The sequence below is a fragment of the Scleropages formosus genome, chromosome 18 (genome assembly GCF_900964775.1).
Source record: "Scleropages formosus chromosome 18, fSclFor1.1, whole genome shotgun sequence".
Taxonomy (NCBI): Eukaryota; Metazoa; Chordata; class Actinopteri; order Osteoglossiformes; family Osteoglossidae; genus Scleropages; species Scleropages formosus.
The window spans coordinates 21,495,094-21,638,710 of record NC_041823.1 but is presented as its reverse complement, the minus strand read 5'-3'; the positions used below and the strand labels follow the sequence as shown (position 1 = coordinate 21,638,710).

General features: G+C 43.8%; 7 protein-coding genes and 1 pseudogene across 11 annotated transcripts; 4 read left to right on the top strand and 4 right to left on the bottom strand.

Moving 5' to 3' along the window:
- Nucleotides 1–8,979: 8,979 nt before the first annotated feature.
- Nucleotides 8,980–11,299, bottom strand: LOC114909114 (urokinase plasminogen activator surface receptor-like). Its single transcript, XM_029245927.1, has 5 exons — nt 11,134–11,299; nt 10,522–10,641; nt 9,989–10,135; nt 9,634–9,744; nt 8,980–9,290 (listed from the first exon to the last, which is right to left on the bottom strand). The coding sequence occupies exons 1-5, from the start codon at nt 11,180–11,182 to the stop codon at nt 9,082–9,084; spliced, it is 636 nt and encodes a 211-aa protein (XP_029101760.1). The 5' UTR covers nt 11,183–11,299; the 3' UTR covers nt 8,980–9,081.
- Nucleotides 11,300–36,009: 24,710 nt separating this feature from the next.
- LOC108922185 (guanylate-binding protein 1-like) lies at nt 36,010–50,068 on the top strand (annotated as a pseudogene).
- Nucleotides 50,069–54,820: 4,752 nt separating this feature from the next.
- LOC114912575 (urokinase plasminogen activator surface receptor-like) lies at nt 54,821–57,231 on the bottom strand. The gene is made up of 5 exons (XM_029260093.1): nt 57,188–57,231; nt 56,581–56,700; nt 56,044–56,190; nt 55,634–55,744; nt 54,821–55,037 (listed from the first exon to the last, which is right to left on the bottom strand). Exons 2-5 carry the CDS (start codon nt 56,600–56,602, stop codon nt 54,829–54,831), a joined length of 489 nt encoding a protein of 162 aa, XP_029115926.1. The 5' UTR covers nt 56,603–56,700; nt 57,188–57,231; the 3' UTR covers nt 54,821–54,828.
- Nucleotides 57,232–67,528: 10,297 nt separating this feature from the next.
- On the top strand, nt 67,529–70,687 carry LOC108922201 (interferon-inducible GTPase 5-like). The gene is made up of 3 exons (XM_029245903.1): nt 67,529–67,687; nt 68,654–69,592; nt 69,818–70,687. The coding sequence occupies exons 2-3, from the start codon at nt 68,669–68,671 to the stop codon at nt 70,121–70,123; spliced, it is 1,230 nt and encodes a 409-aa protein (XP_029101736.1). The 5' UTR covers nt 67,529–67,687; nt 68,654–68,668; the 3' UTR covers nt 70,124–70,687.
- Nucleotides 70,688–71,846: 1,159 nt separating this feature from the next.
- On the top strand, nt 71,847–78,576 carry LOC108922184 (interferon-inducible GTPase 5-like). Its single transcript, XM_018732159.2, has 4 exons — nt 71,847–72,073; nt 72,539–72,655; nt 76,488–77,053; nt 77,202–78,576. Exons 3-4 carry the CDS (start codon nt 76,495–76,497, stop codon nt 77,825–77,827), a joined length of 1,185 nt encoding a protein of 394 aa, XP_018587675.2. The 5' UTR covers nt 71,847–72,073; nt 72,539–72,655; nt 76,488–76,494; the 3' UTR covers nt 77,828–78,576.
- A 6,663-nt stretch (nt 78,577–85,239) lies between these two features.
- smg9 (SMG9 nonsense mediated mRNA decay factor) lies at nt 85,240–96,024 on the bottom strand. Of its 3 annotated transcripts, none has more exons than XM_018732171.2 (14): nt 95,973–96,013; nt 95,422–95,579; nt 93,792–93,866; nt 93,083–93,317; nt 92,552–92,649; nt 92,254–92,366; nt 90,745–90,856; nt 90,067–90,162; nt 88,589–88,674; nt 87,780–87,886; nt 86,550–86,657; nt 86,281–86,406; nt 85,984–86,128; nt 85,240–85,768 (listed from the first exon to the last, which is right to left on the bottom strand). In XM_018732171.2, exons 2-14 carry the CDS (start codon nt 95,563–95,565, stop codon nt 85,690–85,692), a joined length of 1,524 nt encoding a protein of 507 aa, XP_018587687.2. In that variant the 5' UTR covers nt 95,566–95,579; nt 95,973–96,013; the 3' UTR covers nt 85,240–85,689. The 3 variants fall into 3 exon arrangements, with proteins under 3 accessions (XP_018587687.2, XP_018587685.2, XP_018587686.2); XM_018732169.2 differs by having other exon boundaries at nt 85,241–85,768; nt 95,969–96,024; XM_018732170.2 differs by lacking the exon at nt 95,973–96,013 and adding an exon at nt 95,831–95,958 and having other exon boundaries at nt 85,241–85,768.
- A 2,540-nt stretch (nt 96,025–98,564) lies between these two features.
- LOC108922179 (uncharacterized) lies at nt 98,565–105,180 on the top strand. 3 transcript variants are annotated; one of them, XM_018732151.2, is made up of 4 exons: nt 98,576–98,634; nt 100,477–100,869; nt 101,380–101,531; nt 102,111–105,180. In XM_018732151.2, exons 3-4 carry the CDS (start codon nt 101,394–101,396, stop codon nt 105,075–105,077), a joined length of 3,105 nt encoding a protein of 1,034 aa, XP_018587667.1. In that variant the 5' UTR covers nt 98,576–98,634; nt 100,477–100,869; nt 101,380–101,393; the 3' UTR covers nt 105,078–105,180. The 3 variants fall into 3 exon arrangements, with proteins under 3 accessions (XP_018587664.1, XP_018587665.1, XP_018587667.1); XM_018732148.2 differs by lacking the exon at nt 100,477–100,869 and having other exon boundaries at nt 98,565–98,634; XM_018732149.2 differs by lacking the exon at nt 100,477–100,869 and having other exon boundaries at nt 98,571–98,718.
- Nucleotides 105,181–105,524: 344 nt separating this feature from the next.
- On the bottom strand, nt 105,525–140,754 carry kcnn4 (potassium intermediate/small conductance calcium-activated channel, subfamily N, member 4). Its single transcript, XM_018732153.2, has 9 exons — nt 140,124–140,754; nt 131,515–131,610; nt 128,643–129,124; nt 127,860–127,995; nt 122,920–123,030; nt 120,477–120,598; nt 118,161–118,230; nt 117,561–117,727; nt 105,525–106,788 (listed from the first exon to the last, which is right to left on the bottom strand). Exons 1-9 carry the CDS (start codon nt 140,409–140,411, stop codon nt 106,785–106,787), a joined length of 1,476 nt encoding a protein of 491 aa, XP_018587669.1. The 5' UTR covers nt 140,412–140,754; the 3' UTR covers nt 105,525–106,784.
- Between the last annotated feature and the right edge of the window lie 2,863 nt (nt 140,755–143,617).

Here is a 143,617-nt window from a genome sequence, read left to right as displayed (position 1 = left end):
ATTTTGTTTTACACAGTATCTTTCTGAGAAGCAATAGCCCTTTATGTTGGTCATTGAATAATGTAAAACAATTAACCTTGGCTGCAGCCTAAAAAGTGTGGTTCAGTAGATGACAGAGCATTAGAATTTCCAAGGTTGGCTCTTGGGCTCAATGGCCAAATGGCTGCAGAGCTCCTTTTGGATATGAGAATGTAGTTACAGTTACTATTCCATTCAATTCAGTTTTAATTTAGAACTCATCTCAACAAAGTGACACAGAGCACAAAAAATAAAACATGTTTGGTTGTCACAAGCAGCATGGTAGTGCAACAGGTAAAGTGGAAGTCTCAAGCTCCTGAGCTGCACATTTGGCCAGAGACCAGCTCGGGGTGTGTGGGGTTCGAATGTTCTACCATGTTCACAACCCAAAGACCTGCAAGGAAGAATTCAGTGGTAGACTAGTTCCGTACACTCCCTCTGAACATGATGAGACTAACACTTACCTTACGGATGACGCCGGTGACAATAAGAAACAAAGAGAAAATACACATAGAATGTAGTTTGTGAATGGACTGGCTTGAAAATATGTTGGGTGTATGTGCTTGTTATGCTCTATGGTACCACAATAGGCCAAAGGTCACAGTTCAGAGGTTAGCTTTTGATTGTGACAAAGAACAAAATGGTGGTGGAATGAGAAAAGACTTTCTAAAACTGTTGAAATGGGGGCGAAGTTGCTAGGAATATCTCATGTATTTGAAAGGGGAAGTTCTTTAGTTCATACACACTTTTGTGTGTAACAATTTCATTGTCCTTACTGGAAATCTGAAATTCAAAACTGTTGGGCAACATCTAGTTGAGCAATTTTTCACAAGTAAATTTTATTGGCTCACTGTTGTATTGCAGGGCAGTGTGGTAGTGCAGTGGGTTGGACCGGGTCCTGCTCTCTGGTGGGTCTGGGGTTCAAGTCCCACTTGGGGTGCCTTGCGACGGACTGACGTCCCGTCCTGGGTGTGTCTCCTCCCCCTCTGGCCTGGCGCCCTGTGTTGCCGGGTTAGGCTCCGGCTCCCTGCAACCCCTTATGGGACAAGCAGTTCAGACAGTGTGTGTGTGTGTGTGTGTGTGTGTGTGTGTGTGTGTGTGTGTGTGTTTGTTGTACTGCAACAGATATAGGAATGTTATTACTGTGCTCATGGTGATTCATCATTTCTCCAGGACTATTATACAAGTTCAGCAGTCACTATTTCAGCAACAGGCTTTAAATTTTGTGGCATAATTTATCATCATTCAAATCTCAACTGAATAATACAAAACTCAGAACTGATTGAATTTTCAATAAAATGTAAGTAATTAAAATGCCAGTAGAGTTTTTAAATAAAAACTGCAGACTCTACTTTCTAAAATCGTAGGTAAACTTGTTTTCTTCCTACTCCACTTTTCTCTCTCCTTTCTTACCATTATTATAACTGAAAAACAGAAGAAAAGGTGAAAGCTGCTATGTTGGAACAGGAGAAGAAAGCTGAAGAACAGAAAAGGCTAGAGTTGGAAAGGACCCTCCAGGACGAACGTAGGAGTCAGGAGGAAAAATTGCAAATGATGAGAGAGAAGATGGAGGAAGATTTGAAGAGCCAAAAGAAGGAGGCTGAGAGAGCCGTGGAATGCAAGCTCAAAGAGAAGAAGGATCTCCTGGAGAAGGGTTTCAAGAACAAGGCTGAAATGATGAGTCGGGAAATTGAAAATCTTAGGGCAGAGAGACACAAAGAAGAAAATTGTATCAATAAATATGGTGTACTCAATGTTAATTTGCCTTATTTAATTTAAAAAACATTGCAATTTCTGAGTAGGGGGTGCGGTGGCGCAGTGGGTTGGACCAGGGTGCTGTTCTCCAATGGGTCTGGGGTTTGAGTCCCGCTTGGGGTGCCTTGCGACGGACTGGCGTCCCGTCCTGGGTGTGTCCTCTCCCCCTCCGGCCTTACGCCCTGTGTTGCCGGGTAGGCTCCGGTTCCCTGTGACCCCGTATGGGACAGGCGGTTTGGAAATGTGTGCAATTTCTGAAACATCAAATGTTGAAAACATAGTGATTCTTAATATTTGCTGAGGATTTTTTTTTTTTTTTTTAATAACCAATATACATTTTGCTCTCCAGCATTAAGGCTTTTTATTATACTCTTACAGAGGGTTTAATTTTCGAGGTGAACAAATCAGAGGTCAACACTGATGACCAAACTAGGGATTCTGGAAAGAACTGTGCGAGGTGGGAGATATCATTTCCAGTCCTTGTCTGCTGTCGCAGAAGAGACACAGAGAGTAGTTGTGTTTGAGCAGAAAATGAGGAGAGAATCAGAGCAACGGCAGCTGGCAGAAAAACAGCTTGAGGATGAGAAGATACGTTTCCAAGAGAACATTCGTGCTCTGGAGGTAAAGCCGGGTCATTTTTTCAGCAGAATGTGCACTATCTGCATTATCTTCTGCACGAAAGAATTGATGTAAGGTCAGTTCTGGTCTAATTTTTTGTTACTTTCTCAGGCTCCTTTAATATACTACTAGAACTGACAGATGATTTTTAACAGAAAAAAGATGCATGTATAATGAAAATGACAATACTTTTTCACATCGCAGTATGCACTTTTGTGAAACATGAAATATTTCTAAGTTTTAGTTGCATGTCAGGTATAGTGCTTTATTAAACTGTTTTTTCTTTAAATATGACATATAAAACAAATTAAATTCAGCTTGTTTTCTTTTTTTTTTTTTTTTTACTCATTTACTGTTAATCTCTCTACAGTTCAATACACTGTTACTCAAGTTTTGTCCTGGAGACTGCAGGGAATTTTTACTCTAACATAGTCACAATGCCAGTTTTAACCTGCTAAATGGTGTGGTATTGAACACCAGCTGAAACATTGACATAGCCCAGCAATAATATGAATGTCCAGTCTCTGGGACTGGAACTGGACTGAAACTTTTAATATTCCTCAGTATGCTGATACCCACCGACATTTTTTCAGTGATGTCCTGTGAATGCTGTGATGAGTTATTTGATAGTTTTTGATTGTGTTGCGAGTGGTATTTGTAAACCCTTAAGATGGGTGGTTATTGATGAATATTCCCATTTAGTTTAACTCCAAATGATAAAAACAATTCTGTTTGCTGCTTGGTCTTTCTTAGGAGAAGATGGTACATGAGACAACTCTAGCTGAGCAAGAGATGGCGCGTGCCTTGCAAAGCAAGCTGCAGGAACAGGAGCAGCTCATGAGCAGAGGTTTTCAAGAAAAACAGGCAGCCATGCTGGAGGAGATCCAGAAGCTTCAAGAAGAGATGAAAGAGGCCAAGGAGAGACAAGAAATGGATCGTGTTGAATTGATTAAGAATGTTACCTCCGCCATCTCTGAGGGGGTCAACCACTACTTGGAGTATAAGAAAATCCGTGAGCAGCGCAAACTGCTTGCCAACAAGACAAGGTGAAGTTTAACATGTATCAGAGTAGGCTGCATTTCAGCAGAAGGGGTGAAAACTCCAACTTTCAAGGTAGTCCACATGGCCCTGACTTATCCAAGAATCATTTGAAGGCTCAGGGGGGTCCAGAGCCAAGACAACAAAGTCAAGAGAACACTAACCAGGCCCTAAACAGACAAGTTCTTCAAAGGCTTCCTCAGGGACTGAAGGTGAAAAAAACATGAAGCAGAAAAAAGGTACTTCTGTCTGAAAAGTTCTCAGTTAATGAAACTTCAAGAGAAAAATTCTGATTGCTTTATAGCACTGACCAAATGAATAACTACGTAGAAATACTCTTTTCTTAAGGCTACAATTTGTTGTGCAGGGTTTCTCAGCCTTTGTCCTAGAGAGTGAAAAGGGTTGATGGGTTTTAGCCATCATAAGCTCAAAATTTCTTTTAAAATTGTTGGATTTTAATCCTCAAGGAAAAGAGTTGGCATCCCTGGTCTGTGGTATCATAAGAGCTTGAGATTGCTTGTTTGGTGGAAGACTTATTCTAATGGTTTCTTTTTTTTACTCCTTTTATCCATCTCTATGGAAATTTCAGAACCGTTTTTAAACACTGATAAAGGTAGATCACATTCAGGTTTCAGAAGCCTCATACCGAGTCCAGCTTTGTCAAAATAAGACTTAAGTTCTAGATGTCAAGTGAGCATTGAAGTTAAGGTTTTAATGTATGAAATCTAAATTGTAACATTGCAGTCTTAAAATAGAATGTTTTATATAATGCAATAAAATGTTCCTCTCTTAGTCAGCTTGGGATCAAGGGAGCAGCAGTAAGACGGTTTGAGTCCTGATCTGACAGATTCTATCAAGTAGCCTGGCGGAGCTCTCGTTCTTCTCCTCTGCCTCTCTCAATCGGTGTCCCGCAGGGCTCATTATTGGGTACTCTTCTCTTCTCGATCTACACCTCCTCCCTCAGCCTGGTCATAGCCTCCCATGGATTCAAATATCACTGCTATGCTGATGATGCCTATCTCTTCCTCTCCTTTCCACCCGGAGCGTCAGACATTTCCGCAGGCATTGCTGCCTACCTGTCGGACATCTCTGCATGGATGTCTGATCACCACCTCCAGCTCAACCTCTCCAAAGCAGAGATTCTTCACCTTCCAGCTGGCCTGTCCTCCTGTTATGATCTATTGATCAAACTGGACAACTCACTCATTTTCTCTACCTCCTCGGCCAAGAGTCTGGGAGTTAACGATTGACTCAAGTCTGTCTTTCTCTCGGCACATCGAAGCCACAACCCAGTCCTGCCAATACATCCTGCATAATATTTGTAGGATCTGTCCCTAACTCACAACTGACTCGGCCCAAGTACTTGTCCACGCCATGGTGACTTCCCGTCTGGACTACTGCAACTCTGTGTGGCCTTCCTGCTACTGCCGTCAGACCTCTGCAGCTGATTCAGAATGCTGCTGTACGAGTTGTATTTGATTTGCTAGTGTTTCCATGTATCTCCTCTACTCATTTCTCTGCACTGGCTTCCTATAGCTGCCCGAATCGAATTCAAGACCCTGGTTATTGTCTACAAATGCATCAATAGAACTGCTCCCAACTATTTACAAGACTTGATCAACTGCAACACCCCAGCCAGACCCCTTCGCTCATCTACTTCTCCTCGATTGGTGGTTCTGCTCACAAAAGGTAAAGCACGGAGGTTCTCGGTTCTGGCTCTGTTGTGGTGGAATGACCTTCCTGTCTCACTCAGAACTGCAGAAACACTGTTTACATTCATTTCACAAAAGATCTCTCCAGCTCATGTGCGGTCTAAAAGTTCATGCACCATAACCTCATGATCTTCCCCAGATAAGCCTTTACACAGCCACTACTGCGGCATTGTATGTGATTGTTTGTGTACCTTACTCTTTAATAAAAAAAAAAAAAATTTTTGGTTGGAGGTCATCAGGATTCATCTATCCTGCACCTACTTCATGGATTAACATCGGTGCATCAAGTGGATAGTAACAAACTACATTTACTTAAGAATCACTCAAGAATTTGTCTTAATGTAATGCACAAATTGTATTCTTGCTGAGATGTGCATCGCTTTGGAGAAAAGCATATGCTCAATGAATGAATGTAAGTGTAAAAGTTTATAAAGCATGACCTTGATGTATTTTAGCTGATGCTTTTGTCCGAAGTAACTTCTAATGAACCCTATGTAGTATCAGCCCACACACCTTATTCACCAAGGTGACTTACACTGGTACATACAGTGCTTACAAGGGGTCACTCATCCATACATCAGTGGAACACACTCTCTCTGTCACTCACACACTATGGGTGAACCTGAACAGCATGTCTTTGGACTGTGGGAGGAAACCCACACAGAGATGGGGAGAACATGCAAACTCCACACCGACTGAGCAGGAGTCAAACCAATCGAACCCACGTCCTCTTGCACCACACCAGCAGCCCTACTCATTATCAAATTAAATTTTGTAATCATCGTAAGAAAGCCTTTTCATTTTTTAAAATCGTACGGAAGCCAGCATTCAGAATCCAATAAAAACATCTCTTGTATTCATGATTATAGTACTTCATTTTTTTTTTTGTTTTTTAAAACTTCTGAAATTTTTTGAGATTTTACATTTGAATTATGTAATGTTCCAGACACCATTCCCTTTAACTAGGCCAAGAAAATCGATATATTAGTGAAGTAGTCGAAAGAATTTTCCCCTGAAATGAATATGGACATAATATAAAGCACTGAGGGGGGTGCGGTGGCGCAGTGGGTTGGACCACGGTCCTGCTTTCCGGTAGGTCTGGGATTCGAGTCCTGCTTGGGGTGCCTTGCGACGGACTGGTGTCCCATCCTGGGTGTGTCCCCTCCCCCTCCGGCCTTACTCCCTGTGTTACCGGGTAGGCTCCGGTTCCCCCCGACCCCGTATGGGACAAGCGGGGTGGGGGTGGGTGTGGGGGTGTGGGGGTGTGTGTGTGTGTAAAACACTGAATGTTTTTCTCTGATAAAGGCACATTATGCACTGCCTGGCCAAAAAAAAAAGTCACCACCTGGATTTAACTAAGCAAATAGGTAAGAACCTTCTATTGGATAATTACTGCAGTGATTAATATGTTTCAGCTGGCAACAAGTTATTTAACCCTGACTGATGCAGTGAGTAGGTTCTCATTTCTTAAACAACCATGTTGGAAGATGTTTTCTGTGGTTGTGGAAAAGATGTTACTCTGTTCCAGAAGGGTCAAATTATTGGCCTGCATCAAGCAAAGAAAACAAGTAAGGCGATTGCTGAAGCTGCTAAAACTCGGTTAAGAACTGTCCAACTCATTATTAAAACCTGGAAGGATAGTGGTGAATCATTTTCGAGGAAGAAATGTGGTCGGAAAAAAAATCTTGAATGATCGTCATCAGAGATCATACACCGTTGGCGAAATAAAATCAGGAAAAAAAAGTAGAACTTATGGCTGTGTTTAATAGTGAAAGTAAGAACATTTCCACATGCACAATGCAAAGAGAACTCAAGGGATTGGGACTAAACAGCTGTGTAGCCTTAGGAAAACAACTTATTAGCGAGGCTAATCGGGGAAAAGAAGGCTTCAATTTGCTAGGGAGCATAAAGATTGGACTCTGGTGCAATGGAAAAAGGTCACGTGGTCTGATGAGTCCAGATTTACTCTGTTCCAGAGTGATGGGCACAGCAGGGTAAGAAGAGAGGTGGATGAAGTGATGCACCCGCCATGCCTAGTGCCTACCATACAAGCCTGTGGGGGCAGTATTACGATGTGGGGTTGCTTCAGTTGGTCAGGTCTAGGTTCGGCAACGTTATGTGCACAAAAAAATTAGTTCAGCTGACTACCTGAATACACCGAATGACCAGGTTTTTCCATCAATGGATTTTTTTCTTCCCTGATGGCATGGGCGTGTTCCAAGATGGCAATGCCAGGATTCATCGAGCTCAAATTGTGAAAGCGTGGTTCAGGGAGTATGAGGCATCATTTTCACACATGGATTGGTCACCACAGAGTCCAGACCTTAACCCCATTGAGAATCTTTGGGATGTGCAGGAGAAGACTTTACGCAGCTGTCTGACTCTCATTCTGTTCTTTGCACACATTTTTCCACGATACTATTATCATATGCATTACACCTGCAATTTTACCAATACATTCCGATCTATTGGATCTAGGTTGCTGGCAAACTGATGGTTTTAATGAGTATCATTTGGCCACTGAAAATCATAGATAAAGAGGAAGGAAATGGACCTTAAGCCTTTCCCAACACTCCGTGCCTCCATGACCTTTAAGCTCAACCAACTAAGCTAGACCATTGGGGAACAAGATTTAATTGTAAGTTGTATTTCTACTATGTGTTCTCCTTTGCAAATGTGAACCTTATCCAAGAGTGTTGACATTTTGGGTGCCCTCACATGATTCCTGTACATAGCTTCTTTGTTCTTTCGAAACTAATCATTTTCACATGTAGACCATCTTTTTTTTAGTGCTGAAGAAAAAAGTAAGTATACTGTGTTCTGTAATGAGGAGAAAAAAAACTATAATTTTCACATATAGGCTATAATTTTAAGTGCAGAAGAAGCTTTCTGAAACTACCTGTACTGCCCAGATAATAAACTTGTTTCATCGCAAATATAGGAAGTAAACCAATTGGAAAAATATATTCAGTTTACAGTGGTCCCCCCCTTATCCGCAGTTTCAGTTACCTGCAGTCCAGAAATGTTAAATGGAAAATTCCTGAAATAAATTCATAAGTTTTTAAATTGCATGTCATTCCGAGTAGCATGATGAAATCTTGTGCTGTTTTGCCCGGGACGTGAATCATCCATTTGCACAGCGTATCCACGCTGTATACGCTACCCTCCTGTTAGTTACTTAGTAACATCTCGATTAATACATCGACTGTCACAATATCACAGTGCTTGTGTTCAAGTAACCTTTTTCTTATTTATTAAAAAAAAAAAGAAGTATAAATGGTGATGTGGCAAGTTCTGCCGGTGTGTATCTAGCAGTGTAAGTCACCTTGGTGTGTGGACTGAAGTCGCTTTGGAGAAAAGCATCTGCTAAATAAAGCAATGTAAATGTAAATGCCCTCTTTGTGAGTCTGGGGTTTGAGCCTCGCTTGCGATGCCTGTTCGCTGTGGCCCCACTAGGGACAAGCGGTTGTCGACGATGGATGGATGGTGGGTGTACTTATATCCATGCTTTCAGGCATCCGCTGGGAGACTTGGAACATATCCCCGGCAGATTATGGGGGGCCACTGTACTTCCCACTAGGATATTAGACAAACAACAATACCAAAATGACTTTTCAGGAGGGAAATTTTATTCCACTTAACTCTCAAAAATAGTAAGCAGCCAACAACAAATATTTTGTCAAAACTTGAAACAACCTGAAAATCTGCATTTAAGATAAAATATATGAGCAGTAAAAAAAAGGAAGTATACCGTATTGTGACAACTACAAAAAAAGTATAATTTTCCCATATAGACCAAATAAAATATAAGAATATATAGAAATTCAAAGTTGTTTTGCAATGACATGACCTGTACTTTGTAACAGTGTTGAACATAGGAGATTTGTATGCGTTATGTGTATGGAAAAATACCAGTGACCAGATTTCAGTGGAAACACTGTCACTGGATGAGGACAGTAGAGACCAGAGGCACTAGCAGGAGGAGGATGCTCTGCATGGTGCGCCGAGCATCATTGCACAGGTTTCCTTCACAGCAGTTCATGCTGACACCAACGCCTAGGCCAAGTTGTGCTGACAAGTCACCGGCAGCAGCACAAATATTTGAGGACACACAGCCTTTCATGGTCACCACCCCACCCTGTGCAGAAACTGAAAAAGAAAATGAATAGAGGGACTTGAAAAACAGTGTTTTTTTTTTTTTCCTATGAAATAGTTGAAATATGCTTCAATGCCTTTTTTACTATTAAAGAAATAACTTCCTATTATAAAAGTCTTACAGTTTTAGTGAGGTTTTCAGGGGTAATTGCTGTTCAGTGTACTGAGAGGTGGAAGAAGTGTGGAAAATAGAACCAGTAATTTTCATTCATGTGAATCATTTGTTTTTATCAGAATTCATTATCAAATTTGGTTTTAGTTCTAGCTACTATATCACTGCATATTTCTCCTCATTTGGTATGCATCAAACTGAAGTTGTCAGGCAGACGATTCCTACCAGTGGTCTTGAGGCAACTATTTTCATCTCCAACACAGTTAAGAATTGATGTGCAGTCATTGCCATTACAGGTGAAGCACCGCTTTCCATTTGGGGCATTTTTTGACCATGCTGTAATATAAAACAGTAGTAACAAGTAATTTACAAATATCAAAAGGACAGCTACCACATAAATACCATGGTGGGTTGATTGCTATACATCTCTGTGATCTATGCCACCTTTTACAGTTCGACTGCAAGTTTTGCTTTGAATGCTGGTGTGAAATTGAGGGAACACTATTGTACTCTTGCACTATTTTATTTCTATGTAGACACGATTAAATATATGCAGGTAACGTCGATATTTGCATAATACCAGGGATGTTTTGAGAGTTGCAAAGGTCAGTGTTACAGCACTCAGTGTTCACTGCTGTCCTACTGACTCCAAAATTAATGGAACCAGAAGTACATTCTTGAGGTTTTGCACAGGATTTTCCCGATGCTTCAGTCAACACAGAATTTCCTGGAAACCAAATGTACAGGTTATTGCAGCTGCACTTCAACTACATTGAACAAGGCAAAATAAGATGTACTTGCACTAATATTTTTACCTGAAGAAAAGATGTAAAAAATGAACCAATAGCATAATTAGTTTCATATCATGTAATATTATTTGCAGTTACCAGGATAAAAGCATAAGAATTTACCTTAAAATCTGATGGCTTTATACGATTTCTTAACTGTTTGTTTTGTAATCTAGGTAGTATACTTGTAAGCATTTCAAAGATATATTTTAACACCAATTTACGCACAATTGCCAGTATTACTGGGAGATCAAAACAATTTTAGTAGCTTTCATTTTTCATATGTTACAGTAACCTCACAGACAGTACCAAAATTCATTCTCACCTGTATACACAGTCATAGTCATACTTCCACATTTGGTTTGATCAGACGGACAAATTTTGGTGGTCTCTGTGCATTTTCCATTTAAGTCAGGTATACATTCATAGCAATTAAGTGGATAACCTAAAAATATATTTTCGTATCATTAGTCAAAATTATAGCACAAGAACACAATGAACCATATATTCAACATAAGAGAAAAATAAAAGTTACAGTGTGCAGCAGTGGAGACTGCTTTAAAATTATAATTACTGGATTGTAGCAGTAATCCTGTTTATGCACATTTTGGTGCCGTTATACACACTCTGCATTGTGGCTACCCTGGTGTTGAGGTTTCTGTTCTACAGCAGAGGCACAACAATTGCAATTAGATGTATCTAATGACTTAACTGCATTTGGATAAAGAGATATGATACTTCAGTGTTACAAAAATAACCACAATGATCGGAGTAATATCAGCAAGCGGAGGTTTATGTTTCATGTGAATAAGCCTAAAGAGAAATATCTGAAGTTTACACAATGTTGTGAAAGAACAAGCAGTTAAAAATCCGGCCACCATCTGAATGTTTAAGAACAAGGAGGATGTGTTCAGCAAACTCTACTTTAGTACTGTACCTTTAGAGAAGGCTGCACAAGTGAGGATGACCTGGAGGAGAAGTTTCATCTTCAGTTCTTTGTGTGGTGCACAAGTGTAAGTTGTTTTTTTTTTCCCTTTTTATACCGATCCAAGGAGTGACGCAGAAGAGAATGGGTGCGTTTCCTGATAAACGAAACCGAATTTAAGATATCCTGTAATATCCTTATGATATCCTGTAATATGCAGTGACAGTTAAATTAAAAAGGAATATTTTGTAAGATATTGCAGCAATGAGTGTTGATGTGGATAATGAAGTGAGAATTCCTGTAATTCAATTTTTAATATGTGAAAATAATCACACACACACACACACACACACACACACACATTTTCAGAACCGCTTGTCCCTTACGGGGTCACGGGGAACCGGAGCCTACCCGGCAACACAGGGCGTAAGGCCGGAGGGGGAAGGGGACACACCCAGGACGGGACGCCAGTCCGCCGCAAGGCACCCCAAGCGGGACTTGAACCCCAGACCCACTGGAGAGCAGGACTGCGGTCCAACCCACTGCGCCACCGCACCCCCTTTTCTGAAAATAATCAAAAGACAATAAAATAATCGAGTCAAATGATTTGTCTACATAACGCTTTCACAAAGACTGACGTCAGCCAGATTTGAACTCACATTTGAAATGAACTGTAAAGTATTTTTCAATATTTATTAAAATTCTGCCAGAATTGTAAAAGCTCAATCTTTACACACACACACATTTGCAGAACCGCTCATCCCATACGGGGTTGCGGGGAACCGGGGCCTACCCGGTAACACAGGGCGTAAGGCCGAAGGGACACACCCAGGACGGGACGCCAGTCCGTCGCAAGGTACCCCAAGCAGGGCTCGAACCCCAGACCCGCCGGAGAGCAGAACTGTGGTCCAACCCACTGCGCCACCACACCCCCCCGCTCAATCTTCATAACTCATAAATCTGTTGTTTAATATAGCCTCTGTTTGCACTGCATTTCATGGGAAAGTTCAGTCACATGACTAGCACAGGAAGGGTGTGATTCTGAGAAATGAAACTTACCACATCCTGGTGAAGAGCAAGGTACTTACACTGAATTGCTCCATTAAATATTACAATGGGTGTTGATGGGGATTAAAACAAAGGTCGCATTCCTGTAACTGAAAGCTTTGCTTTATGCCAATAAAATATGCACTAAAATAGTAAAGTAAGATGAGCCAGTTTTTACTTATCTAGTCCTCTTGGCAAGGACAAATGAGAAAGAAGTAAAATGAAAACATCTACTTATATTCAGGATGTCTGCTATCAACTAAAATTATAAGAATGCATCTATGGCAAACAGCCTTGGAAATATGACTTCTCAAAAAAAAAAAAATAAAGCGGTCATGTGGCTCAGTTTGCCCCTGCTTAGGGGTAAGTTGAGCCATCTGGGTGTAAATTGACCATCAGACTTTTTAAGTTTTAACTTGAACATAATTTAATTAAGAAGCAGTTTCACAGTTTTGAACTTGTGAAAAACTACCAGAGCTTAACAAACAAACATGCCACAGTAAGAGCTTCAAGACCACTGCACAACAGAAACAACTATTCATTCCATTTATCAAGGTTACAATTAAATATGAATTGTTGTTCCCTCCTTGAACTTCCTCCAGCCTTTTGAGGTTGAAGTAGCTTCATCAGCACATCACTCAGTGGGAAAGATGCCTTATCATTTTATTTGAACGCAGTGCCAACTGCTAGTGCTACCCTGGATTTTTTCTCAGAGATCTTGTACAACTTCGTCAAACTCAAGGCTCTCAACCAAGCCAATGTAATGGTAGCTCCTGAATTTGGTCACAAAATTGACTGTTACAAAGTCACTAACTGACAGATCTGAGATATCAGGTTCACTTCTCATACTCAGAAGTGTTATCAAGTGGGATAAGAACATTACTGGCCTCAGAGCTGCTGTACACTGAATTTTTTCTTCTTTGGTTTCCTCTTGAGCTTTCCTTGTTCTTTTTTCCCCTTCTGTTTATTTTTCCTCTCTTGTTGAGCCCCTTCAGTTTCCTGTTTTTCAGGTGTCACAGTCAGTATCCTTGTTTTTATGTGCTTTCGTTTTGTTTGTGCCCTGGGATGCTGACTTGTAGGAGACACATATCCAGTGTGTTTGGGTTGCTCTGGCTTGCTTGATGAAACATTTGGATGTGTAGGGCATGGTGAAGGCAGATCAGCCGAGATGGAGATTGAAACCATGGGTGAATCATCTGGAGCAGTAGGCTGCAGCTCAGGGTTTGGCCTGTTTAACACCATGGATGGTTCAAACTCTGCATCACAGAAAATATCTCTGTTATAAGCGAAAATCCCTGTGGATTTGAATCCAGAAGAGATAGTCCATAGTGTCATTGCTGACATGAAAGCGTCACACATCCAGAGATTTGGTATACACTGGCTGTTTTGCCTGGGTTTTATCTCATCCAACCATCAAGAGCTCTGTTGTAATAGGTCTTAAATGGACCATAAACACACTTGCCCAGAGGCTGCAAGCGATGTGAAGTATGGGTTGCAATTGTGAGCATGACAATATCTTATGTTTTTGCAGTATCTAGTGCTCTCAATGAAATGTGTGAAGGCCATGTAACTGGTCAGCAAGCTTCTTGATATGGCTTACAAGCTCCCTCTCTGTCTCCTCTGTGAAGACCCTCTTTGCTTCCGCTGTTCCGCTGTACCCTACAGTTTTTACTTCCTTCTTTTTAATGTACCTTTGCAAGGATGACCGGTCAGTATTTTTGTCTTTTGCCACTAATCTGATGGATTTTCCACCCATGACATCAGTGAGTCATGGGTCATCAGTCATCAATAAGAAATAAAGGAGCATATGGCCTAATTTACCCATGTGTCAGGAGATTGACAGAGAAATTAACCTAACATTGAGTGCTTTTGAAACATTTCTTCAGTGCTGGGAGGATTCAACAGCTGTGAGGCAGAGAGGGAGTTTGTTTCACCACAAACTATTATTGAGGTTCCTACTTTTCATTATTTAGAGTCCACTTTTAAATAAAGAGAAGTGAAAGATTTTTCATTTCAAATATATTAAGGCTTGTAGATGTCTGATAGTTGTTTAAATGCTGTTGAGTTAAGGTGGCTGTTAGCATGGTATTTTCCCAACACAGAAAAGCTCTGTATGTGTTTCCTCAAGTGGTATTTAAACAGTGCTTGAAATATAAAACTCACTTTCACTCTCTGGTCCCTTTCACTGTCTCACTCATGCACACACCCACTCGGCTTTCCCACACCACAGGCAATTTTTTTCATCACCAATTCACCTGAACAGCATGTCTTCTGCTTGTGGCAGGAAACCTACACAGACACGAGGACAAGCAAACTCCAAACAGACTAAGCAGATTCAAACATATGCCCAAACACTGTGTTACAAGCTGTGCCACTGTGACACCATATTATAAAACTGTGCCGAATATTATCAATGGATACTAGACAAGCGGATAAACTCAGTCCTTCCATTGATGTAATACACTTTTTGTATTGTTTTCTGAAATGTACGTTGATTTGGGGACAAGCACCTGATAAATGAGTGGATAAAAATGTGACATTGAAGACAAGATATACACACACACACACACACACACACATTTTCAGAACCACTTGTCCCATACGGGGTCGCGGGGAACCAGAGCCTACCCGGCAACACAGGGCATAAGGCCGGAGGGGGAGGGGACACACCCAGGATGGGACGCCAGTCTATCACAAGGCACCCCAAGCAGGACTCGAACCCCAGACCCACAGAAGAGCAGGATTGTGGTCCAACCCACTGCGCCACCACACCCCCCAGACAAGATATAATGTTTCAAATATAGTTACAAATATACTGATTAAATTTATAACTGGTGCTACAGTGTTTGCTTTGTCTCTCCTTCCTTACAGCATTTCACAATAGCTGAGCTTGAGATTGAGCCTGTTTTGTAATTTACATGATATATGATAGATCAGAGGTACTAAAAAAATTTTCCATTTGAGAAAATTCAGACACAAAATAGTCAGCGATGCAAATTAAAAATCTCGCCAAAAGTTCGATATACTCAAGACTAAGGCCTATGACCAGTAAGAAAAAAGAAGTACATGATATTTTCTCTCAAGACTATTGAATAATGTAATAAATAAAAATACAAACAAACACACACACATTTTCAGAACCACTTGTCCCATACAGGGTCACAGGGAACCGGAGCCTACCCAGCAACACAGGGCATAAGGCCAGAGGGGGAGGGGACACACCCAGGATGGGACACCAGTCCGTCACAAGGTACCCCAAGCAGGACTCGAACCTCAGACCCACCAGACAGCAGGACTGTGGTCCAACCCACTGCACCACCACACCCCCAGAATACAAACAATCATCCCATATATAAGTGATTTTAAATGAAGGTATAGACAATGTGAAGCAGTATACAATGATACAATTTGTACTTTTTAAACAATATCTAACATTGGAGAGGTGGAAATATTTTGCATATGGTTAAATGCCTGAAACAATTAACAAATTTAAATGTTTTTAAATATACACTTTCTGAACTGAATTCTGTTTGTGTAAGGGAACAAGATCCTGAATGTATGCAAATCACTGTGCGGCCTGGCCTGAACCCACACCGTTTTCACTCAAGGTGAGATGACTTACACTGCTAGATACACTACTTACAATGGGTCACTCATCCATACATCAGTGGAACACACTCTCGCTGTCACTCACACACTATGGGTGACTTGGTCACGAGTCCACCGGAACAGAATGCCTTTGGACTGTGGGAGGAAACCCACACAGACATGGAGAGAACATGCAAATAACATGCAAATGCAACACAGACATGGAGAGAACATGTAAACGCCACACAGACTGAGCAGAAATCGAACTCGCATCCTCTTGCCCCACTACTCCTTGTGTCACTGTTCCGCATACACTGTGATAACAATTAAACTCCGCACACCCAGTATCTAGAGTTGGATCTGAATTCAGAACCTTGAAAGCAGCTCAGGAGTTTTGAGGCACTGTCCTTATTTGCTGCATGATTTTTGGATCTTTTCTACAAAAATAACAAGCTAGCACATTGTATCGGTCACCACTAAATTACCTAGGTAAATTGGTAAAACGATTTTCTATGGACTATTATGTCCAACAAACAGCACAGTGCAAGTTACCTTAATGTTTTACAGTCTACTGTCTCTGGCTCATCTTATTTTAGAGCACTTTTTCTTTTTAATCCTGGCATTTTGGTGCTGCTTTTCTATTCATGCCACTGTTGTCATCAATCTGTTTTTATTTTTTTACATTATGAGTATTGTTTTCAGCTACACATTGTACTGAGTACTTGAACTGCAGAAATGTCTCAGAGTTTCATGGAAACAGATTCAAAGAGATGAACAAAGTATGCTGTAGACTCTGACCCACATGGCTGATATCTCTCGATCTTTAATGCAGTGCTGAATGAGAAACACGTTCTTAAAATATTAAAATTTGACTTTTTACTGTCACCAAGTGACTACTGACCAGATGATCAATCACCATTTGTTTTCTGCTGTATCAGTTCAGAAAGGGCTGTTCCGCACTCTGCTAATTCTTACACTTGGGCACAATTTGATATACATTTACGTTTATTCACTTTTGTCCAAAGCGACTTACAACGGATACTATGTAGTGTTACTAGCCCACACACCTTATTCACCAAGGTGACTACATTGTAGATACACTACTTACAAGGGGTTACTCATCCATTCATCAGTGAAGCACACTCACTCCATGACACTTACACACTATGGGGGAACCTGAACAACATGTCTTTGGACTGTGGGAGGAAACCCACGCAGACACGGGGAGAACATGCAAACTCCACACAGACTGAGCAGCATCGAACCCACGTTCTCTCACACCACCCAGGCACTGTGAGACAGCAGCACTACTCGCTGTGCCACCGAAATATATGATTTATTGATTGAGAGGAGGGCATGGTGGCACAGCAGGTTTGGCCAGGTCCTGCTCTCTGGTGGGTCTGGGATTCAAGTCCTGCTGGGGGTACCTTGCGATGGACTGGCGCCCCGTCCTGGGTGTGTCCCCTCCTCCTCCAGCTTTCAACCCTTTAGTTCCAGTATTCCATTTTGTTTGGTGAACAATCCTGTTTGTCATTTGCCCATCATTTCGCTGTTTTCTCTGAGTAATGTTACATTCTTCCTGTCTCAGCTCCATCTTTGATTCAATATCCATCTTCGAACCCGAAATTCAAAATGATTTTGTTATTATACCTGTGTTGTCACTAACCCTGTTTCAGCTTCTTGAGTTCACAAATGACGAGACCGACTTCTGGGTTTTCCAATAACAACATTACATTTCATTAAAACACCAACAAAAAACATCTATCGCTCAACTCGTACACTCTACGAGGCAAACTCTTCTTCTCTGCTATATCGCATTTTTGCTAAAACAAAGGACGTTATTAATGTATGGCCATCTAGTGGCAGCTCTATAGGTTGCATTCCAAATTGTACAATTTTAACTCACCGCCAACCACTTATCAGCAATCACAAGTTGGCAACCAAAGACAAACACCTTTCCACACAACATCAAACAGCACCAACTCAAACATTGAAAGATACAAAACGATATAGGCTTTCACATTTCTTTTTTCACTCACTGGCACTTTTGGAGGAACTGCTTGGAAAAGTGTGCCTGCTGTGTATATCATCTTGCCTGGTGAATAAGTCACTTTCAGTGCGTAACACACACACAAACTGGCTGAAACCTCTCATCCCGAGTGGGGTCGCAGCAAGCCGGAGCCTAACCCGGCAACACAGGGTGAAAGACTGGAGGAGGAGGAGACACACTTTGGACAGGACGCCAGTCCGTTACAAGGCACCTCAAGCAGGACTTGAACCCCAGACCCACCAGAAAGCAGGACCTGGCCAAGCCTGCTGCACCACCATGTCCCCTCAGTGTATAACATTACAGCTTAATCATCATTTTCTCTATTCTCCATGAGCAGTCATTCAGTGGCTTTTGGAACAATACAGTTAAGGGTGACTGGTTGGTCTCTACACTATTTTCCCACCCTACCACAAACTGATTTTTCACAGGTGTAATTTTCCACCGTAAATGTAAAAAAGAAATCCACTCTGTGACACACCTGATGAAACCTTGTTTAATAATCTGAGGACACAGGAGGATGAGACATAGGACCCAAGGGCAAGTTTTATTGAAGAGAATCGGGGCAGTGGTTCCTGGGGCGAGGTGATGTAGAGGAGCCGTTGTCGAGATCCATGTCAAAGCTGAGGCGGTGGTCTTGATCCATGGGACTTGTAGCACGCCGAGGCCTCCCGGAGAGGGGGCGGAGACGGGGAAAAGCAGCCACAGCTGGGGCTGATTTCATCCCCTATTTTTTCCCCGGTGCCCAGCAATAATGGGAAGAAAGCGAGGAGGAGAACCAGACAGAGGCGACTGCAGACCCGAACCCTGACACGAAGCCCGCGTCCCAGCCGACCGGACTCTCCCAGCCCCCCCGACCAGCACGAAACCTCTCCGTACCTGTTCCCTGCTCCCCCTTTCCCATCTCCTTCCTTCTCTGCTGTCTAGGCAAATAAAAGCCCACAGCAACAGGCGACTGCATCTCCTGTTTCCTGCCTCGTCTCTTACAGTGGTGCTGAAACCCGGGAGAGACCAGCGAGATGCAGATGGACAGCAACCAACTGGAATGCATTTTGGAGCAGCTCCAGCTGCAGCAACGGCAGTCACTCGATGCGATACTGGCGGTCCAGCTCGGCGGACGACCTGGCCACCTTGGCGGACTGCCCAGCCCCGCCGACAACCGGCCCCGTCCATTTCCCGAAGATGGCGCCGGAGAACGACCCGGAGCCCTTCCTGGAGGTCTTCGAGCGCACCGCCTGCGCCTGTCGATGGCCTCCGGCGGAGTGGATTCTGTGGCTCACTCCCCTCCTCACGGGCGAGGCCTTATTGGCAGCGCGTCAGGTCCCAGCCGCGGCGGATTATGGTGCCCTCCTGGAGGCCATCATGGAACGCGTCGGCTTGACAACTGAGGACCACCGCCAGCCCCTCCGTGGTCTGCGGTGGGACGAGTCGGCCCGCCCCTTCCTCTTCATGCAGCGGGTCCTAGACTCCGCCCAACCATGGCTGCAGCCGGAGCGCCAAGACCAGGAGCGGATTGTGGAGCAGGTGGCACTGGAGCAGTTCATGGCGGCCAAGCCGACTGCCACTGCAGACTGGCTCCGGTGCAACCGACCGGAGATGCTCACAGATGCAATCCACCTGGCTGAAAACCATCTGGCAACGAACCCCAACAACCCCCTAGCGCCCCGACCCCCTACCCCGCGGGTGTCCCAGCCCAGACCCGCTGCCCGTGCCGGGCCTTCACCCGACCCAGGGCATCCAACCCCATCTACCGCATGCACTTCCGCTCCCCTGGCTCGCCCTTCCCCAACCAGGAATCCGTTGTCGTGCTGGGGTCTCCCCCCTTTCCCTTTAGCCCCTTCTTTTTCCTCTCCTCGGGGGACCCCCCGGCGGAATTCAGGGACCAGCATGCTGGTGGTGCAGGGATCCGGGACATCTGCAGCGAGATTGTCCCATCATGGACGTCGGTGCCGCGGAGGCCGCCGATGAGACCAACGGCGCAGCTGCTCCCGGTCCAGCTCCTCGATACCGTGTTCCAGTAAGGTTCCGAGGGGGTATCTGCTGGGCTTTGTTGGACTCGGGTTGTCAGCAGACCATGGTTCACCAAAGCCTGGTACCACCGGGGGCATGGCCTAAGCAGGACATGGTGAAGGTGCGGTGTGTGCACAGGGATATCGACATTTATCCTGTCACGAGTATCATGTTCCGAATAGGGGGCTGACGCTACCGCGTGCAGGCTGTGGTTGCGCCGCGAACTTCGTTTCTGTTGATCCTGGGTACCGATTTGGTGGGGTTTGCCGAAGCACTCGCACAGACAGACCGGGCCCGTAAGAGGGGGGCCCTCTGCCTCCCTACCATGCCGCGCTGGAGCTCCAGACCCCCCGACGCCCCTCGCCCAGCTCGTAGAGGTGAGTGACTTCCCCCTTGAGCAGTCGCGGGACGACACACTCCGCCACGCACATGAGCAAGTAGTGAAAATTGACAGCGTGCCAGTCCACCCCAGACAGCCGCTTACCTACCCACACTTTTGCGTGATTAATGATAGATGCTATCGTGTATACCAGGATCCGGAGAACATGGAGGACAGCCTCCAATTATTAGTACCCTGGGAGTGCCGAGAACCCTTGTTTCACACGGTCCATTCCAACCCCATGGCTAGAGACCTCGTACAGGATAAAACACTGGGGCTGTTCTTGGCACGGTTTTATTGGCCAGGTATTCGCAGGGATGTCCGTCGCTGGTGTGCCACGTGTCCTGAGTGTCAGAGAGTAAACCCCCTGCTGTACCACGCGCACCGCTGTACCCTCTTCCCCTGGTGGACACCCCGTTTGATAGAGTAGGGATGAACCTCATTGGGCCCTTAGAGCGGAGTGCGCGGAGTTTTCGGTTTGTGTTGGTGCTGGTTGATTATGTCCTGTAGTACCCAGAGGCAGTTCCCTTCCGTAATATGACGGCATGCACGGTGGCGGAGGCTTTATTTAAAATTTTCACGAGGGTGGGCATTCCAAAGGTAATCCTCACTGATCAAGGCACCACGTTCATGTCGCACACCCTCATGAATATGAACTGCTGGGGATTCAGCCCGTTCGCACCCGTGTGTTTCACCCACAGACAGATGGGCTGGTGGAACGCTTTAATCGAACTTTAAAAAAACATGATAGCGAAGTTTGTGGCTGATGACCCCAGACACTGGGACCAACTGTTGGACAGCCTCTTGTTTGCGGTGCGGGCGGTGCCACAGGCCTCCACAGGGTTTTCTCCCTTTGAGTTGCTCTACGGCCGGCGCCCCCGAGGGGTCTTGGACATTGTGAGGGAGGCATGGGAGGAGGGCCCCAGTCTCAGTAAAAATGAACTGCAGCATGTCCTTGACGTAAGAGAGCGTTTAAATGCTCTCAGACACCTGTCACGTGTGCACCTCCAGCAGGCCCAGGAAAGGCAGGTGCGTGCATACAACAGGGGGACACAGTTACATCACTTCACCCCGGGTGAAAAGGTACTCGTGTTGCTTCCCACCTCGCAGTCTAAATTGCTTGTTAAATGGCAAGGACCCTTTGTGGTCACACGGCGCATTGGGGAGGTCAATTACCAGGTCCTCCGCTCCGACCGAGGCGGTGCGCAGCAAATATACCATCTTAACCTCCTGAAGCTCTGGCAGGAGGCCCGTTGCCTCCTTGGTCACCACAGTCCCGGTACGGGATGAGTTGGGCCCGGAGCTGCCTGACCCGGGCCAAACCCCCCCTTCCTGTTCCAGTAGGCCCAGGCCTCACCGAGGCCCAAGAACAGGAGGTGACCCAGGTACAGCAGGAATTTGCCGACCTGTTCTCCCCTCTGCCGGGTCGGACAAGGCTCATTCAGCACCGGATTCAGCCCCTTAAAGGGGGCCCGGTGCGTAGCCGGTCGTATTGTGTCCCTGTCCACAAACAAAAGCTCATACAGGACTAACTGGACAAAATTCTGCGGTTGGACATCATTGAGGAATCCCACAACAATTGGAGCAGCCCGGTGGTTCTGGTCCCTAGGCCGCACGGCTCCACTTGGTTTTGCATTGATTACAGGCGAGTCAACGCTGTCACTAAGTTGGATGCATACCCCATGCCCCGGGTGGATGAGGTGTTGGACCGGCTGGGTTCTGCTCGCTTCTATTCAACACTAGATCTCACCAAAGGCTACTGGCAGACTCCCTTGTCTCCAGAGTCTAAGGAGATCGGCTTTCTCGAACCCCTTTCGTTTACACTAGTTTGTTACACTCCCGTTCTGTTTGCCTGGGGCCCCAGCCACCTTCCAGTGCCTCATGGACAGGGTCCTCGCACCCCACGCTGGGTATGCAGCGGCCTACCTCTATGACATCATCATTTACAGCCCAGACTGGTTGCGGCACCTGATCCACTTGAGAGCGGTTCTGCAGGCCCTGAGAGAGGCGGGCCTCACTGCAAACCTGGTGAAGTGTGCGATTGGAAGGGGAGAGCTACAGTATCTGGGGTTCCTCTTGGGGAATGGACAAATTCGGCCCCAAATTAACAAAACAGCCACCATAGCGACTTGTCCGGTCCCCAAGACGAAACAGGTGAGGTTTTTTCCTGGGGGTTGCGAATTATTGTCGCTGGTTCATTCCAGGCTTCTCCACCTTGACTGCGCCCCTGACTGACCTTACCCGCCAAGGGGCCCCAGAGCCGGTCCAGTGGATGGAGCAGTGCCAGCATGTTTTCCGGAGGATCAAAGAAACGCTGTGTGGGGGTCCCGTTCTTGCCTGCCCTGACTTTTCTCTTTCCTTTCTCTTGCAGGCCGACGCCTCCGATCAGGGTTTGGGGGCGGTCCTCTCCCAGGAGGTAAACGGGGAGTGGCGGCCTCTGTTGTACCTCAGCCGGAAGCTGACGGCCCCAGAATGTAAATACAGCACCATCAAAAAGGAGCGCCTGGCAATCAAGTGGGCCGTCCTCTATCTCCGGTATTACCTCCTGGGACGGGAATTCAAGCTGTGCACCAACCGTGCACCCTTGCAGTAGTTGCACACGATGCGAGAGTCAAACCCTCGCCGGTACCTAATCCTCCAACCGTTCCGCTTCTGGATAGCGCACCGGCCTGGGCGAGAGCAGGTGGTCCCCGACTTCCTCTCGCAGTGGGGAGGGGCGGGGGCTCGGACGGGCCAGAGCGGGGAGGACCCCCCGGCCCCTGGGGACCCGTCAATGGCGGTGGAGGGATGTAGCACGCCAAGGCCGCCCGGGGAGGGGGTGGAGACAGGGGCAAAGCAACCACAGCTGGGGCTGATTTCATCCCCTATTTTTTCCCCGGTTCCCAGCAGTAGGGGGAAGAGAGCGAGGAGGAGAACCAGACAGAGGCGACTGCAGACCCGAACCCTGACACGAAGCCCGCGCCCCCCCCGCCCAGCACAAAACCTCTGCCTACCTGTTCCCTGCTCTCCCTTTCCCATCTCCTTCCTTCTCCGCTGTCTAGGCAAATAAAAGCCCACAGCAACGGGAAACTGCATCTCCTGTTTCCTGTCTCGTCTCTTATAGGGCTATTTCAAAGTTTGAAGGAGCCTCAATGAGATTCTACAAATTATGTGGGTGGTGGAGCTGGATTCCTCCTCTTGATGTGGTGCAGATGTGCCTGCTTGAGCTGCTGGAAAGTGTTCTGGGGTATGACACCTTATCATGAAAATTAAGTATTAGCTTTTCTGTCAGCTGATCGTCCCTGTATGATTATATCAGTTGTAAATAACTTAAGTTGTGCAATGCTGAATTCATAAGAGATCATGTCAAACCCCTCAGGACTTTGAGTGCATGGTACAATGCCAGATATAGTACACTACAGTACTTGCAATCATTCCCCAATTTATACAGGAGAGCAATGTAACACACATACACTCACACTCTAAATTCCCCAGTTCATCTGAAAGATGTCTTTTCGCTGTGGAAGGAAACCCCCTGAAACCTGAGGGGAACCTATGAACTGCACATATTGAGCCGGCTTAAAGCCCATGTCATACTACGAGACACGAGCACTACCCTCTGAGCTACTGTTCTTTCTTAGTTTGAGTCTTAGTGTGGTTTTCATTAGCTGGAATGGATTCAACCCCAATGTGTTAAACCTACAGTTTCCAGAATCAACCTGTTGCCATGACAAAGCTGCAAACCATCAACAAAGCAGAGATTGAGGAGATAAGCAGCACAGTGCAGTTACGAGTCGTGGCACAGATTCAGGACGTGCTTGGACAGCTGAAGTCCATCACTCCAGAGATTAGTCACAGGAGAATCGGGCACAGGGAGGTCCTCCTTCATCAATGCTTTCTGGTGAACGGGAGATGAAGACCCAGAAGCAGCAACAACTGGGGAGGCTAAAGCCTATACCCACCCTAGCGTTCCCCCGTTGGGATCTGCAAAGCATTGGAATGCCTTTTCAGCCCCAGAATCACCTGGATGCTGTGGATCTAGACCAGTATGACTTCATCATTGTGACACCTAAGCAATTTAAAGAATCCATCTGATCCTGCCAAAATGTGTAGCGCAAGTAGGGGAAAAAAATTCTGCTTTGTACACAAAAAGGGTTGATAACATAAAGGCAGCAAAGGTGTAAAGGTACAGAGGTGATGACTCCTCTATTGTATTGAATCAGATCAGAACCAACTGCAGGTTGCAGACAGTGTGGGGTTGACCATCCTTGAGTTTTCTTGATCTCATGGTTTGAGCCACAGTGCTTTGACATCTTCTCAGCTGCAGAAAACATTGGTATTCAAGTTGAAGGGCCACAAATGCCATACCTTCCTCCTTGTGCTGCTCAACCTCACCTCCACTGTGAAGGATGAGAGGTAGGCACTGTCTGAGAGCTAGGGGAGAACAGCCATGGCAGGATGCCTAAGAGCAGTGACACCAGGAGGCGCTATGTGCGGTAGTGTCCTCTGCTTATGCGTACACTGGGGTCCTGCCAGTAAAACTTTGGCTTAGACACCAATTCCTTGCATCAACTGGCAGGCCTTACAGGAAAGTCACACAGGGTAACAAGTCATTTGGAAGGTTGATGTGATATTTTTTCTTCCATGCGGCCTAAGGTTTTGTAAAGTCTTTCATGTATTTTATTTTGACAGTAGCCGCTTTAAAATTACATTTTCTCTGAAATTTTTATGATTTCTGTTGAATAATTATCTAAGCCTGTAGGCGTCAGAACGAAACTCTACTCCTAAAAGAGGTGTGCTCCTCCCAAGGTCAAGAGCTGTCTCTGGATGATGTATAAAGAATGCTTTCACAGACTGCCAGGAGTTTACAGGTGCTGGCTGGGATATTACAGAATTGGATCCCAGTTCAAGGCAACATTACTTTAGGACAGGTCTTCTTCATTGCCTATTATCTCTTGCCATCTGCAATTAACAACCTGAGAGGTGATCTGATGCTGAGAGGGTGATGCGTAAAGCCCTGAATGGATCTAACCCAGAGTATCCAGGATACCAGGAAGATATTTCAGATCCAGGAGAATTCTTCAAAGACTGGTTGAGTTAAATTCAATGCTAATACCTGTCCAATAATTTGGGTTTGGTACAATGTAAGTGTGTCCATGTCCAAGTGGAAATCTCTTAATTTAGGCTGTGGGGAAAATGGCAGGAGGTTTACAATTGCATATTTGACACAAATCATTGTATTACAGTCCCCGAGTTACGAACGTCTGACTTACGTACAAACCGTACTTGGGAACCATCCCCTTACTGACTGGAAATTGATTTGTCACCCTTCAGTAACAATCAAATGAAAACATTAAGCCTATTATATTAGAAACCTGAGTTACTGTATATTTGGAACAAGCAGGCACCACTTTGCCAAGCGCATGAAAACATTACACATCTAGAGTGGTTTGTCAGCTTATGGGTGAGCCGCATGAGCCCTATGTAGGAGAGATTTCCTTCTTTTCCCCTTAAGTGTCTCGTATTACTGTATTTGGCTTTAATCTCTTGTTTTTACCCTCCTAACCATAACACCCAAGCATAAATGTGATACAAGTGCTGGTGATGCATCCGAGAAAAATGAAACTGTCACAATTGAAATACCAATGAACAATGGAAAAGCAAACGTTCAAGTCTCTCTCTCTCTCTGGTTTCCAAAGACAGTCTTTCCCCATTGCAGACTCTCACTCCTGACAACCTCCTCCTCTCTGCACTTCCAAGTCCTGTCCTTCATCGTTCCCCAGTCTTGTTTCACATCTCTTTGATATCAGCTGCCCGCGTTGCCCATCGACCACAATTTCGGATCCTCACCTGTTACTTCACTGATCGACTGACCATTCACCTGTCCCTGGCCACGGGAACATGTCTAGTCCTTCATTCTTTTGATCATTATATTAAAGATGTTTTAGTGCATCTAAAATGTTTCTTTAATGTTTCTTATGCATAGAAAGGTACACAATATACCAAGACAAATATCTCACAAACTGACACATAGTACCTAACTGTTCTGACTTACGTAAAAATCCAACTTAAAGACAGAGTGAGGACACGGAACTCGTTTGTAATTCGGGGACAGCTCCTTCACTGCTGCCTTTAATGAGCAGCCTCTAATATCAAACTCCGCCAAAAATACTGTAGCTGATTTTGCCACAAACTCTCTAACACCCACCTCTACTAGCCTCACATGAGCCCACAATCCTTTGCCTCTGCCACCAGATCAGCATACTTTAACAGTTTCTGCTCATACCCCTCCCCAATAGGGTCACCTTGGTATGGAGCCTATCCCAATCACATAATGCAAAAAGTTAGTCTACCATAGGAACTCTGATTATGTATCTGATGGAGGAGCTTATGACAGTTAAGATGGACTCAGGTGCAAGTGCTTTCCTTTGGGGGGGAATCTATGATGAATGATCAGCAACAGGCTAGGGTCAGGCAATCCCTATTCATCATTAACAGAGCTAAACAAGAAAGAGCCTAAATACAAACAAGATATCAGGGAGCCAAGGGGATTGTAAATGGGAGAACTAGGAGAAAAGGGAAAGAACAGGTACTAGTCAGGAGCAGGCCATACAGGATAAAACAGGAGCTACTCATAGAAATTCAACAAGTTTGCGCTGGCTTGGCTGGGTCCTTTTATGCCGGGCTGCTCAGATTGCCCGCAGGTGTGAAAGTGGGGTAAGTGGCTGTGGGCATGACAACATACACACACACACACACATTTTCAGAACCGCTTGTCCCATACAGGGTCACGGGGAACCGGAGCCTACCCGGCAACACAGGGCGTAAGGCCGGAGGGGGAGGGAACACACCCGGGACGGGACGCCAGTCCGTCGCAAGGCACCCCAAGCGGGACCCGAACCCCAGACCCACCGGAGAGCAGGACTGCGGTCCAACCCACTGCGCCACCGCACCCCCACATCATGACAACATACCTATCAGTTAAATGTTTACATTTACATTTATTTATTTAGCAGACGCTTTTCTTCAAAGTGACTTCCAATGGATACTAAGATGACATACAGAGAGTTGAAGTTAAATGCAGCTGCAGTATCTCATTTTTTGTAAATAAATGTGAAGTACTCCTCCGTGAACCGCCACCTTATCGTGGTGGAGGGGTTTGAGTGCCTGAATGAGTCCAGGAGCTATGTTGTCTGGGGCTACATGCCCCTGGTAGGGTCTCCCATGGCAGACAGGTCCTGGATGACAGACGAGACAAAGCGCGGTTCAAAAACCCCTTATGACAAAAAAATCAAGGCGTCCGTTTACCCCGCCCGGTATGGGGTCACCGGGGCCCCACCCTGGAGCCAGGCCTGGGGGGGGGCTCGCATGCGAGCGCCTGGTGGCCAGGTCTATGCCCACGGGGCCTGGCCGGGCTCAGCCCGAAGCCACAACGTGGAGCCGCTCTTCGGTGGGCTCACCACCTGCCGGAGAAACCATAAGGGGCCGGTGCGTTGTGATTTGGGCGGTGGTCGGGGCCGAGTGCCCGGCCGACCCAAACCTCGGGCGCCAACTCTGGTTTTTGGGACTTGGAATGTCACCTCACTGGCGGGGAAGGAGCCTGAGCTGGTGCGGGAAGTTGAGAGATACCGTCTAGATATAGTCGGGCTCACTTCCACTCACAGCTTGGGTTCTGGAACCACTCTACTCGATCGAGGGTGGACTCTCCACTATTCTGGCGTTGCCCAAGGTGAGAGGCGGCGGGCTGGTGTGGGCTTATTAATAGCCCCCCAGTTCAGCCGCCATGTGTTCGAGTCTACCCCGGTGAATGAGAGGGTCATCTCCCTACGCCTTCGGGTCAGGGAACGGTCTCTCACTGTCGTTTGTGCTTATGCGCCTAGCGGCAGTGTAGAGTACCCGGCCTTTTTAGAGTCCCTGGGGGGCGTGCTGGAAAGCGCTCCCACTGGGGACTCTGTCGTTCTACCGGGGGACTTTAACGCCCACGTGGGCAGCGACAGTGATACCTGGAGGGGCGTGATTGGGAGGAACGGCCTCCCTGATCTGAACCCGAGCGGTGAGTTGTTATTGGATTTCTGTGCTAGTCGCGGTTTATCCATAACGAACACCATGTTCATGCATAAGGGTGTCCACCAGTGCACTTGGCACCAGGACACCCTAGGTCGGAGGTCGATGATCGACTTTGTAGTCGTTTCTTCTGACCTTCGGCCATATGTCTTGGACACTCGGGTGAAGAGAGGGGCTGAGCTGTCAACTGATCACCACCTGGTGGTGAGTTGGATTCGATGGCGGGGGAAAAAGCTGGACCGACCTGGCAGGCCCAAACGCATAGTGAGGGTCTGTTGGGAACGTTTGGCGGAGGCCCCTGTCAGAGAGGTCTTCAACTCCCACCTCCGACAGAGCTTCAACCAGGTCCCGAGGGAGGTGGGGGACATTGAGTCTGAATGGACTATGTTCCGCTCCTCCATTGTCGGTGCGGCTGTTCGGAGCTGCGGCCATAAGGTCTCCGGTGCCTGTCGCGGCGGCAATCCCCGAACACGGTGGTGGACACCGGAAGTAAGGGATGCCGTCAAGCTGAAGAAGGAGTTCTATCGGGCCTGGCTGGCTCATGGGACTCCTGAAGCAGCTGACAGGTACCGACGGGCCAAACGGAGCGCGGCTCTGGCAGTCGCCGCGGCAAAAACTCGGGCTTGGGAGGAGTTCGGTGAGGCCATGGAGGAAGACTTTCGGTCGGCCTCAAAGAGATTCTGGCAAACCGTCCGGCGACTCAGAGGGGGGAAGCGGTGTTCCACGAACACTGTTTACAGTGGAAGTGGTGCGCTGCTGACCTCAGCTGAGGATGTTCTCGGGCGGTGGAAGGAGTACTTTGAGGATCTCCTCAATCCCTCCGACACGCCTTCCGTAGAGGAAGCTGAGGCTGGGGACTCGGAGGGGGACTCGTCCATTACCCTGGCTGAAGTTGCTGAGGTAGTCAAAAAACTCCTCGGTGGCAAGGCTCCGGGGGTGGATGAGATCCGCCCCGAGTTTCTCAAGTCTCTGGATGTTGTGGGGCTGTCTTGGCTGACACGCCTCTGCAGCATCGCGTGGAGTTCGGGAACGGTGCCTCTGGACTGGCAGACCGGGGTGGTGGTCCCTCTTTTTAAGAAGGGGGACCGGAGATTGTGTTCCAACTACAGGGGGATCACACTCCTTAGCCTCCCTGGGAAAGTCTATGCCAGGGTACTGGAAAGGAGAATCCGACCGATAGTCGAACCTCGGATTCAGGAGGAGCAATGCGGTTTTCGCCCTGGCCGTGGAACACTGGACCAGCTCTATACCCTCACTAGGGTGTTGGAGGGTTCGTGGGAGTTTGCCCAACCAGTCCATATGTGTTTTGTGGACCTGGAGAAGGCATTCGACCGTGTCCCTCGTGGCATCCTGTGGGGGGTGCTTCGGGATTATGGGGTTCGGGGCTCGTTGCTACGGGCTGTTCGTTCCCTGTATGACCGGAGCAGGAGCTTGGTTCGCATTGCCGGCAGTAAGTCAGACCTTTTCCCGGTGCATGTTGGACTCCGCCAGGGCTGCCCTTTGTCACCGATTCTGTTCATTATTTTTATGGACAGAATTTCTAGGCGCAGTCAGGGAACGGAGGATGTCTGTTTTGGTGGCCGCGAGATCTCGTCTCTGCTTTTTGCGGACGATGTGGTCCTGTTGGCTTCATCAAGTCAAGACTTGCAGCGTGCACTGGGGAGGTTTGCAGCCGAGTGCGAAGCGGCGGGGATGAGAATCAGCACCTCCAAATCCGAGGCCATGGTTCTCAGTCGGAAAAAGGTGGATTGCCCCCTCCGGGTTAGGGGGGAGTTGCTCCCTCAAGTGGAGGAGTTTAAGTATCTCGGGGTCTTGTTCACGAGTGAGGGAAAAATGGAGCGGCAGGTTGACAGACGGATCGGTGCGGCGTCCGCAGTAATGCGGTCATTGTACCGGTCTGTTGTGGTGAAGAGGGAGCTGAGTCGTAAGGCGAAGCTCTCAATTTACCGGTTGATCTACGTTCCTACCCTCACCTATGGTCATGAACTCTGGATCATGACCGAAAGAATGAGATCGCGGATACAAGCGGCAGAAATGAGTTTCCTCCGCAGAGTGGCTGGGCGCACCCTTAGGGATAGGGTGAGGAGCTCAGTCACCCGGGAGGAGCTCGGAGTAGAGCCGCTGCTCCTCCGCATCGAGAGGAGCCAGTTGAGGTGGCTCGGGCATCTGTTCCGGATGCCTCCTGGACGCCTCCCTGGGGAGGTGTTCCGGGCTTGTCCCACTGGGAGGAGGCCTCGGGGCAGACCCAGGACACGTTGGAGAGACTATGTCTCCCGGCTGGCCTGGGAACGCCTTGGGGTTCCCCCAGAGGAACTGGAGGAGGTGTGCGGGGAGAGGGAGGTCTGGAGTACTCTGCTCGGACTGCTGCCCCCGCGACCCGGCCCCGGATAAAAGCGGAGGAAGATGGATGGATGGATGGATAAATGTGAAGTAAAAAAATCAGACAGGGTGTCACTCCCCCAACCACCTGCAGAACTGACCACACCTGGCTGCAGCTAATCAGGAGGCAAGGGATAAAGAGGCAAACCAGGGACTCCTGAGTGCAGAAGCTTTGTTCAACAACTTATAGGGCGAAAGAAAACGCCTGTGCCCGTGAGAGCGCGTGTGACTGTGTGTGCGTGCGTCTGTGCGCGAGAATGTGACTGTGCGTGGCTGTGTACGCGCGTGTGTCCGCCTGTTACTGAGAGACTGTGTGACTGAGAGACTGTCTGTAACTGTGACTGTGGGTGTGACTGTGTGGGTGTCACTATGATTGTGTGTGTGTGTGTGTGTGTGTGTGTGTGTGTGTGTGTGTGTGTGTCGGTGACTGGGGGTGTGTGTGACTGTGTGTGTGTGTGTGTGTGTGTGTGTGTGTGTGTCGGTGACTGGGGGTGTGTGTGACTGTGTGTGTGTGTGTGTGTGTGTGTGTGTGTGGGTGACGGGCTGTGTGTGGGTGACGGTGACTGTGTGTGTGTCGGTGACTGTGTGTGTGTCGGTGACTGTGTGTGTGTGTGTGACTGGGGGTGTGTGTGTGTGTGTGACTGGGGGTGTGTGTGTGTCAGTGACTGGGGGTGTGTGTGTGTGTGTGTGTGTGTGTGTGTGTCGGTGACTGGGGGTGTGTGTGACTGTGTGTGTGTGTGTGTGTGTGTGTGTGTGTGTCGGTGACTGGGGCTGTGTGTGACTGTGTGTGTGTGTGTGTGTGTCGGTGACTGGGGCTGTGTGTGTGTGTGTGTGTGTGTGTGTGTGTGTGTCGGTGACTGGGGCTGTGTGTGTGTGTGTGTGTGTGTGTGTGTGTGTCGGTGACTGGGGCTGTGTGTGACTGTGTGTGTGTGTGTGTGTGTGTGTGTGTCGGTGACTGGGGCTGTGTGTGTGTGTGTGTGTGTGTGTGTGTGTCGGTGACTGGGGCTGTGTGTGTGTGTGTGTGTGTGTGTGTGTGTCGGTGACTGGGGCTGTGTGTGACTGTGTGTGTGTGTGTGTGTGTGTGTGTGTGTGTCGGTGACTGGGGCTGTGTGTGTGTGTGTGTGTGTGTGTGTGTGTGTGTGTGTGTGTGTGTGTCGGTGACTGGGGCTGTGTGTGACTGTGTGTGTGTGTGTGTGTGTGTGTGTGTGTGTGTCGGTGACTGGGGCTGTGTGTGACTGTGTGTGTGTGTGTGTGTGTGTGTGTGTGTGTCGGTGACTGGGGCTGTGTGTGTGTGTGTGTGTGTGTGTGTGTGTGTGTGTGTGTGTGTGTGTCGGTGACTGGGGCTGTGTGTGACTGTGTGTGTGTGTGTGTGTGTGTGTGTGTGTGTCGGTGTCGGTGACTGGGGCTGTGTGTGTGTGTGTGTGTGTGTGTGTGTGTGTGTGTGTCGGTGACTGGGGCTGTGTGTGTGTGTGTGTGTGTGTGTGTGTGTGTGTCGGTGACTGGGGCTGTGTGTGACTGTGTGTGTGTGTGTGTGTGTGTGTGTGTGTGTGTGTGTGTGGGTGACTGGGACTGTGTGACAGTGGGTCTGGGGTTCGAGTCCCACTTGGGCTGCCTTGCAACGGACTGGCGTCCCGTCCTGGGTGTGTCCCCTCCCACTCTGGCATTACGCCTTGTTTTGCCGGGTAGGCTCCGGTTCCCCGTGACCCTGTTTGGGACAAGTGGTTCTGAAAATGTGTGTGTGTGTGTGTGTGTGTGTGTGTGTGTGCAGGTGGGGGGGCAGGTCCTGCTCTCTGGTGGGTCTGGAGTTTGAGTCTGTATTGGGTGCCTTGTGACAGACTGACATCCCATCCTGGGTGTGTCCCCTCTCCCTCCAGCCTTGTGCCCTGTGTTGCTGGGTTAGGCTCTGGTTCACCACTACCCCACTTGGGACAAGCTGTTTCACTCAGTGTGTATTTGTGTGTGTTTAAAATCCATTCAAGATCACTTCCACAACCGCCTACAAACTGCATACCTTACCCTTTCTGCTGGGGGCTTTGCTAAGGTGATTGGGGTCTTCTGCAGGACAGGCCCCAGTGGCTCCTCACTGGCATCCTGTTGACAAAGTGAAAAGTTGGTCTATTCCATTGCTTAGCAAATACAACAGGAACTTACCAGCGGGCACCTATCAACAAAGAACAAACCAAATACAGGCTTGCCTCACATAAACAACACACATTAAAAGAATTCAGACTTATGAGTACATGTACTTTGTAGGAAGGAAAAGGTAAGTTCTGTCCTTTGCTAAGGGAGGGTAAAAAAAAATGTCATTTATTATTTCCTTACTAAATGCATGCATTTGGGGGGTTGTGGTGGCGCAGTGGATTGGATCGAGTCCCGCTTGGGGTGCCTTGCGATGAACTGGCATCCCGTCCTTCGTGTGTCCCCTCCCCCTCCAGCCTTTCACCCTGTGTTGCCCCGACCTCATATGGGACAAGCAGTTTCAGACGATGTGTGTGTGTGTGTGTGTGTGTGTGTGTGTGTGTGTGTGTGTGTGTGTGCGAATAACCCCAAGAACACGAAGAACATGCAAACTCCATTCACCATGAGCTGGATTCAAACCGATGCATGAACAAGCATAAAGCAGGTGGCACAATGGCACAGTGAGTAGCGCTGTTGTCTCACAGAGCCCCAATGGTGCGAGAGGACATGAGTTCAGTCTCTGCTCAGTCTGTGTGGAGTTTGCATGTTCTCCCCGTGTCCATGTGGGTTTCCTCGGGGTGCTCCGATTTCCTCCCACAGTCCAAAGACATGCTGTTCAGGTCCCCCATAGTGTGTGTGAGTGACAGAGAGAGTGTGTGTGTGTTCCACTGATGTATGGATGAGTGACCCAGTGTAAGTAGTGTATCTAGCAGTGTAAGTCACCTTGGTGAATAAGGTGTGTGGGCTGATAACACTACACAGAGTAGTTGCTTTGGAGAAAAGTGTTGCCACGCCCACATCCTTGAGCTGACGTGGAACACCTGGGGCGCGGCGCAGACTGGGGCATAAAAGGCTGCGTCAGACCAGGAGCTGATGCAGAACCTTGTTCAGCCTTGTTGTTAGCGACCTCCTAGCCTCTTGCTCTACTCCTTCTTGATCCGTCCCCTGCTTCTACTTTCCTGTACCTCCTTATGATCATCGACCGCTTGACTGTGTATCGACCTTGCCTTTTGGATTCTCCCTGTAACAATGTTCACACCTCAAAGACCGATTGCCTGTCCTTTGACCATCTCTCTTGAATTTCCCTGAATAAGCCCCGAATCCCGCTCTGCACTTGGATCCGCCGCTTCCTTTCGGAACAATCCATGACAAGTGTCTGCTAAATAAATAAACAAATGTAAATGTGTGTAATCTAACTGTGAGGCACCACTGACAATTACAATAAACACCTAATGAAAACAAAGATTTCAAGTCAAAATATGAGCACTGCTGATGTCATGCATGACAAAACATGAGCAGCCCCCATCCCCACATGTGCTGTGGCTTCTCCCACTTATCTCAGTCGTCTAAATGTTGACACCTACAAGCATCTCTCTAAAACCCTTGTGATTTTTTATCACAGTGTAAAACCTTCATCTCTCACAAGTCCTGAAAGAAAGCTTTAATGACAGTGCTAAAAAGTTTCCTTACCTATACGTGTAGAACTTCAAGTGACAAATCACATAGCACTCTGCTGAAAGACAGTATCATTTCACATGACTTTTCTGTGATTTCACTGAGTACACATTCATAATAATAATAACTTTAATAATATAATAGTTTCTGAGATGTGCATCGCTTTGGAGAAAAGCGTCAGCTAAATGAATAAATGTAAATAACATAAGGCAATTTACTAGTTCGACAGAAACAGGGGTTGCAAAGTGTTACAAGTGATTAAATGATCGATTACAAGAATTCCATCTTATGCAGTGTAACAGTGATGATGATAATAATAATAATGATGATAATTTTTATTCTATATAGCCAAAGCAAGCATGAAGCGAATATCATGTAAACAATACACACTCTATGTATCCAGCTAGGCACCAAGCCACTGAGCACGTGGACGTTAAAGATGACTCTGAAGTCGGTGTTGGGAGTACTACTAATATACTACTGGGCTGTTTTTCACTATTGCTCCGTGAGTGCAGTGCTATGTGTGTTAACACGCACCCTCCGCTCCCGAGGCACATATTCCCGCTCCCTGCCCGGCCCAGACAGGTTCTGTCCAGGGGGGCCCGGCTCTCGATTCTGGCGTCGCCTCCTCCTCCGTCCCGGGCCGTACATGCCAGGCTGACTGTGGCCGGACTCGGACATCTCTCCAGTGTGCACTAAACGAATATGAACATGAACATGTTGTATGCGTATAATTTACTGACTCAGTCTCCACAACATGTTTGGAAAATTGCCGCTGGCATTGAATTTCAGCTTAGTAAGAAGCAACATCCTTTATTAATGTAATTTTATTTCTACTATCGGAACTGCTGAAGCATAAAGTACCTATCAACACACACACACACACACACACAAAACGGAGCGTCTCTGAAATATTGGCAATAGATCTTAAAAAAGATGAGTTTATGTATATACATATATATATGTGAAAATCTATGGACCGTGTAAATAATTTAATAGCCCTCCATTGTGTCATGTTTTGGATACGCCAAGTACTTTCGGTTTCACTAAGACATGATATTAGTTTACATTTATTTCTTAAGCAGACACATTTTTCTCCATTTTCCCCATTACATCAACACGACAGCTTTTTTACTAAATTACTTGGCAGTGATTTATATCAGCTATTACCGGATTTTGTAGAACTTTAGCATCTGCTGCTGTTAAATAAGAAACATTTTTCCTTCCGCATCTCAGTTAAAATGGCGGAAAATGAGCTTCAAAAAAGTCCCAAATCCAGGAGAAAGGAAAATGACAGCTTATTTTAATCTAGGCCTATCTTAAGCAATTAAAAATATATGTAATGTAATACTGAAGCCAAACCACCTTATGGCCCATGTCATTGTACAAATAGGAACTTTTCTTAATTTTGGGGTGCAGTGATAGGGAGTGGATAGTGTAATTTTATCAAGTAAGAGGGGGTGGAATGTAGGTAAAGTGGTAGTTTTTGTCTTGCGCAATAAAGACTGGTGGACAAACTTGATGACTTGGGTGAAAGTGTGTCAATATGTCTTGCTATGCAATTCTAAAATCCACATTCAGTGGTTAAATGACAAAACTTGGAAGGGGTGTGGGAAATGTTTTATACTGAGGAAATCAGAATTTATCAAATGGTCTTCCAAATGATAGTCCATCACATCATCTATTGCATTGTTCCCTTGATTCTTAAAAATAAAGATGCCATTTTATGGTTCAGTCACTGCAGGTCAAGACAGCAGGCGCCAATAGTGACAGTCATGGAGTCCCCAGTGTGTCTGATTGAAAACATTGATGGGACCCTCAGAGTGGTTCAAGAAGCGACAGAGTATCTCATGAGGATCAATCAGCCAGTGGTGGTTGTGGCAGTGGTAGGACTGTACCGCACTGGCAAGTCTTACCTTATGAACAAGCTGGCTGGCAAGAGGAAAGGTGGGGCTGATTTCCACTCGTAAAACTATGAACACGGGTATACCCATGCCTTTTCTTGTTCTACAGTGATTATTCCTCTGTTCTGAAGAGTCTCTTTGTTCCCACCAGGATTTGCCCTGGGAGCCACCGTACAGTCCAAGACCAAAGGCATCCGGATGTGGTGTGTGCCTCATCCAGTGAAAGAGGGCCACACTCTGGTGCTGTTGGACACTGAGGGACTAGAAGATGTGGAGAAGGTGAGGAACTGATCATAATATATTTTTTAGTAAACATTAAATCAAAATAAAAATAAGTTAGTAATTGTAGTGGAAGGTTCTTCTTTCATATTGCCTTGTTCTGGTATAATAATAAAAAAGCAACATGGCGGCGCCCGCATAATAAAGCAGTATTAAAGAAATGTCTGTGTCGGAGCTTAAATGTGAAGCGTCTTATAACCCCAAGAACACTACATGGTGGCAGTGATGATAGAAAGGACCAGCGAACATACAGTCCCAGCGGAGGTACCAGCTAGTTGTAGGCTGTGAGTACGGCATTTTTTCCCGTATTGACATTCATCGCAGGGGGCACGGTGGCGCAGTGGGTTGGACCAGGTCCTGCTCTCCAGTGGGTCTGGGGTTCGAGTCCTGCGTGGGGTGCCTTGTGACGGACTGGCGTCCCGTCCTGGGTGTGTCCCCTCCCCCTCTGGCCTTACGCCCTGAGTTGCTGGGTTAGGCTCCGGTTCCCTGCGACCCTGTCTGAGACGAGCGGTTCTGAAAATGTGTGTGTGAAATTCATCATGCGTGGTAGCAAGTGCACTGCCGCCGTAGGTGCATTCAAGCCGAAATCCCTTCCTATTACTGTCGCCACTCAGCAATAATCACCCGTACAAATGGCGTCGAGATATCCAGTTATGCAGTGGGATGCTGCTGATCTCGCAGAAGCGTTTAAGCTGTTCAAGCAGAAGATGCTGCTGGTGTGCGAGGATAATGGCATCGCGAACAGTCCCGATGTTGCGAGGAAGATTAAAATAGGGATTGGCAATGAAGGACCACGGAGACTGAATGCGTCCGGCTTGACTGACGACGAGCAGAAACGTCCCGAAAAATTATGGGAGTTATTTGAAAAGCAATTAAAGGTTGCTGTGAACTTCAGGATTCGCAGATTAAGCTTAATGCAGTATCGACAGCGGGAAAATGAAACCCTTCATGAGTTTGTCACTAGAACCCGACTACAAGCACAGTTATGTGAATTCTCCGAGGACGAAATGCAGGAGAGAATCGTGGAGCTTGTCATAATGAGCACGTCCATGGATAACTTCCACAGAGAGCTGTTGGGAAAAGAAAAAGGGTTCACGCTTCAGGACATGCTCATGGAAGGCAGAAAACATGAAGCTGCACTCATCGGCACCCACCAGTTACAGACTCTACAGGAATAGAAAATCGATCACATCGTGATGAAAAAGCCATGTGGCCATTGTGGGCTACACCACAAACCCCACGCATGCCCGGCGTATAAGGAGGTGTGCAAGGGTTGTGGGAAGAAGGGGCATTGGAAGAAGATGTGTCAATCTGAAAAAGGTAGAGAATGTAATGAGAGACGACACAGGCCTGAGAAGAGAGACGGCAGGAAGAAAAAGGGTGCAAAGAAGGTTGATGCTGTGAGGGCAAGCAATGATTGCTCCAAGGCAACCGATGACAGCTCTGAAAGCTCCGAAGATGAATTTGCCGAAAAGTTTCATAGCATAGACACACACAGCACAGAGGTTCACACCCGAGATGAAGCCTATACAACAATTAAAATCAAATATCCTGGCTGCAACAAGTCAAAACTCATGAAAATAAAAATAGATCCGGGTGCACAAGGGAATGCACTCCCACGCCGTACCTTCTGACAGATGTATGGCAATATTGACCCGACAGAAGTCCTGAAACCGATGGGTATGACGAAGCTGACGTCTTACAGTGGTTACTCCATACCATGTTTCGGGAAGCTCCCCATGCAATGCAAATATGACACGTCCGGGTGGGTGAGTACAGAATTCCGTGTCGTAGATGCTAATGGCCCAGTGTTACTCGGGTTACCAATGTGCACTGCCCTGAATTTGCTCACTTTCAATTGCCGTCTGGAATCCTTAGAAAAGGCTCCAATCAAGGTGAGTGCTACAGAGGATCTAATAAAATTATACCCAACACAGTTTGACAGGATTGGTAAATTAGAAGGCCCAGCACGAATCATTTTGAAGGAAGACGCAGAGCCACACGTTGATCGCCCAAGAAAATTTAACATCAACCTTAAACCAAAAATGAAGGATGAGCTCTGTCGCATGGAGAAACTAGGGGTCATCAAGAAAGTGAGAGAACACACAGACTTGTGTTCCAGTATGGTATGCAGCCTCAAGAAAGACGGGTCACTCCATTTGTGCCTGGACCCTAAGAGACTTAACGAAGCGATCAAGAGATGTCCCCACAAAACCCCTGCATTAGAAGAGATAAATCCGGAATTCCATGGAGCAAAGTGGAACAGCAAGCTCGATGCTAAAGCTGGGTACTGGAGTGTACAACTCGATGAACAATCACAGGCGCTTACTACATTCCACACACCCCTAGGGCGTTATTGCTTCACACGCCTACCTTTTGGCCTCAACATAAGCCAAGACATATTCCAGCAGCACACGGACGAAATCTTGGAAGGCCTGGAAGGGTGTGCTGGAATTGCAGACGACATTTGTGTATTTGGCAAGACAGAAGAAGAGCATGACAAACGCCTATTGTCACTCCTTGAAAGGGCGAAGGAGACAGGGCTGGTGTTCAACTCGGACAAGTGCTTCATAAAGCGGAGATGAATTGCATTCTTCGGGAATGTTTACAGCGAAAATGGAATCTCACCAGACCCAGATAAGGTAAAAGATATAAAAAACATGCCTAGCCCACAGGACAAGGAAGATCTCCAATGCTTCCTAGGACTACTGACATACATGGGTTCCTTCATACCAAACTTGAGCCAGAAATCTGCAAGCCTGCGTGAGTTCCTGAAAAAGGAAGTGCCAAACGACTGGTCGGAAGATCACCAACGAGCCTACGATATGCTCAAAGATGCAATATCAGAGCATTCTAGTATGGCATACTTTGACACCGCAACTTCAGTAACACTTGAAGCTGACGCCTCGCTGAAAGGACTGGGTGCGGCACTCCTACAAAACAGGCGCCCAGTGGCATTCGCATCAAAGACCCTAACTCCTACTCAAGCTAATTATAGCAACATCGAACGGGAAATGCTTGCACTTGCGCATGGAATAGAGAGGTTCCATACTTACCTATATGGCCGGCATCTCTACATCAACACAGATCATAAGCCCTTGGAGATGATCTGCAAGAAACCAATAATAACAGCCCCACCAAGACTGCAGCGCATGCTCCTCCGAATCCAAGGATATGACTTCACTGTCACATATGAGCCAGGGCATCAAATGGTTCTGACCGACACGCTATCACGACTGCCAAACCCAGGGGACAACACTGCTGTGAAGGTGGAACCAACCGTCCACGCAATCACCTTTGACCTCATAAACTTCAGCCTCGTGAAACAAAACGAGTTGAAGGTCGAGACTCGACAGTGCCCCCTCCTCAATGCACTTGCTGAGGTGGTATACCAGGGATGGCCTGAGAAACTCCCAGAGCTACCCGGTGATCTGCGAATATTCTGGCCATATCGAGACACAATCGGCATCGATAATGGCATTCTCTTTAAAGGAAAGCAAGTCATCATTCCAGAAAGAATGAGGCATGACATCCTTACACAGCTTCACAGGAGCCATCTTGGTATCGAGAAGACAAGACTGCTTGCGAGGGATTCTGTCTACTGGCCGAACATGAACAAGGATATAGAGAGGACTGTAAAGGCATGTCGATTCTGTCAAGAGGATCAAGACCAAAACAGAAAAGAGCCAATGATCGAGAACGAGGTGTCACTGAAGGCGTGGCAGACTATTGGGACGGACCTTTTTGAGATTAAAGGAAGGCAGTTCATCATCATCGCGGATTATTACTCAAAGTATCCATTCATAAAGGAACTACAAAGTCCAGTGACATCCAAGTTTGTCACGAATGTTTTCAAAGAGTTATGTGGCATGCTCGGAAGGCCTGACCAAATAAGATCTGACAATACTCAGCAACAGAATTCACTAACTTCTGCAAAGAATGGGGTATAACACATACAACATCGTCGTCCCACTATCCCCAATCCAACGGTTTTATCGAGCGCCAAGTCCGAACCGTGAAATCATCCATTAAAAAGTGCATAAAAGCCAGAGAAAGCATATCACAGGCTCTTCTCAACATTCGCGCCACTCCAGTTGACAATAAACTCCCGTCCCCTGCAAAAATGCTGTTTGGCAGAACTATTGCCACCCTTCTGCCATCATGAAAAGGAGACGCTACTGACAATGTCAAACACAGGCTCATGCAGAGAAATGAGATGATGAAGCACCAGTATGATGCCCATGCCAGGAAAGATCCACTTCCACCACTGTACCAAGGCCAAGAAGTGAGGGTCCTGGACAATTCTACGAAAACCTGGACTCCAGGGAAAGTCATAACCCAATGCCCAGAACCAAGGTCATATGTTGTTGAGACTTCCAGCGGCGCGTCCCTAAGGAGAAACAGGAGACACTTGAGAGAAACACACCCACCACCAAGTTCAACCACATCACAAAGTGACACACCCCAGATCACTGATGATACCACGCAAGAGTGCCCGGTTACCAAAACCGAGGTGGGAAATCACCCTGATGTGATCCGTACGCAATCTGGCCGTACCGTTAAGAAACCAGACAAATATCAATAAAGGAAAAGAACACATCCCAACATGAGTAAGATGGTCTGCCCCTAGGTAACTTTACTGATAATTTCTTAGAATATCTCTGTTCCATTGTGAAGACGTAAAAGGGCACGAACTCTTGTTGTCTTATGTTATGTATATTAGTTATGTTCACACTTTTCATTTAGCAGTGTAACTTGGGGGGGAGAGTAAGCTTGTACATACCTTTCGTGAAAGCATCGTTATGTCGAGGGATATTATTGATGGGTCTTACAGTTGTATATTCCAATTGAAAGATCTTTTCAAAGTTTGTAGGTAACTTCGTTTAATGTGATATTTGTTTTCGTTGTATAATGAGGGGGATGTAGTGGAAGGTTCTTCTTTCATATTGCCTCGTTCTGGTATAATAATAAAAAACCAACATGGCAGCACCCGCATAATAAAGCAGTATTAAAGAAATGTCTGTGTCGGAGCTTAAATGTGAAGCGTCTTATAACCCCAAGAACACTACAATAATCTATACATGTCAGACTACACACAACCAGTTTCTGCTTCAAATCTCCACGAAACACTTTTCTGACACTTGGGCAGTTGTGAAATTCCGAACAAAAGAAAGAAAAACAAAAGCACGCACACGCACACGCACACGCACACGCACACACACCTCCTGAACCGCTTGTCCCATACGGGGTCACGGGGAACCGGAGCCTACCCGGCAACACAGGGCGTAAGGGACACACCCAGGACGGGACGCCAGTCCGTCGCAAGGCACCCCAAGCAGGACTCGAACCACAGACCCACTGGAGAGCAGGACCCGGTCCAACTCACTGCACCACCACACCCCCATGATGAAAACAATGACTGTCTATTTCAAATGAGGAAATGTCGCAGTAGAAAAATGGAAGGCAGATGTCATGAGCTTCCCAAAATCTAGGCAGGACTGCCATTTGGAAATTTTTTGAACTTCTGATAAATTCACAAAACCCATTCTGAAGCAAAACACATGAGAATTGGAGGTCCAAGCAGGAGAACAAAGCAGTATGGTGTAATGAGTTGTATTCTACACTTTCAGAGATCAGGACAAGTTCGTTTTTGGATTGAAACCAGAGAGTTTCTTAATGCCACAACATCTGTTGCAAACTTCCTATATATAGTTTGTCTTCTGTATTTATGTGTGTATCCATTTTATGGGAATCTGTGTATGTCAAAGAGTTTATCTTTGTATAAGTGCAAACATTGTTTCTTTACTGCGTTTTCATACCAAAGCAACAGTGGCTCCATACATGCACTTCAAGTGGTTCAGAATTTGTTTCTCATGAATACCAGCATGAAGTTGCATACCTTCCATGTCACAGCAAGGTGCCAAATGTGAATATCATTTGGACAAGGTGTTGAAAATCTGCCTTTCACATAGACCTTCAACACCTCAGTTTCTTTATAGAGTCTTTCCTTGACCAGTGCTGCAGGATCCCCTGCAAAGTAGTTCAACACTTTCAAGACACCGTTCTAAGGAGAAATGAAACAGTTCTGAATTCAAAGTATTACCAAAATTTAACTTTAATTTTTTTTATATACTTTGTATTATTTGCAACCAGTGTTTTTGGTGTCATTTAAAAACTGTTTGTCTTTTATTCTTTGGCATTTTCACCTGCGTGTTTCCAGGGAACACCACCAGATGAACAGACTGGACTCTAACTGTAACTAATAAAGTTATATTTAACCTGGTGATGTGGGCTGACTTCTTCAGGGTAACTAGAAGAATGATGCCTGAATCTTCTCTCTTGCCATCTTGCTGAGCAGCACTGTCTACAACCGTCGAGGCACTATAGACAACCAAGATCTGGAAAACCTCCAGTATCCTGTTGAATTATAGTACAATAAAACGTGTGCTCAACTCAGAGAAGGGTTGGCTGATCACAGCAGTATTCACCCCAGACAAGCTTACTTCAAGAAAGCTCCTTGCATAGGTCACTAGTCACAGTTTCTGGTTGTAGTTTGTGTAAAAGGGCTTTAAACAATGTGGGATTTGCTCATTGTGATGTAATAATTTACTTTGATCTTTTGCGTTAAAATGCTGAAATAGAACAAGAGTGGGTAATACTGTTCAGTGCTATGTGTGGGACAACATACTGTGTTTTGAGTCACAACCAGGAAGCATCAAGACATTTTACTGGTTGTAAGTTGAACCAGAAATCTCCAGCAGGCCATCGTTCCTCAACCTCTGCAGATACGTCACAGAGTTGACAGAACGGATTAAGGTCAAAGCCCCCAGTGCTTCATCTGCCGAGGATGATGATGCCGAAGACGCCCAGTTTGTTCAGTTCTTCCCCAGTTTTGTGTGGGCTGTGAGGGACTTCACTTTGCAACTGGAGATAAATGGGAGGCAGGTGAATGAAGATCAGTATCTTGAACATGCACTGACTCTTAAAAAAGGTAAGAATCATGCTACAAGTGATTATACATCGGTGATGTTAGTGCTACACTAGTCCGTTGGGTTGTTTAAATTTCATAAAGAACCACTGAAAAAGAACAGACCCCGGCAACGTTTGATACGGTAGCTATTCCTGCCCCCCACTGGCTGATGTAAGGATAACATTCTTACACCACTACCTCATATACTGTATAATATATACATAGTTGACAATATTGTAGAACCAAAACATTCCATCTTAACTGTCTTTAATATAGAGTGATGCAGAATTTTAAATTTTAATCTTCCTAATGTCATACTTTCAGTTTCTCTCAAAAGTACTCTTATGCATAATTCTGAAGAGTGGAAAGGATTACAAGATCTGTGGAGAATTTAGAAGAGTAGTTTTTTTCTACTGCAGTCATGTGTACATTATGATTTTATTATTCTAAGTACCTGCGTATTACGTTTGAGTAAGCATTTCAGTTAGACCCACATTTTTCTTTGTTCTAACAATGACCACCACTTTTTTCTTTTACCATAGGCAGGGACAGGAGGACAGTTGATTACAATCTGCCACGGGAGTGTATTCATAATTACTTCCCAACCAGGAAATGTTTTATATTTGAAACCCCTGCACCCCCAGAGAAAATGGCACACCTCGAGTCTATGACGGAAAGTGAATTGAGTCCATCATTTCAAGCAGTTGCTTTTGACTTCTGTAACTACATCTTCAAAGAAAGCAGTGTGAAAAAAGTGAAAGGAGGGCTTCCCCTTATAGGAAGAAAGGAGTCCAGTTTTCAAATGGGCGCTTGCACTTTGTGTGGAATTTGACTATTAATTTGTACAAATTCATTGTTGTGTTGGTTTTGCAATAAAGAATATGCTTCTTTTCTCCTCAAAAATGAGCACATGTCTGAGAAAGTTTGCAGGCAACTACTGTCAGAGCTGTCTGAGGATATGGCCAACAAGCTGGAAAAGGGGTTTTATACTAAACCTGGTGGATATGAACCTTGTTCAGATCATGACAGTTACTAAATATCGCAAAAGGCCAAGGGCATTAAGGTAGGTATTATGGATAAATCATTTCCTGTGGTTGCTCAATTAATTATGACTTTAGCAACTATCACCTAGACCCACATATATGAATATGCAAATCAGCCTAAAGGAGAATGGTTAGGTGCTCACACCTAGGCTGTTGGTTGAATTCCCAGAAGAAAAAAAAAATGCTGTTATGTCACTGATATAAGTGGATGGCCTATTCATATTTTCAAATATTAAAAACTCCAGCTGAACAAATGCAAACAAACTGCACCCATATAAGTTTTTTTTTTTATTACATACATTGTACAAAATTTTTTAAACCAGTATTTGGTCTACTTCAAATTCCTCTTGGCTACAATTTTGTCTGAATGCAAGGTCAAAACTCATAGCACACTTCATTTACTGTATATTGGTAAAGAATGCTACCAATTATGTGATGTCTTATTGGCCTTTGAGAATATTTTGAAGCATTAAAGTACATTAATGCATTTTTACAAACAAGCTTTCATATTTCTATAGAGGTAACTTGTTTTTCTTTTTTCCCCCCCTCTAAGTCCAATTATGAAAATCTCTAGTGTAAGTACTTTGTCCTTCTCCTACAACACTGAGAAGGAGTTTAACTCCAGGAAACTTATGAGAATAATTACTACAAAATAATAAATCTGTTTTACAGGCAGAGCAGGTCTTGGAGAACTTCCTGAAGGAAAACAGTGTGGAATCAAATTCAGTTCTTCAGGCTGACAAGAAGATCTGTGAAAAGAGGAAAATACATGGTAAGTGCCTTTGCAAGTATTAATTGTTTACTGAATTGAGCTACACTTTGTTTTAAAATCTTTGTTATGAGGATGCACATCTCAGGAATTTGGCTGAAGTGACCCATCTGCAGGTAACTGTGTGCCAATTCTGTCATGCAGAGCTTCAGAATAACATACCCATGCCAGTTTATTCATAATGGGAGATGGATTTTTGCATGTCACCCACAACATTAAATCATGTTGTGTGTCACGGCCCACGAGGGTAATGCCCCTCTTCGCCAGAGGCGGCGCCACTTAGTGCCGCTAGTCAACACCCACTTACCAGTTCACAGTCTCATAGGTCACGGAGGTATAAAAGGAGCAAGCATAGCAAGATCAGTTGTGGATTCTTAATCAGTGGCTCTAGTATTCTTTCCTGGCGATCGGTAGTCTCTTGTTCCCTTGGTTTGTTTCATAGGTGTTTATGTTCCAGTCCCAAGTGCCCGTCCTGTCAGCACCTGCCTCTTGTTCTCCAGTCCTGGTCCAATGTTCCAGTCCGGTATTTCATCACGTCTCTGAGTTGCAGTCATACTCACGGAGTAGCGTTTCGCTGTTCACCTTAGTTCGAAAAACAGTGCGTGTTTCCTTGTCCCGCGTTTCCTGTTTCACTTCCACCAAGTGCTTTACAGTCTGCACCGCGCACTTCTAATAATATCACTCTGCACGTGGGGTCATTTTACTTTTCGTCCGTGTTCGGACGTAATGGCAACGCGCGTCCATGTCGGGCTCCTGTCCGGCCTACGTGCCTGTAATTCAAAAATTTTCTGTCATGGTCGCGTCTGAGGGAAGCGGCGGACCCAAGTGCAGAGCGGTAATCGTGGTGTCTTCGGGGAAATCCAAGAGAGGAGGTCAGAGGACGGGCAAAGGGTCTTCGAGGTGCGATCGTCGTAACAGGGAGGATCCAAAAGGCGAGGTCAGTGTACAGGCAAGAGGTCGATGATCCGAAGGAGGCAGTAAATCGGGAGAACAAGGGACGGGTTCGGGAACAGGAAATTACCTGGAGAAGGTCGCTAACGAGGAGGCAGATCAAGGTTCCGCATCAGCTGGTTGTCTGACGCAGCCTTTTATGCTGCGGTCTGCGTTGGGTCACAGGTGTTCCGTGTTGGCCCGGAGGTGTGGGCGTGGCATTTTCTTTAAAACTGTGTGCTTATAAATTTAAAGAAATATTGTTCCAGATCTATTCATAGAGTCAAAATGCATTGTTAATTTGTTTTTACACAGTATCTTTCTGAGAAGCAATAGCCCTTTATGCTGATAATTGAATAATGTAAAACAATTAACCTTGGCTGCAGCCTAAAAAGTGTGGTGGTGTAGATGACAGAGCATTAAAATTCCCAAGTTTGGATCTTGGGCTTAATGGCCAAATGGCTGCAGAGCTCCTTTTGGATATGAGAATGTAGTTGCAGTTACTATTCCATTCAATTCACTTTGACACGATCAGGGTCAGGAACAGGCAAAGGTCTTTCAGGGCATAAATGTCACAAAGCAGGCAATCCAAACTTGGTAGTCAAAGAGAACGGGCAAGGGTCAAAACCAGGAACAATATAACAGGCAGGACTCAAAGAGCAAACCGAAGATGCTGAGACTGCAAGACCACTAGGGCAACTGCAAGAATCCGTGTTGACATGTGGACACGGAGCTCTTTCCATCCTGGGTCTTTTTAACTGGTCGCAGGTGTTGCCGCTTTGCTTGTTCCCAGGGTCATGACAGATACACACTTTTGTGTGTAAAAATTTCATTCTCTCCTTACTGGAAATCTGAAATTCAAAGCTGTTAGGTAACATCTAGTTGAGCAACTTTTCACAAATATATTTTATTGGCTCACTCACTGTTCTATTGCAACAGATAAAGGAATGTTTATCACTGTGCTCATGGTGATTTATCATTCCTTCAGGACTATTATAAAAGTTAAACAGTCACTATTTCAACAGCAGGCTTTAAATTCTGTGGCATAATTTATCATCATTCAAATCTCAACTGAATAATACAAAACTCAGTAATGATTGAATTTTCAATAAAATGTAAGTAATTAAAATGCCAGTAGAGTTTTTATTTAAAAACTGTAGACTCTACTTTCTAAAATCGTAGGTAAAGTTGTTTTCTTCCTACTCCACTTTTCTCTCTCCTTTCCTCCCATTATTATAACTGAATAAACAGAATAAAAGATGAAAGCTGCCATGTTGGAACAGGAGAAGAAAGCTGAAGAACAGAAAAGGCTAGAGTTGGAAAGGACCCTCCAGGACGAACGTAGGAGTCAGGAGGAAAAATTGCAAATGATGAGAGAGAAGATGGAGGAAGATTTGAAGAGCCAAAGGAAGGAGGCTGAGAGAGCCCTGGAATGCAAGCTCAAAGAGCAGAAGGATCTCCTGGAGAAGGGTTTCAAGGACAAGGCTGAAATGATGAGTCGAGAAATTGAAAATCTTAGAGCAGAGAGACACAAAGAAGAAGTCGGGCAATTTTTTTTTTTTTTTTTTACAATTCATCTCTTTCTGCCGATAGGTTGTGGACTCCAGGCATTGTCCACTGTCTATTAATACAAAGCCCTGAAGAAAGGGTTAGGGTTTTGAAAGCAGCTGTGTTCCTTGCTTTTCTGCATTTATGCCATCAAAAGGTGTAACTTGGAAACAATTGTAAATTGGAAAAACTGAGATTTTATGTATACGTTATGAAATTGTATCAATAAATATGGTGTACTCCATGTTAATTTGGCTTAATTTATAATACATTTAAGTTTCTGAAACATCAATGTTAAACTCTTAGTGATTCTTAAATTATCCTCAGCAAAGTCTTAACTGATGTTTCCATTGCTTCGTTTTTTTTTTTTTCTTTTTTTTTAAATGAACCAATATACATTTTGCTCTCCAGCATTAAGGCTTTTTATTATACTCTTACAGAGGGTTTAATTTTCGAGGTGAACAAATCAGAGGTCAACACTGATGACCAAACTAGGGATTCTGGAAAGAACTGTGCGAGGTGGGAGATATCATTTCCAGTCCTTGTCTGCTGTCGCAGAAGAGACACAGAGAGTAGTTGTGTTTGAGCAGAAAATGAGGAGAGAATCAGAGCAACGGCAGCTGGCAAAAAACAGCTTGAGGATGAGAAGATACGTTTCCAAGAGAACATTCATGCTCTGCAGGTAAAGCCAGAGCATTTTTTCAGCAGAATATGCACATTTCATTATCTTCTACACCAAGGATGTAAGATCATTTCTGGTCTAATTTTTTGTTACTTTCTCAGGTTCTTTTAATATACTACTAGAACTGACAAAGATAAGTTTTGACATAAAAAAGATGCATGTATAATGAAAATTTTGAATACTTTTTCACATCACGGTATGCACTTTTGTGAAACATGAAATATTTCTAAGTTTTAGTTGCATGTCAGGTATAGTGCTTTATTAAACTGTTTTTTTCTTTAAAGATGACAAATAAAATTCAACTTCTGTTCTTTTTTTTTAACTGATTTACTGTTAATCTCTCTACAGTTCAATTCACTGTTATTCAAGTTTGTCCTGGAGACTACAGGGAATTTTTACTGTAACATAGTCACAATGCCAGTTTTAACCTGCTAAATGGTGTGGTATTGAACACCAGCTGAAACATTGACATAGCCCAGCAATAATATGAATGTCCAGTCTCTGGGACTGGAACTGGACTGAAACTTTTATTATTCCTCAGTATGCTGATACCCACCGACATTTTTTCAGTGATGTTCTGTGAATGCTCGGGGAGTTATTTGATAGTTTTGGATTGTGTTGCGAGTGGTATTTATAAAGCCTTAAGATGGGTGGTTATTGATGAATATGCCCATTTAGTTTAACTCCAAATGATAAAAACTATTCAAATTATACACATATTAAGGAGCCAAAACTAAGGAATGAGTAGGGAAAAGAATAAGTATAACTGTCTGTTTGCTGCATGATCTTTCTTAGGAGAAGGTGGCACATGAGGCACCTCTAGCTGAACAAGAGATGGAGCGTGCTTTGCAAAGCAAGCTGCAGGAACAGGAGCAGCTCATGAGCAGAGGTTTTCAAGAAAAACAGGCAGCCATGCTGGAGGAGATCCAGAAGCTTCAAGAAGAGATGAAAGAGACCAAGGAGAGACAAGAAATGGATCGTGTTGAATTGATTAAGAATGTTACCTCTGCCATCTCTGAGGGGGTCAACCACTACATGGAGTATAAGAAAATCCGTGAGCAGCCCAAACTGCTCGTCCAACAAGACCAGGTGAAGTTTAACATGTATCAGAGTAGGCTACATTTCAGCAGAAGGGGTGAAAACTCCAACTTTCAAGATAGTCCACATGGCCCTGACTTATCCAAGAAATATTTGAAGGCTCAGGGAGTTCCAGAGCCAAGACAACAAAGTCAAGGGAACACTAACCAAGCCCCTAAACAGACAAGCTCTTCAAAGGCTTCCTCAGGGACTGAAGGTGAAAAAAACATGAAGCAGAAAAAAGGTAATTCTGTCTGAAAAGTTCTCAGTTCATGAAATTTCAAGAGAAAAATTCTGATTGCTTTATATACATACACACACGGGCACACACCTTCTGAACCGCTTGTCCCATACGGGGTCGCAGGGAACCGGAGCCTACCCGGCAACACAGGGCGTAAGGGACACACCCAGGACGGGACACCAGTCCGTCACAAGGCACCCCAAGCGGGACTCGAACCCCAGACCCACTGGAGAGCAGGACCTGGTCCAACCCACTGCACCACTGCACCACCACACCCCCTCACCAAATGAATAACTACGTAGAAATATTCTTTTCTTAAGTCTACGACTTATTGTGCAGGGTTTCTCAGCCTTTGTCCTAGAGAGTGAGAAGGGTTGATGGGTTTTAGCCATCATAAGTTCAAAATTTCTTTTAAAATTGTCAGATTTTAATCCTCAAGGAAAAGAGTTGGCATCCCTGGTCTGTGGTATCATAAGAGCTTGAGATCACTTGTCTGGTGGAAGGCTTATTCTAATGGTTTTTTCACTCCTTTCATGCATCTCAATGGAAATTTCAAAACTGTTTTTAAACATTAATAAAGGTAGCTCACAGTTAAGTTTCAGAAGCCTCATACCGAGTCCAGCTTTGTCAAAATAAGTCTTACATAAGTTCAAGATGTCAAACGAGCATTAAAGTTAAGGTTTTAATGTATGAAATCTACTGTATGATTGCAGTCTTGGAATAGAATGTTTTATATGATGCAATAGAACGTTCCTCTTTCAGTCAGCTTGGGATCAAGGGAGTGGTACTAGGATGGTTTGAATCCTACCTATCTGACAGATCCTATCAAGTGGTCTGGCAGAGCTCTCATTCTTCTCGTCTGCCTCTCTCAACCGGTGTCCCCCAGGGCTCAGTACTTGGTCCTTTTCTCGATCTACACCTCCTCCCTCAGCCTGGTCATAGCCTCCCATGGATTCAAATATCACTGCTATGCTGATGATGCCTATCTCTTCCTTTCCTTTCCACCCGGAGCGTCAGACATTTCCGCAGGCATTGCTGCCTGCCTGTCGGACATCTCTGCATGGATGTCTGATCACCACCACCACACTCAACCTCTCCAAAGCAGAGATTCTTCACCTTCCAGCTGGCCTGTCCTCCTGTCACAATCTATCGATCAAACTGGACAACTCACTCATTTTGCCTACCTCCTTGGCCAAGAGTCTGGGAGTAACAATTGACTCAAGTCTGTCTTTCTCTCAGCAGATCAAAGCCACAACCCAGTCCTGCCGATACATCCTGCATAAAATTCGTAGGATCCGTCCCTTCCTCACAACTGACTCTGCCCAACTACTTGTTGAGGCCATGGTGACTTCCCGTCTGGACTACTGCAACTCTCTTCTGTGTGGCCTTCCTGCTACTGCCATCAGACCTCTGCAGCTGATACAGAATGCTGCTACACGAGTTGTTTGATTTCCTGAAGTGTTCCCATGTACCTTCTCTACTCATTTCTCTGCACTGGCTTCCTATAGCTGCCCAAATCAAATTCAGGACCCTGGTTACTGTGTACAAATGCATCAATAGAACTGCTCCCAGCTATTTACAAGACTTGATCAACTGCTGCGCCCCAGCCAGACCCCTTCGCTCATCTACTTCTCCTCGATTGGTGGTCCTGATAAACGGTAAAGCATAGAGGTTCTCGGTTCTGGCTCTGTTGTGGTGGAATGACCTTCCTGTCTCACTCAGAACTGCAGAAACACTGTTTACATTCAAGAAGGGTCTGAAAACTCACCTTTTCCAGACCCATTTCACAAAAGATCTCTCCAGCTCATGTGCGGTCTAAAAGTTCATGCACCGTAACCTCATGATCTTCCCCAGATAAGCCTTTACACAGCCACTACTGCGGCATTATATGTGATTGTTTATGTACCTTACTCTTTAAAGCAATATAAAAAAAATAAAATTTTGGCTGGAGGTCATCATGATTCATCTATCCTGCATTTTATGCACCTACTCGATGGATTAACATGAGTGCATCAAGTGGATAATAACAAACTACGTTTACTTAATCACGTCTGTAGTCGTGTCTCTTTCTTTTAATGTAATGGACAAATTGTATTTTTGCTCAGGTGTGTGTCGCTTTGGAGAAAAGTGTCTGCAAAATGAACAAATGTAAGTGTTTATAAAGCATTACCTTTATGTATTTAGCAGATGCTTTTGTCCAAAGCAACTTCCAATGAACTCTATGTAGTATCAGCCCACACACCTTATTCACCAAAGTGACTTACACTGCTACATACAGTGCTTACAATGGGTCACTCATCCATACATCAGTGGAACACACTCTCTCTGTCACTCACAAACTACAGGTGAACCTTAACAGCATGTCTTTGGACTGTGGGAAGAAACCCATGCAGATACAGGGAGAACATGCAAACTCCACACAGACTCAACAGGGGTCAAACCCATGTCCTCTTGCACCACCCAGGTGCTCTGAGACAGCAGCGCTACTCACTGTGCTACTGTGCCACCTTAAGAAAAACAGACTGCTTTCATGAACATTATCAAATTAAATTTTGTAATCATTGTAAGAAAGCCTTTTAATTTTCATCATACAGAAGCCAGCATTCAGAATCCAATAAAAATATCTCTAGTCTTCATGATTGTATTACTTTGTTTTTTTTTTGAACTTCAAAATTTTTTTCCTGACATTTTAAATTTGGATTATGTAATGTTCCAGACACCGTTCCCTTTAAATAGACCAAGAAAAGTGATATATTAGTGAAGTAGTGTAAAGAATTTTCCCCTGAAATTAATATGGACGTAATATAAAACACTGAATGTTTTCTTCTGATAAAGGCACATTATAATTCGGATGCTACTTTGTGAGAGGTCAATCAGTCCGTCGGATAGTCAAAAACAAATTCTACTCAAGTACGTTTTTAATTAATCTGTTTATTTTAAGTGTAAGTCTGGAAATTTTAGTTAAATTTTAAAAGTATCAGGACAAAAGGTACTCAGATATGTAGTTATTTTTATTCTACATTGTTTATATTGTGGCGCGCAGTGCCTTGGGTTTGAATGGGGTGAAGAAGGACACAGAGGCAGCGTTCATCTCAAACATTTTATTCAAACACCGGCACACAGGGAAATAACGCTTTCGGTCTGAGGACCCTATTTCCTCCAGGATCTTTGCGTCTAGCCAGCCTTCCCAGCCTGCTTAGCGCGCCCAGGCTCTCTTCTCTTTTTCTCCCACTGGCAACTGCAGTCACCCCTTTATATTCCCCGTATGTCAACAAACGCTAACCAATTATAATAAACGCATTTCCCACTCAAACGCAGTAACGCGGGGTCGTTACAATACTTTGATTACATTTTAATGTTCAGAGTCAGTCATAGTGTTCCTGAATAAAGTTTTAACTCATGGAAAAATATATCTACCAGTATTGTTAGTAAATTTGTGTCAATAAAAATAATGAAATAGTATGATGCAAAACAAATGACTAAAACTTCTCTATCTTATCTCATCAACAGTAATAAAGTAAGTTTGGCAGTGCCAGGGCTCCATATAGGAAGGGTATTTAAAGCACTTTCCTATTAATACCCAGTGGTTTACCACCCCATATAAGTGTGAATCTAATGTTTTAATTGGAAAACATTTGTTTTTTGGTGATTCAGTTCATAGCTGGTTTATTGAACTTTTTTTTGTGTCACAGACATTCTGTTCTTTGCACACATTTCTCCAAGACACTATGGTATCATATGTATTACATCTGCAATTTTACCAATACACTCTGATCAATCAGATCTAGGTCGCTAGCAAACACGGTTTTAATGAGTATCATTTTGCCACTGAATTGTAGATAAAGAGGAAGGAAATGGAGCTTAAGCCTTTTCCAGCATTCCATGCCTCTATGACCTGTGAGCTCATCGACCAGACTAGACCACTGGGGAACAAGATTTAACTGTAAATTGTATTTCTATTACTTTTTGCTCTCCTTTGCAAATGTGAACCTTATCCAAGAGTGTTGTGACATTTTGGATGCCCTCACTTGTCTGGTGTACATAGCTTCTTTGCTCTTTCGAAACTAATCCTTTTCCCATGTAGACCATGTTTTTTTTTTTTTGTGCTGAAGAAAAAAGTAAGTATACTGTGTTTTGTAATGAGTAGGAAAAAAAACTATAATTTTCCCATATAGGCCACGTTTTTAAGAGCTGAAGAAGCTTTCTGAAACGATCTGTACTGCCCAGATAATAAGCTTGTTTCAAGGCAAATACAGGAAGTAAACCAATCAGAAAAATGTATTCAATTTACAGTGGTCCCCCCTTATCTGTGGTTTCAGTTACCCATGCTCCAAAAATATTAAATGGAAAATTCCAGAAATAAATTCATAACCTTTAAATTGCATGTCATTCCGAGTAGCATGATGAAATCTTGCGCCGTCCCGTCCGGGACGTGAATCATTCATTTGTCCAGCGTATCCACGCTGTATACGTTACCCTCCCGTTAGTAACTTAGTAACGTCTTGGTTATCAGATCAACTGTCACGATATCACAGTGCTTGTGTTCAAGTAACCTTTTTCTTCTTTATTAAAAAAAGTATATATGGGGGGCATGGTGGCGCGGCAGGGTCTGCCGGTGTATATCTAGCAGTGTAAGTCACCTTGGTGTGTGGGCTGAAGTCGCTTTGGCGAAAAGCATCTGCTAAATAAATAAATGTAAATGTAAATGCCCTCTTCGCGGGTCTGGCGTTTGAGCCTCACTTGCAATCTCTTGCAATGGACTGGTGTCCTGTCCTGGATGTGTCTCATCCCCTTTCGGCCTTGCGCCCTGTGTTGCCAGGTATCACTCCAGCTCGCTGTGACCCCACTCAGGACAAGCGGTTATTGACAATGGATGGATGGATGGATGGATGGTAGGTGTATATATATATATATATATATATATGTATATATATATAGTCTTCTGTATTTTGTGACAGCTAGAATAAACTATAATTTTCCCATATTGACCAATTAAAATATAATAAGAATATATAGACAATGCAAAGCTGTTTTACAATGACATGACCTGTACTTTGTAAACAGTGTTGAACACAGGAGATTTGTATGCATTATGTGTATGGAAAAATACCAAAGATCAGATTTCAGTGGAAACATTTTCATTGGATGAGGACAATAGAGACCAGAGGCACTAGCATGAGGAGGATGCTCTGCATGATGCGCCGAGCATCATTGCACAGGTTTCCTTCACAGCAGTTCATGCTGACACCAACGCCGAGGCCAAGTTGTGCTGACAAGTCACTGGCAGCAGCACAAATATTTGAGGACACACAGCCTTTCATGGTCACCTCCCCACCCTGTGCAGAAACTGAAAAAGAAAACAACTAAATGAATAGAGGGACTTGAAAAACAGGGATTTTTTTTTAACTATGAAATAGTTGAAATATGATTTAATGCCTTTTTTGCTATTAAAGAAATGATGATTTCCTGTTATAAAATTGCTACAGTTTCAGTGAGGTTTTCAAGGGTTAATTTTCGCATCATTGCTGTTCTGTGTACTGAGAGGTGGAAGAAGTGTAGAAAACAGGACCAGTGATTTCCATTCATGTGAATCATTTGTCAGTCAGTCAGTCATTTTCAGAACCGCTTGTCCCATACGGGGTCGCGGGGAACCGGAGCCTAACCCGGCAACACAGGGCATAAGGCCAGAGGGGGAGGGGGCACACCCAGGACGGGACGCCAGTCCGCTGCAAGGCACCCCAAGCAGGACTCGAACCCCAGACCCACTGGAGAGGAGGACCCGGTCCAACCCACTGCGCCACCGCACCCCCCTGTGAATCATTTGCTTTTACCAAAATTCATTATCAAATTTTGGTTTTAGTTCTAGTTATATCACTGCATATTTCTCCCCATTTGGTATTCATCAAACTGAAGCTGTGAAGTCATCAGGCAGACGATTCCTACCAGTGGTCTTGAGGCAACTATTTTCATCTCCAACACAGTTAAGAGTTGATGTGCAGTCATTGCCAATACAGGTGAAGCACTGCTTTCCATTTGGGGCATTTTCTGACCATGCTGTAATATAAAACAGTAGAAACAAGTAATTTACGAATATCAAAAGGACAACACAGACAACTGTTTCTGTTGAAAGGCAGATACCACATAAATACCACGATGTGTTGATTCCTATACATCTCTGTGATCTTTGCCTCCTTTAAGAGTTTGGCTGCAAGTTTTGCTTTGAAAGCTGATGTGAAATTGAGGGAACACTATTTTACTCTTGCACTATTCTGTTTCTACGTAGACACGATTAAACTACGTATGTGACAGGTGAGATTATATATATGCAGGTAACATCAATATTTGCATAATACCAGGAGTGTTTTGAGAGTTGCAGAGGTCAGTGTTACAGCACTTAGTGTTCACTGCTGTCCTACTGACTCCAAAATTAATGGAACCAGAGGTACATTCTTGAGGTTTTGCACAGGATTTTCCCGATGCTTCAGTCAACACAGAATTTCCTGGAAACCAAATGTACAGGTTATTGCAGCTGCACTTCAACTACATTGAACAAGGCAAAATAAGATGTATTTGCACTAATATTTTTACCTGAAGAAAAGACATAAAAAATGAATCAAGTAATAGCATAATTAGTTTCATATCACGTAATATTATTTACAGTTACCAGAATAAAAGCATAAGAATTTACCTTAAAATCTGATGGCTTTATACGATTTCTTAACTGTTTGTTTTGTAATCTAGGTAGTATACTTGTAAGCATTTCAAAGATATATTTTAACACCAATTTATGCACAATTGCCAGTATTACTGGGAGATCAAAACAATTTTAGTAGCTTTCATTTTTCATATGTTACAGTAACCTCACAGAGAGTACCAAAATTCATTCTCACCTGTATACACAGTCATAGTCATACTTCCACATGTGGTTTGATCAGACGGACAAATTTTGGTGGTCTCTGTGCATTTTCCATTTAAGTCAGGTATACATTCATAGCAATTAAGTGGATAACCTAAAAATATATTTTCGTATCATTAGTCAAAATTATAGCTCAAGAAGACAATGAACCATATATTCAACATAAGAGAAAAATAAAAGTTACAGTGTACAGCAGTGGAGACTGCTTTAAAATTATAATTACTGGATTGTAGCAGTAATCCTGTTTATGCAGATTTTGGTGCCGTTATACACACTCTGCATTGTGGCTACCCTGGTTTTGAGGTTTCTGTTCTACAGCAGAGGCACAACAATTGCAATTAGATGTATCTAATGACTTAACGGCATTTGGATAAAGATATGATACTTCAGTGTTACAAAAATAACCACAATGATCGGAGTAATATCAGCAAGCGGAGGTTTATGTTTCATGTGAATAAGCCTAAAGAGAAATATCTGAAGTTTACACAATGTGAAAGAACAAGCAGTTAAAAATCCAGCCACCATCTGAATGTTTAAGAACAAGGAGGATGTGTTCAGCAAACTCTACTTTAGTACTGTACCTTTAGAGAAGGTTGCACAAGTGAGGATGACCTGGAGGAGAAGTTTCATCTTCAGTTCTTTGTGTGGTGCACAAGTGTGTGAGTCGTTTTATTTCCCTTTTTTATACCCATCCGCGAAGTGACGCAGAAGAGAATGGGTGCGTTTCCTGATAAACAAAACCGAATTTATGATATCCTGTAATATCCTTGCACAAGGTACTTACAGTGACAGTTAAATGAAAAAGGAATATTTTGTAAGATACTGCAGCAATGAGTGTTGATGTGGATAATGAAAATAGCAGGATTTCTGTAACTCAATATTTAATAAGCGAAAATAATCGAAAGGCAATAAAATAATTGAGTCAAATGATTGTCTACATAAGGATTTCACAAAGACTGACGTCAGCCAGATTTGAACATTTGAAATTAACTGTAAAATATTTTTCAATATTTATTAAAATTCTGCCAGACCTTTCTGTGGCAGAATTGTAAAAGCTCAATCTTCTTCATAACTCATAAATCTGTTGTTTAATATAGCCTCTGTTTGCACTGCATTTCATGGGCAAGTTCCCTCCCATTACTGGCACAGAAAGGGCATGTTTTCTTAAGCTTACCACACCCTGGTGAAGGACCCTTGAACAAGGTACTTACACTGAATTGCCCCATTAAATATTAACTACCTGTATAAATGACAACAATTTATAGGATACTGTAGCAATGGGTGTTGATGGGGATAAAGAAAAGGTCACATTCTTGTAACTAAAACCTCTGCTTTATGTCAGTAAAATATGCAATAAAATAGTGGGGTAAGATTAGGCAATTTTTCCTTATCTTGTCCACTAGGCAAGGAGAAATGAGAAAGAAGTAAAATAAAAATACACACACACACACACACACACACACACACATTTTCAGAACCGCTTGTCCCATACGGGGTCACGGGGAACCGGAGCCTAACCCGGCAACTCAGGGCGTAAGGCCGGAGGGGGAGGGGACACACCTAGGACGGGACGCCAGTCCGTCGCAAGGCACCCCAAGCGGGACTCGAACCCCAGACCCACCGGAGAGCAGGACTGTGGTCCAACCCACTGCGCCACCGCACCCCTCTAAAATAAAAATATCTACTTATATTTCAGGATGCCTGCACACACACACACATTTTCAGAACCGCTTGTCCCATATGGGGTCACGGGGGAACCGGAGCCTACCCGGCAACACAGGGCGTAAGGCCGGAGGGGGAGGGGACACACCCAGGACGGGACACCAGTCCATCGCAAGGCACCCCAAGCGGGACTCGAACCCCAGACCCACCGGAGAGCAGGACCTGGTCCAACCCACTGTGCCACCACACCCCAGGATGTCTGCAATTAACTAAAATTATAAGAATGCATCTATGGCAAACAGCCTTTGAAATACACACACACACACACCGTCAGAACCGCTTGTCTCATACAGGGTCGAGCCTAACCCGACAACACAGGGCATAAGGCTGGAGGGGGAGGGGACACACCCAGGACAGGATGCCAGGCCATCGCAAGGCACCCCAAGCAGGACTCAAACCCCAGACCCACCTGAGAGCAGGACCCGGTCCAACCCACTGTGCCACTGTGCCACTACACGCCCTGCCTTTGAAATATCAAAAAAAAAAAAAGTGGTCATGTGGCTCAGCTTGCCCCAGGTTAGGGCTAAGTTGATTTAAGTCATTAGGTAAGTTGAACCATCTAGGTATAAATTGACCATCAGACTTTTTAAGTTTAAACTTGAACATAATTTAATTAAGAAGCAGTTTCACAGTTTTGAACTTCTGAAAAACCACCAGAGCTTAACAAACAAACATGCCACAGTAAGAGCTTCAAGACCATTGCACAACAAAAACAACTATTCATCCCATTTATCAAGGTTACGAGGAAAAATGAATTGTTGCTCCCTCCTTGAACTTCCTCCAGCCTTTTGAGGTTGAGGTAGCTTCATCAGCGTATCACTCAGTGGGAAAGATGCCTCATTATTTTAATTGAACGCAATGGTGGGTTTCTCACTGCCAGTGCTACCCCGGATTCTTCTCAAAAATCTTGCACTCACTTCATCAAACTCAAAGCTCTCAACCCAGCCAATGTAATGGTGGCACCTGCATGTGGTCGCAAAATTGACTATTACAAAGTCTACAAACTGACAGATCTGAGATATCAGGTTCACTTCTCTCATCCTCTCCAGTTTGGAGAGGCCATGGAAAATGACTTTTGGTTGGCCTCAAAGAGGTTCTGGAGAACCATCCGGCAGCTCAGGACAGGTCAGAGGAGCTTTGCTCAAGCTGTGCTCAGCAAAGGTGGAGAAACTTTGACCTCAAATGACGACATTACTGGGAGGTGGAAGGAGCACTTTGAGGAACTCCTAAACCCGAGAGATAGGCCTCCCTTACAGGAATCAGGGCCAGAGGCATCTTGGGTATCAGAGTCCATTTCCCTGGTAGATGTTACTGAGATAGTTGGAAAGCTCCACACTGGCAAAGCACCGGGGGTGGATGAGATTCACCCAGAATTGCTTAAGGCTCTGGATGTTGTGGGGCTGTCATGGTTGACATGCCTTTACAATGTTGCATGGACCTCGGGGACAGTGCCTTTGGATTAGCAAACTGGAGTGGTGGTCCCTATCTTTAAGAAAGGGGACCGGAAAGTGTGTGCTAGTTATTAGGGTATCACACTTCTCAGCCTCCGTGGGAAAGTCTATGCCAGGGTGCTGGAAAGGAAGCTCCGGCCGATAGTTGAACCTCGGACTGAAGAGGAGCAATGCGGATTCCGTCCTGGCCATGAAACAGTGGACCAGCTTTTTACCCTCTCACAGATAATTGAAGGGGCGTGGGAGTTCGCTAATGCAGTCTACATGTGCTTTGTGGACTTGGAGAAGGCCTATAATTGTGTTACCCAAGAAATTCTGTGAGAGGTGCCTCAGGAGTATGGGGTTCCAGGGCCACTGTTACAGGCCATTTGGTCGCTGTACACGCGGAGCGAGAGCTGTGTCCACATACTCGGCATTAAGTCGAGCTTGTTCAATATGGGTGTTGGACTCCGCCAAGGTTGTGCCTTGTCCCCACTCCTGTTTGTGGTGTTCATAGACAGGATATCAAAGGACAGCTGAGGTCAGGAAGGCAATCTATGTGGGAGCCGGAAGGTGATGTCTCTGCCTTTTGTGGAAGATGTTGTCCTTTTAACACTGTCACATGGATGTCTCCAGCACACACACTGGAACGGTTTGCAGCCGAGTGTGAAGCGGTTGGTATGAGGATCAGCACCTCCAAGTCTGAGTCCATGGTTCTATCATGGAAAAGGATGGCATGCCCCCTCCAGGTAAGGGGCGAAAATTTGCCACTGGTGGAGGAGTTTAAGTATCTTGGGGTCTTATTCACGAGTGAGCGGAGAAGGGAGCGTGAGATCGGCTGCAGACTAAGAGCAGCGACAGCAGTAATGCGGTCACTGTACTGGACTGTAGTGGTGAAGAGGGAGCTGAGCCATAAGGCAAAGCTCTCTATTTACCAGTCGGTCTACATCCCTACCCTCACCTATGGTCACGAACTCTGGGTAATTACCTAAAGGATCCGGTGCATTAGGTGTTTTAAATGGTTCTGCTAGGTTACCCGCCTCTACCTTGAACTTTTGACATTGGCACAATTTGATATTTCAACTGTCACTTCATGACTGATTGTCTGCCAGTAAATTACCTCACCTACCTACACTTCTCAATCCCCACATGTCCCTAGTAATTCATTATCAACATTTCTTTCCTCAGCATCTTGGATATGACTATTTTATTTACTTTGTAGATTATTTCATCAACCACTGTCAGTTCAGCCCTGTAGTTCTAATTTTATATTTTCTCTGGTGGACAATCCTGTTTCTCATTTGGCCATCAATACACTGTTGTTTCTATTTGTTTAATGTTACATTCTTTCTCAGCTCAGATAATATCCATCTTTGCACCTGAAACTCATAACAATTCTATTCGCATTTCTTTTTTTCCCCACACACTGGCACTATTGGATCCACTGTGGACATGATCTTTCCTGGTGTATATGTCACTTTCAGTGCATAACACACACACACACACACACACACACACACACACACACAGTCTTCAATCGCTTGTCCAAAGCAGGGTTGCAGCGAATCAGAGCTGAACACGGCAACACAGAGCGCAAGGCTGGAGGGGGAGGGGACACACCTAGGACAGGACACCAGTCCATTGTAAGGCACCCCAAGCAGGAAACCCCACACCCACCAGAGAGCAGGACCCGCCCATCCCACTGCGCCACCGCACGCCACTGGTCAGTGCATAACATTACAACTTAATCATCATTTTCTTCATTCCCCTTGGGTAGTTATTTAGTGGCTTTTGGAACAATGCAGTTAAAGGTGTTGTCTGTCTCTACACTATTCTCCTATCCTAACACAAACTGATTAAATATTTCGTTGGTGTTAGTGAGCTGACATCATATTTCTTCAAAAGGTGTGCACAGAAATCTGCTCTCTGAGTCATTTGATGAAACCTTGATTGGTCTTGCAGAGTAATAAAAATGAAGTATAGGTTCTTCTGTCAGCTATTTTTTAAGTTGATTTCATAATGTCTCATATTTATGGTTACATTCCCATTTTGCATTCTTTTCAGTCAGTCTTCAGAGTCCAGCTGTTACCTCTGTTTGTTCAGATATGAACTTTGCCATGTAGCTCACAATTCCATTAAACCTTTGAATATCAACCTTTCCATCATGGCTTGGACATGTTTTTGACAGCTGAAATCTTTTTTTTTTGGGGTCTAATGTTTTCACTGCTAATGATGTTTCCAGCAGTTTAGTCAGACTTCAATCACACACTGACATTTTTCTTTGTTCATTATTTCAGGTTTGCCATTCTTGATGTTTCCAATACGTTTCTCAATCTCAGGTTGTTCTTTCCATCTCCCCTGTACAATTATATCATCCATTGATAATATTAACTTAAGCTGTGCAATGCTGAATTTTTGAAAGATCATGTCAGAACCCTCAGGACTTGCTTGCAATAATTGTATACATAGAAAGTTTTCCCCTGTTTTAAGCCAAAACTGCTTGAAAGCCTACATTTAAAACTTGAACTTGAAAGTTAGTCTGTACTATCAAATCAATTCACTTGGTAAACTGAGGAACACTGCCTTTATGAAATTACAAAGTTGTCATAGTTAGGGTCCAACAGTTGGCTACAAGGGTTAAATAGGGGTTTAATTCTTTGCAACTCATCATTTTGAAGTGTAACACAGGACCGTATGCAGATGCATTTACATTATGTTTTTCTCCAAAGCAGCTTGTAATGCTGATATTTGCTACTTACAGTTATTTATCTATTTATATAGCCAGGTCATTTTATAGTGGCAGTTTTAGGATAAGTACCTTGCCCCAGGATACTACAGGCAGGGGTGAGATTCAAACCTACAACCTGTCACGTCCCACGGGGTTACTGCCCCTCCCAGTCAGAGGCGGCGCCACTCAGTGCCGCTAGGGAACAGCCACGTATCAGCTCACAGTCTCATAGGACATGGAGGTATAAAAGGAGCCGGCGGAGCAGAACCGATTGCGGATTCTTAGTCAGCGGTTCCATTGTGCTCTCTTGGTGATTAGTAGTCTCTTGTTCCCTCAGTCTGTTTCCTAGCTGTTCATGTTCCACTCCCGAGTGCCCGTCCTGTCACTTCCTGCTTCTTGTGCTCCAGTCCTGGTCCAGTGTACCAGTCCGGTATTTCGTCACATCTCGGGGTTACGGTCATACTCACAGAGTAGCGTTTCACTGTTCGCCGTAGTTCAAACACCGTGTGTTTCCTGTTTCACTTCCATCGAGTGTCTTACAGTCTGCACAGTGCACTTTTAACATCACCCTGCACGTGAGGTCATTCTATGTTTCGTCCGTGTTCGGACGTAATAGCAACCCGTGTCCGTGACTCCCGTCCGGACGCTACACAACCTTTAAGTGAAAGGAAGTAGCTCTAACCACTATCCAGCTGTCCCATAACTAAAAACTGCTCCAACTTCAAAATGTAATTCTTCAAACAGAAGGATAATAATCTATAGAATCAAATTCATATCATTGATAAGATAAGGAATACTACATTCAAGACACACACATTTTCAGAACCACTTGTCCCAAACAAGGTCACGGGGAACTGGAGCCTACCCGGCAGCACAGGGCATAAGGCCAGAGGACACACCCAGGACAGGACGCCAGTCCGTCGCAAGGCACCCCAAGCGGGACTCAAACCCCAGACCCACCGGAGAGTAGGACCGTGATCGAACCCACTGCGCCACAACGCCCCCGCATTCAAGATATTTTAAAGATAAAGCACTCATGGTTAGCATCCAGCAGTTGATGACAGAATCGCAAAGCACTCAGCTTCTGTTTCAGCCCACAGTTACAGTTTTGGGTTATGTGTACCGCTAACTGGAACCGAGTAGTGAGGGTTCTGTTATGATCCTTCTTAACCCTGTATGTAATACTTGAAATCAAGGGTTAAAGCATTTTATCTTATTTTAAGACCAGAACTGCTCAAAACCCTGCTGAAGAATCATCGGCACATCCCCCCAGCTCTCCAAGAACTGCACTCGTCCAGAGTCAGTAAAAGGGCGAGCAAAATCATTCTAGACCCCTCACATCCAGGCCACTTCCTCTTCGAACCCTTGCCATCTGGCCGGCGCTACAGAGCACTGTGCACCAGGACAGCCAGGCATAAGAAAAGTTTCTTTCCTCAGGCCATCTACCTCATGAACACCTAAATCTCTCCCCTAGAGAGTAAACCGTGCAATACATAATGCTATTTATATTTATAACTATTTATCACATTTCTCCTACACTCCCTTGCATTTGTATCTAGCGACTATTTTTGTACTATTTTTGTATATTGGGTACTTTATATTTTTAAATATTTTTTATCCCTTGCTCACATACTCTATCTTCTCATCTGTGTCTTGTCACTGTCATTCTGTCTGTGCTGTGGTAGTCCCTGTCACCAAGACAAATTCCTTGTATGTGCGAACATACTTGGCAATAAAGCTCGTTCTGATTCTGATTCTGATTCTGATTCTGATTCTGATAATGAGGGCCACCCTGCCATGCAGCTTGTACTACTCTGCATCCACCAGCCACTCGCTCCTTGCGCTGTTTTATGTCCAAACAATTCCACAGCCCCGGTTCCTGACAGCCAAAAACTGGAAGGGGGAGATGGTAGGGTTTGCGTTCATTGCTGATGCCCTTGCCAATTGTTATCACACACCTATAGCAAGAAGAGGTATAATTCCCTTCAGCAATGGTCTGTCAGGCTTTTTTTCCTCACAATTTGTGCTGGTTCCTTGTCCTCATCGAGGCAGCGAGCTTCTGTCAGAATGCAATCCCTCTGTCCTGATGTCCTCGGAGTAAACAGAAACTGCAACCCTCCTTCTTTATCCTTAAATACTTGTTAAAATGTCTCTTGTCCATGTGCAAGTCACTGTGCTGAATAGAACAGGTAGGCATCCCACAAAACGTGTCATGCAGGCAGTCTAAACCCCATTCTCAGGACTGACATTTTTTAGTAGGCACAATGAACTAAAGAATAAATTCACTGCACTTGTGTGACAGATAGACATGAATGGTGAAATATAACACATGGACACAAACAGTGACTATCATTAGTTGGAAGTGTTATGCAGGGAGGCTGAGTGTTTGATGAATGTTTGACATGTGTGAAATAGAAGTAGACAAGTACAAGTGATCTGTTTGAAATGTTTAAGTTTGCAAAGTAACCATTGAGGGACATGAAATAAAAACCTTAATATTTTGACTCAGGAGCATTATTTATATCATCAACAAGCTTCACAATCTTGGTGTGCCACCCACCTTCTGCAACTGGGTTCCGGACTTTCTAACAGGCAGACCCCAGTCTCTTGTAATTGGGAACCACATGTCCAGGTCAGTTACCACAAACACAGGAACTCCACAGTGCTGCATGCTGAGTCCCATGCTCTACGCACTCTTCACCCATGATTGTGTGGCCTCTCAGAACAACATCAGCATCATCAAATTTGTTGATGACATGACAGTCATTGGACTGACAATGGGAGGTGATGAGTCAGCATACAAGAGGGAAGTGGCTGACCTAGCGCAGTAGTGCCACAACACAACAATCTCTCCCTCAACGTCAACAAAGCAAAGGAGTTGATAGTCGATCCACGGAGAAGGAGGAAGCAACACTCATCACTGCATATTGGTGAGACGGTGGAGAGAGTGAGCAACTTCAGATTCCTGGATGTTCACATTACAGAAGATCTCACCTAGTCTCATAACACTACACATCTGGTCAAGAAATCACATCAGCGTCTGCAGTTCTTGAGAAGGTTGAGGAAATTTGGCATGCCAAGCTGAATCCTCAGAAGCTTCTATAGGTATGCAATCGAGACCGTCCTCACCAGCTCTATCACAGTGTGGTTTGGAAGCTGCACAGTACATGATCGTAATGCGTTACAGCGAGTGGTGAAAGCTGCTCGAACCATCTCTGGAACGTCCTTACCATCACTGGAGAGCCATTAACATCATCAAGGACAATAGTCATCCCCAGCACAGCCTTTTCACACCTTTGCTATTAGGTAGACGCTACAGGAGTGTTAACGGCAGAACTTCAAGGTTGAAAAACAGTTTTTACCCACAGGCCATCAGGCTTGTGAATGACACCAATCTACTGCCTGTCCACCCATCACAGCAGACACAGATTACCCTCTGAGCCTGAGAGGTGTCAACTACCCCCATCCTTCCTACACACACATACACATCCACAATGCCAATAACATCAGAGACCACAGACTACCTCCGAATACCTTGCACACACAAATACACACCCCCTTTCAACTACAAATAGACCCAATCTACCTCTGCAGGACTTTACACATGCACGGCTTCCATGTTTACATTGCGCACTGCACACTTTGTTTCTCTGATTTTTGCACTAATAGTATTTTTTCCATTTTCCAAACCACTTGTCCCATACAGTCCTTACAATTTGTGTTATAGGCTGCTGAGAGGATTCACAGAGTAATAATTTCATTGTATGGTGTAACGAACTGTTTATTGTACACATGACAATAAACTCTTGAATCTTGAATTTTTGTTGAACTGTCCAGGGGCTGAGCCTTTTCCTTTTTTATTTTACTATTTCTCCTGCCATTAAAAACACGTTCACTTGGAACAGAGGACGCTGGGGTACACAAAGAATGCAGTGCTAGTTGATAATGGTGGAGATGAACCGCTTTCTCTGAAGCCCAGTAGTCCAAGGGATCCCCTAATCTGGGGATATTTGGGTTACTTCCTGTAAATATTTGTTCTTATGCTTTGTCATACTTTGAACAAACATGTCTCAGCACTAATGAGTTGTGAGATGTACGTTGCTTTGGAGAAAAGTGTCTGCTAAATGAATAAATGTAAATGTAATGAAGTTTTGCTGAAATACCAGCTGCTGAGAGAGAACTGGACATAAATGTGAATGTCACGCCCACACCTCAACCACAGGCACCTGGCCATAATCAACAGGCCATAAAGAGCACCACTCCACCGCTTCCCAGTTGTGAAGTCTCATTGAGACAACTGTCTTCTCTGTGTTCCTGAAACTTCCACTTGCCTTACCCGACCTGCCCCCTCCAAATCCCTTCCTCGCTCCCAGTCCATCTCCTCACTCCCAAATCCTGTTTCCCATGACCACGACCATTTGCCTTGTCCCTTCAACCACGTCTCCTGATACAATGTTCGCCCCTCGAGTTGAGACCTTTCCCTGCCCCTGACCACTAGATTTACTTCTCCCACTGGAATCCTAAATCACCAAACCCGCACCTAGGTTTGTCTCACGGTGTTTTGAGCCATAAGTGTGACAGTGAATTGAATGTTTTTGTGGACTAACATTTTGTGACATTTTTTTGAGTGCAATGTAAGTAAAGCAGCCATGCCCACAAGTCACCTTAATGCCCAAATAATATGGCATTCACAATAATAAAGATATTGCATTAAATTATTGCACTGTTCCGAGTATGCTTTCTTACAGTGCTGTTGGGGGAAAAGTTTCCCACTGTGAAAGAATACACACACACACACATTTTCAGAACCGCTTGTCCTATACGGGGTCACGGGGAACCGGAGCCTAACCCGGCAACACAGGGCGTAAGGCTGGAGAGAGGGAGGGGACACACCCAGGACGGGACGCCAGTCCGTCGCAAGGCACCCCAAGCGGGACGTGAACCCCAGACCCACCGGAGAGCAGGACTGCGGTCCAACCCACTGCGCCACCGCGCCCCTCTCCTGTGAAAGAATATTAGACCAAAAATACATGTAATGGCGGTCATTCAACTCTAGAGGGACACGTGCCACAGTCCCGTACGAACTGAACAAACTTGGTGGTGATGATTTTGTAACCAGTAAGAACCCGTCCGCTCCGATTGTTTTTCGGTTTAAGTTTCATTCTGTGTTTTGCCCTAGAGGGAAGCGTACATGTTAGAAGGTAAGACAGTCTATGATTTATCGACAAGGTTACTGTTAGTTTAAACTTTCACTAAACGAAGGAGTTGTTTTTTTACACTGGTTAGTTGGACCATTGGAATGTAATGTCACACACGTCTCGTTTCGTTTGTTTTTGCACGATAACTACTTGTTTAGCTTAGACGGTGTGGCGAATATATATTTCTTCATTAGATAGATGTGCCTTTTTTAGTCTAACAAGGATTTATTTTTAGACTGGGGGATCAGCAATGTGACAGCATGATGATGTGTTTGCAGCTTTTGTTTATTATTTTTCATCGACATACGAGCTGCTAATCATGTACCTAAAGTAACATATTAAACACCAATTCAAGCTTCATCTGCCTTGTTTTCATACAAAAATGTTAAGATATCGTAATCGTTGCGTAAAATATTAAGTACGGTATCGTGTAGGTTACTTTCCCGGTTGTCCGGTGTGTTTTCAGGTAAAATAGTTCAACTCAGATGACTTTTTCAGGAGTTTAGCCATGAAAACTTTAAAGAGGACAATATGAAAAGAAGTTCTGTTTATTTAGCTCATGCTTGTCCAGTGTGAGATACAGAGATGTTTAAGTTGTATTTAGCGGATGCCAAGGGGACTTACAATGCCAGACACAGTACACTAAGGTGTTTACAATCATTCATCCCCTATTTATACAGCAGAGGAATGTAACACACACACAGACACAGACAAGGGGCAATGTTACATTCCCCAGTTCATCTGAAACATGTCTTTTCTCTGTGGAACGGAACCCCCTGAAAACCGAGGGGAACCTGCAAACTGCATATACTGAGCAGGATGAAAATCATGTCCAAACACACAGTCCAGGCACTGTGAGACACAAGCACTACCCTCTGAGCTACTGTTCTTTCTGAAACAAGAGTCTTGGTGTGAGTTTCATCTGTTGAAATGCATTCACCCTTATTTTGTTAAACCTACAATTTCCAGGATCCACCTATTGTCATGGCAAAGCTGCAAACAATCAGCGAAGCAGAGATTCAGGAGATAAGCAGCACGGTGAAGTCACGAGTAGTCACAGAAGTGGTGACACAGATTCAGGACATGCTTGGACAGCTGAAGTCCGCCACTCTAGAGATTGCAGTCACAGGAGAGTCTGGCTCAGGGAAGTCCTCCTTCATCAATGCTTTCCGGGGAATGGGAGATGAAGACCCAGAAGCAGCAAGAACTGGTGTCACAGAGACGACCGGGGAGATTATGGCCTATGCCCACCCTACTGTTCCCACTGTTCGACTTTGGGATCTGCCAGGCATTGGAACACCTTCTTTTCAGCCCCAGCATTACTTAGAGGCTGTGCGTCTATACCAGTATGATTTCTTCATCATTGTGACATCTGAGCGATTTAGAGAATGTCATGTGATTCTGGCAAAATATGTGGCGCAAGCAGGGAAAAGGTTCTACTTTGTACGCAACAAAGTTGACAACGATGTAGCAGCAACAGCTCGGCGTAGAGGTGGGGACTCCTCTACTGTTTTGAATCAGATCAGGACCAACTGTGAAGCAGGGCTTAGGCAATGTGGGGTTGACCATCCACGGGTTTTCTTAATCTCAAGCTTTGAGCCACAGTGCTTTGACTTCCCTCAGCTGCAGAAAACACTGGTAAGTGAGCTGGAGGGCCACAAACGCCATATCTTCCTCCTGGCGCTGCCCAATCTCACCTCTGCTGTGCTGAAGAACAAGAGACAGGCACTATCTGGAAGCTTGTGGAGAACAGCCATGGCAGCATGTCTAGGAGCCATGACACCAGGAGGTGCTATGTGCAGTAGTGTCCCTCTGCTTATGGATACATTGCGGTCCTACCAGCAGAACTTTGGCCTAGACACCAATTCCTTGCATCGTCTGGCGGGCCTTACAGGAAAGTCATACGAGGTAACAAGTCATTTGGAAGGTTGATGTGATATTTTTTCTTCTTCCATACTGCAACTCTTAAAGTCTTGTAATGTTTTTCAGGTGTCTCATTTTGACAGTATCTGCCTTCAAATCAAAGTTGGTCTTAGATTTGTATGGTTCCTGTTGAATAATTGTGTCTGTAATTCTGCAGGCTCCAGAACAAAACTTTTGTCCTAAGAAAGGCTTTCCTCCACTGCTTTTCAGGAGTTGCGCAGAGAGGTGCGCTCCACCTCAGGTCAAGAGCTGTCGATGGATGGTGTAGAAAGGATGCTTTCGCAGGCTGCAATGGGTCAGCAGGTTCTGGCTGGGATGTTGGAGAATCGGATCCCAGTTCTTGGCACCGTTGCTTCAGGAGGGGTCTCCTTCATTGCCTCCTACTGTCTTCTGCGATCTGCAATTAATGACCTGAGTGAGGATGCTGAGAGGGTGATGCGCAAAGCCTTGAATGGGTCCGACTTGGAGTATCCAGAATACCAGGAAGATGTTCCAGATCCAGGAGAATTCTACTAGGACTGCTTAAGCTAAAATCAATGTTGATACCTGTCCAAATAAGTTGGGTTTGCTGGAATCTAAATGTGTCCATGTCTAAGTGGAAATATATCTTAATTTAGCCTGTGGGAAAATGGCAGGAGGTATACCAATGCATATTTCACACAAATCAGTGCTATACTATTTGCTACAACTATAGTTAAATGATATGCAGTATATGTATACAAAACATACATGAAAATGACCAAATACATAGCTTTGAATGTGACATGGTTCAAAGTAATGTCTTTGTTTACACTCTATTTTGTCTAAAATATGATAACGTGAACATTCTTTTAGTGAACCAGTTGAGATGCTTCCTAACTGTCACTGAGCACCAGCAAAATGAAATGTTTCAAGTACCTCTACATATTACAAAATGGCAAAGAATTGTCTTCACAGCAAAACAAAATTCCTTATGCAGCACAGCTGCCTTAAGCAGTAAGATGGTTAAAATTCACAGCTGATGACAATCAGACGAAACGTTCCTTCAGGTGTGTGTGAAACTGAAGAAAAAACAAAAGCATTCTTTGTTGATACATAGCATATTTCATTTATTCATTATAGTTATCGGGGGGGGGTGTGGTGGCGCAGCAGGTTTGACTGGGTCCTGCTCTCCGGTCGGTCTGGGGTTTGAGTCACACTTGGGGTGCCTTGCAACGGACTAGCGTCCCATCCTGGGTGTGTCCCCTCCTCCTCCAGCCTTACTCCCTGTGTGTTGCCAGGTTAGGCTCTGGCTCACTGCAATCCCACTTGGGACAAGCAGTTTCAGCCAATGTGTGTGTGTGTGTGTGTGTGAGTGTATAATTATACTTCACATGTGTGCAAGAGTTTACGTTAATTTTTAATTCACTTTAAGATAATTTATATCTGCCATGATAACATGTTTTTCACATTTGAATTCATAGCAGTTGCAAAGCTTGTTTGACTGAGCATTATTTCTGCTTGAAAAACTAAAATAAAGTCCTGGAAAACTTGTATTGTGCTATAGCAAATCACATGTCTCTTTTTTGCTCCTTATTTAGTTTTTCAGTGTGAAAGTATGAAGTTTATACCTGAAAGGGTTCTAAGAAAACACTTAATTTTGACTATCTCTTCAGATAAGACATTACTAAACTCTTATTTGCAGTGTGATCATGGGTTATTTCTTTCAGCGCAAATGTTCATGCTGTTGAGATCATCCAAATGAGGTCAAGGTCATGAGGGGCCTGAACACTTTAAACACCTCTTTGTATGAATGCACATATGTCCAGATGTCATACAAAGTACAAATTTACACATTATATTTGTTCACTTTTTATAAGTTCTTGCAGGAAGAAATTTAAAATTACAAAAGCCTCGCATCTGCTTGTATCAAAACACTATCATTATAAGCTTGTCCAAATCAGGGTCTCCTTGGTACAGAGCCTATCCCGAAAGCATCAGGCAAAAAGGCTAGTCCTGTCCACCAAAAGAAATCAAACTATGTACCTATCGGTTAAATGTTTAAACTGAATGCAGTTCGTTGTAGTATCTCATTGTCTGGAAACGTTAAGTAAAAAAAATCGGATACGGCATACATAATCATGACGAATTAATTGCCAGAAAATAAAATAAAAGGCTGAAGAGTAACGAAATGGCGCGATCGGAAGTAGAGCATCCTCAGTTAGTTTCGTTTTACTGGAAAGTGTAGGGTTTACAAAACTTGTTCTTAGTTGTTCGAGTAACGCCTACTAGAAGACTATTGGTGATGTAGTACGATGAAAGAACTAAACGAAGACTCCCTTTCACTGAAGTGAACACATGGCATAACGCGTAATAATTTCAGTTAGAATTCAGTCTCCCCTCTGATTTGCGGGAACCAAATCCTACCAGTAAATCGAAAAAGAAATCGACTCATTCGTTTTAGTCTCCGCTCTGACCTCCATCTTAAATAATCTACGTGCCTATTTGGTGAGTTATAATAGAAGGTATACCTTTGCTCTGTCGGGTTCTTTTTTGTTACTTCACTTGTTATTCTTAATTTAGTTACAGACAGAGTATGTATGTCTGCAGCATACCTTCAGCAAAACATATTGAACAATGAAATGTGTATTTACAATTAGTAATCATCGAAATGTCATTAAACACCCAAATTATAAAACTTTTAGAAAAGCTAAATTAAAGTTATAAGCGTTTAACTTGACTTTAGCTTATATTCCCTTTGTCTCCGCTGTGTTCTACTACAGGCGATTTACGGTTAGCATGTCTCTAACGGCCCACGAACAATATTGAAACAAGCACGAAATGGGTGGTGTTTTAAATGTAAATTGTTACGTATTTCTTAGATGATCTGAATCCTTCATACTCATGAAACAGATAATGTGCGCGGTACGATGATTTAACTCTTTGAAAACTTTTTTTCCCCGGGCTGCCAAGCGTGATACCGAGAGACGACAGCACTGAAGTAAAAACTGAAAGCAGTTATATTCGTGTACAGTGACAGTCAGCGGTCGGCTCCTGCCCTCAATCCAGGCGTCTACATTGAGTGTTTTGGTGAGTTCATGAAACGCCGCGCTTTGCTCAGTTTCAATTCTTTTTCCTACTTTGGCTTCTCTCTAAAATAATCATAGTCACGTAATCCGAAATCATATGATACTGTCACTGTGGCGCCCAGCGCTCTGGGTTTGGATGGGGCGAAGGAGGACGCAGAGGAAGGGTTCATTGTGGACGTTTATTTGAACACCGGAACACAGAGAAATAAAGCTCTCCGTCCGAGGACCCCGTTTCCTCAAAAACCTGCACTTCAAACCAGCTTTCCCAGCCTGCTTAGCGCCCCCAGACTCTCTTCTCTTTTTTTCTCCCACTCCCTGGCAGCCGCAATCACCCCCCCCCCCCCCCCCCCCCCCATATTCCCTACGTCACCCAAATCCAACCAATTACAATAAAAAAGTGTAAGAGATATGCTGCAAGTCCAATAATTGCATATTTAGTTACTGGTAACAGTAACTGGAATTATAATGGACCCAGTGTCTTTCAAAGCAAGTGTGAGAGAAAAGGCAGCAATTTCTGAATCCTGCATGTGTTCACAAAACTTATTTGAATGACACTCCTGTCCAGGAAGCTTTTTTTTGACTCCCAAAACTTCTTTGCAGTTGTAGTAGCAGACAAGAGCCTTTCTAAGTTTCCTCACCATTTTTCCTGAGTCTACATGCCATGCCATGGCGTAGAGGTATGTAGCGTCCGGACGGGAATCCGACACGGACGAAACGTAGAATGACCTCACGTGCAGGGTGATGTTAAAAGTGCACTGTGCGTATTGTAAGACACTCGGTGGAAGTGAAACAGGAAACACACGGTGTTTGAACTACGGCGAACAGTGAAACTTCACTCTGTGAGTATGACCGTAACCCTGAGACGTGACGAAATACCGGACTGGAACACTGGACCAGGACTGGAGAACAAGAGGCAGGAAGTGACAGGACGGGCACTCGGGAGTGGAACATGAACAGCTAGGAGACAGACTGAGGGAACAAGAGACTACTAATCCCCGGGAACCACTGACTAAGAATCCGCAATCGGTTCTGCTCCGCTGGCACCTTTTATACCTCCGTGTCCTATGAGACTGTGAGCTGATACGTGGCTGTTCCCTAGCGGCACTGAGTGGCGCCGCCTCTGACTGGGAGGGGCAGTAACCCCGTGGGACGTGACATAAGAACAATGAATTTTCTTGGGATTTCCTTTTATTTCATTACACTTAGTTTTTCTCCTCTTTATTTTTAACGCAACAACAGGTAACGCAGCATTGTTTTATACTGTATGCCCTGGGTTCGAATTCTGGCTAGTGCTGCAAAATTTTAATAAAACACTTACTTGAATTGCTCCTGTAAAAATGCAGAACAGTCTCAATAGGTACAATATTATGTGTAGCTTGTCATTGTTGCCATTTATTTCCTCAAACAGTTCAAAGGCATGTATTATAGGTGAACTGGTGCCTCTAGATTGCCCCTTGCATGCAAGTGGAAGAGCATACATTGCTCTAGAGTACAGTTGAGTGATTGACTGTGGGGAATATATCCATCAGTGCTAGTCACCTTGGATGAAAATGCGCATGTGTGCGCGCGTGCACACACGCACTATCTGATCCACTTGTCCCATACGGGGGTCACAGGGAGCCAGAGCCTAACCCGGCAACACAGAGCAGGAGGGGGTGCCAGTCTGTCGCAATGCACCCCAAGCGGGATTCAAACCCCAGACCCACCGGAGAGCAGGACCCAGTCCAACCCACTGTGCCACCGCACCTCCTGGATGAAAATGTGTCAACTAAATACTATGGCAGTATTTATTTTAAGTTACTTTGAAAGAAAAGTATAATAAATGTAAATACAGTCATCAAATGATCAGATACATTCATTTGGGTTAGGATATGAATTCTACTATACAAGGAGATTCTTTTAATACCCCTGCTTCAATTTACAAGGTATTTCCTATGAAAAAACTTGGATATTGTACCCCTTCTTGCAGCTACAAGCAGAGTCCCCAGTCCACCTGAAGTATGTATTCAGCCTGTTGGAGGAGTTCAGCTCTAGATGGAGAGAGTTTGCATGTTTTACCCCATGTTTGTATCTCCACCCATGCACAGAATGCAGCACTAGCACTTACAAACCACTTCTGTCCCTGCCTTGCCTTAGAAACCATGACAACAGACACCAAAAGGGTTTGACTGGCTGGCACTTCTACAATCACCCAGACATTTTAATGCTAATTGTTCATATTTTACATGTATTTATTTAACAGATGCTTCTCTTTAAAGTGACTTCCAATGAACTCTATGTAGTGTTATCAGCCCACACACCATATTCACCAAGGTGACTTACATTGCTAGATACACTACTTACACTGGGTCACTCATCCATATATGAATGGAACACACTCTCTCTGTCACTCACACACTATGGGTGAACCTGAACAGCATGTCTTTGGACTGTGGGAGGAAACCAGACCACCCGGAAGAAACCCACACAGTCACAGGGAGGACATGCAAATTCTACATAGCAGGGATCGAACCCATGTTCTCTCACTCCACCCAGGTGCTGTGAGATAGCAGCGCTGCTCACTGTGCCACCCAGCATAAATACCTTTTAGTTTTGGGTTTTAGGAATGCATTAACTTTTAGTTTACAATTGTAATTAAGTCTTCAAGTCATGAGGATTCCTATTATAAAGGGTTTCTCATGAATGTATTGTCTTTTTAAGGTGGGCAGAAACTGTATACAGTGGTGTGAGCAGGCCTAAGATTAATGAATTGCGTCACAAATGTCTTAATACTATGTTAGGTCAGCTGGTGACTTTCAAGATGTCAGAAAGTGCTTTCAGAAATTGTCACGCCCTCCACTTCCACACAACAGAGAACACCTGCGGCCAGTCACGAGATGCAAGGATAAAAGGGAGGTCGAGACGTGGCAGGATGTGGAACCTCAGTTCAGCCTGTCTGGCTCCGTGCTAGTGGCCCGCTTGCCCTCGGCATCTCTGTGACCCACATTCTGCCTTTCGGCTTACGTCTCTGGATTCTCTCCGTTTGCGCCTCGGGGACCCTTGCCCGTTTTCCTGGATAATGAGTTTGGATTTCCCCTGTATAAAACACTGCGATTGGGTCCAGCTTCCCTATTCCTGGTGAGAAGCATGACAGGAATTACTTACATCAAAGTAGCGTTTTGGACACATTTATTATTTTTTTTGTGTTTTTGCTTCAAAAAAAAAAAAAAACAGCAAAACAAGTAAATGTAAATTAAGATTTTTCAAAGAAATCATTTTGTTTCCATGACATTGATTTTAAAGTTATGTGAATGTCTAAAATCCATTGGAAATGGAAGCTATACAGCTGCTGGAGTATTGTCATCATGAAAACAGTTCATATACCAAGAGTTTGTAAAGCAGGGGGTCCTTTTACTGTTTGATTGTGGAAAAAAGATGCATTCTGGACTTCATGGGCATGCCCAAAAAACTATTCATAATAAAAACTATGAATTTTTACTACACAATCACATTTACAGTGACATGCATATCAGATGTACAGTTAAAATGTGCATATTACAAGCATTTAATACCAATAATTTGATGTGATGGACTCTTGTAATTTCAACTATAAAAGCAAACAAAATGATCATATAACAGGGAAATGATGAGTAATTTATATACGCCCTGTGTTACCGGGTAGGCTCCGGTTCCCCGTGACCCCGTATGGGACAAGCGGTTCTGAAAATGTGTGTGTGTGTGTAAATATATATTTCTATGGACCTATTACTAAAAAGAATTTTCAAAAACATTCAGAGTAGTATGGCATTGTATAACTAACAATTTGTTGAATTATTTTTATTTTCTGTTATTAGGTTAATTATGGATGACTATGTGGTAATTGAGGATGAAGAAGTGAAAGAGATTAGAGAGGCACTGGAAGAAAGTAATTTGGCTTCAGCAGCTGAAAAGATTCAAAATTACTTTAACCAGTTGGACCACGTTACACTTAATGTTGCTGTCACTGGAGAGTCAGGATCTGGCAAGTCCACCTTTGTCAATGCCTTCCGAGGCGTGGGGGATGATGAAACCGATTCGGCCCCCACTGGTGTAGTGGAGACTACAATGGAGCCAAAGTGTTATCCCCATCCCAAGTATCCAAATGTTCAAGTGTGGGACTTACCTGGAATTGGAACACCGAATTTCAGGGCAGACGAATACCTTCAGAAAGTTGGATTTGAACGCTATGATTTCTTCATCATCATTGCATCAGAACGTTTCAAAGTCAGTAATGTGGAACTGGCCAGAGAGATCCAGAAAATGAAGAAGAGGTTCTACTTTGTCCGTTCCAAAATTGATGACAACATACGTGCAGAAAAAAGAAAGAAGAACTTTGACCAAGACACAACACTGAATCAGATTCGAGAGGACTGCATTAAAGGTACAAATGATAATTTAATGTAAAACCAAAGTAACATAAATATAGAATTCTTGAGTTTTAGCAAACTATAGACAAAGGCATTTAAAATTCTGTTTGTATCTCAGTTGTTGAGTGTTGTATACATGTGTGCTTTCCTAATCTCTTCAAGGTCTTCAGACAAATGGTGTGGAATCTCCAGTTGTCTTCCTGATTTCCAGCTTTGACCTGGGTTACTATGACTTCCCTTTGCTGGAAGAGACTATGGAGAGAGAGCTCCCCAAGCACAAGAGGAATATTCTGCTACTATCCTTGCCCAATCTGACGCTGGAAATCAACAATAAGAAGAAGGAGGCCCTGCAGGCTGACATATGGAAGATGGCTCTACTATCAGGTGCAGTGGCCACAGTGCCCATACCTGGGTTATCAGTGGCAGTAGATGTCACTATTTTGGTGAAGGAGATTACCAGGTATTATCAGGCTTTTAGCCTGGATGATGAATCGTTGCAGAACCTCTCAGCCAGAACAGAGGTCCCTTTGGAAGAACTGAAAGCAGTTTGCAAATCTCCCCTGAATAAGGAGATATCAGCTGATGTGATTATTAAGCTGTTGACCAAGGCAGCTGGGGCTAGTTTAATGGTTATTGAATACTGGGTGAGTACCATTCCAGTTCTGGGATCCATGGCTGCAGGAGGAATCTCATATGCTACCACATACCAAATGCTTAAGAGCTGCCTGAATGAGCTGGCTGATGACTCTCAAAATGTGTTAATGCGGGCTTTGCAGTCTGAAGTATAAAATACTACTAGCTGTTCCATAATTATTTTCTGTTTGTTGTAAAAGAATCTTTTCTATACACAAGTTCTTACTAAGTTGTCAGTAATCAATCTAATTAACATACTTATGTAAATCATTATATAATAATAATATACTAGCCAGAGTTCAATTAAATTGTTTGTTTATTTTTATGGAGTGCTCTTGTGAAACAGTGACAGAGCACTCATCAAAGGCATAAGACAGTTGTCCATTCATTAAATTTCTATAGTAATCATGCAATTATTAAAGCTGTAAATAAGCCTACTGGCCACTGAGGAAAGAAACAAAGAACTTCTATCCAAAAAGCAAGGGACAAAAAAAATGCTTCTGGAAGTCAAAGTGCCAGTACCTGCCCACACCTTCTTGGCATTGTTGATTAAAATAGACTTCTAAGTCAATTTACACCTGTTTATTCCATTGTAACTCAGTGCTAAAAACTTGATGTCCCAGTTCACATAAGCAGGTCTCTTCCACTGTGGCAGGCAGTCAACAGCTTTAGCATTCCTGACAATAACTGGAAGACGATTCCAAAGTTCAGACACTATATAGCTAAAGACACAACCTCCTACTAAAATCTTATTGATCACGGGTACTTTAAGGTAACCCGCATCCAATGAATAAAGACAACATCTTATTAAGGGAAGCTGGGGCAATGCTATTTTCTGCATTATAGGCCCAAAGTAAGGTTTTATAATCAACTCTAAACTGGAGTAGCTTAGTAGCACTCCGGTGGGTCTGGGGTTCGAGTCCCGCTTGGGGTGCCTTGCAATGGACTGGCGTCCCGTCCTGGGTGTGTCCCCTCCTCCTCTGGCCTTACGCCCTGTGTTGCCGGGTTAGGCTCCGGTTCCCCGTGACCCCGTATGGGACAAGGGGTTCAGGGAAAAAAAATATCTGATTTAAAGAAAGGAAAGAAAAGTCACATTTTCAAAGTAAGCAATGAATGTTTTTTCTGCGTCTCAATGTGCAAAGGATTCGGATCTCCTGCAGAATTCATGGTCTAATTTTTATTATTTGGATAATATGTGATAGAATTCAGTAATTTTTTGTACAAAATACACTTTGTGTATGCTGTCTTAAACGCAGTGTATATGTGGCATATATTGAGGCAACAATCCCCTAGAACATCTTGTGAAAATAGTGTTGCTTGAAAGTATATGAACCCCATGTCCCTTAGTTTTAACACGAAAAGGTTATTTAATGAGAAGCAGTCTTTCCCCTCTGAAATAATATAAAAACAAAATAGTGCAGGTGCAAAAATAAGTGAACTCCAAGTTGCACTAGCTAGGCCAAGTAGGTAAGTAAAATCAGGTGTGTAAATCAATCATTTATTCATTTCAAGTTTATTTTAAGATTGATTTTATGTTTTATATTTACATTTTATTCCAGAATAATGGCCATCCCTAAAGGGTTATATAGTTTCAAGCAGTACGGTATATATTGTTTTTCATACAATGGCATTTTTTCACTCTGTCATTTTAAGTCATAACAGGTATTTTATTCACAACCTAACATGTTTTACTCTGCAAAGCAGGTAGACCCTATGCTTCTTCCGTCACTAAAGAAACTACTGCATATTCTTCCTGCTTCCTGTGACATTCACAATCTCGGTGAATCACATTATGGTAAACCTACCTCAATTAAAATAGATTCAATACCAGCTTTTAGAAATGAACTCTGTAAGCATGCACATATTACTCAGATCATAACACCTTTTATGATATGAATACCCTTACATAAAGTTTCTCTTGTGGTTTTCCAAGTCAAACTTTGAAGGTGATATGAATGGTCCAAAAACTATTCAGTCACCTACAGAATTCATGGTACAGTAAAAGTAATTTGGATAATGTGTGATAGAATTCAGTAATTTTTCATGCAAATATTAGACATTTTACCCGTATAAAATTTTGTTATTGTCATTCAGATACATACACACACTGTCTGAAACCACTTGTCCCAGGCGGGGTCGCGGTGAACCCCGCAACACAGCGCGCAAGCCTGGAGGGGACACACCCAGGATGGGATGCCAGTCCATCGCAAGGCACCCGAAGCGGGACTCGAACCCCAGACCAGAGAGCAGGCACAGGTCAAACCTGCTGCACCATCGCACCCCCTGCTATTGTCATTCATAAAATACAATTTATTTTGGTTCATTTTTTCAGTTTCCATATTATTAATCTGGGATATGATTATGTAGGGGGCGTGGTGGTGCAGTGGGTTGGACCGGGTCCTGCTCTCTGGTGGGTCTGGGGTTCGAGTCCCGCTTGGGGTGCCTTATGGCAGACTGGCGTCCCGTCCTGGGTGTGTCCCCCTCCCTCTCCGGCCTTACGCCCTGTGTTGCCGGGTAGGCTCTGGTTCCCCCCGACCCCGTATGGGACAAGCGGTTCAGAAAGTGTGTGTGATATGATTATGTATTTTTTTCCTTAAGAAATAATGGTAAAGCAGCCCAACCTCTCAATTAATCCAAAAGCAAGATTTACTTTGCGTAGTTAAATCTGAGAGCACCTCAACTTCATGACTAAATAATCATGTGGTTCTATTCCAAGGGTTCAGAAGACGACATAACCCCATCCCAGATCTGGCCAAGACAGTGGAACCCAGTAAGACACAAAACACACCACTACAAAGGTGATGTGTTTGTGTCTACTGTCAAAGATAATTTTATCATTCATGCTGATATTAATAGATTTTTTCAACTGACCAAGCCTCTTAGTGCTTAGTGATGATGATGTGGCAGAACTGGTAGTTTAATGTGAAATGTTATTCAGGTTGTGCAGTTTGACAGCCAGTGAAGAGAGGCTGGGGTACACACTGTATCGAGGGAGCACAGAGAAGAGAGCAACCACACCCGACCCTTGCCATCAACATACAGCCACATCGCACACATACATGACATAACCCAAAATGCACATGCGAACATAGTATACACAGTAACATTGCTAAGGCACATCAGGCACTAAGGCTGTTAGACCTCAAGAAGCTACAGAACTACAATTTCCTGATTTGTCCAGTCTATCCTCTCCCTTCATTTATAGCTCTGGCAACAGCAGTAGGTTGACCTGTTTTCATGTGTGCCCACCTCTCTCCAATTCATAGTAAATATCTTGCTTAAGGGTACCGTAGCAGGACGCTAGGCAAGGGATGGGTGCAATCATTCACCAGGTCTGTGTCCAGCATGGACAACATGCTTCAGAAGCTATGGTTTATAACATGTATCATATTTCCGTTGGTTTATCATACTTATGATTCACAATTTTTTCCACTGTTAAGTCATAATGGGGAAAATAATTTTGCAAAGACGGAGTGTCAGAAAACAAATAATAATGGCATGACAGTTTGTCTTACCCCTCTATGTTTGTACTTGATGTGAAAGTTTACCACTAGCTTCTCCAAAATAATTTTGCAGAATTTTAGAGACAGAACTCTTCTGTCTTGGCATTGTTTTTCTGAGAGAGTGCAAATGACGGTTCAATTAAACACAATGAAAATTTATATGTAGAGCTCTGAGGTTTCTTGAGGACCTCCAGTACCTGTTAGATCTATTTAGAAATGCAAATAACACCTGACCACCTGGCCAGGGACTTCAGAGAACTAAATATTATGCAATGTGACTCGACACAAATGTATGAAGTGCCATTTGACAATTAAAGCTCATTAGCTGATTTTGTGTACTGTATTTTTTTTCCATCAGCTGTCTAGCCAAAAGAGTACATTAGTCTACTGCACTGATCTCCAAGATACTTTTTTTGTGACTATAGAATTTATTGCAATCCCTATTTTCTGCCTTTCCAAATCTCCATTTTTACCTTGAGTATGGTTGCACACCTGGCTGTAGTTATTCAATATTATATTACTGCACTCTTGAGCATAATATTTCCAAACATACCATTTATTATTAATGGGTTGATAATTCTCTCACACACACACACATTTTTAGAACCGCTTGTCCCATACGGGGTCGCGGAGAACTGGAGCCTACCCGGCAACACAGGGCACAAGGCCGGGGGGGGGGGGACACACCTAGGACGGGACGCCAGTCCGCCGCAAGGTACCCCAAGTAGGACTCGAACCCCAGACCCACTGGAGAGCAGGACCCAGTCCAACCCACTGCGCCACCGTGCCCCCAAGGTTGATAATTCTTCTTTAACAAATTGAATATATTTAGATCATGCCAGAGGGGGACTGTGGCATGGTGTGGCATGGCGGGCTTGGCCTGTGCCCGATGTGCGGTGGGTCTGGGGTTTGAGCCCTGCTTGGAGTGCCTTATGGTGGACTGGTGTCCTGTGGTAGGCTCTAGCTTGCTGCAACCTGCTTGGGACAAGCAGTTGTAGACAATGCAAATCATGCGAGATGTGTCTTAATCTGGATCTTTCTATAGTACAGCTAAACCTGTCTTTTTTGCCTCAGATTCCTTTGTGCTCACACAAGCCAACACCCAAAGCATAAGCACATGCCTGTTTGTCCACACTGGTTCATAATGCCAGTAGCAAAGTTGCTACCATCTACCATTTTGTTCAGTCTTATTCACAGAAGTAATGCCCTATAGAAACGCAGCAATGTGCACATCCCTGTGGATAAACAAACATACTCATAACAAGCATCAGCACATTTTTACATTCTGGAACATAATTCTTCAAATCAGAGCTTGAACCACCCAGAAATGAAAGTAGAGTGAAGAAGTTCCACTTTTCCTGGAATTATAGGGAGGTAAGATCATCATCTGTGACAAATTTGCATAGCCTTCAGAAAAGATTGCATGGTTACAACATATAAAACTGATAGATATTTACTAAAAGGAAAATATTCAAATGTTTTGACCATACATTTAATAATTTTTATATATATACATTTTAGCCCTTAATAAAACAAGTTCCTATTCCACCACAAGACAAATGCAGTACAGTACGATTACATGGAATACAATATCTGAAATTACCTTTCACTCAGCCTTCCAAAAGGAAAGCTGCATTGAGGAACTACCATTGATATAATAAAGGATTTCATTCTTTCTTCTAATCAGATCCTTTAAAAAACATGCTGTTACTTTCTCCTACTACAACTGAAGGATACTCTCAAAATTAATCAACAAATTAAAACATTGTTCAAGTCAAAGCTTGTTACTCCAGTACAACTAATCCTATTATATTCACTCCTTAAGTTCAGCAAACTTTGAGAGATGAGTGATACTTTATTTCCTGGACAGATAAGGGGTTTGTTTTCCTGATCAGTATGTGAATGTCTCATGGATATTATCTACAAAAGCTGTATGCTCCTGCAAGCACTTCCTTTTTTCCTCATGACATGACTAGACCCTGAAAGAATACTTCCTGCTTCAATGTTGCGACTGCAGACGTGGTAACCACATCACCTGCCTATAAGAAAATGTGAGCAAGCAGCAGTGATTTTATAAGCAAATACAGTGATGACCACATTAATAACATTTCATGTGAGTGTTTCTTGGCTACTAGGGGGTGTGGTGGCGCAGTGGGTTGAACTACAGTCCTGCTCTTCAGTGGGTCTGGGGTTCGAGTCCTACTTGAAGTGCCTTGCGATGGATTGGTGTCTCCTCCTGGGTGTGTCCCCTCCCCCTCTGGCCTTACGCCCTGTGTTACTGGGTAGGCTCTGGTTCCCTATGGAACAAGTGGTTCTGAAAATGTGTCTGTGTTTCTTGGCTGGTTGAGAGAAGCTGTCCAGCTTTTTCTCCTTTATAGCACAATCTCACTATACTATACTTGCTCTTGTGTCCAGGTACAACTGGGACAGGTGCTTCCAAAGATCTAAGAATTAATAAAGTAATTGATTTTTAAACTGTAAGCTATGTCTTTCACCCTCTGAAGTTTACCAAAATTTCCTGAGTTGGCCTGCTAGATATAACTTATTTCAAGAATCTTTTAAGAAAAGAGGTTCTGCTGTGGAACTACTATCAGTTAAGGTTTTAAGAGCTAGTTTATTGCACATCCAGCACTTTTCCAGAAGTTATTTCTGACTTCTGAATTTTTCAAAATACTTAGGCCAACTTTAATGTTGGAATTGCAAGACACATACATGTGACAGGAGAACAGATGTCACCCAGTTTTGGAAGCTTTGGGTCTTCAAGGGTTGAGTCAGATTTCAATGCTATGCACCTGTGCAAAATTTAACAAAAATATGTTCAATCTTAGTGCAACCTGTTGAAAAATGGAAAGCACAACAGCCATGCCTTATAATCTAGGACTTACTAAATATGTAGAAAAGTACCAAATGTATTTCATGTGCACTGCAAATGTATAACTGCAAGTACAGATTAAAAAATAAAATGACATGAACCTTGTGTGTATTGCAGAAAAGTCAGGATGCTCTATAGCCATGGTAACTTCAAAACAAAGGGTATACCAGGCACATGTAGACACTGCAACAGAGCAAATGTGATCTTGTGTAATACAAAATTCCTTATTCAACTGAACAGACTTATGTAATGTAGTGATAAAGTTCAGAGCTGAAGGGAACCACATGAAGAATTCCTTCAGGTTTTTATAAATCTGCTTTATAAGAATCATTCTGAAGTACAAGGGACATCATATATAATATAACTCTCTTATGATGTATTCAACACTTATCTACATTGTCATTAGAGGTAATGAGCAACTGCATAGCTTCTTATATTGCCCGATTGTAATCTTTTCCTAAAATAGCCAATTCACTTTAAAATAAAACATGTTTTCCTGTATCACAATGTGTTAAATATGATTAAAATCTATAGTGAGTATATAGATTATATAGATATGGTACAAGATATGATTCATACTCATCTGCTTACGTTTAGCTGGAAAAAAGTACCCATCCAGAGATACCCAAACCTAGCTTTTATATGGTAGTTCTGTGATGCAAAAGATGTCAATGTGTTAAAGGGTTTATTTTCCTGATGAGTAGGTGCATGTTGGGGGGATGTGGTGGCACGGTGAGCTTGACCAGTACCTCACTGTTTAGAAGACATGGGGTTCCACCCCTACTCGAAGTCCACGGTGGCTCTGTACTTCTCCCTGCATGTGCTTCCCCCAACATACAGAAGATGGCACTAGCAACCCCCCTCTGTTCCTCCCTTGCCATGAAAACCAAGCACGTGGTCACTATGGGTCAGGTTTGACTTGATAGCAACAACATGTGCATGTCTCATTTAGCAGACGTACGTCTCCTAGAAAATACAATTTGTGAATTACATTAGGAGAAAGCAAGACATAGTTGCAGACGTGATTATTAAGTACAGTTAGTTTGTTTCTTTCACCATATGCACTAATGTTCATCACACAAGTAGCTGCATGGTCTCATGGATATCCTCTACAAGAGCTGTACACTCTCCTGCAAGCACTTCCTGTTTTTCTCTTAACATGACTAGCCCCTGGAAGAATACTTCCTGTTTGAATGTTGTAACTGCAGACATGGTAACCACATCATTGACAAAAGGTATTCTCTTCAAATACATTTTTCAGAACATTAAGTGTTGCCAACATAAAAGATAACAACATCACATTTGAAAGTCCAAATTTTATTAGTCAATTAACATATGAACCAAGGTCAAACTTGAGTTCCCTTATGTAATAAAAGCTGTTTTTAGTATATGCATTCTGTCCCATCAACAGTAAACTTCATCTTCTCTTTCCAAATCCATTCCACGTACCACCAGTGCCATTGAACAGGAATGGTAACAGTGCCTTATGTTCCTGTATGATCGTTTCTCCACGGCATCTCAACAATCATGCTTCAGGAGTGCTGGCTGCCCTCAGGACACAGTCCCATGTCCCAGCTAAGCCAAAGGCAATGTTTGCCTTTTCCACTGTTTGCGTAGTTATGACAACACCCGCAGTCCAAAATTATGAAAGCAGACGGCTGTACTCAGAGAGTGCAGAGGACTTCTTGACCCCATCCCAGATCCGAGCTGCATAGTGGAACCTTGCCAGATCCAAAACAAAGTACTATGAAAATTTTAATCAAGACACAATATCTTACCACAATCTTAATTAAAACATGTCAATATTACTTTTCTTACAGCTACACAATGCAAATTGGGAGACTGTCAAAGAATTTTTTTAAATGAGTTAATTCATGACTTTATTATTCACATATTTTAATGAAAAAGTGATATAAATCTCACTTTCTGATCTTACCAGTTCTTCTCTGTGAGGATGGTGTGGGAGAGCTGGCAGCGGGACATTGCTAAGACCTGGCTGCGCAGTTTGGCAACCATTGAGGAGAAGCTGGGATGCCCCCTGTACCCAGGAAGCAGAGAGAAGAGTGGGACCACACCTGACCCTGGTGACCAAAGCAGAACCACGTTATATACATAGGAGATATAACCCACTGAGCACATGCAAAAATATACTTACCACACACACAGCAACATAGAAGTGTTGTTACACTATGTTAGCCATTTCCAGGCCCCCAGACAACAGAACTTTTCTGACCTGCTCTTGTTAAGCCATCCTCTGCCTCCGTCTCTAGCACCGGCAGCAGAAACAAGTTGACTTCTGTTTCCAAGTAATCCCTTCCCAGGCCAGGGAAGATGTTACAGTCGAGCATTGATAACGTGCCTGAAAAAATATGTTGTATCATACCTACTGAACACTGCAATTCACTGAAGCACTTCACAGCCTTCCTCATAACATGAAGAACTCTTACAGCACAGAGTCAGACACAGGACAATGTTGAGTCTGGGAATAGCTTTCTGCCTCACCTTTGTATTTCAGGTGAGAGTGAGCCATTAGTTTGTCTACCACGAAGTGCATTTTCTTCAGGTTTTGTGGACAAAACTCCTCCCTCTTTGCTTTGTTCTGCAGGAACACTAGAAAAACACAAAGTGAACACAGCAAATTTGTACATGCATCCTTCCGTGTTTTCAAAGCTGCCAGCTCTGAGCTTGAACACAACCTTAAAATTGTATGATGCTATACAGAAATACAAATAAGAAGAGAACTGATCAAGGATTTCTAAGAAAAAACTGCCTGGATGGTGTGTCATATGATGTAGTTTCAGCTGTCACCTGGTAGTCCACTGGTTCTCATATTTTCTTTTTCCCTGCCGTTTCAGTTCTTTTCAGCATAATTATGAATTCTGCTAAGTTGGTAGCAGAGTGGGGAGGGCAGGTCCTGCTCTCTGGTGGGTCTGGGGTTTGAGTCCTGCTTGGGGTGCCTTGCGGCGGACTGGCGTCTCGTCCAGGGTGTGTCCCCTCCCCTTTCAGCCTTGCGCCCTGTGTTGCCGCATTAGGCTCTGGTTTGCCACGACCCCACTTGGGACAAGCGGTTTCAGACTCTGTGTGTGTGTGTGTGTGTGTGTGTGTGTGTGGTAGCGCAGTCAGTGATTGCATCTTTCTATTTATGGGTAAAACATATGCAACTGAAGTGATGTGCTGTAGTTAAAATAGGACTTCTGTTCAACAGGGTGACCATCCAAGGCAATGCAAAACAATTTACAATTTACTCTCATGCCAAACCAAGACAAACTACATAAAATATATATCAATTTGCACTGAGTAAACAAGTTCCTAAATTGTTTGGACTTACTATTCCAATGCAGGCTGCAACAATGCAAGTGTACATCCAAAAAAAATCCCAGTCAAGTGATTTGGCCAAATAGCATCTCAGCTCAATAGAAATGATATGGTACAAATAAGTGTAGCTTCACTTCCAGTGGCAAAAGGAGAAGTCAGTATAATCATTACCAGAAGTACATCGTGCAGTAACAAATTTGCCTTTACAAAGACCCAGGATCTTCAAAATTTGTAATTTTACATGAAGAGGGTGTGTAGTGGTTGTCTGGGGAAAGATAGCTAGGACAGATCACCAATTTGAATTTGTAAAGAGTAACAGTTTTGAAAAAATGTTGCCTGTATTTGCTATACAATAACACACATGTATAGTTGTACATTGCTACATATATTGTACAATGTATCTATAGTACAACTCACCAATGTGGGGGTAATATTCAGATCCATCATCAGAGCCAGACGAGCCAGTGTTGTCATGACTGGCAGATGGCGTGGATGGCTTGAGCATCTCTGCGGTCTGAAGAAATCTAGACAAAAATACTGCTACACTGAGAGGCACTAAGGTCCCACATGTGTACTGCTCAACCAAGGACTAAACACATCATGGTTACTGGCATCTAATCAGTACTTCCGAAAAACCTAATTACATCTGTTTTACTTCTGTACAGTTGTTGATTTTTACAGAGCTGTTACATTCCATTTTTAAAGGTGATCATAGAAAACAAGAAGCTGACAAAAGGTGGGACAGCTGGTAGAGTAGTGGTTAGAGTTGCTGCCTTTGGATGCAAAGGATGCAGGTTTGAGTCCCAGCTCCAGCTGTAGTACCCTTGAACAAGTTACTTACCCTGAATTACTTCAGTAAAATTGCCCATCTATAGAAATGGGTAAATATCTGTATGTAGCTTAACACTAAGTCGCTTTGGAGAAAAGTGTCAGCTAAATAAATAAATAGATGTAAAAGGTTTAACACAGCATAAGCTCATTCACTAATATTTCTAAGTGAGTGGAGTTTTGGCTTTTTTCACATTAATATTCAAACTGCCATATGTAGTATGTGATAGGATGCAAAGTGATCACAAATCATATGATCTTGGATCATGTACTGATAACTTACAAATAAAACCAGAAAACCACCAGAAATGAAAATTTTGAAAGTGTGAAGGACCTTTAACATCTGGGAGGTTAAATTTTCACTACCTAGTTTAGAGCAAAAATAAAGAAATAAATACCTGTACAGGTTGACATCTGTAAACCAGTCTTGAACAACAATAACAACATGGCAGACGGTGAAGAGAAAAGCAGCAATCTGCAAAGACTGGTAAAATGAGGACAAGCAAGGTCATAAGAAATTTTTTAATCTTTCAGAAATCACATTATCAAAATTATCACATCCCTTTATGTTGCGGGAAAGCAAAATAAAGGACAAGACTTCCGGTATTAACTTTTTGCTCCTTGCTTTTCTCTTCCCCCCGCTGAATCTATTAAATTATTGCACAAGGGAAGATGTTTTGTTCAGCCTGTCATGTTTTTGAACAAGGTGTGGTTATTTTTGTCAACTACTGACATTTAAATAGAGCAGAGGGAAAGGAATGGCAAGAAAAAAAACCCACCACACACACATACACACACCCTTTTATGACCTACAAAAATATTACTGCCTACTCGCATCACTTTTGCTATTCCTGGATAGCCACACCTTGTCTTCAACTGCAACAATAACTTGTCTTTATTCTGCCACACTAAGCAGAAGAAAAGCGGGATATTTTCTACTACTATTGTGTACACATCTCTAGAACTGTGGCTCATAAGATATCAACAGAACTACCAAGATGTGAAACTGGAGTGTCAAGAAAAGGCTACTGCTAAGCAAACTAGGACCCTTATCAAAAATTCACTGTACTGTGATAAGACTGCATGTTACTGTTTTGATTTTACTCTTGAAATTTGTTCCATAGTTTTGAAGGACAACTTTCATTTCAACGACAGGATTCCCCTCTACAACAATTCAAGCATATATAATTAACTTGTACCTTAGTCAGCCATCAGGTAATGTATACATACAACAAAAAAAAACTGCAGCAACAGCTTATGAAAACATATGGCTGTTACATTGTCATTTTACTTCCACAATGAACAGTAAAACATGCAGGAAGACCAGATGCTTTTGTTTTCATTTCAGCCGCTGGCAATTTTTTTAAAGGAAAAATTCAGTCTCAGTGTATCACATGTATCAGGCTACCTTATGCAATGGTATGATAAAGCTTTGTGAGGGGTAATAAGAGCAAAGAATAAAAATGGCACTTGACAAAGCAAGCTGCATTATTTCAACCAGCAACTTTTGATGTTATGCATACAGGTTTATGACAAATTGACTGTAGTCAAGAATCACGAGATGGATGGACATTTTTGTTGTCCAAGATATACATTGCTTTGGAGAAAAGCATTTGCTAAACTAAAAAATGTATACTTTCTTTCAGGGCCTCCATGTGCTTCCTCTTATGAATGTGTCTGCAATACGTTTCTTTTTTGTGTGATGTAACGACACAAATATTGTTAGGAAATGGAATAAAATTAACTTCCATGAACTCTAGATAATGACCATGTTATAGGAAATTTGGGGTATTATGAAGTACTAAACTGCACAAGGCTTTTAGAAACTGAAAGGAGACTTGATTTCTTCATGTTTCTATAAGACTACCTTACTGACCTGCATTTCCACATAAGTGTGAGGCAGGTTGTACTCAGGGGGCAGCTTGCGATCGTTGTTAATGAGATGATCCAAAATAGATGGACTCAGAACAGGCTGTAGATAGATCAGAATGGTACATTGGTGCTGGACATGAAAACATACCACATTTTTATGCACCTACTCGTGCAATGAATATTGGCGCATAAAGTGTAAAGAAACAAACTAAGTTTACTTAAGAATCACATGTCTGCAACTATGTTTATCATTCTCCTAATGTAATGCACAAATTGTATTTCTTTGAGATGTACGTCGCTTTAGAGAAAAACGTCTGCTAAATTAATACATGTAAATGTAAGAATACAAGAAGAATATAAAATCAACTAGATAAAATATATCATCTTGGACAAAAGAATGGAGGTCATCGTACCATGCCCATTTTAATAAATGCCTCATAAATGCATTTAGTACACCCTACCTAATTCTTGAAACTAATTCCTGAAGGGAAAACACCCTTGGACAGTACTTGATTATTAAAATGTACTAACACTATCTACAATATAAAAAGGGCAAAGCTGCTTCTAAAGAAATATCTACAGCTTAATTTTTAATTTAATTTATTAGTTTTAATAATGCAAACACACGCAGAATTGTGAATTCATAATTATAAAAAGACCTGTGCTTAAAATGCAGCCTGACCTGCGTATCTAGAAAGATGACTCTCTCCTGGGTAATGTAGAAGTCAATTCCACTGCTTTGGTTACCACCTCTCTCTTTGATCTCCTGACTCTGTGCTCTGAAGACATAAGCTCTGAAAAACAAAACAACATATTAAATTCAAACACCAGACAACAGCAATCACTGGTCTTTAACCAACTACAAAAGAGAGTATACCAGTAAATTCACATTTGAACAATAAAACATTGTACAACATGCACTCATCCCATGTTACTAGGTGTCCCAATTTCTGGTTTTTCATGTATCCAGGCAAAGATTACTAATATCATTAACCAGATTTTGTTAGGTACATTTGAAAATCATGCCATGCCAATGAGACAGTACGACGGAGTGCATTGTGAGAACCACATACTCCGCAATCACTCGTCATCCTACAGAAGGCAGTCCGTACACACACTATCACAATGGTTTTGCATACACTAGACCCTTCAAGAATGAAATTTCCACTATAGCTAACAGATACCCTTTAGACCCAGAATGTGGGCTCTACGGGAATCCTGACACAAGCAGCAGTTGTTAAAGGGGCCCCAAGGACAAGATAAAAGTAGCAACAATAATTTCACTGTTACATTTGTTTTTCCTTTCAATATTGGAGTCTTTAGGGTGAACGTAGGATGGGTTGAAACATTTTTTTTTTTTTTTTCTGAACCGCTTGTCCCATACGGGGTCGCGGGGAACCGGAGCCTACCCGGCAACACAGGGCATAAGGCCGGAGGGGGAGGGGACACACCCAGGACGGGACACCAGTCCGTCGCAAGGCACCCCAAGTGGGACTCGAACCCCAGACCCACTGAAGAGTAGGACCCGGTCCAACCCACTGCGCCACCGCACCCCCTAAACAAACAAACAAACACACACACACACACACACACACACACACACTTTTCAGAACCACTTGTCCCAGACGGGGTCGCAGAGAGCCGGAGCCTACCCGGCAACACAGGGTGTAAGGCCAGAGGGGGAGGGGACACACCCAGGACGGGACGCCAGTCCGCCGCAAGGCACCCCAAGCGGGACTCGAACCCCAGACCCACCAGAGAGCAGGACCCGGTCCAACCCACTGCGCCCCCTGGGTTGAAACAAGTTATACTTTTTCCCAGTACTAAAAATTGAGTAATTTAACACTTTAAGACTTTTTGATAGTCTGCCAGTTGTAATGGAAAAAACATTATAGCTAGTAAACAAGGGACAGATGTACCTGAAATAAGGAATCAATGGCCCTAAAAATGAAACCCACCTCTGATGTGCCATGAACTACACATTATATGAGAAGTAATCTGCTGCTGAAACTTTGAGAAAGGTACTCTATTTGACAGGAAAACGAATCAGATTAAACGGACTCCCTCTATAAACACCAGGCTGTGCAAATCACTATGTTTTCACAAATATAGGGAAACAAAAACCACACTGTCCTTATCTGTTCAAGAGAATGAACACAGCTGATGTTAAGGATCTGGAATGGAACGGTACCTCTGGTCATCTTCAGGAAGGTTAGCTGACAGGAGTGACATGACTGTAGATTTGCCTGTTCCCTGCAGCCCAATAGCCCCCACCACTAGCATGTCTGTCTGGTCCCGAAGATACTGCAAAGCACATCAAGTACAAAGCCTGTCATTCTCCATTCCACTGCCTTTCTAACACAGATTGTTAAACAGACAGACAGGATACACCTCTGCATGTACCACTTTGCATGACAAAATATGACAAATTTGATCAGATAATAATAGTGGAACTCTGTTGTTGAACTTTTTAAAATTTATTCGTTTACCTCCATGGCACTATCACACCAATTCATCTGGTCATCCACCAGCTTAATGCTGTGCTTCATTTTCTCTGGAGGGAGAAGCTTAGCCTGTCCAATCACAGCTGTGAAAGAAAAAAGTTATCCACATAACTATTCAATTTACAAAGTGAAATTATAAATAAAGCTGTTAGTCAAGGTTCTGTGATTTTTTTAAAATTGCCTTTTAGAGTATTTTGAGCAAGTTTTTCAAATAATAAAGTGGAAACTATTTACATACTTCAGTTAAAAAAAAAAAAAAACTTATAATTATCCCCTTGATTTCCACAATCTACTAACAAGTATGTTAAGTATGGTTAAAAATTGCCTTGTAATAATAATAATAATCATACAAGCATTTTCCATATGAAATGGCATCTTGATTTCTACTATTTATTAAGACGTTAAAGGTGGTTAAAAACTGTTTTGAATTAATATTAATTATCATAAATCATTAGCCATATGTCAGGGTACATGTACTGTAGTTGGGGGAAAAAGATCAAGGTCAAGGACACTCACGATCCACTGTACCACTAGAAGCAGCAGAGGCCATGCCTCTGTTTTGAATTTGGTAGACAGGCTGGGTGGGACGCTGGCCCTCTCTCTCCAACTTAGCAATTCCTGGGCCTGGAGCCGTAGGAGCCAAATCAGCAGACATTGTTGGTTTCCCTCCATCTTCTCTTGGCTTAATGAGCATAATGGGCTTCTCCAGGGAAGGGGTGACGCCTGTAGCAGCACTCTGACTTGGCTTGGTCTGAAACACACACACAAACACTGTCTGAAACTGCTTGTCCCAAGCGGGGTCACAGCGAACTGGAGCCTAACCGGGCAACACAGGGCGCAGGGCTGGAGGGGGAGGGGACGCACCCAGGACAGGACGCCAGTCCGTCGCAAGGTACCCCAAACAGGACTTGAACCCCAGACCTACCAGAGAGTAGGACCTGGCCAAACCCGCTGCGCCAATGCGCCCCCCTACTTGGTCTGAAACATCAAGAGTTAATGCAACATCAATACTAAACAGAAAAATACTGAAAACAATTTATTTTAAAATGCTATGCAGCACAAACTATCCAGCACCTGGATTTGTCACTGGTTGATAATTTAAAAAAAAAAAAAAAAGAAGAAAAAAATCTGTTCATAGTTCCAGAAAGAACCAAAACAAGTGTACGAATTTGTTTAAAATCCATTGAAGATAATTTCCACAACTGCCTACAAACTGCATACTTACCCTTTCTGCTGGGGGCTTTGCTAAGATGATTGGGGTCTTCTGCAGGACAGGCCCCGGTGGCTCCTCACTGCCATCCTGTGGACAAAGTGAAAAGTTGGTTTATTCCATTGCTTAGCAAATACAACAGGAATTTACCAGTGGGCACCTATCAACAAAGAACAAACCAAATACAGGCTTGCCTCACATAAATAACACACATTACAAGAATTCAGACTTATGGAAATTTTAGACTACAAATTACATGTACTCATAAGGAAAAGGTAAGTGCTGTCAAGATGATTCACAGCCACCACTCGTGGCTGTCTTTGGTAAGTGAGGGTAAAAAAAAAAAAGTGGTTTACTACTGCCTTACTCAACGCATGTATTTGGGTGCAAATAACCCCAAGAACATGGAGAACATGCAAACTCCATACACCCTGAGCTGGATTCAAACCGAAGCATGAACAAGCATGAAGCAGGTGGCATGGTGGCAGAGCGAGTAGTGCTGTTGTCTCACAGCGCCTGGGTGGTGCGAGAGGAGATGAGATCAATCTCTGCTCAGTCTGTGTGGAGTTTGTATGTTCTCCCCATGTCTGCATGGGTTTCCTCTGGGTGCTCCAGTTTCCTCCCACAGTCCAAAGACATGCTGTTCAGGTCCCCCATATAGTGTGTGAGTGACAGAGAGAGAGTGTGTTTCACTGATGTATGGATGAGAGACCCAGGGTAAATAGTGTATCTAGCAGCGCAAGTTACCTTGGTGAATAAGGTGTGTGGGCTGATAACACTACATAGAGTTCACTGGAAGTCGCTTTGGAGAAAAGCGTCTGCTAAATAAATAAACGTAAATGTATGTAATCTAACTGTGAGGCACCACTGACAATTACAAAAAACACCTAATAAAAACAAAGATTTCAAGTCAAAATATGAGCACTGCTGATGTCATGCATGACAAAACATGAGCAGCCCCCATCCCCACATGTGCTGTGGCTTCACCCACTTATCTCAGTTGTCTAGATGTTGACACCTACAAGCATCTCTCTAAAACCCTTGTGACTTATTATCACAGTGTAAAACCTTCATCTATCACAAGTCCTGAAAGAAAGCTTTAATGACAGTGCTAAAAAGTTTCCTTACCTATACGTGTAAAACTTCAAGTGACAAATCACACAGCACTCTACTGAAAGACAGTATCATTTCACGACTTTTCCGTGATTTCACTGAGTACACATTAATAATAACAATTTAATAATAATAATTTCTGAGATGTACATCGCTTTGGAGAAAAGCGTCTACTAAATGAAGTGTAAATGTAAATAACACAAGACAATTTACTAGTTCGACAGAAAGAGGGGTTGCAAAGTGTTACAAGTGATTAAATGATCGATTACAAGAATTCCATCTTATGCAGTGTAACAGTGATGATGATAATAATAATAATGATGATAATTTTTATTCTATATAGCCAAAGCAAGCATGAAGCGAATATCATGTAAACAATACACACTCTATGTATCCAGCTAGGCACCAAGCCACTGAGCACGTGGACGTTAAAGATGACTCTGAAGTCGGTGTTGGGAGTACTACTAATATACTACTGGGCTGTTTTTCACTATTGCTCCGTGAGTGCAGTGCTATGTGTGTTAACACGCACCCTCCGCTCCCGAGGCACATATTCCCGCTCCCTGCCCGGCCCAGACAGGTTCTGTCCAGGGGGGCCCGGCTCTCGATTCTGGCGTCGCCTCCTCCTCCGTCCCGGGCCGTACATGCCAGGCTGACTGTGGCCGGACTCGGACATCTCTCCAGTGTGCACTACGAATATATGAACATGTCACTGCAGACTGGTGTGTGTATGCATAAATTTACTCTGACTCACTCAGTCTCAATTCAACACGTTTTGGAAAAATTGCCATTGAATTTCAGCTTAATAACAAGCGACATCCTTTATTATTATGTTATTTAATTTCTACTTTCGGAACTGTGCTGAAATGATAAACTAAGGTACCCATCATTCTATCAACAAATCAATTTTTTTTCCCATCGTGACTGACTCAGTCACTCACATCAAGGACTACAAAATTTTGGTCCCGTCGTCAGACGCGGAATTGTTGACAAATACCAGCATTATACTTTTCCATTAACTATTTATGTTTTCTTGATTGAAATTTGATCACGGTGATACATTTAAAGTGCGTACGTACTCACAAACTCTTCGGTTTTAACAGCGAGGTAGCCGGAAATACAACTGTATTGTGTTCCGCACTATATTTCTCTCGTAAGGAAAATAGTGCTGCACTCTTAGTTCCGACTGGAAAAAACGGACTCCCTTAATTATTGTATTATATTATATTATATTATATTATATTATATTATATTATACAACCAAGTCTGAAATTCTATACAATATTATAAAAATATAAAATATATGTAATTTGCGTTAATCACAGACAAACTTTGAAAGGACAGGACATTGATTGCTCTGAAGACATTTGTGAAAAAATGAAATAATAATGAACCAATGCATCCACTAGAGGCTAATTTGTTCTTACTTTTACTTACTTTACTCCAAAGCCCCCTTCTTGTCAGTTTCATTAATGCATGAATTTACCACAGACCTATGAAATAAGCACATTTCAGAACTCTGTGCAATGCCTGTTCATAGGAAACACCTGTACATTGTAGCAGACAGACAGACAGACAGCTTCTGAACCACTTGTCCCATACAGGGAACCAGAGCCTACCCGGCAACGCAGAACGTAAGGCCGGAGGGGGAGGGGACGCCAGTCTGTCGCAAGGCACCCCAAGCAGGACTCGAACCCCAGACCCACTGGAGAGCAGGACCCGGTCCAACCCACTGCGCCACCGCACCCTCTTGCTACATTGTAGCATATACCGTATATTTACCGAATGAAGCATTTTGTTATTCTTTGTTTTTTACATTATTGCCTACCTGAATTGCTGAGTTCAGTTAAAAGTTAAGCACCTAGGCAAAGAAATGGATTTCAGGTTAATGTTAAAATACAAATTAATGCATTTTCTCTCGATAGACATGCTAAATTTAACAAACCAGCAGCATGGTGGCAAAGTAAGTCTCACAGCACCAGGATGATGTGAGATGAGGTGGGTTTGATCCCTGCTCAGTCTGTGTGGAGTTTACATGTTCTCCCCATGTCTGCGTGGGTTTCCTCCCACAGTCCAAAGACGTGCTGTTTAGGTTCCCCCATCGTGTATGAGAGACAGAGAGAGTGTGTGTTTTCCACTGATGTATGAATGAGTGACCCATTGTAAGTAGTGTATCTAGCAGTGTAAGTCACCTTGGTGAATAAGGTGTGTGGGCTGATAACACTAGTATCCATTGGAAGGTGCTTTGGAGAAAAGCATTTGCTAAATATGTAAATGTAATGAATTCACTGTGTTTACATGTTGAGGAAGAGAAGGGAGACAAACCAGATCCCTTCACTTTATGTCTCATTGCACATTACCTCTTCAAGCCAGTGACAATGTAGGCCTCTTATAGAAGGAAGAGTCCCTGGAAGAAGGCAAAGAAATGGTTGACTATGGGATGGCAACAGAGGCAACTCCCTGCTCACCTGGGACACCCATCTCAACTACATGTCCAGTCTCAGCTTTATTTACAATCAGGTGAGGTCTCCAGTAGAAGCTAAAGAACATATGTGCATGAAACCAATAAAAAAAGAAACTTCAGTTTGATGTTTTCTAATGTTATCAGTTTACCAGCTGAATATACATTTTTCAACATTAAATCAACATAACACTAAGTTTTCATAGAAGAGGGTCCCATACAATGAGAAACTAATGGTTAATTACCATATATACCCTTTTCATACAATGTGCTTATTATTCAGTACAGTGTCATTTTTCTTCCACAACAGGTATTTCACTCTTTACAGCAGCTTCCATCAGATGTTTTCATTGGAGATTTTGGAACAGATACACATTTTTTACTCAAAAAAGGCTTTTGTCCCTCAGTGGTATCAATTTGGCTTTTTAATTGCTAAATTTGGTTCATTAACCTCTGCATTACTCTGGAAATAACACTAGTGCTATAGCACTTGTGTCCATAAGTGATTCAAATGGTGATGGTTACAGTATGTAAACAGAACATATTCTCAGGAGGTAGGGCCTCTTCTGTTTAACATTATGAAACACACCAATTTAGCAGTGCAAAATCTTTTGGTTCTCTTATTGATCAGTAATAAACTTAATTTGTGATTTGAACATGTACCCTTGTAAATGGAAAGTAGTCTGGCAACCCTTTCAAGGAAATTGGCCTCATTGTGAATAGTGTTAGCCCCTTACAGTGACTGGGTGGTTTTGGGTTGTATGTGGGGTTAATCTTCCCTCTGTTCGTGTGGGTTTCCTCCTACTGTTAGGATACATATTTCTGGTGAATTGGTGACTCTAAATTACCTAGTGTGTACTGTCTGTGTGTGTGCATGCACTCTGGTATATAGATGGGTAAATGATTGTACAGAGTTTAATGTCGTAAGTTGTCTTCGCTAAAAGGGTCTCAACTCATTGAACACTGCTTTGAGGAACACAGTCTGCTAAATAAATAAATGTATATCAAATTAAACATGTAAAAGAAACAAATTAGTAACTAGCTTACTCAACCAAGAACATACAAAACACCTGCACAAAATTAAATTACTTAAATGGTGGGGGGGAAGCATTTCAGAAACAACTGGCTTCCATTGGAAGTAAAGAAGATGGAGACTGCGCGGGGGATGCTGGGATTCGTATGCGCCATCCTGACTCCGCCTCTTCCTCTGTACAGGAAGAGGAGGAGCGAACAGGGAACGCAAAACCAATACGTCTTTGACGTCTGTTTGTAAAAATACATAAGGTAATAATGTTTCGTTATATGTCATTTTCAGAAAATGTTGTCCAGTCGAAATCAACATTGAATGAAATCAACTTTACTATCTAAGTAAGCATTTTCCCAACGCATCAGTCCAATACATTCATTTGTACCCTGTGGCAACGCTGCCCAATGAACGAAAAAAAAAAAATGTCAGGTCTGTTATTAAAAAAGAGACGTGTTGTGCCACTGTGTTTTATTACATTTCTCACTTATCTGAGCATTTGCATGTAGGCGTTGGTACAGTACCTCGCTAATTCTTGTTACATACTGTACAGCTTATTTTAATGATGGCATATTATGGCGTTAGAACTGAATCGTGCAACTACACATTTATTTTTAGTAGTCATAGTTGTATTAATTATTACTTCGCAAGGTAAATGCGGCTGCAGGAGGAGAGTGTGTTCCGTTCGTTGCGAAAGTAAGATTTGTTGCGCCACGGTCTGGCGAGTTGATTTCTTGGGTTTTATTCCAATCAGGTGTTTCCTGGTAAGCCGGTGGTTAGTAGGGAAACTAGTTAAACTTCGCTGGTGGTCCGCCATATTGGTGTAATTGGAAGTCTTTTTGTAACGAGTCTAAAAGAAGCTTTGCAACATTCTTCTGAGTAAACAACTTGGAGTGTAGACTGTGGATGTGGGTGGCACGATGATCATGTTTGGAGGAGGAGGCGCGCTTTTTTACAAATGAGTACGCCTGCCAGGTTTCTTTTAAGAAAAAAAAAAAGGGGGGGGGGGGGTTACAGTATCACTATTTCTTTAAATATGTGAGATGTTATTGTGCAGAGTTTTTTTTTTTTTTTATGAATTAATTTTTGGATTTGGTGCGATTTAATTCCTTTTAAACTAGTATTTTTGTGCACAGGTCCTGTGCTGTGAGTTGAGGTGTGGCTTTAATTCATCTGGAGTGGGTTTCCTCAGGTGCTCTGGTTTCTTCCCTCTGTCTAGAGATGTGATTCAGATCAACCGATGACTCTAAATTGCTTATAGTGTGTGTCTGTGTGTGAGTGAATAAGAGGTTATGCTGCTGGGACAGGCTTTGGACAATTGGTTATTGTGAGCGAAATAGAATGGGGTGGTATTTCCCTATGATGGTGAATTAGAGATGCTGAAATATGGTTTCAGAACCAACGTGAACTGAAAACTTCATTTTAATTCATAGTCTTACTACTTTGCTTTAAATTATGTTCTTGCACTTATTCCAATATAAAACCTCATTCTGTTTTGCCATTAAAGTTGCCTGCTTTTTTCTGTATGTTTTTGAACCTAACTGAATTACAAATTTCCCTTCACTTGAAGAACATGCCTGTTAGAACATTTGCTTACAAGCATGTGTAATTCATACCCCAGTGTTCTCATAACAGACAACAAAAATTTTAATTGAACACGTGTCCTCTTGACATCACCAGGGCTCATAAGGCATGCAACACCCACTGTCCACATGATGAGGTCTGGGTTTCCTGCACATCTTAGCTGAATCATTGCTGTTTGCCCACTCACAACTCTTGTAACATTTTTACTACAGTGTAAATAATGGAAAGTTTTTAACTGAAGTGATGAAATGCTTAGCCTACTCTTCAAAGGCATGGTTATGATGTTGACTTGATTTACTGTTCATTATTGCAAAAAAACACTTCAGTAACTCATCAGAGGTGTTACAACTGATTAAAGAATTGCCTTTAGAAAGTATTCAAATGAAAATAAATCTAACTCATCTAAAAGTATTTAGAAATATTTGTTAAAACTCAGGAAATTGCAATACACATCTTTGCTTAATTGTGACAGTACAAGAAGAACAAAATCCTTTCATTATTAGTAATCACTTTTCCAGTGCAGGATGGTGGCGCTTCAGCGTAAACCATGGAAGGATAGGGGATGAGGCAGGGTACTCCCTCAACAGGATGTCATCACAAGGGTAGTTTGAAGTTAACTGTTGACCTGATGCACATCTAAAGATTGAGGGAAGAAATTGGAGCACTGGAGGACACCCACCCAAATGGAGCAAACGTGCAAATTACCCACCGACTGATGCAGAAGCGATGACATACCAGCCCTGCCTACGACTGTGCTGCCATACCACCCATGAACAACGCAATGAAGAAAATAAATTCTTAGTAAAACAAATGATGAGAATGGAAGGGAGGATAGAAAAAAGAAGAGCACAATAAATGCTTTCTGGTGATTGATTTGAATTAGATTTGTGTTCAAAAGTCAGGAACTTGAGGTAATTAATTTTACAAGAAATCACAAGTAGATTCTTAATAGCAGTTTAGGTTGAAGTGAGGGATGGCTTTACTTCAAATTCATATAACTCAGATTTCTACAATAATATAACTATTGAATACTGTTGCTGTGAGCTAAATGACTGCATACTTCTCAATAGCTATTGCAATTTTTGTGTATGTCATGCACAAACCACACTATAATTCAGTAATTGCATGGATGTTCAGTTTTCCAACAGTTATGACAATTTCCAGTAAACAATGATGCTGTTTTGGTTTTTATTGAAATATGCATATAAATGAGTTATATCAGGTGCTTAGTTTTTTGCTGTTACACTACACTTTCAGTAAGCTTTAACAGCTGGATTTAAACTACTAATTTTAATGTTAATATTATAGCACTTCTATTAAACTCCAGTGTTTGAGGAAATAATGTTATGATTTGTCTAATCTTTTTTCAAGAAAGAGACTTTTTACTGCCTTGATTGGTTGTTGTTGTTATTTTAATGCAGGAAGGAAAAGTGAGATGGATACGTTCGTGGGGCCGGGGATTGCCATGGAGATGGAAGTTGCTGCAGAGGAGGTGGTGTTGACACAGGATGATGTTGAGGCAAAAGCTGATTTGAAGGCCCTTGCAGATGCTCCAGTCTGCCAAAATTCAGTTGTGAGTTTTCAGTTTGCTCATTTCACAGAGACACTAATTACTGATACATGATTTTCTTTAATGTTTTTTTAGCCTTCATGACTAGTAAAAATAGGAAAAGGATTTCTGCTGGCCTCTTACTATTAGCAAATTCCTATTGCAAAAGTAAAGGTTCCCCTTATTTGACATGTGATACCTAGAAGCATGATATGCAGAAGTGCAAATTAACATTGCATTGATTTGACAAAGCAAGTGTAAAAAGTTTTTGTACAAGGCATTCCCTAGTCATTTATCAAAAAGATATCAGTGATCGGCTTTCCTGTAGTTATACATGAACTTCTGCAAGTAGTTATTCAAACAGGTATAACACTATAAACAACGTCAGCTGCATTGGGTAAGACTATATTAATCATTTGCAGATGATGCATAGGTCAGTTACATGTTTGTCCTATAATTGCCTTTCACATATGTCAAAGCATTTCACAGTTATCTCGCTCAGAAAACTAAAAGTTGTCAATTTCGTTTGATTCAGTCTGTCCCTTTTAAGCAAGCGTATAAAGTCTTTTGCATTATATTTAAACAGTATTTTCTCTCTTGCAGTTTCAAGATATTACTGCTGAATATAATTCAGAACATGTTTGTTACCCTGGGGACTCCAGTGAGGATGAGTACAGTTCTGATGACCTGACACTACCTGTGGTGACTCGGCATAAAGCAGATAAGATGAGGGCACGCTGTGCCAAAGATGACTGTGTGTGCTGGGAGTGTGGCAAGCGTTTCCAGTCTCTAACCCTCCTGATGCGTCATTTCCGCACTCACAAGACACAGGTGCATTGCAACATTTGTCAGGTGACCTTCAGGAGGATGGTGTCTCTTAGCATGCATCTGGAGAACGTCCATAACAATATTAAGCTCTTCTGTACTGCCTGCCATCTGTTCTTTGACAGTAAGTGGGACCTCAACAAGCACCTTGAGGAACATGGTGACCTTGAGTCACCACCGCTTTTGCAGGGATCGCCCTCGAGGTCAGAGTCTCACAGGAGAACGGGTACTGTGCTTTCTGAATTAACCAGAAATCTGGACAGTTCTGAGTTACTTGTCCAGACATCCACTTCCATCATTGGAGAAAATATGAAGGACTCTTGCAACCGAGACTCCTTTCAGGAAGTGAATGACCTGCACACTTCAGTGGCTCATGAGCCTGCATACAACAGAAATGGTAGCAATGCTAAGAAGAAAAATGGGATTGTCACTACTACTTATGCCCTGCGCATGCGCCACACCAAGACACTCACCAAAGTCTTTCCCCGGGAGAGCTTACCAGAGAGTGCCCACAAGAAGAAAATCCAGCTCTTTGTGTTCCGCAGTGTGGACAGGAGTCAGGTGTCCTATAATGGTGATCAGGCTGAAACTGAGAAAGAAGAGAAGCAAGAGGAGGAAGGTGAAGATGTCAAACCAGACATCTCTTTAAATCTGCCGTTACATGGCATTTCAGCCGCTGGGGGCCTAAGCAAGCAGGAAGTCAAGCAGGAGGATGTGGTCACTGACAATATCCTCCCACTTTGGGAGGGAGCACCACTGGAGGAGAGCCAGTTAGATGACTCAATGGAGGAAAACCTCAGTGATGGAGGAAACACCCTGCCCTCCTGGGAGTCCAGTACTGATTCTGATTCCAAATTAGATGATATCTCTGATTCCACCACGTCTTCCTTCAGCAGTGGCAACTCTAGCGGTTCCTCCTACTGCCCTAATCGTAGGATGAGGAGGATTAGAGCCAAGCGTATAAAGCAGGTGGTTGTAGACAGGAAAAAGAAAAGTGGATTGCTGCTTGCCCCTGATGTTGTCACGGAACCGTCCATGAAATGTCCCTGCTGTGGTGGGGGACCATATGATACACTATCCCACTTGCAACGTCACAAGGCTGCCTGCAGAAATAATGCTGCACATTGTACAGTCTGTAATGTCATTCTTCCTGATGACATTGCCCTGACGGAACACAAAGTCAAGGCCCACTCCTCTGTGAAACCCTCCTGCATGTACGCTTGTGAATCCTGTCGCGAGGTATTTCCTACGCTGCTTGTGTACAAACGCCACCAGTGCAGCCTGCAGACTGCTTCCAATACAGAAACTGCAACCTCTGACCCTCTCCAAGACCTGGTTGCTGAATCTGTTACCGCTGTTGTCTCCAACCATGTTTCCAGGCCTGCTAACCATGTGACTGGCTCGTTTTCAACAGGGAATCAAACAAAGCCCTGTTCTGTGCTCCCTTCCCCTCTTGGCCCCACCACTGCATCTGCACCTATGCAGGTTGATTTGGGTCCTTCTAGTAGCTGCCAAATCACTACCCCCAACTGCAGTCTGAATTCTAGCAGTGTCACCGTTACAGGTGCTGTACATATGACTGTTCCGTGCTCCGTTCAGAATTCCACATTAGTCACTCCCGTCTCAGTGCCTTCTGGCTCAGGCTTTCCACTTCAAAGAATCATGCTGCCAGTGACCTCCCAGTCAGGGTCTAGGCCCATAATGGCCACTGTGCTTATGAGTGGTAATGGTACAACAGGGAGGGTGGCACGCATGGTTCTTCAATCCCAAGGGCTTACATTCCCAACACCAACTGTGACACAATCAGTTTTGCAGAAACAGCCTTTGGGACTTTCATCTGTTCACCCTCAGACTCAAACTGTGAACCATTCTCAAGCCTTGCCATCACTGCAACTTGCTAACCTTTTGGTGAAAGGTATCATCCAACCAAATACACTCATCAGACCTCCCCAGCCTTGCGCTATGAGTGCAACCCAGCATTTGACTCCATCCTCAGTCTCTGTTCAACTCCACAGTACAGCCCCACATCCCATTTTTGTTCCTGTCCCAGCCTCAGTTTCTGTACCACTTTGTAACCAAGTGCCAGTCTCTGTCCCAGTACCAAAACCTGGCCCAGTATCTGTCCCACTTCTGGAACCTAAACCAGCTCCAGGCACTGTCAGCCTTCCTGTTTCTAGCGTTGCACAGGTTTCTTTATTTGGACCTACACTTCCTGCTGGCCCTGCCTTTCTCCCAGCTGCAACTCCTCTCACCATGCATAACTCTAACACTGGTACAGGGTCACTGAGAATTCTGGGGCTGTATGTCAATTGCAGTCAGGAATTTGCATTGCAGCAGCGTCTTCAGAAAAGTTGGCGATCCAAGGGGATGTTCCTATGCCGGCAGTGCGGGGCCGTATCCCGGCAGCCATCGCTGTGTGTGCGTCACCGGTACCTCCATCGTGGCTCCCGTCCCTACAGGTGTCATTGTGGCCGGACGTTCCTGCGTCTGTTGCACCTCCTTCGTCACCACATCCAGCATGCTGAGGCAACTCGATTCGTCTGTGCCCCTTGCGGCCAGACTTTCTCTGGTGCACATGACCTGGCCAGGCATAAGAAGGGCTGGAGCGGAGAGGGGAAGCGGAGGGGTAAGATAAGAAAGGACTGCCAGGCACCGTTTTACTGTGACTGTGGCCAGTTCTTCCAGAGGCCTGCAGCATTTCTGTGGCACAAACTCAAAAACCCAGACCGTTTGAAGAGGGTTTAGAGCATGGAACTTGTGAGTTGTTGGACATCTTCGGGAGATGCCCAAGAGATTATTTTCAGTTAAATTTAAGCTGTATGATTGGATATCACTTTTGGTTTTTTGCAGTCACAATAAAATGTGGTTCGATTTCAGTTCTGTGAAAGGTTCTCTTCAGGTACTTGTGTCTTCGGACAATTTATGAGCATGTTGTATCTTTATAAATAATTACGTGAGTTCTCAAGTTTACATAACTCATATGTATTGGGGGGAAAAAAGGTTTTACACAAAGCAAATACACAACTGCACGCAACACTTTAACAATGAGTTTAATCATTTGAAAAATAATTATTTACACTGCATAGATTAAATTCTGTGCAAAAGTATTGCTGTAAACCTCTCACTGCTGCTTTAGTAGGATCTTTGACCGCTCACGATACTAGACATGCGCAACCCCATAAATTTAAAAAAAAATAAAAAAGACCCATATTTATACTAGTATATACCTACAACAAGCAATACCTTTAAAGTCCAGTTTTCATGAGGGGGGGGCAAAAAAATCCAGTCAAAGCAAAACTGTTAATACCTGCAAATGAGTGGACTTGATTTGCAGACTTAGTCACTGACCATTGTTTTAACATTGTTGAAAGGAACAGCACAGCTGTGGAAAAAGTACTACACAAGCATGTATTGAGTTCTTTTGTAGCTGAACCTATACAAAAAACAACTTTTGACTTGGTTTTACTGCTAATGTACTATTTGAACAGAAACATTTTCCAATGTGTTACTGTAAACTTTTTATGGAGGGATAAAAACAGCTGGAGTTTTCCAAATCTTTTTTAAAAATTTACAGTTACAGTATGCTGTCTTGTATGAAACCAATTTTATTCCAGAATTTTAAGAAATGAAATGCTTTGTGTAATACCCTTTTCGGCTGAAAAATCAGGTTATATTATGTTCACATTTCTCCACATGAGGGAGTCATTATTCCACATGCACCTTATGTGGTAGCAGCATAAATTTAATCACTGGCTTGAAATGTGAACAACCTAGTCACATTTTGGGAAGCAAATTATATAGGTGTGGAAAAAGATTCCAGGGTAAAAATATAAATAATTATTGAAACAATATTTATATTGCATACATTCTGTCAACATTGTGAAGGACACTGCGTAATATTTGATGCTCTCTGGGAATCATTTTTGTGTCATAGCACAGGCTGCTCAATTTAACGTTCTGTACCTCTCATTTTAAATGTTAGGAATGAATGGGCAGTTTGTAACACTACCTCTTTCCATTCTGCATGCCTTGCAATAGTGATTACCTTCAGCCCCGTAAAGAAAATGAGAGCTTGAAATGTGTGCACGTGATGGAGTTCGAGTGCTGAACTGAGCAGGTAAGAAAAATGTCACCAAAAGTCAGTCTCATAAAGAGCTGCTGCAGTACTTTTACATCTACACAAATACATACGGTATAGCCACACTTTCAGTTCATGATAGGAGTTCCGCTTTAAAAGAAAGACATTTCTTGTTGCAATACTTATTTGTTTTCATTCATTCACATGGACAAGAATAGCATTTTGTGTTGTGAAGAATAAAGGTAGTTCATGATCACTGATTGGTTTTGGTGGGCTAAGTGAACTTCAGTCCCTGAAGACAAATTTGAACTTCAATTTGAGGGGTAGCTGAGGCATCCACTGAAGATCTTCTGCTTAGTGGGGACAGGTGCAGGTCACCTGTTGGTGTAAGTACAAAAAAAAAAGAAATCAAGCAAAGTGTCTGCAAAGATTGGACTCCTTTTATAGCATCCTAAACACATCAGAGTGTCAGCAACTTGGTAAATCCACCAATGACTGCATCACCTGTTTTTTTTTTTTTTTCCAAATATTAAATATTCAGGATTTTTTATTAAATATAATTTAGAAAAAAAAATGTCTCTGCCAAGCCTCAGCTCGTGTTTGTGGGTTTGAATTCCTGCTCAGTTTCTCCCGAGTTTGTATGTTCTCACCATGTTTGCTTAGCTTTTCTTTGTATGTTCCCGTTTCCACTAACAGTCCAAAGACATGTTTCAGGAGAACTGGTGACTCTCAATTGCCAAAAATGTGTGAACGTGTACATGATCACCCTGTGATGGACTGATCCAGGGTGTAGAATGTTATGTGTTCTGTGTTTCTGGGATAGGTTCCAGACAACCACAACCTTGCACTGGACAAGCAGTTTTCAAATAATGAGTAAATGATTTAGTTTTCAGCTGTTTTAAAGACACTCCTCCGTGAACCGCCACCTTATCGTGGTGGAGGGGTTTGAGTGCCTGAATGAGTCCAGGAGCTATGTTGTCTGGGGCTACATGCCCCTGGTAGGGTCTCCCATGGCAGACAGGTCCTGGATGACAGACGAGACAAAGTGCGGTTCAAAAACCCCTTATGAAGGAAAAATCAAGGCGTCCGTTTACCCCGCCCGGTATGGGGTCACCGGGGCCCCACCCTGGAGCCAGGCCTGGGGGGGGGGCTCGCATGCGAGCGCCTGGTGGCCAGGTCTATGCCCACGGGGCCTGGCCGGGCTCAGCCCGAAGCCATGACGTGGAGCCGCTCTTCGGTGGGCTCACCACCTGCCGGAGAAACCGTAAGGGGCCGGTGCATTGTGATTTGGGCGGTGGTCGGGGCCGAGTGCCCGGCCGACCCAAACCTCGGGCGCCAACTCTGGTTTTTGGGACTTGGAATGTCACCTCACTGGCGGGGAAGGAGCCTGAGCTGGTGCGGGAAGTTGAGAGATACCGTCTAGATATAGTCGGGCTCACTTCCACTCACAGCTTGGGTTCTGGAACCACTCTACTCGATCGAGGGTGGACTCTCCACTATTCTGGCGTTGCCCAAGGTGAGAGGCGGCGGGCTGGTGTGGGCTTATTAATAGCCCCCCAGTTCAGCCGCCATGTGTTGGAGTCTACCCCGGTGAATAAGAGGGTCATCTCCCTACGCCTTCGGGTCAGGGAACGGTCTCTCACTGTCGTTTGTGCTTATGCGCCTAGCGGCAGTGTAGAGTACCCGGCCTTTTTAGAGTCCCTGGGGGGCGTGCTGGAAAGCGCTCCCACTGGGGACTCTGTCGTTCTACTGGGGGACTCTAACGCCCACGTGGGCAGCGACAGTGATACCTGGAGGGGCGTGATTGGGAGGAACAGCCTCCCTGATCTGAACCCGAGCGGTGAGTTGTTATTGGATTTCTGTGCTAGTCGCGGTTTATCCATAACGAACACCATGTTCATGCATAAGGGTGTCCACCAGTGCACTTGGCACCAGGACACCCTAGGTCAGAGGTCGATGATCGACTTTGTAGTCGTTTCTTCTGACCTTCGGCCATATGTCTTGGACACTCGGGTGAAGAGAGGCGCTGAGCTGTCAACTGATCACCACCTGGTGGTGAGTTGGATTCGATGGCGGGGGAAAAAGCTGGACAGACCTGGCAGGCTCAAACGCATAGTGAGGGTCTGTTGGGAACGTTTGGCGGAGGCCCCTGTCAGAGAGGTCTTCAACTCCCACCTCCGACAGAGCTTCAACCAGGTCCCGAGGGAGGTGGGGGACATTGAGTCTGAATGGACTATGTTCCGCTCCTCCATTGTCGGTGCGGCGGTTCGGAGCTGCGGCCATAAGGTCTCCGGTGCCTGTCGCGGCGGCAATCCCCGAACACGGTGGTGGACACCGGAGGTAAGGGATGCCGTCAAGCTGAAGAAGGAGTTCTATCGGGCCTGGCTGGCTCATGGGACTCCTGAAGCAGCTGACAGGTACCGACGGGCCAAACGGAGCGCGGCTCTGGCAGTCGCCGCGGCAAAAACTCGGGCTTGGGAGGAGTTCGGTGAGGCCATGGAGGAAGACTTTCGGTCGGCCTCAAAGAGATTCTGGCAAACCGTCCGGCGACTCAGAGGGGGGAAGCGGTGTTCCACGAACACTGTTTACAGTGGAAGTGGTGCGCTGCTGACCTCAGCTGAGGATGTTCTCGGGCGGTGGAAGGAGTACTTTGAGGATCTCCTCAATCCCTCCGACACGCCTTCCGTAGAGGAAGCTGAGGCTGGGGACTCGGAGGGGGACTCGTCCATTACCCTGGCTGAAGTTGCTGAGGTAGTCAAAAAACTCCTCGGTGGCAAGGCTCCGGGGGTGGATGAGATCCGCCCCGAGTTTCTCAAGTCTCTGGATGTTGTGGGGCTGTCTTGGCTGACACGCCTCTGCAGCATCGCGTGGAGTTCGGGAACGGTGCCTTTGGACTGGCAGACCGGGGTGGTGCTCCCTCTTTTTAAGAAGGGGGACCGGAGATTGTGTTCCAACTACAGGGGGATCACACTCCTTAGCCTCCCTGGGAAAGTCTATGCCAGGGTACTGGAAAGGAGAATCCGACCGATAGTCGAACCTCGGATTCAGGAGGAGCAATGCGGTTTTCGCCCTGGCCGTGGAACACTGGACCAGCTCTATACCCTCACTAGGGTGCTGGAGGGTTCGTGGGAGTTTGCCCAACCAGTCCATATGTGTTTTGTGGACCTGGAGAAGGCATTCGACCGTGTCCCTCGTGGCATCCTGTGGGGGGTACTTCGGGATTATGGGGTTCGGGGCTCGTTGCTACGGGCTGTTCGTTCCCTGTATGACCGGAGTAGGAGCTTGGTTCGCATTGCCGGCAGTAAGTCAGACCTGTTCCCGGTGCATGTTGGACTCCGCCAGGGCTGCCCTTTGTCACCGATTCTGTTCATTATCTTTATGGACAGAATTTCTAGGCGCAGTCAGGGAACGGAGGGTGTCTGTTTTGGTGGCCGCGAGATCTCGTCTCTGCTTTTTGCGGACGATGTGGTCCTGTTGGCTTCATCAAGTCAAGACTTGCAGCGTGCACTGGGGAGGTTTGCAGCCGAGTGCGAAGCGGCGGGGATGAGAATCAGCACCTCCAAATCCGAGGCCATGGTTCTCAGTCGGAAAAAGGCGGATTGCTCCCTCCGGGTTAGGGGGGAGTTGCTCCCTCAAGTGGAGGAGTTTAAGTATCTTGGGGTCTTGTTCACGAGTGAGGGAAAAATGGAGCGGCAGGTTGACAGGCGGATCGGTGCGGCGTCCGCAGTAATGCGGTCATTGTACCGGTCTGTTGTGGTGAAGAGGGAGCTGAGTCGTAAGGCGAAGCTCTCAATTTACCGGTCGATCTACGTTCCTACCCTCACCTATGGTCATGAACTCTGGATCATGATCGAAAGAATGAGATCGCGGATACAAGCGGCAGAAATGAGTTTCCTCCGCAGAGTGGCTGGGCGCACCCTTAGGGATAGGGTGAGGAGCTCAGTCACCCGGGAGGAGCTCGGAGTAGAGCCGCTGCTCCTCCGCATCGAGAGGAGCCAGTTGAGGTGGCTCGGGCATCTGTTCCGGATGCCTCCTGGACGCCTCCCTGGGGAGGTGCTCCGGGCTTGTCCCACTGGGAGGAGGCCTCGGGGCAGACCCAGGACACGTTGGAGAGACTATGTCTCCCGGCTGGCCTGGGAACGCCTTGGGGTTCCCCCAGAGGAACTGGAGGAGGTGTGCGGGGAGAGGGAAGTCTGGAGTACTCTGCTCGGACTGCTGCCCCCGCGACCCGGCCCCGGATAAAAGCGGAGGAAGATGGATGGATGGATGTTTTAAAGACATGCATGATAAAGTTTTTTCCAGTTTTATTTTCAATGGCAAAGTAACACAAAATCATGATAAGTCCTGGAAATTCTTATAATTAATCATCATAACATATTTGAAAAATGGTTTCCGCACTGATCACAGCACTCACATTTGTTGTTGTGAATGATATTCTCACATCATCTGATGCTGGTCAGATCTCTGTTGTTATGATACTGGACTTGAGTGCTGCATTTGATACTGTAGACCATAGTATCCTACTGAGTAGACTTGAAATCCTGGTTGGACTAAGGGGTACTGTCCTGAAGTGGCTCGACTCATATTTAGCTAACCATGAACAATTTGTTTTGAAATCTGATGACTGCACCCCCTCTACCTCAACTACGGTTCGATATGGTGTGCCACAGGGCTCTGTGTTGGGTCCATTACTGTTTTCACTGTATACGCTCACTGGACACTTTATTAGGTACGCCTTGCTAGTACCGAGTTGGACTCCCTTTTGCCTTAATTCTTCATGGCATAGATTCAGCAAGGTGCTGGAAATGTTCCTCAGAGATTTTGGTCCATATTGACATGATGGCATCATGCAGTTGCTGCAGATTTGTCAGCTCCACATCCATAATGCAAATCTTCTGTTCCACTACATCCCAAAGGTGCGCTATTGGATTGAGATCTGGTGACTGTGGAGGCCCTTTGAGTATAGTGAACTCATTGTCCTGTTTGAGAAACCAGTTTGAGATGATCTGAGTTTTGTGACATGGTGCATTATCCTGCTGGAAGTAGCCATCAGAAGATGGGTACACTGTCTTATAAAGGGATGGACATGGTCAGCAACAATATTCAGGTAGGCTGTGGCATTTAAACGATGCTCAATTGGTACTAACGGGCTCAAAGTGTGCCAAGAAAATTTCCCCCACACCATTACTACACCACCACCACCACCAGCCTGAACTGTTGATACAAGGCAGGATGGATCCATGCTTTCGTGTTGTTTATGTCAAATTCTGACCCTACCATCTGACTGTCTCAGCAGAAATCGAGACTCATGAGACCAGGCAACGTTTTTCCAACCTTCTATTGTCCAATTTTGGTGAGCCCGTGCGAATTGTAGCCTCAGTTTCTTGTTTTTAGCTGACAGGAGTGGCACCCGGTGTGGTCTTCTGCTGCTGTAGCCCATCTGCCTCAAGGTTCAACGTGTTGTGTGTTCAGAGATGTTACAACCGAGGTATGGAGAAGAGCAAGTGGTTATTTGAGTTACTGTTGCCTTTCTATCAGCTTGAACCAGTCTGGCCATTCTCCTCTGACCTCTGGCATCAACAAGGCATTTTCACCTACAGAACTGCCACTCACTGGATATCTTCTCTTTTTCTAACCATTCTCTGTAAACCCTAGAGATGGTTGTGCATGAAAATCCCAGTAGATAAGCAGTTTCTGAAATACTCAGACCAGCCTGTCTAGCACCAACAACATGCCACGTTCAAAGTCACTTAAATCACCTTTCTTCCCCATTCTGATACTCGGTTTGAAGATCATCTTGACCATGTCTACATTCATAAATGCACTGAGACGCTGCCATGTGATTGGCTGATTAGGTATTTGCATTAACGAACAGTTGAACATGTGTACCTAATAAAGTGGCCGGTTAGTCTACGTTACCATTGGGTGATATTATTCACAAACACAATGTAAGTTTCTGCTTATATGCCGATGACAGACAGCTATATGTTTCACTTAAGCCTGATGACCCATCACATGTGGTGTCTTTAGCTAATTGTTTTACCAATATAAAACTATGGATGATTAAAAATTTCTCTCTAAATGCCACTAAAACAGAGGTACTTCTGGTGTTTGGTGATGCCAAAACCCTTGACACAACCACACCAATCTTTAAGTGTACAGACTGTGTTAAGGATTTGGGTGTGTTGTTGGATGGAAAGTTGTCATTTGTACCTCATGTAAATGCTTTGACTAAGTCTCGCGTCCTTCAGTTAAGAAACATAGCTAAATTACGGTCATTCCTATGCAGGCAGGATGCTGAGAAACTGGTTCATGCTTTTGTTTCAAGCAGGCTGGACTATTGTAATGCTTTATTATCGGGTTGTCTATATCAGACTTTCCAGGCTACAGTTGGTACAAAATTCTACTATGAGAATTGTCACTAGAACTAGACCTGTGAGGCAGTACATGGCATTGCTCCATCTTACCTTGTGAGATTATTGACTCTTATATCCTGGATCTTACGATGTCTTTGTTCATTGGATAGAGGTTACCTTAAAGTACCTGTGATCAATAAGACCTCAGTAGGAGGTCACGCCTTTAGCTATAGAGCATCTACACTGTACTCTACCTGTTATTGTCAGAAATGCCCCATCTGTCTCTGTCTTCAAATCCAGATGAAAGGACTTAACAATACATGTTCACTTGTGCATTTCACCACGAAATTTACATTACATTTACATTTATTCATTTAGCAGACACTTTTCTCCAAAGTGATGTACATCTCAGCAAAAATACAATTTATGCATTACATTAAAAGAAAGACATGGCTGCAGACGTGATTCTTAAGTAAACCTAGTTTGTTACTTTCCACTTGATGCACCGATCCTGCATAAAACGCAGTATAGATGAATCCTGATAACCTCCTACCAAAAGAACAATTTTTTTTTTTTTTTTTTAAAGAATGAGGTACACAAACGAACAATCACATACAATGCCGGAGTAGTGGCTGTGTAAAGGCCTATCTGGGGAAGGTCATGAAGATACGGTGCTTGAACATTTAAACCACACATGAGCTGGAGGGATCTTGGAATTTAATTCCACTTAGCTGTTTTTCTGTTTTTCCCACCTCTCTATTGAAATGTATAAAACATATTTCTTTAAGTTAAAAATTACTAACAATTTTTTCTTGTTGAGCATTGTCTCCCTACAGTAAGAACCAAGGAGGCCGGCTGGCTGTTACAAGAGCACCCCATGCTGACTAAAGATGACGTCCAACTGCTATAATGGACGAGATACACCTGAACTGGGAAATCAAGCTACCATACAGCAACACTGCCATTATTACCTGTAAACTGATTTAGAAGTATTTAATCTCATTAAAATCTTAATCTTAATTTAATCTAGAATGGCCTGGGGGGTGGTTGGCAGCCACTGGCATTTGGACCCCAGAAGTTTTTTTCTCCCTCAACTTTCAGTTGGGAGGTTTTTGTTCTTTTTCTCCATGACCAGTAGGGATACTTATAGCTTTATAAAAGCATTGATAATGTATTACGCTAGTCTGTAGTCCCTTCCTGGATTGGGGCCTTGGCATGGCGGAAGGGCTTTCATGATCTAGGGATCTCCAGAGCTATGTCGTTGGGAGCAGTATGCTCCTGGTAGGGTCTCCCAAGGCACACAGGTCTGGAGTGAAGATCCAGACTAACATGATCCAAAAACCTCCATGGAAAAATAAATAGTAGAACGTTTACCCTGCCCAGAAGAGGGTCACCGGGACCTACCCCTGGAGCCAGGCCTGGGGATAGTGTTCCCAGGCAAGCACCTGGTGGTTAGGCAGCCCACATAACCTGGTCGGGCTCAGCCCAAAAGGCAACATGGGAGGGGCCATGTGGGCCCACCACCTGCAAGGTCCAACATGGGGGTTGGGTGCAATGTGTACCAGGCGGCAGGAGAGGGCGGGGTGGCGTGTGGCATCGCGGCCCCTTGCAACAGAAACTGGCTCTTGGTACGTGGAATGTAACCTCACTGGGGGGGAGAGCCGGAACTGGTGCGGGAGGTTGAGAGATACCAACTAGATATAGTTGGGCTCACCTCCACTCAGTATTGGCTCTGGAACCAAACTCCTAGATAGGGGGTTGTCTCTCTCCTACTCAGGAGTTGCACAGGGTGAGAGGTGCCAGGTGGGTATGGGGATACTCTCAAGCTCCCGACTGGCTGCCATACAGTTGGAGTTTATCCCGTTGGACGAGGTGGTCACCTCAATGCGACTTAGGGTCGCAGAGAGGAAAACTTTGACTGTTGTGTGTGGGTGGGGTTCTGGACAGGGCCCCACTCACAGACTCCATAGTCCTGCTGGGAGACTTCAATGCTCATGTTGGCAATGACTGGGAAATCTGGTGGGGGGTGATTGGGAAGATGGCTTCCCCGATCTGAACCCGAATAGTGAAATGTTATTGGACTTCTGTGCTAGTCATGGTTTATCCATTACAAACACCATGTTCGAACACAAGGAGGCTCATAAGTGTGCTTGGTACCAGAGCTCCTTGGGCCAAAGATCAATGATCGACTTTGTAGTCATTTCATCTGACTTGAGGCCACATGTTTTGGACGCTTGGGTGAAGAGAGGTGCTGAGCTGTAAACCGATCACCATCTGGTGGTGAATTGGATCAGATGGTGGGGAAAACTGATAGACAGACCCGGTAGGCCCAGGCGTTTAATGAGGGCATGCTGAGAACAACTATCGGAGGACCTTGTCCGGAATGACTTTAACTTGCACCTCTGGGAGAGCTTCTCCCATGTTCTGGAGGAGGTAGGGGACATGGTGTCTGAATGGACCCTTTTCAAAACCTCTATTGTGGAAGCAGCCAGGCACAGCTGTGGCCAAAAGTTTGTTGGTGCCAGCCAGGGCAGCAACCCGAGAACCTGCTGGTGGACACCAGTGGTGAGGGAAGCCGTCAAGCTGAAAAAGGAGGCCTTTAGGGCCTGATTGGCTCTGGGGACTCCTGACTCAGCAGACAGGTACCAGCAGGCAAAAAAAGGCAGCAGCGGCTGCGGTTGCAGAAGCAAAATCCTGGGCATGGGAGGAGTGTGGAGAGGCTGTGGAAAATGACTGTCGGTCGGCTTCAAAGATGTTCTGGAGAACCATCTGGCAGCTCAGGAGGAGTCGGAGGAGCTTCACTCAGGCTATGCTCAGCAAGAGTGGAGAAACTCTGATCTCTGATGAGGACATTGTCGGGAGGTGGAAGAAGCACTTTGAGGAACTCTTAAACCCAAAAGATATGCCTCCTTTACAGGAGTCAGGGCCAGAGGCTTCTGGGCTGTCAGAGTCCATTTCCCTGGTAGAAGTCACTGAGGTAGTTGGTAAGCTCCACAGTGGCAAAGCACCGGGGGTGGATGAGATTTGCCCGGAACTGCTTAAGGCCCTGGATGTTGTAGGGCTGTCATGGCTGACACGCCTCTGCAATGTTGTATGGACCTCGGGGACAGTGCGTTTGGATTAGCAAACTGGAATGGTGGTCCCTATCTTTAAGAAAGGGGATCGGAAAGTGTGTGCCAACTATCGGGGTATCGCACTTCTCAGCCTCCCGGGGAAAGTCTATGCCAGGGTGCTGGAAAGGAGGCTCTGGCTGATAGTTGGACCTCGTAATGAAGAGGAACAATGCGGGTTCCGTCCTGGCCGTGGAACAGTGGACCAGCTTTTTACCCTCTCACAGATAACTGAAGGGGTGTGGGAGTTCGCTAATCCAGTCTACATGTGTTTTGTGGACTTGGAGAAGGCCTATGACCGTGTTCCCAGGGAAGTTCTGTGGGAGGTGCTTAGGGAGTATGGGGTACCAGGGCCACTGTTACAGGCCATTTGGTCGCTGTACACGTGGAGCGAGAGCTGTGTCCACATACTCGGCATGAAGTCGAGCTTGTTCAGTATGGGTGTTGGACTCCACCAAGATTGTGCCTTGTTTCCACTCCTGTTTGTGGTTTTCATGGACAGGATATCAAGGCGCAGTCGAGGCCAGGAGGGCATTCTGTGTGGGAGTTGGAAAGTGACGTCTCTGCTTTTTGCGGATGATGATGTCCTTTTCGCACCGTCACATGATTGCCTCCAACACACACTGGAACGGTTTTCAGCCGAGTGTGAAGTGGTTGGAATGAGGATCAGCACCTCAAAGTCTGAGTCCATGGTTTTCTCACGGAAAAGGATGGCATGCCCCCTCCAGGTAAGGGGAGAGAATTTGCCCCAGGTGGAGGAGTTTAAGTATCTTGGGGTCTTGTTCACGAGTGAGGGGAAAAGGGAGCGTGAGATCGGCCGCAGAGTGAGAGCAGCGGCAGCAGTAATGCGGTTGCTGTACCGGACTGTAGTGGTGAAGGGGAAGCTCAGCCATAAGGCAAAGCTCTCAATTTACCGGTCGATCTACATCCCTACCCTCACCTATGGTCATGAACTTTGGGTAATGACCAAAAGAATAAGATCGCGGATACAAGCGGCCGAAATGAGTTTTCTCCGCAGGGTGTTGGGACTCACTCTCTGTGATAGGGTGAGGAGTTCGGACATCCGGAAGAAACTCAGAGTAGAGCTGCTACTCCTCCACATTGAGAGGAGCCAGTTGAGGTGGTTTGGGGATCTGATATGGATGCCCCCTGGGTGCCTCCTTTTGGAGGTATACCAGGCACGGCCAACTGGGACGAGGCCCCGAGGTTGGCCCAGGACCTGCTGGAGGGATTATATCTCACAGTTGGCCTGGGAACGGCTGGGGATCCCCCAGACTGAGCTGGAGGAAGTTACGGGGGACAGGGGTGGCTGCACCTCACTGCTCTCCCTGTTGTCACCACGACCCTACTATGACAAGCAGGAAAGAAAATGGATGGATGGATGGATGGAATAGTCTGTAGTCAACTGTCTTCTTTGTTTCATTGTCTGATGTATTTGTTTCTTTGCCTTATGCCTATGTTCATGTGCTGTGTGTCACTGCATGAGAAGAGTGCTCTATAAAAAATTAATTGAATTGAGTTGAATCGAATAATTCAAAGACTTTAAACCTAGCTGTTAATTCTGATTCACACATTTCCCTGAGCAAGCTAAGTACAAGTTAAAGAGACCCGTGATGAGGGCATACTGACACGTGATTTGTTTCAGAGAGCAGCCACGCTGACACTGCTCCCCCTAGTATCTCACCTGCTGTCAACACTGTAGCGATGCATAGCCTGTGCCAGCATCTCAGATGTCTGGTGGAAGCAACGTCCCAGCTCGTCCAGCTTCTGCTCCATGGAGATGATTCGCTGCTCAAGCTCACGATATGAGTTGTTCCAATTGGCACTTAGGTCACACATTATCATCTGCATCTATACAAATGAGAAAGGAAAAAAGTTGTATCAAACCCCTTATATTGACCTTCGGTTGTAATTGCAGCTGTGCATACTGGGAACTGAGTAAACATAAAAAAGTGAGACTTAGAAAAGTGTGTCACTGACCTTGAGTTACATATCTAGGAAAATAACAACGAGGTCTCATTTTTATCAGGAAATTAGTTCATTAATGATTAATAAAGTACAAAATAAAGTCAACAGAAAGTTAGTATATTTTTGTATGCAGTATATTACCAAGGAAATAATACTGAAATGCAAAATAAATGTGCTCTATTTTAGGCTTTTAAAAATGTTCTCTTTGGAAAAATGTGGCAGTTCTGTAGTTCAGTGCCCCATTTTTGAAACTATACTGTAAGTCTATCCATACATTGAAAAGCTCACTGGAGGATTGTGTTACAGGTTATTTCACCTTAGGAAGATCCACCATTTCATTAGCGTAGTCTCTGAGTTTCCTCTGCTTCAGCCGCAGATACCGAAATCTGTCATAATGAGCAAGGAGAAACTTGATAAGTATCCATAAATATCTGTGAGGAATATGCCCCCTGTGTGCAGAGTGATTGTAGTACTGTAGTATGTGCAAGAGATGAAGCTCTCCAATCATGGGGTTAAACAGAACGACAAGCTCTGAGTGTATTCTTTAGTTATATTTGTGGATATCAGGAATAACTCAGCCATCAAGAAATCATTCCTTTCAGCTTAAGCAACTTAAATCAGTTTAATTTAAAGCCCGCTATTTCTACATAGTTCCTATGTTTAGAAAACAATGTCCAGTTAGAAATTCAAGAGAACCCTGGATGCTCGACAAGATGGCTTTGATCATTCAGTGAACATCAACTTTGGCATTTTTCTGCCAAACTTGGCGTTCACCTAATAATGTCCAGTATTAGAAAGAAACAGTACCCTCGAACAGTGACCCTTTTTATGGATTTTTTTGTTTGAATTTAAAGCTCATTTTTATTTGCCCTGACACTGGGATAGACTCTCCTTGCCCCTGTTCCTCAGCAGGCTACTTTTGGTCCTGATAACAGGACAACAGGAAGTCCAGTCCCTCCACCCTTGTGTACATGTACACGTCCAGCTTCTCAAAACCCTGTCTCTGTGTTAACTCCTCATAACAATTCATGTGGTTTTATGCATTCACACATCTGCACTTCCTTTTTTCCACAGCCACGCCAGCCCCCGCCCCTCTTTTGGCCCCTCTTTCTCCCACCATCATCTCCTGGCTATGCAGAAAGGTGGAAGTAGATATTGTAAACAGCAGTGGAGGAAATCATCCTACGTGAGATAGGAAATTAGTTATGATTATGGGAGTTTCTTGAATTATATTTTTACTTTTGTTCCAGCTGAGCTGGGAATTGTTGGGGGGGTGGCACAAACCACAAAGTCCTGTACAAGGTTCTATTAAATGAGATTTACTCAGCAGTTTAATTATGTTGAAACTTTAGTGACAGATAATACAACTTGTGTGATACATTTCTGATTTGAAATATGATGCCTGTATCAAGCAAAAAATGTTATACCTCACTTCTTTCCTTAAAAGTTTTCACATTATCAGTACTCAATAAAAATCTTTGAAAAAAGTGTTGGGAAGATATATATATATATACATGCATACAATGCCATAGTGATAGATGTCGCCATCCCAAGCGATGGCAACATCAGAAAGAAAGAACATGAGAAGCTTGAGAAATACCAAGGACTGAGAGAGGAGCTAGAAAAGATGTGGAAGGTGAAGGCAACAGTGGTCCCCGTGGTAATCGGAACACTTGGGGCTGTGACCCCTAAGCTGGGAGAGTGGCTCCAGCAGATCCTGGGAGCAACATCTGAGATCTCTGTCCAGAAGAGCACGGTCCTAGGAACAGCTAAGATACTGCGCAGAACCCTCAAGCTCCCAGGCCTCTGGTAGAGGACCCAAGCTTGAAGGAGTAAGACTGCCCGCAAAAAGGGGGCGAGTGGGGATAAATTTATATATATATATATATATGTATAAAACAGTACAATGCAAAAAATGTTAACATTTTGTAATCCTAAAATCTTCATTTATGTATTCTTTAGAAAATATTTTACTTTACAGTTCTATATTATAAAGCTGTAGACCAATACTGTAACTCTGAAAAACAGTGTAAATACAGATCAAATTCACCAGAGCACTGAATTTCTAAATGTAGCTTCCTTTAGGAAAGTTCACTCTTCCCTTTGCGTAGTTCTTCCGCATAATATAAAAAATTAACAGTAATGAGAAAGTAATGGCAAAGTAGGTCTGTTTTTAATTTGCTTCTGAAGGGAAAGGCTAAGTCTTGTTAACCTTTCTCATTCAAAAGCTAGAAAGGTAAATGTAGACGTTACACACTTGGACATTAAAACAACAGGGTGTGTGTTGATTAAGGGATGTTATTAGATGAAGTCACAAAGTGCAGAACAAAACTCAAACATTATACTAGCCTGGTACGTGATTTTGAGCAACCAAGATAGATGAGACAGAAAGGGCCACCACCTCCTTAGCCACACGAATACGCAGTAGCACTGTATTACTGATCTCTGTGATAGGCTTGTTTTTCAGTGGGAGTGTGAGATGAGTCACTTTATACTTCATGGAACTGCAGATCGAATGAAAGGGATGCAGAAAATTAGCAGAAGCAGAAGTTATGGTAGCTGAACAATCCCTCTACAAACACACACAGACAAATGGACACAACACCTTCCAGTACCGTACGATTACACTCACACTCGGATGGCCTCCAGCAGGTGTCTCTGCTGCCGCCGATGTTCGCTACTGTCCTTCTTGGCGACATCAGTGCGGTGCAGCAGCCAGCACTCCCGTAGCACATTAGCTGCAGCGTGACGGATCTGCCACAAGGAAGTTAGGTCAGTAACGGTATTCTGCCAGCATCTGTTGGTCAGCATCACTGCTCTATCAACATGGATTGGACAATGCTGCTCCTGAGGCTACACAAAGTGGTCATTTGTATGTGCTGTACTGAATGTTGAGCAGCCACTACCAGAAATTAGTGAAGTTATAAAACTGCATCAGCTCTGAGATGCTGAACATCGTAGTATAGTTTGGAATCATCGAGTTGTATTTGTATAGTGAAGGATATGCCAATATGAATAAAAAACCCATTTAACAATTTTTAATTGGGAAATAAAGAAATCAGGTATTAATATGTACACACAGAATGACAGAGCAAGACAGTGGAAGCCAATAGCACACTGACAGCAAGTACTGCTGTTTATATACTTTATAAATTACACTATAAAGTATATAAACAGCAGTACTTGTGAACTTTGGCGGCAGCGGAGACACCTGCTGGAGGCCATCCGAGTATAAGTGTACAATTATAAAAGTTTTGTGTTTCAGTCCAACTTAATTTGTTTGATTCCACTTGAGCGCCTTCTTCTTTGAGAATATTATTGTCACTGTCATTACTGTGAAGGATGTACTAATATGAGTAATTCCATCAAAATGCATGTGGGAGTCCTGTCCAGATGGCCTTCCCTATTCTCGTCAGCATAAATGAGAGACAGTAGCAGTGGTCTGCAGTCCGTGAGTATGCACGCGAGGATGTGCTTAGCAGCAGGATGTGACCATGACTGGGAAGGAAGTTGCTGCGTCAGGCGCCCGCTGGCCTTACACCAATGCACCCTAAGCAATGTGGAGGCATGTGGCAGTCATCTGCCACTAACACACCCCCCTTATGCTGTTGCGTAATGCAATAATATGAGAGCATAATCGCAAATAAGATCAAACTGCTCTGACTGCATCATGACATCCATTTCTCACATTGATGGTTCATTACACAACACCTTCCGACAAACACTGAGCTTGTAGCAATGTGTCCATGTTCTCAGCCTTTACCGCTGTTTACGGCTTACGTCTGCAGTAGTGCACCAACGGAACACATACCGGTTAAGGACATGTTACCTGATGACTTCCAGTTCGAGACTCAGTTGGAGCACTGCTGCGCCCTTGAGCCACAAACTTAATCTAAACGTACAGCTGCATCAGTGGGTATAAAAAGTACAAGTGGTATTTGGGAAAGGTGACTGAAATGGCTTGCTTTTTTTGCATTATGCCTGAGGTTTTAAACGTTCACTTTTACTTCCCATTCTCCTATCCCCCTGACCTCTTAAGCCTCCACTATTATCTCCTGAGCAGACACAAAGGTGGAAGTAAATATTGCAAACAGCAGTAGAGGAGATAATCTTAGTCAAGGTAGGACATTAGTTTAGGCTGAAAGAATTCTTTTGATGTATTTTTGACTGTCGTGCCAGATAGTGTTGAGGATACCATTGGGTAAACATCCATGATGTGTTTCTAGCGTCTATACAAGGTGGGCAGTGCCCACGGTAACAAGTGGGCTCTTGGCATCCAGGTTGCTCACACTCAGGCCCCTTTTCTATTTTCACAAATGGAAAATGTGATAGTATCTTCCGCAATGCACGTTTATTTTCAGTCCTCTCCTCCTTCCTCCAGATAAGCAAACAGATGGATCCTGTTCGAGAGTGCTATGAAGTGCCCCCCCCACCTCCTTTTTTACAGCAACATGCCAACAACACACACATACACACACACATACACACACACCCACAAACACACACGTCAACGCCTTTTGTTTCCTGTCTGAACTGACCTGAGCCTAGGCCAGACACAAGTCTTTTTCCTGACACGGACACTATTGTTTTCCCTTTTTGACGCCTTTTTGAGGATATATGGATACTGGTAAACGCCACTAGCAGACCCCCACCTATCCCTTTTCCCACACTGATTTGCCCTCTGGCATGCCCTATTTAAGGAAAAATAATATTTAAAAAAAACTCTCAACTATAGCATGGGTGCCATACGGAAAATATTACTGCTCTCAGCCAGGAAACCTCCTCCTTTCTTCCTCTTTGTTCTTCAAATGGTTGCCTTTCTGTGGAGCAAAGATACCGTGCTCACACTTGTAAGCTTTTCTTATTAATTTATTGGAAGCAGCAGGATTTTTTTTTTTAAATCTGGAATTAACAGGTCTTTGGAAATTTAGCTAAATGGGCACTAGTAGTTTTCAGAGTTAAATTTTAAATGTTTTTTTTTCCTATTCTTGGAGACAAAAGCAGTGTGTTTAGAACCAGGTACAATGCACGAGCACAAAATACATAAAATACCATTAATCTGTGTTTTGTCTCACCCGTTTGGAGATCTGGATGTCCATCATGAAATAATGCACATGCTTTTCTCCTTTGTTCAGCGCCAGCTTCTTCGTCATGACGGCCACCAGCATGGCAGTGCAAGCCACTCCCTGAAAGCCAACACACAGAACACACCGACATGACCTATGGCCCTCCAGACAGGACAGCAATACTACAGCACCTCTAATGTTGTGTGATTAATAAGCTATACTCTGAAGGTGACACTGTTGACAAAATAATTACCTGCTAATATTGTAGGTTTGAATCGGGCTCAGTCTGAGTTTACATGTTCCCCCTGTGTTTCTTCTGACTGCTCCAGTCTCCTCCAGTAATATTTTAGGGTGCATGCATTTTAGGGTGACTGTTGGCTTTAAATTGCACATAGTATGTGTGTGATTGCCCTTCCATGGCATTCTATACACAGCGTACTCTGCATTGCGGTTCCCGGATAAGCTCCACACCACTGTGACCCTGCATAGCACAAGTGGTTACAAATAATGGATGGATTCTGTTGTTATTTTATAATATTACAATATAATATTAATATTCACACACAATGTCTACAACCGCTCGTCCCAGGTTGTCAATGAAATTCTGTGTTTTACTTCTTCAAATTTTTTAAAAAGTCAGGCTTTCCTTTGCCGTTTTTTTACCACTTTCTTTAAAACTTTTTACTTTGGATCTCATTATTTTCACACATGATAAAGAGTCACAAGATCTCTGAAAGGGACATAACTAGAAGAAAACTGAGATATTCATGAAAATCCACATCCTTTGTGTGGGGGGTGCTCATGCGTCACAGAGAGCATTTCTTGTGAAATTTTTTATGCAAATTGAAGGAGGCAAACTACATTTGCTAATAAGTCCAAACTGTCATCAAAGTAAGGTTCATTACACAAATTAAGCCTTTTTCCAACCCACCCATCCATTCACTGACAATTACAACAAGCCCAATCCAGTGTCTCAGTGGTCTGAAGCCAAAAAGCATAGTCTGTGGGGCAAGGAACACCATGGATGACATATTGGGCAATAACATGCATACTCAATCACTCACACTTACACACACTGAGGACAATTGGTAGTTACCAGTTCATCTGGTACACATGTTTTTGGACAGTCGTAAAGTGGAGCACCTGAAGAAAACCCAAACACAGGGAAAACCAACTCCACACAGACTGAACCAGATTTAAATCCACAACTGAGCTTAGAGCACAGAAGCTGCAAACAAACAGAATTACATGCTGCACTACTTTGCCACTGTTTCATTTTCAATTAATATCAAATATATTAACATATTTTCTGTGTTTAATATATGTATATCTATAAGGCTGTACAAATAAATGAAATATATTTTGTGTTTTACATACATTATATTATTTTTAATGTTTTTAACAAATAAACTAAATTTAATCTTAGCTTCAAAATGATAAAGCACAAGAAAGTTTTTGCTGAGTTTAACATTCAGTTTATTTCATTCTTCAAATATGTTTTTTATCTTTGTTACTGATATATCCAATATTCACAAAACTTTCATTTACTGATTAAAATAATGATTTGATAAATGTTTTACCAAGAATGCCCTATAATGTTTTTTGGATTGTGTAGCAATACCAGTCCCATGTTAAGGAAGTGAAAAAATGATGCTGCTGCTTTCCACATCAACGGAGTTATTTATAGTCACCGAAATATTTATTTGAGGTCGATACAGTAGGGGACATTCTGATGCATTGCTCATGATGACTTGCATAAGACAATGGACATGCATATTTGTGCACAAATTAGTTCCTATATCCATGGTATTAATTCACTACAACAGCTTTAAAATGAAGTCATACTGCTTATTATATACATTGTTTTAATACATGACACAAATGCAGTGAGTACTGCATGAGTTCATTACAAGAACAGTAAATGGTTTCTGTGTCCCTTGGAAACAACATGATTTCCATTTAAAAACAGTGAAAGTTTTACACTTTTAAGAAATGCAGGTACCGATTTAAACTAATGACTTTTTGCTATTTTTTTCAACTGTCCTTTGCTCATGTGCTCATCATGAAAAATTGCTTTAATTTGCCCCTATTGAGGCCAGAACAAAGGGTGGTTCCACACTGCATTTTGTAAAAATGTAGGTACCATGAGAAAAAATCTAAAAAGATGTTTACCTGTAGTCCTTTTCGCTTGCATTAGTGAAAGAAATGAGAAACAACAATATCTGTAATTTTTGCACACTGGAAGTCACACAGCTCCTTGCAGAAGTGAAAACACAAGAAAAGTCTCGTTCCACTTCTTGAAGCACCTAGTGTCATCTAATGGCAAGCACTAAAATTCAGGGCCCCTGTGTCTCATGCACATGCAAGAACATTATGCTATTTAAAGGAAACCATTGGTTCCATTGGTTTGTCAGAGGAGAGCATCTTATATTTGCAATATTCGAAACTAAAAGAAAATGTTAAAATGTATTAATGAAACTAAACTTGAAAGTCTGTGGCTATACGAGGGTTCATTGAAGAACAGGAAATTTTTGTAAGTCATGGGCACTCGTTGGCAAACTCTCATTTTGAGGTGGTGCCAATTGCTATAAACCACCTAAAAATGGAAATTGTGGAAAGTTTTCCCTAAAAAAACGGGAAAGCTTATAAAAACAGAAGGAAAGAAAGAGGAGTGAAGGCGTATTTTCCACTGTGACAGGGAGGTGTCTCTGTCTGGCTCTCACCCCCCTTGTAATCTTGTGACTCATTTGGGCTTATCTGCTCCAATCGGAACCGGATGAAGCAGAGGTGAGGCTGGGAGCCCAGTCGGGATACAGCCAGCTTAAACACACGCACCTCGACCACAGCCCTCACCTCCAAAACCTCTTGTGCCTCTTGATCTGCAACAACCTTGAATCGTTTATTTCTAATGCAAATTCCCCCCAACTCCTGCACAATCTCTCCAACCTGCAAAGTACCAATGACCTGTCGGATCAGGACCTAGAGCCCCACTAAGATCACTCCCTTTTCTGCCCTTCCTTCTTCTGGAAGACTGGACACAAAGCAGGTTGAGTTTACAGGAAAAGGATTATTAAAATAAAGTACTTTAACTAGGTATACATCAGAGATAACATGCTCAGTTTTCTACTTTGGGCAGCACAGTGGTGCGGTGGGTACCGTGGTGCCTCACAGCAGCAGAGCTGTGCAAGTGAGCCTAGATTTGATCGATGCTCGGTCTGTGTTGCATTTGCATGTTCTCCCCGTGCTCTTTTGAGCTTCCAGCTATTGTGATTTGCTCCAAAAGTCCTAAGATCCACGTTTCAGGTGGACTTGTGGCTCAGACTGTGTGAATGCATGTGGTGAGTGAATATGCAATGGGCTGGTGTACCCTGCTTAGCCTAGTTCCTTTGTTTCCAGAATAGGCTTCAGAAGGTCATAACTCAGAATTAGAACAAACAGTTATGAAGCTGGTTTTCCATTTTTTAGAGGGTGTCAGCTGAAGTGAATGCCTATTACAGTTATATTTCAAGGATATGTTCCATAAATAAATGGAACATCAGCTGTCCTTCAATTTGACTACAGCTCAAGTGTGACACTCTGGCAGTCAAATACAATGCCACTTGAGCTACTGGGTGGCATGGTGGCACAGTGAGTAGTGCTGCTGTCTCAAAGGACCTGGGTGGTGTGAGAGGATATGAGTTCAATCCCCACTCAGTCTGTGTGGAGTTTGCATGTTCTCCCTGTGTCTGTGTGGGTTTCCTCCCACAGTTCAAAGATGTGTTGTTCAGGTAGACTTGTGACTAAGTCACCTAGAGTGTGTGTTTCACTGATCTATGATGAGTAAATTACCGTAAGTAGTGTGTATATAGCTGTGTAAGTCACCTTGGGTAACTAAGGTGTGAACTGATAACACTATATAGTGTTCACTGAAAGTTGCTTTAGAGAAAAGTGTCTGCTTAATGAAGTAGAATAAACTTGATTGATCTGGAGCTGCCTGGAATTAAATCTATATTGGAAATTCTGATCCTATTTGTCATCATCATACACATCTAACCACTTTAGTTGCTGCCAGAATATAACATACAACTTGAATCAACCTCAGTGCGCATGCATTTGACCAGCATGTATGTGCACATCAGAGATACTGCAGATAAGGTTTTTGCTCATTATTAGTGTTGAGTTGAACTCCCTTATCAAAGCAGATTATCCCATCAGCAATTGTTGCACTATTCAACGTTCTCTAAAAAGCAAAGCTCATATTTGTCCATCTAGTTTCACATTAGATACACTCAGATACATAACATTAAATTCTTTCCAATCAATTTTCCCATGGTACAACAAGACACTTGGGCTACATCAGGCCATCTTCCACTTCCTCAAAATACATGTGCTAGCTATTAACTAAAAGATTCAATCTGTAAGCGCATTAGGAGAACAAAGCCACTGTGCTTTTATGAGACTAAATGTTGACTCTTTTCTAATCTGTTTGCAAAATATTTTAGTATCAAATACTGCCACATGACAGTATATTTCATGTAGCAGATCATCTGCAAAGGCAAAAATTTACTGAAGTAATTTAATATATAGCCAACTAATTACTTGTCTTATGCCTTTGTTCAGCACTCTGTGTCACAGTGTGAGAAGAGCATCTATAAAAATAAACTGAATTCAATTCAACCAGCTACATTACTTCCGACTTTTTAAAAAGAAATTTTAATAAAAATGACCTATTAAAGTTTGTATGTACAACTATATATCTTTAGTATTGTGTTAAGATTCCAGAGATGCTAAATGATAGTTATTTTACTGTAAAGGATCTGTTGATGATCAGGATTAAGACACCTGGCACATTTTTGACATGTAGATCGTGAAACTGAAACTGAGATCAGATAGAGTCCAGCGAAAAACACTAGAGATTGACTTGTATCATACTGGTTTTCCCTTTAGTTCCCCGAATCAGACTAATTTACCATAACTCCAGTAAATAGACACACGACCTTCCCGCAGCCGGTTTGAGGGGCCACATCTCCGTAGCCCACGGTGAGGAAAGTTATAGCGATAAGCCAAAGAGCAGTGTCCATGCGGCCCGTGGAAACCTGGGTTTGCCTGTGGAGAAGAGACATGGAGGGACAACTGAGAGGCATCCTTTTGCAGTGTTTCCAGTGTTCAGCTCTGAAATACGTCTTCCCAATCCGCACCTTCTAAATTAAAATGCAGCCTTTCTCATTAAACTGGCCAGAAAAAATGCATTCTAACTCCATTCTGACACTCTTCTTCAAGGACGTGAAACATCAGTATGTGGCCATCCACTGATTCGAACGTTTAGAATCTGATCTGTATGTAATTGTATGCATATAAATGTCATTTTCTCAACAGTCACATTGTGCATGTAACTTTGGTTACTTACTGATTATGAGCACTTTTCACATAGCATAGCAGGTTGACTTGTTTGTATCTTGTGTATCCTCATTTCCAATAAAAGGATGACAACTTACACCAATTAAACCAACATCACTACAGAATCGAATTTGGATATGCAAAGATGTGTACAACACAACTTCAGGCCCTTTGTGCACAAAATGAACAGTAGGACTCCAAATTTAAATCTAAACAAAGTGCATTCACTTGGACTACAGTAAACAGACTTGACTTACAGACTTAGTCTGAAAGGGTGAGTAAATAGAATTTTTTTTTGTGTTGATAAGCAACATTCTACACGGCATTAAAAAGTGAATTCGAAAATGTGGCTTTACCTCTCACACAGTGTGAGTAGCCATGATGCTGTCAACCAGAAGAAGAGGATGAAAAAGAGCAGGGTGCGGCCAGGATATTTGTTCATCAGCACTTTAAGCACAAAGCGGAAAGTGAAGTTGATGTTGTTGAGTGAACCAATGCTCCTATAGGATGCACTCAGGAGCACCTTGCTGTGCAGAAGGATTGCTCTGTGCACCAGGTATAGGCGCAAGAACATCAAAGAGGACAGCAGCACCTCAGAGTCCAGGAGAGCATCTTTGTATCTGGCAGAGGAGCACAGGGGGGATGAGATGTTTCTCCTAATCTCTTGGCTGTTTCTGATGTCTTCATTTTTGGCTACGTCGGAGGTGTCCATTTCTGACCACCAGTAGGCGTCTATAGGGTGGATGGCACAGACCACAAGCTCCAAGGAAATCACCAGCACTCGCTGTCTGGTCATGGCAATTCGCCAATCAACCTGGTTGTTGTCAATCATGAAGAGCTGAGGGAAGTAAGGAAGGCAGGTGGCGAGTCAGGTTCATGATTACAATGAGGCGGTGTTTACACTGAAATATATTCAATTTAGACAGTTCAATATCTAAATTTGGTTAAATACAACACTAGCCAGATGTGATATGTTTCACTAAAAACACAGCATACCACCAGAGATTGTACTGCCAACATAAATAACATTATGATTGATACCTGACTTTGTTTCAAACAGGTGTTCTATTTGTGCTTATGGACATAATACACCCATCATTTTGAAAACAGCATTAAAAACTTCAGAGGTCAGAAAAGAAGAAAAACTAAACTGTCTTCAAAAACAAAGCAGCTCAAATATGGGTGGTACAGTAAGTAGTGCTGCTGTCTCACAGCGCCGAGGTAGCGTGAGAGGGCATGGGTTTGATCCCCGCTCAGTCTGTGTAGAGTTTGCATGTTCTCCCTGTGTCTGTGTGGGTTTTCTCTGGGTGCTCTGGTTTCCTCCCACAGTCCAAAGCCATGCTGTTCAGATTCACCCAGAGCGTGTAAATGACAGAGAGAGTGTGTGTTCCATTGATGTATGGATGAGTGACCCATTATAAGTAGTGTATCTAGCAGTGTAAGTGACTTTGGTGAATAAGGTGTATGGGCTCATAACACTACATAGAGTTCACTGGACGTAGCTTTGGAGAAAAGTGTCTCCTAAATAAATACATGTAAATATACAATGTGACAAAAAAATGTTTCTGAGTAAAATGTCAGCTTTCACTTGTTTCAATTTAACGTAAATGAAGAGAACACTTAATGTAAGTGTGAATTTTGAATTTTGGCATACCAGAAAATAAATTTGAGAGGAGGAACTCAAAAACATAATGAAATGATAATATACGAAAAGCACGTTGTACTGACAAAAGCAACATCTCATAACATTGTGGTCTCAGTAAATGTTGTAATTTGATTTTAGTTTTACTTTTGAAACTGAAATTTGAAACTTGCTGGTAAAAGTTTGCAGTAAACCGTATTGCATAAGTACTGAATGATTACCTTGATCTGATTCATAATTGCCATCGAGACCTTTCATGAATTCTTTCAAGAAAAACATGTTGCTGTAAAAAAAGGGGGCTTACAGCACTATTCTGAACTCAGGTCGGTCCAGTCTGGCAGTAAGGCCAGCATGCAAGCACGCTATGTGAGTACCCTGGGAATCCAGTGTGGTGACGGTGTGATCAGGACAAGGAGGGGCAGAGCAGATGGCACATTGGCAGCCTCAGCTCCTGAGAACATGTGTTTTGACACTCAAGACCGCATGGGGTGCTGGCCAAATACTTTGCCTCTCAAGCTCCCACTCAGACTCATAGGTCAGTGAACACTCTCTTCAGTGAACAGCCCAAGACAGAGAGCACCCTTTTGAACAACTTGCTCCTTTCCTTTCCTCCTTATATGGTACAGCATTAAAATGGCTAAATTCACTTTACACTACTTCTTATATAGAACTTTACTTCATATATTGTATTCCTGTAAAATTACTGAATTTAACTGTATGGCTGTGAGGCATCTGTAGTAAGAAGGTGCCCAGCAAAAACCTGTAGGCATCTCTCCGGGAAAAACTGCGCCAAGCCCGCCTGTGCATCCAAATGATAACCTTTCATACGAAACTCGGTGCACGTATCTCTCTTGGGCACTCGTGCAGATGATCAATGCTTAGTCCACACCCAGCTACCCAGAAGGCCTTTCAAAAAGCCTTCCTTCTCTCTCCAGCGCTAGGCTTGCAGTGCTTCTGAACACTTCATCTTGAAGTTGAATTTTGCTTTCAGAATGTGAGTATTCCTTCACTGCACCATGCACGTCCTATGGAGCGTTCTGACAACTGGAACAGCAAGTTTCCTTCACAGCCTGTTATTTGAGCTGCCCTTATTGAACTAAGCAAGAAGGGTATCTCTCATTCGGAAAATGTGTGCCTTGCATATTATGTTTCAGCATCAGCACTGAGGCACTGGTTGCCACTGTAGGCCCAACTAATTACATAGCAAGAACCAAAATAAGGAGCCCGTTTCTGTGAGCTGAGTACCTCCCTCTCTTATCAGCTGCAGAGTGTATATGTAAACCCGTGACTGGGTGCAGGATATGTAATACTTGTAATCAAATTCTAAGCACTTTTGCAGATGCAGCATGTGGACAGGCTTGCGTGACCTCATATGGCATTATTGAGGTTCTTGTACCAGCTCTTTCCAGTCACTGCTGTCTGTCCTAACACAGAACTGACTGGAAGACACACTGACCTAGTGATACACACTATTTTTTCTGACACTCGTTTTAGACGGCAACAGTATAACATAAGGTGGGCTTTAGCGCACGGCTGCAAAATCACAGGCAAAAAGTCAGAGTGACACAGGAACTACACAGACTCACCCGGATGTCCTTAATATGGAAGGCTACAATGAGGATGAGCAAACAGCCAGTAGATAGGCTGATCAACCCATTAATGATGAAGGCATAACTGGAACTCTGTAGAGAAGACAGAACAAAAGAGGAACATTCAAGAGTTTTGGCTCAGTTGTGCATTTTCTTCTACCTACACAGTGGTTGTATATTTGGAAAATTTACACGCACACACACACTTGTCCAGACGAGCCGGAGCCTAATCCGCCAACACAGGGCGCAAGGCTGAAGAGGGAGAGGACACACCCCAGACAGAATGCCAGATTGCCACAAGACACCCCAAGTAGGACTCAAACCCCAGACCCACCACAGAGCAGGCCCCAGCCAAACTTGCTGTGCCACTGCGCCCCTTTTTTTGGAAAATTCATTGGTTTTCAAATGACCTCTGTTCACACACACACACACACACACACACACACACACACACACACACACACACACACGAGACTTCAGCTGGACTAACAGGGACAAAAAGTTCAACTGGGGCACTAAGGTACAAAAACTGTTAAAAAGCCTGAGGTGCTGAAGGTGAACTTTCTTGAACCCCACTATTTTTTTCTTTTTCAGAGTGATATAGCATTGTCTAGATTGGAAAATAATAATTTTGCATATATGTATAGCACGTCTTTACGTATGTCATTATATAGACATATAGGTATGTATGGGGGTGCGGTGGCACAGTGGGTGGGACCGGGTCCTGCTCTCTGGCGGGTCTGGGGTTCGAGTCCTACTTGGGGTGCCTTGCGCCGGACTGACGTCCCATCCTGGGTGTGTCCCCTCCCCCTCTGGCCTTACGCCCTGTGTTACCGGGTAGGCTCTGGTTCCTCGTGACCCCATATGGGACAAGCGGTTCCGAAAGTGTGTGTGTGTGTGTGCGTGTGTGTGTGTGGTGGCATGGTGGTGCAACAGGTTTGGTAGGGTCCTGCTCTCTGGTGGGTCTGGGGTTTGAGTCCTGCCCTGGGTGTGACCCCTCCCCCTCCAGGACCATGCCCTGTGCTGCTGGGTTATGCTCTAGCTTGCTGTGACCCCATTCAGGACAAGCAGCTTCAGCCAGTGTGTGTGTGTGTGTGTGTGTGTGTGTGTGTGTATAAACAGAGATGGACAAATATCAGTTTCCTTTCATAAAGACTTTCACAGAACATTACAAATGGGAAAATAAATACACTTTCTATATATTTGTTGATTACTGAAATACATAAGAAAATGGACTTGTTACTGGATTTACATGTAAACAGCATTTTTCCAATCAATTACACACACACAGAGTCTGAAACTGCTTGCCCCGAGTGGGGTCGCGGCAAACCAGAGCCTAACCCGGCAACACAGGGCACAAGGCTGGAGGGGAGGGAGCACACCCCAGATAGGATGCCATTCCAATGCAAGACACCTCAAGCGGGACTTGAACCCCAGACCTGCCAGAAAGCAGGACCCGCTCAAACACACTGCCCCACCACACCCCCCCAATCAATTACATTAAGGTTAAAACAAAATATAGAGTAAGCTACATCACACATCTAAAGCAATTATTTTACACATACACACATTGTCTGAACCGCTTGTCCCATTCGGGGTTAGGGGGAGCTGGAGCCTAACCCGGCAACACAGGGCATAAGGCTGGAGAGGGAGGGGACACACCCAGGACAGTATGCCAGTCTGTTGCAAGGCACCCCAAGCAGGACTCGAACACCAGACCCACTGGAGAGCAGCACCCAGTTGAACCCACTGTGCCGCCGCACCCCCTGCAATTATTTTACTCAGAGTATATTATTTTATTACACATTAACACATATCAAACATGCAATTCAGCTGTCTGTGAGTAAACTATTCCTTACGGAAGTTAATAGAATAAGTAAACTGACGAGAAAGAAAAATAACAAAATAAGAAAGAAAAAAATTTGCATGTGTATGGACAAGACTAGGCTGGCACTGTGGTGTAGCGTGTAGTGCTGCCACTTCACGGTACCTCAGTGGTCCAAGAGAATGTAGATTTCACCCATGCCGAGTCTGTGTGGAGTCTGTCTGTTCTCCCTAGGTCTGCGTGGTTTTCTTTCAAGTGATCCAGTTTCCTCCCACAGTCAAAGACATGCAATTTACATGAAGTGGTGATGCTAAAATTGTGTGAATGGGGGAGTGATACCCAGTGATGGACTGATGTTCCATCCAGGATGTAACCCCCCCTCAGCTTTGTGCCCAGTGCTTCTGAGATTGACTCTCGTTCACCGGAACCCTGCTCAAGTGGTTACTGAAATCGGATGGATAGATAGACAAGACTATGCTGCAACATGTATGAATGTAATCGCTTAGTATACACACACACACTTTCAGAACCGCTTGTCCCATACGGGGTCACGGGGAACCGGAGCCTACCCGGCAGCACAGGGCGCAAGGCCGGAGGGGGAGGGGACACACCCAGGACGGGACGCCAGTCCATCACAAGGCACCCCAAGCAGGACTCAAACCCCAGACCCACCAGACAGCAGGACTGCGGTCCAACCCACTGCGCCACCGCACCCCCTGTAATCGCTTAGTATTTTCAGTTAACAGATCCAGTGCTGCCGTGCCAACATCACTGCTTCTAGTAATGAAAGCAACTTAAAGCACAGCTTTGGATGACACGCACTGAAACTCTAAACAAGAAAAGACTTTCCTGTAATGTTTCACTAATTAACTTTTATAATGTATAATTCAAACAATGATTTACTATTTACATGGCTTTCTTACAGGCTAAAATGAGAAACGTACCTGGGAAAAGTAACTGGAAATGATAAACTTTCACTCTCCGCACTTAACTGCGAATGGCTGAAAGGTTGTATGTGCAAAAATGTTTGTGATTTTTCTACGCAGATGTCCTGACATTCATTTGCAAACTAAAGAGCGGTACAGTTTCATTAGCAAGGTAATGTCTTTTCAAGCTTGGACTTCACAGTTTAAAGAAACAATCAAAAAACTTTATACAACTTAAATTTTATCACAGAGAAGCTCTGCTGCTGCTGCGTAATGTGACATACGTACCCTGGGAATGTATAATGTTTTCCACAATCTCACAGTTAGTACCTGAATCATGGCTATTTTTATCCAAAAGCAATTAACCTCTACATTAGAACAATGTTACATTAAAACTATAGCACACAGGGTGCACAACACATTGCTTGTACTCAGAGTATGGCTTGTAATAGTTTCCTTAAGGAAAAAGTGTGACTCTGACAACTTTGAATCTGGCCTTAATTTGTGACACCTATGCAAAAAAAGTGTTTAGAGAGGCAAACACTGATTGAAAATTAAATACCCGTGTCTAAGAGCAAGAAATAAAAATTAGTTCTTAATCTGTCACTATTTTAATGAGACTTGTTTGCGCTTTATTGGGGTGTTTTTTTCTGCTGTTCAAGCCTTAGGATTTGGTCAGTTAGATGGAAAGACATGTTTCATCAGCTGGCCTGTTCCATAAGTTGGCTGACACAATGGACAACCCCAAGGACCGAGACATAATATCTATTATTTTTGCACAGTAACACTGTAACCCTTGTGATAAGGAATGTAATATAATAATGATATGACAACCAAAATAGGGGAATACTCTTTGTTTTCATAGTTTCAGCGTGCAGAAATCTATCAGTTTACTACAGAAACACATCCTGTTCGCACGCTGTCATTTCTGACACACTGTAACTCAGGAAAAACAACCCAGATTAGGAAATAATAAATGAATCATTCTCACCCTGATCTTGATACAGACCTGTCCATATAGCCATTTCGGGTGGAGCAGAGTCTCGCACCATTACGCTACAGTGCTTTCAAGCCATTAGAGGTCAACATGCAAATGCCGTATTCAAAACAAACAGTAATTATTCACCAAATGGTGTGGAAAGATAGAATATGACCTTGGGCATTCCACGTAGGAGGAGTAATAAAACGTGGAAAAAATGCCATAAAAAGCCCATTTCCTTCACTACTTGCCATTTAAAGAATGGGTTTTCCAAGAGATTGTTATGCTCAAATACACTGGCATGTCAAGGCAAAATACACCAGGCAACAATTTATTAGCATTTAAATTCATTTTCCAATTTTAAAATAAGTAATAGTAAAAATGTTAATTGTCACAAAACTTAAGCTTTTGCAAAAATGCAAATATCAATTAACAAAACTGAATAATGTGATATGTAATACTTCAAGCAACCTTTTTATGAGCTATATATAACTTTTGCACCATGTAAGGTGAATGTAATTTATTATTTTGCTCATTTGATAAAGTTCTCAGAAATATATTATTTAGAATGCCCAGGACTCTCATGTTATCACACAAGTGCCCTCTCGCTCCAACTTAAGAACTCTGTTAAGAATACAAACACCAATCCAAAGGGTTGATTAACTTTAAAAAAAAAAAAGAAAAAAAAAAAAAACTGAAAATTTCAACCATGCACAGCTGGTGGAACTTGCACATTGTTTACCAACGCACTTTGCTTATCACACCTAGTGAGGCTGCACACACATGCACACATTTTCTGAAACTACTTGTCCCATGCAGGGGTCATAGGGAGCCGGAGCTTAACCCAGCAACACAGGGCGTAAGGCTGGAGGGGGAGGGGGAGGGGACATGCCTAGGACAGGACACCAGTCCATCACAAAGCACGCCAAGTGGGACTCAAACCCAAGACCCACCGGAGAGCAGGACCCAGTCAAACCCACTGTGCCACCACACCCCCCTTGAGGCTGCACACCAGTTTACAATTTTGGCACAGCATGTAACATGGGCATACTGTTAGGCACAATGGCACAGCAAGTGGCGCTGCTGTGTCACGGTGCCTGGGTGGGGTGAGGAGATATGGGTTTGATCCCTGCTCCGTCTGTGCGGAGTTTGCATGTTCCCTCTGTGTCTGTGTGGGGTTCCTCCCACAATCCAAAGACATTCTGTTCAGGTTTCCCAACAGTGTGTGAGTGACAGAGAGAGTGTGTGTGTTCCGCTGATGTATGGATGAGTGACCCATTGTAAGTAGTGTATCTACCGGTGTAAGTCACCTTGGTGAATAAAGTGTTAGGGCTGATAACACTATGTAGAGTTCATTGGAAGTTGCTCTGGAGAAGTGTTTGCTAAGTAAGTAGGTGTAATGTAATGTTAGATAACCTGCATGACATACAGTAGATGTATCACAGCTTTCGAATGATGGCTTATACTAGGGATACACTTTAATTACTACAAACCTAAAATCCTTACCTTGGATCATAATAATTAAAGTGTCCTGGTAATAACAGTTTAAACAGCAAGACGTCTGTACTCCTGGTACACAACTCTCTTTTATACAGCTAAAAAATGTGACACACTCTGACTATGATTTCGTGTATGCAATGAAACAGACAAACTCCTAAGGCAGAAGAAGACACAAAACTAGTTAGGAGATGAATGAATGCCTTTGCTTCAGATTCTTAATTAGGTTCTTGGAATTCAGCTGATATGTCCTAAACCAAAGTCATGGGCATCAAGTAAAAATAAAACAAAAGTAATGGTAAAAGTGGAAAATCTGAAATAGAAAACCTCTTTGCCAAAGAACAATTACCAATTAGGAGGTGGCACGTGAACTGGGAAGTTTTCCTCAGTGTGCCAGTTATTGGGTGAGTGAGCTGATCCCTGGGGTTCAGTTGGCATAAAATTATGAGCCATGAAGAAGCTGGTTATTGCGATACTAGTCAGGTGGAGACAAAGTCATCCATCTTAAAGCAGCGTATGCACCAGAAAACGGTTAACTACTTCTTCACAATTGAAAACATGCTTCTTCTTCTCTAAATAAATACTAGTTCCTTTTCCCCTGAAGCTACATTTAGCTGTACAAATTTATATCCTTGCACAAAAATGACCTTGAGTTCTGCACTGAACTTAATTGATGAGTCAGTCGGTCAAAGTAAGACAGCTCTAGGAGCTAAAAAATTTCCTGAAATATCACTGTAATTATAACCATCATAATTTTAATACTGGGGGGTGTGGTGGCGCAGTGGGTTGGACCACGGTCCTGCTCTCCAGTGGGTCTGGGGTTTGAATCCCGCTTGGGGTGCCTTGCGATGGACTGGCGTCCTGTTCTGGGTGTGTCCCCTCCCCCTCTGGCCTTACGCCCTGTGTTGCCGGGTTAGGCTCTGGTTCCCTGCAACCCCATATGGGATGAGCGGTTCAGGCAGTGTGTATGTGTATGTGTGTGAGTGAGAGAGAGAGAGAGAGTGAGAGAGAGAGAGAGAGAGAGAGAGATTGAGAGAGATTTTAATACTGTTGCGTGTGCTGCCCCATGTTCTGCCTTGAACAGCATCAAGCTAATGTGGAGAAACCATGCAGTATAATCATGCACAAACACACACCCATGGAAGGTATTTCAGTTTCGTATGAATACCAGTTTCTTCCTGAAAAAATCCTATGTAAGCCGTTTGAAAAGGTAAATGGTAACATGAGAGCTCTCAGAGAGACACTTTTACCTGATGCTTTTCTCCAAAGCAGTTTACAGTTATTTACCCATTTATATAGCAGGACAATTTTACTGGAGCTATTCAGGTTAAGGGGAACACAGTACATTTACCTTTAATCACTTAGCAGATGCTTTTCTCCAAAGCAACTTACAATGGATACTATGTAGTGTTACCAGCCAACACACCTTATTCACCAAGGTGACTTATACTGCTACACACACACACACACACACACACACATTTTCAGAACCGCTTGCCCCATACGGGGTCGCGGAGAACCAGAGCCTAACCCGGCAACACAGGGCGTAAGGCTGGAGGGGGAGGGGACACACCCAGGACGGGACACCAGTCCGCCGCAAGGCACCCCCAGCAGGACTCAAACCACAGACCCACCAGAGAGCAGGACCCGGTCCAACCCACTGCACCACCACACCCCCTACTGCTAGACACACTACTTACAATGTGTCACCCATTCATACATCAGTGAAACACAGCCTCTCTGTGTCAATCACACACTACAGGGAAACCAGAACAGCATGTCTTCAGACTGTGGGAGGAAACCAGAACACCCAGAGGAAACCCACACAGACACAGGAAGAACATGCCAACTCCACACAGACTGAGTGGAGATCAAACCCATGTTCTCTCCCACCACGCAGGCACTGTGAGACAGCAGTGCTACTCACTGTGCTGCTGTGCCACTGTGCCACCATGCCACCCCCAGTAGGACAGCATGTTTGGCCAGGGTTTGCTCTCTGGTTGGTCTGGGGTTCAAGTCCTGTTTGGGGTGCCTTGCGACAGCCTGGCATCCCCTCCTGCGTGTGTCCCCTCCCCCTCAGCCTTGCACCCTGTGCTGCCAAGGTAGGCTCCGGTTTTCCACGACCCCACTTGGGACAAGTGGCTTTAGACAATGTGTGTGCATGTATTCAGCTGGATGGGAGAATCGAACCTGTGACCTTTGGGTCGAAAGGCAGCAGCTCCAACTACTACCCTACCAGCTGACACATATGCTTTAAAAAGCCTGCCTCTCTCCTCATGATTCTGTATGGCTCCATCTGGTCATTCAAAAGTACTTTCATGTTAATGTGAAACCTTCACATTCACCATTGCATTTGGACCAGTAATACATATGGGTGGTATGGTGGCACAGCAAGTAGTGTTGCTGTCCCCCAGCACCTGGGTGGTGCTAGGGCACGTGGATTTTATCCTCGCTCAGTTGGTGTGGAGTTTGCATGTTCTCCCCATGTCTGTGTGGATTTCTTCCCACAGTCTAAAGACCTGCTGTTCAGGTTCCCCCATAATATATGAGTAACACAGTGAGAGTGTGTTCCACTGATGTATGGATGAGTGACCCATTGTAAGTAGTGTATCTAGCAGTGGAAGTCACCTTGGTGAAGAAGGTGTGTGGGCTGGTAACACTACATCATAGTATCCATTGGAAGTCACTTTGGAGAAAGGTGTCTGCTAAATAAATGTGAATATGCTGAGTTGAACAAAATTAGTGCTGAACCATCTGCAGGAATGTCTAACTCTCAGAAGATAAGTTTAACTTCATTTATTTCTTGTTGTCTTTTATCTTTCTTTCCATGTAACCTATTTACCCTACAATGCAAAAAGTTAAATGTGTTTTCTGTACTCGGATCTGTTTTACTAACAGTTTTAAAAATAGTAGTTTTTAATAGTAGTTTAATAATGTTATAATTTTATTTTTCTATATGCTTATATTTCATTTAGACATATATATATCTGTTGTTAATAACGTCTTGTGAAATAGATATTAAAATACACGTACTCGTCACCACCTCCAACGCCGATATACGCCGGAGCGTCGTACGCAAATCGTGCAAGAAGCAGCAGGTGGAAACGGGAGAAGCACCGCTGGCATCGTGTTTACAGGAAAGCAAAGGGGTAACGTTCATCAGCAGTGTAACAAACAAAGCCACAGTGAACGCTGTTGCCTCCAATAACAGTGTGATCTGGGCTTAGCCTTTGGTAACTCAACTGTCACATTTTGCCCGGTACACAGGACCTACGATAGGTAGGTCATCTCTTCAATTTGACTCGAACTGCTCAGGCTCAAAGCTGAAGGGCTCTACTTGGAACAGCAGTGGTATCAGTATGAGAGGCTCTTTACCTACCGGTGGATACAGCACGGGGCACAGTTCGGCGTGTACTACCATGAGAAGAATCCCCACCATCGCGGTGCCCAGTGCCCACGCACATAAGCGCTTTTTGTCCTCCAGCAGAAACTTTCTGTCTCGAAGTCTGTAAAGATTGTCCCCTTCATTTGGAGTAATTCGCTTCCCCGGGTGAGACAGAGGTACTGTAATCTCCGTCATGTCCCCTCCGTTACGATCATTAAGCCCATCGCACTTTCTGCTGTCGGGTTTACAGTGGGCGCGCAGGTTGCTGCTACTCATCTCCATAACGCGAACGCGCAGCCGTTCCAAGCCCCGTCCGTCAGCGCCTTCCTCGCCGTCGTCGTCTTCTGCTGCAGCTGCTGCGTCCTCTCCTTGTCCTCATTCCCCTCCGCTTGAACTCTCCCTCTGGCTGCGGTCAGGCACAGCACGGCGGGCGAGCTCTACCACACCTTTTCCCCCTCGCCGCAGCGCAGGTCATGGAAGCGGGCGCACTGGAGAACGGCTGCTCGTTCCCGCGAACATCCCGAGCGAGCGCGTGTCCGCGCGCGCGCAAGTGTAGCTCGGAGCGCTTTCCGCTGCTCCTATTTGCATACTGGGGTTGCGTCTGGAGGGCGCGCCTTTCCGCGCGGTCCGCTCCCTGCGCTGCGCTGAAAGCCGCAAAGTGAGACTGAGTTATCTGACGTTTGCATAACGTGGCAGGAAGCCGTTTCTCTCTTTGGATGCGATATGTTATCAGCGTACTGCGCGTGTAGCGTGATGCCTTTTGATAGTGTCAATTCTTACTGACCTGCACCTCCAAATTATCTTTCACTTTTACGCATTAATAAATTAACAGTATTTAATTTGTTAAGGTTTCTCGGACATCCTTATTCTCTTAGTAATTTTTTTCTACTGGAACATATGCGATTGGCTTAGACATACTATCATTCTGAGCTAGGGAATCATTCAAGATACCTTATATAGCAATTTACTTGTTAACTGGCTTAGAATTGTTAGTTAATCTAGAATGCCCAGGAGGGGTGGGTGGGCAGCCACTGGCCCTTGGTCCCCCAGAGGGTTTTTTTCTCTCAGTTGGGAGTTGTTGTTCCTTTCCTCCGTGGCCAGTAGGCATACCTACAGCTCTATAAAAGTACTATATTATGATAGTTAGTAGTCAACTGTCTTCTTTGTTTCTTATCTAATGTATTTGTTTTTCTTGCCTTATGCCTGTGTTAGAGCACTCTGTGTCACTGCGTGAGAAGAGTGCTATATAAAAAGAAACTGAATTGAATTGAATTCGCTTACTATTTGGATGTACTGCATTCCTACTGGTGCTTAATGCTGTGCATTGACATAATACACTCCCGCTGGATACATTCCTAGTTTACACTGTAAAGAAATCTATTTAAATACATTGTATAAACCACAAGCAGTATATATGAATATTAGTATAAAATATGTAGTGTACACTTGCCTGCAGAAAGCAGATTTTATACAATCATATTCAAAGGAATTAATGCTTTTTCAGAATTATCATAACCCCTCCACACTTAGCTGTGGTAAAGACCAAACAGTTAGAGGCCAAATGCAAAAGATCAATCTTTTTGAGTGAACAATTAATGTATAAATTAACAGGCATTTCCTCATTATTTTTATATTTTATCATAATAAGGTATTGGTGTTGCTTCATGCTGCTTAGTGCATTGAACAACTTACATTACCTGAGTAAATTATACAAAACTAAATAAACCTTAAATAAATCCTATGACTGCAGTGGTAAGCATAAAAACACCAAGAAAACAATTCTTCAGTTATATTGATCACAATTGTAAAAATCTGTTTATTTTCTACAAACAACTGACAAAAATTATGTCTTGTGAATAGTATTGATTCAAGATGTTTTGACTATGAGGGGTGCGGTGGCGCAGTGGGTTGGACTGCAGTCCTGCTCTCCGGTGGGTCTGGGGTTCAAGTCCCGCTTGGGGTGCCTTGCGACGGACTGGCGTCCCGTCCTGGGTGTGTCCCCTCCCCCTCCGGCCTTATGCCCTGTGTTACTGGGTAGGCTCCGGTTCCCCGTGACTCCGTATGGGACAAGCGGTTCAGAAAATGTGTGTGTGTTTTGACTATGATGAACTGATGTCCTGCATTATGAGCAGTGCTATAATACGGAGCATAACACCATGGCTTTGCATAAGGCAAATAGCTGACGAAATTGGAAAAGATATCTTATCTTGCTGAGCAAGAAGTGAAAAATGACCAAGAATGTCAGAAACTGTATCATTATAAACTGCAGTAAATAGGAAAGCTGCTTTTTACCAGTAACCTTGGCTATGCAGTTACAAAAGACAGCCATGCATGTCTTCAAATATCCATATGTTAAACAGAGACCTTGTAGAAGAGACAGCAACTGAGGATGTGGCACAAACTCCCAAATCAAGTGGCAATATAAAGAACACACTGGTACACATGTAACAATAACTTATCTAATTATTACCCCTCACTATCCTCAGCACAGATCCTTTTAAAAACAGTAGATTTATCCCCTTTTCTGCACACTGCCTACCTTTACCCTCTGCAGATCTTTCCTGTTCTCCATTTACAGAACTCCTTTTGCAGTATAGGACTGGTTATAAAAAAAAAAGGGGGGGGGGGGTCAGTCTAGTTTGCTTAAACACACTAAACGATGCAGTGAAGAAGGATTCTGATTGACTTTTCTGGAGGAAGCTGAGAGCAGTGACGTCATGACCTTGGAGCATCAAAAAGCAAATCCTTCCGAGACAGCATCCTGTGTCGGTCTGGTGACGACAGCACTGTGAATCTCACACCATCAACATAGACATCCCAGCTGTTTACACGCCTTTTACTTTGGTATCCAGGTCAAAAATATATTTTAGATTAGAGAGGATTTTCAAATGTAAACTTCGGGGATAAGTATTTTAAACTTGACCTTAAACTGACTCAAAACTTGGCCATAAGCAGTGCAATTGCTGCTACCATTGCAGACAAAAGTCATATGTCACTGCAAACAGAAAAGGCCATACATTAAAGACAAGAAAAAGATGCTAACTAGAGAAAAATCTGTGAATTTTAAAACACTTCTGTATAAACAGTTGAGAAAAGGTTTGTGAACCCTGTGGAATTATCTGGATTTTGAATGAATGGTTCAACTGGGATGTGATCTTAAATTAAGTACTAAAAAATAATAAATTAATTAATTTTTTAAAATCAAACAAAGACAGTTTTACTGTATTCAAGAAACAGCACAGACATTTTACATTGCTGTCACGCCCATGCTGCCGAGTCAACGCGGAACACCTGGGGCACAGCACAGACGGCTGCATAAAAGGCAGCATCAGACAAGAAACTGACACGGAACCTTGTTCAGCCTTGTGACTGCGATCTCCTTGCGACCATTTTCTGTTCCCTTAGACCTCTCCCTGCCCCGTGACCCTGCTCCTTGAACCTCTGTGTCTCCTTATGATTATCGACCTCTCGCCTGTATACCGACCTTG

Excerpts from the sequence above, each read along its gene's own strand:
- LOC108922184 (XM_018732159.2), top strand. The coding sequence starts at position 76,495 with ATGGATGACTATGTGGTAATTGAGGATGAAGAAGTGAAAGAGATTAGA. Across the intron at positions 77,054-77,201 it reads TCGAGAGGACTGCATTAAAG|GTCTTCAGACAAATGGTGTG; the intron begins GTACAAATGATA and ends AATCTCTTCAAG.
- kcnn4 (XM_018732153.2), bottom strand. The coding sequence starts at position 140,411 with ATGGAGATGAGTAGCAGCAACCTGCGCGCCCACTGTAAACCCGACAGC. Across the intron at positions 127,996-128,642 it reads CTACTCACACTGTGTGAGAG|GCAAACCCAGGTTTCCACGG; the intron begins GTAAAGCCACAT and ends TCTTCTCCACAG. Across the intron at positions 120,599-122,919 it reads ACATCCAGATCTCCAAACGG|ATCCGTCACGCTGCAGCTAA; the intron begins GTGAGACAAAAC and ends TCCTTGTGGCAG.
- LOC114912575 (XM_029260093.1), bottom strand. The coding sequence starts at position 56,602 with ATGACTATGACTGTGTATACAG. Across the intron at positions 56,191-56,580 it reads GACTATGACTGTGTATACAG|GAAATTCTGTGTTGACTGAA; the intron begins GTGAGAATGAAT and ends TTTGGTTTCCAG. Across the intron at positions 55,745-56,043 it reads CAACTCTCAAAACACTCCTG|CATGGTCAGAAAATGCCCCA; the intron begins GTATTATGCAAA and ends TTTATATTACAG.
- LOC114909114 (XM_029245927.1), bottom strand. The coding sequence starts at position 11,182 with ATGAAACTTCTCCTCCAGGTCATCCTCACTTGTGCAGCCTTCTCTAAA. Across the intron at positions 10,642-11,133 it reads TTGTGCAGCCTTCTCTAAAG|GTTATCCACTTAATTGCTAT; the intron begins GTACAGTACTAA and ends ATATATTTTTAG. Across the intron at positions 10,136-10,521 it reads GACTATGACTGTGTATACAG|GAAATTCTGTGTTGACTGAA; the intron begins GTGAGAATGAAT and ends TTTGGTTTCCAG.
- LOC108922201 (XM_029245903.1), top strand. The coding sequence starts at position 68,669 with ATGGCAAAGCTGCAAACAATCAGCGAAGCAGAGATTCAGGAGATAAGC. Across the intron at positions 69,593-69,817 it reads TTACAGGAAAGTCATACGAG|GAGTTGCGCAGAGAGGTGCG; the intron begins GTAACAAGTCAT and ends ACTGCTTTTCAG.
- smg9 (XM_018732169.2), bottom strand. Across the intron at positions 93,867-95,421 it reads ATGTGCCTCGGGAGCGGAGG|GATGGCAGTGAGGAGCCACC; the intron begins GTGCGTGTTAAC and ends CTTTGTCCACAG. Across the intron at positions 90,857-92,253 it reads CTTCCTGAAGATGACCAGAG|AGCTTATGTCTTCAGAGCAC; the intron begins GTACCGTTCCAT and ends TTTGTTTTTCAG.
- LOC108922179 (XM_018732148.2), top strand. The coding sequence starts at position 101,394 with ATGGATACGTTCGTGGGGCCGGGGATTGCCATGGAGATGGAAGTTGCT. Across the intron at positions 101,532-102,110 it reads CAGTCTGCCAAAATTCAGTT|TTTCAAGATATTACTGCTGA; the intron begins GTGAGTTTTCAG and ends TCTCTCTTGCAG.